This window comes from Pteronotus mesoamericanus, unplaced genomic scaffold (genome assembly GCF_021234165.1).
Source record: "Pteronotus mesoamericanus isolate MK-2021 breed Mesoamerican mustached bat unplaced genomic scaffold, CSHL_Meso_final contig_263, whole genome shotgun sequence".
NCBI lineage: Eukaryota > Metazoa > Chordata > Mammalia > Chiroptera > Mormoopidae > Pteronotus > Pteronotus mesoamericanus.
This window is the reverse complement of record NW_026555112.1, coordinates 13,972,978-14,081,090: the sequence shown is the minus strand read 5'-3', so window position 1 is coordinate 14,081,090 and position 108,113 is coordinate 13,972,978. Positions and strand designations below refer to the sequence as shown.

At 48.2% G+C, this 108,113-nt stretch overlaps 7 protein-coding genes and 2 non-coding genes across 20 annotated transcripts; 6 read left to right on the top strand and 3 right to left on the bottom strand.

The window, feature by feature from the left end:
- Nucleotides 1–1,376: 1,376 nt before the first annotated feature.
- Nucleotides 1,377–2,685, top strand: LPAR5 (lysophosphatidic acid receptor 5). The gene has a single exon (XM_054574483.1). The coding sequence runs from the start codon at nt 1,377–1,379 to the stop codon at nt 2,493–2,495; it is 1,119 nt and encodes a 372-aa protein (XP_054430458.1). The 3' UTR covers nt 2,496–2,685.
- An 11,916-nt stretch (nt 2,686–14,601) lies between these two features.
- Nucleotides 14,602–43,083, top strand: CHD4 (chromodomain helicase DNA binding protein 4). 8 transcript variants are annotated; one of them, XM_054574729.1, is made up of 40 exons: nt 14,602–14,715; nt 15,583–15,760; nt 19,369–19,490; nt 19,709–19,903; nt 20,120–20,238; nt 20,362–20,603; nt 22,141–22,268; nt 22,551–22,686; nt 22,842–23,020; nt 23,213–23,452; nt 24,255–24,458; nt 24,579–24,784; nt 25,142–25,273; nt 25,355–25,451; nt 26,179–26,370; nt 26,854–27,054; nt 27,247–27,384; nt 27,636–27,757; nt 27,857–28,030; nt 28,375–28,516; nt 28,601–28,732; nt 28,848–28,965; nt 30,288–30,412; nt 30,742–30,979; nt 31,113–31,288; nt 33,781–33,961; nt 34,046–34,132; nt 34,223–34,311; nt 34,414–34,547; nt 34,891–35,035; nt 35,149–35,314; nt 35,573–35,670; nt 35,780–35,909; nt 36,197–36,268; nt 36,572–36,709; nt 36,962–37,070; nt 37,181–37,313; nt 40,985–41,180; nt 42,136–42,299; nt 42,472–43,083. In XM_054574729.1, the coding sequence occupies exons 2-40, from the start codon at nt 15,661–15,663 to the stop codon at nt 42,487–42,489; spliced, it is 5,718 nt and encodes a 1,905-aa protein (XP_054430704.1). In that variant the 5' UTR covers nt 14,602–14,715; nt 15,583–15,660; the 3' UTR covers nt 42,490–43,083. The 8 variants fall into 8 exon arrangements, with proteins under 8 accessions (XP_054430704.1, XP_054430703.1, XP_054430705.1 ...); XM_054574728.1 differs by having other exon boundaries at nt 40,985–41,183; XM_054574730.1 differs by having other exon boundaries at nt 19,688–19,903; nt 22,881–23,020; nt 40,985–41,183.
- LOC129071462 (small Cajal body-specific RNA 11) lies at nt 35,352–35,490 on the top strand. Its single transcript, XR_008529248.1, has one exon. It is a non-coding gene; the product is annotated as a small Cajal body-specific RNA 11 (non-coding RNA).
- A 914-nt stretch (nt 43,084–43,997) lies between the features above and the next one.
- On the top strand, nt 43,998–54,656 carry NOP2 (NOP2 nucleolar protein). The gene is made up of 16 exons (XM_054574722.1): nt 43,998–44,110; nt 44,377–44,486; nt 46,195–46,240; nt 46,419–46,507; nt 46,684–46,925; nt 48,704–48,759; nt 48,867–49,024; nt 49,123–49,322; nt 49,475–49,564; nt 51,010–51,097; nt 51,174–51,314; nt 51,901–52,040; nt 52,170–52,259; nt 52,424–52,546; nt 52,664–52,892; nt 53,927–54,656. The coding sequence occupies exons 2-16, from the start codon at nt 44,381–44,383 to the stop codon at nt 54,547–54,549; spliced, it is 2,421 nt and encodes an 806-aa protein (XP_054430697.1). The 5' UTR covers nt 43,998–44,110; nt 44,377–44,380; the 3' UTR covers nt 54,550–54,656.
- Nucleotides 54,657–55,244: 588 nt separating this feature from the next.
- Nucleotides 55,245–68,319, top strand: IFFO1 (intermediate filament family orphan 1). Of its 4 annotated transcripts, XM_054574721.1 has the most exons (10): nt 55,245–56,032; nt 59,850–59,910; nt 60,053–60,148; nt 60,958–61,098; nt 61,404–61,412; nt 62,028–62,209; nt 62,322–62,442; nt 62,734–62,829; nt 66,448–66,578; nt 67,289–68,319. In XM_054574721.1, exons 1-10 carry the CDS (start codon nt 55,245–55,247, stop codon nt 67,392–67,394), a joined length of 1,731 nt encoding a protein of 576 aa, XP_054430696.1. In that variant the 3' UTR covers nt 67,395–68,319. The 4 variants fall into 4 exon arrangements, with proteins under 4 accessions (XP_054430696.1, XP_054430694.1, XP_054430693.1 ...); XM_054574719.1 differs by lacking the exon at nt 61,404–61,412 and having other exon boundaries at nt 62,052–62,209; nt 62,737–62,829; XM_054574718.1 differs by lacking the exon at nt 61,404–61,412 and having other exon boundaries at nt 62,052–62,209.
- Nucleotides 68,320–68,990: 671 nt separating this feature from the next.
- On the bottom strand, nt 68,991–73,242 carry GAPDH (glyceraldehyde-3-phosphate dehydrogenase). Of its 2 annotated transcripts, none has more exons than XM_054574717.1 (12): nt 73,224–73,242; nt 72,918–72,958; nt 71,068–71,167; nt 70,875–70,981; nt 70,671–70,761; nt 70,427–70,542; nt 70,257–70,338; nt 69,888–70,039; nt 69,729–69,807; nt 69,546–69,629; nt 69,358–69,455; nt 68,991–69,252 (listed from the first exon to the last, which is right to left on the bottom strand). In XM_054574717.1, exons 2-12 carry the CDS (start codon nt 72,938–72,940, stop codon nt 69,183–69,185), a joined length of 1,002 nt encoding a protein of 333 aa, XP_054430692.1. In that variant the 5' UTR covers nt 72,941–72,958; nt 73,224–73,242; the 3' UTR covers nt 68,991–69,182. The 2 variants fall into 2 exon arrangements, with proteins under 2 accessions (XP_054430692.1, XP_054430691.1); XM_054574716.1 differs by lacking the exon at nt 73,224–73,242 and adding an exon at nt 73,144–73,162.
- A 2,623-nt stretch (nt 73,243–75,865) lies between these two features.
- NCAPD2 (non-SMC condensin I complex subunit D2) lies at nt 75,866–102,837 on the bottom strand. The gene is made up of 32 exons (XM_054574715.1): nt 102,798–102,837; nt 101,897–102,046; nt 95,084–95,159; nt 94,747–94,805; nt 94,077–94,258; nt 93,628–93,770; nt 91,808–91,935; nt 91,612–91,735; nt 91,284–91,431; nt 89,841–90,038; nt 89,388–89,522; nt 89,202–89,289; nt 88,925–89,105; nt 86,231–86,355; nt 85,637–85,876; nt 85,143–85,317; nt 84,788–84,872; nt 83,048–83,181; nt 82,318–82,450; nt 82,143–82,227; nt 81,898–82,065; nt 81,449–81,618; nt 80,623–80,734; nt 80,424–80,547; nt 80,188–80,343; nt 79,649–79,826; nt 79,477–79,571; nt 77,871–77,951; nt 77,545–77,728; nt 76,709–76,835; nt 76,457–76,612; nt 75,866–76,202 (listed from the first exon to the last, which is right to left on the bottom strand). Exons 2-32 carry the CDS (start codon nt 102,021–102,023, stop codon nt 76,117–76,119), a joined length of 4,203 nt encoding a protein of 1,400 aa, XP_054430690.1. The 5' UTR covers nt 102,024–102,046; nt 102,798–102,837; the 3' UTR covers nt 75,866–76,116.
- LOC129071464 (small nucleolar RNA U85) lies at nt 94,336–94,664 on the bottom strand. The gene has a single exon (XR_008529249.1). It is a non-coding gene; the product is annotated as a small nucleolar RNA U85 (small nucleolar RNA).
- Nucleotides 102,838–103,777: 940 nt separating the features above from the next.
- On the top strand, nt 103,778–105,680 carry MRPL51 (mitochondrial ribosomal protein L51). Its single transcript, XM_054574482.1, has 3 exons — nt 103,778–103,960; nt 104,041–104,151; nt 104,579–105,680. The coding sequence occupies exons 1-3, from the start codon at nt 103,882–103,884 to the stop codon at nt 104,773–104,775; spliced, it is 387 nt and encodes a 128-aa protein (XP_054430457.1). The 5' UTR covers nt 103,778–103,881; the 3' UTR covers nt 104,776–105,680.
- The last annotated feature ends 2,433 nt before the right edge of the window (nt 105,681–108,113 follow it).

Below are 108,113 nucleotides of genomic sequence, written 5' to 3'. Positions count from 1 at the left end.
AGTTACACAACATTGTGAGTGTACTTAATGCCACAGTACATTTCAAGATGGTTACAATGGTAAATATTAAGTTACGTACATTTCACCACGTACACACGAAATAGATGGCATCTGGGTAGCTCCTGTGACCTGGTGGCATTAAAGAAGGTGGGATCCTGAGACCATGTCCTGTCGTCTGGCTCCTCTCACTCTTAGCCATACCCTTTGTCTGCCAGCTGTTGCCCAAGGACTGCAGCTGCTGCAATCTGCTCTCTTCAGCAGCCTCATCAGCACCCATGGTACTTTCTCACCTCGCTGCCCTGCTCTCTGGGCTTAGGGTCCCCTTGGAACCTTCACTACCAAACTGCCATCTCCCCTCTATCACAGAACCCCATCTGGGAAGTTCTCTAGCCAGAAAAGCTCAACAACGCACAGGGTCTTGCCCTGGCAGAACTCTGTTGCTTGTTTGAACAGCCTATGAGAGCCCTGTTATATCGTTCTCCCCACTTTTCAGTTGTAGAAACTCAGAGAGAGGTCAAACAACCAAGGTGAATTCAGCATGCTTTGAGCACAAATCCAGCTCACGCAGGAGCAACAGTAAATGTGATGAGCAAGGCTGGGATGTGGTACTGTACTTGGGAGCGTGGACTTTATTCTTTAGATAATGGGGAGTCAGCAGAGTACCTGTTCCAGGGGAGGTGCTCCATAGAACTTGTCACCACCTGATGTAATATCTGTTTACTGTACTTTATTACCTGTCATCCTCCCGTGGAATGAAAGTAGGTGGGGGCAAGGTCTTTGTTTTGCTCATTGCTGTGAACATACCTGTGAAAGCCCAAACACTTTCCATATATCATGTCATTTAACCTAAAAACCTCATGAAGGAACCCCTTCTTCTTCTACCCCTCCCCCCAGGCAAGAAAAATGAAGTTCATAGAGATTAAGTCACTTTTCTGAGGACAAAAGCTAGGGAAATTGGCAAAGGCAGGATTTAAACCCAAGCAGTCTGGCACTGTGCTCTACAGCCTTGCTGCAGAAAGCTACTCTGGCCAAATGACAGGTGGGGGAAAAGACTTGAGACTCAGACAAGACTCAAGAGGACAGCAGGTTTAGCTAGATAAGCATCTGTGTCTTAGGCCCCGCCCTTGCATAAGGTTGACTTTCAACATGCCTTCCTATTCCAGGTCTGCAGATGATGAGGCCGTGACCAAAGGCATCCACCCCGCTGACAGCCATCTGCCCAGCAGGCATAGCCCACATTTTCGTGCCCTCCCTCTGCTAGCTTTGAGACTGTCTCTGTACAGCCTCCAGGCCCTGTTCTGGAGATGAATGTGATGCCAGGACCCTGACGTGCTCCATGATGCCCCGAGTCTAGCTCCTCAGCACACTTTGGCACGATGTTGGCCAACTCCTCGGCCAACACATCTACCAACAGTTCTGATCTCCCGTGCCCTGACTACCGGACCACCCACCGCTTGCACATGGTGGTCTACAGCTTAGTACTGGCCGCGGGGCTTCCGCTCAACGCGCTGGCCCTCTGGGTCTTCTTGCGTGCTCTGCGCGTGCACTCAGTGGTGAGCGTATACATGTGCAACCTGGCGGCCAGTGACCTGCTCTTCACCCTGTCGTTGCCCGTGCGCCTCTCCTACTATGCGCTGCACCACTGGCCCTTCCCTGATCTCTTGTGCCAGACGGCAGGCGCCATCTTCCAGATGAACATGTACGGCAGCTGCATCTTCCTGACCCTCATCAACATGGACCGCTACGCCGCTGTGGTGCACCCGCTGCGGCTGCGCCACCTGCGGCGGCCCCGCGTGGCGCGGCTGCTCTGTTTGGGCGTGTGGGTGCTCATCCTGGTGTTCGCAGTGCCCACTGTGCTTGTGCACAAGCCCTCGCCTTGCAGCTTCCAAGGCGGCCAGGTGCGCCTGTGCTTTGAGAGTTTCAGTGAAGAGCTGTGGAAGGGAGGGCTGCTGCCGCTCGTGCTGCTAGCCGAGGCGCTGGGCTTCCTGCTGCCGCTGGTGGCCGTGGTCTACTCATCCAGCCGGGTCTTCTGGACCTTGGCGAGGCCCGACGCCACGCAGAGCCTGCGGCGGCGGAAGACAGTGCGCCTCCTGCTGGCCAACCTGGTCATTTTCTTGCTGTGCTTCGTGCCCTACAACACCACGCTGGCGGTCTATGGGCTGTTGCGGGGCAACCTGGTGGTGGCAAGCCAGGCGGCCCGTGATAAGGTGCGCGGGGTGCTGATGGTGTTGGTGCTGCTGGCCGGTGCCAACTGCGTTCTGGACCCGCTGGTGTACTACTTCAGTGCCGAGGGTTTCCGCAACACCCTGCGCGGCCTGGGCTCTCCTTTCTGGCCCAGCACCTCGACCACCAATGGGAATGGAGCGACACTTGCCCAACGGCCCCCTGAGACCACCCACACCACGAGGGTCTCCGCGGCCTCCAGCCAAGGACTGCTCCGGCATTCCAATCCCGGGACGCCCTTCACCCAGTGCCCTGAGGATTCTGTCCTCTGAATGCACAAAGGGTCCTAGCGCGGTTACATCCGTCTCCATCTCACGCACCTCTCACGCTCGGAAGATTTGCAGGGTGCGCTTACTTGCAGGGGGCATACATGAAGGAGTTGGATCAGGCACTTGGATTTCTGGATAGCAGCTTAAGCTCATAAATGCAGAAGGAGCAAAGTGTGGGAGCAAGGGGCACAAGGAAGGAAGAGTGCTGGTGGAAATGCCTTCAAGTTGGTGGTGATGGTGAGCATAGGAAAGTCCTCTTTTCCAGTCTGGAAGAAGTGATGCTGTAAGCCTGCCAATACAATATAGACAGAGGCAGAGGACTGGGTGCAGTGCCCTCGGCGGGACATGAAACATTGCTGAGAGCTGGTAGATGGAGCAGAAAATGGGTGTCCTGGATTTAGACTGAACACAGCAGTCTTATGGCCATAGAAGCCACCCACATTTCATTTGCACCTCTGCTTCCCCTGCCGGGCATTGAAGCCATAATATAAGAGTGAATTGGATACAGACATAACTGGTTTCCTTTTTGCTTAAAGAATTGCTAACAATTTAGACTTGACCCCCAAAGTGGGGCGGTTGGGAGCAGGGCAAAACTGTGAGGTTTTTTTCTTCCAAAATCTTGGTCCCTCTTCCCCTTTCTAAGTCTTTTCTTATCCTTAATCTTTAACCCCCTTCCAAGACCTCCATTCTAGGTCCTAAGTCTACCCCTTCCCCCACCCCTGCTTCATCTACAATAAGGAAACAATTCCTTGTACTAAAGTAGCAGTTCTCAAACTTTTTGGTCTCCGATGCTTTTACACTCTTAAAAACTGAGGATTCCAAAGAGCTTTTGCTTATACTTTGTTTTTTTTGATACTCACCATATTAGAAATTAAAACGAAGCTTTTAAAACAGAAATTCATAAGCACACATTTCATTAGCTGTGAGGGCAGTGATATCATCATATTTCTCGAAGCCTCTGGAAAACTCCACTGTATACTTGAGAGAATGGGAGTGAAAAGAACACATGACTAGTAGAGTCATACTTCTGTCATTATCAGCTTCAGAACTTGTCAAACCCTGTACTCATCACATTTTCATGAGGAAAAAAATGCTTCAGCACTTGGCACTTGCTCGGGGCTCATCGGTTTTGCCACTCGACACTGAGTTCCAGAAGGAATTAACGATGAGTACCAAGGTTCCATTGCATTATGAAAATAATTTTGACCTCATGGACTCCTCAAAGAGTAGGTCTCTAGATCACACGTTGAGAACTATACCTATATTGAATTAGAGTAATACAGTATTAGAGCTTGTGTGTAACTGCTTCCTAGGGCATTATATATACATTGTATTTTATTGGGAGAGAGCAATGCTCAACAAATCAATTGCTAATTGTAGTCCTTAAGGCTTAGTGTTTGAGGGTGGGTGGGGGACAGGAGGAGCTGCACACCAAAAAAACACGTCCTTGGAGCAGCAGCAGCCCCAAGGTGGGGGTGGAACTAACTACACAAACACTCAAGAGGAGGGGTGGAGTGTTTCCTGAGAGGGAAAGGGAGCTGTGCTGCAGCTGGAAAAGAAGAGTTTACAGGGAAGTCAGAGTGCCATGGGAGGACAGGAATAGGCTGGCTGTTCTTAGCAAGGGAAATGGAAGACTGGTTTAATGGGCTACTTACTGCTTTCTTTTCAATTTTTTTAAAAAGATTTTATTTATTTAGCCCTGGCTGGTGTGGCTCAGTAGATTGAGTGCTGGCCTGTGAACCAAAGGGTCGCTGGTTTAATTCCCTGTCAGAGCACATGCCTGGGTTGCAAGCCAGGTCCCCAGCTGGGGGCACGATAGAGGCAACCACATCATATTTCTCTCCCTCTCTTTCTCCCTCCTTTTCCCTCCTCTCCAAAAATAAATTAATACATTTCTTTTTATTAATAAATTATTTATTTTTAGAGAGGAGGGGAAGGGAGGGAGAAAGAGAAGGTGAGAAACATCTCTGTGAAAGATAAACGTCAACTGGTTGCCTCTTGTATGTGCCCTGAAGGGGGACCAAACCCGCAACCCAGGTAGGTGCCCTGACCAGGAATTGAACCAGTGACTTTTCACTTTGAGGGACAATGCCCAACCAACTGAGCCTCACTGGTCAGGGCCATCTTTTTTATTTATTTATTTTTATAATAACAAAGTTTCTTTAGGAAGTCACAGAGGTAGAAGAAGTGAGCGGTAAAAGTAATGGGCTCAGGAAACAAATCACAGAAGCAAAAGAAGGAGCCCTTGGAGCTTAGGAGAGAGTAAGGTAAAGGTAAGGTACCTGGGGTGGGGGGGGGAGGGGGAGGGGAAAGGTGCAGGTGTGCTTCCAGGAGGGAGAGCGCCTGTTTTCTTCTCTCTTTATGGGAGTTGGGAGCTGGCAGGGGTTGCAGAGTTGGCACTATGACATCTTGAGACCCTAACATTAGGGAGTTATTGTCATTACTGTGTCTTGTATGCATTTCTGTGCCTATATCTCTCAATGCCATATACTTGTGTGTGTCTGCGTGTATGCACACGCAACAGTGTCAAGGTTTTCCTGTGTGTATCTCTGTGTTTCAGTTTGGAGTAAGCCTTTTGTGTGTCTTTAAGTGACCTGTCCAGATGGTGATTTACAGGGATAAAATGACCCCTGGTGGCCAAAACGAGAACTGACCCGGATTCCTCAGAGAGAGTCTTGAAGTCTGGGCCTTACACCCGCTGGCTGGAGGTTAGAGTCCTACACCAGGCCCTTACCTCCTGCTGCTGTGGAAGGGGCCTGATGGTTAGCACCTGCTCCATCTTGCTTCATCCTTAGAGTTCAGGACCCATACCCGTCTAACCCGGGGAGCACCAAACATCATTTATTCCGAAGTCTCAGCACATTGCCCTATTCAAACAGAACTGAACACAATTTTTAAAGATTACTTGATATTTGTATATGCAGCTATGTCAATGAATTCCAAAGTAATTAAAACTCACATAGCAAGTATCTTCTACATACTATATAATTTACTCATTCACTATAGTTTATTGTGTTTCCTCCATCTCCCTAGGTAGAATGTAAGCTCCCTGGGAGCAGGGATTTTTGTTTGGTTCTCTGATGTATCCCCAGCATCTAGAACGGCGCTTAGCACAAAAGAAGTGCTCAATAAATATTTGTTGAATGATGAGTTGGGTCGTCTTATGAAGTAGTTAACTATCTAGTGGGGACCAAGAGCAAATCAACAGTAATTACCATTCAAGACAAAAGATGCGAGAATGCAGGGTTAAGGTGTTGGCAGTTAATTTAGTGGGCAATGGGACACTTCTGAAGGTTTTTAAAATTTTTTTAAATTTTTATTTATTGATTGATTTTAGAGAGAGAGGAAGGTAAAGAGAGAGAGAGAGAAACACCAACCTGTAGCTCCACCTCCTTAGGCACCCATTTGTTGATTTCCGTATGTGCCACAACGAGATTGAACCTGCAACCCTTGGCATATTGGGACAATGCTCTAACCAACTGAGTCACCTGGCCAGGGTCCCTGCAGGTTCTTGAGTGAGGTTTTGCTCACCCTGACATGTCAAGGGAGTTATTAAAATAATCCAGGTAAAGTATGATCATGGTCCGTAGAGGTGGATGGAAATGGGTTGTCTCCAATGGGAAATCTCTGGAATTTAAGTTCTGGTGGACTGTTTCCCCACATTCAGTATGCCTACCCCAAGAGTTTCTATCACGAGAATAGAGAGGCAAAAATAGGTTAAGGAGATGTGGCAGGCAGAGGAGGAATGACCAGAGCCTGTGAAGTAACAGGCTGGGGAAGTTTAAGAAAACCTGTAACCACTGCTATTTTCACAGGATTCCCCAATTACTGAGTGGGCTGTATGGCGGAGACAAGATGCGGGGAATCCAAAGCCCATGTCCTTGAGTTACCCCAATTGAGGTTTAGAAAAATCCAGAGGAGGAAAACAAAAATCTTAAACGGAGGGAGAAGAGCATTAGCAAGTTTTTAAAATACACTCTGGCCCTGGCTGGTATGGCTCAGTGGATTGAGCGCTGGCCTGCAAACCGAAAGGTCATAGGTTCAATTCCCCTAAAGGCACATGACTGGGTTGTGAGCCAGGTCCCCAGTTGGGGAATGTGTGAGGATCGATGTTTCTCTCACACATGTTTCTCTCTCTCCCCCTGTCTCTAAAAATAAGTTAAAAGTCAAAAAATAAAATATACTTTGTATAGAATCTTGAGGAGGAACTGCTCACTGCTCTTCATGAAGAAGCAATAGAAGGTAGTAAAGGGTCTACAAAACCAGGTTGCCAACTCTGGATTGATAGTGGAGTTGGATGCTCCCAGGTCTCGGGACCTCAGCAAGATCATGGCAGACATCTGGGCCCAGTATGATGACTGACTGGCTTGGGAGAAGTGACAGGATCTAAACAAGTACTGGTCTCAGCAGATTAAGGAGAGTACCACCGCAGTCACCTCGCAGACCACTAAGATGGGAGCTGCTGAGATGACACTCACAGAGATGAGACGTATGGTTCAGCCCTTGGGGCTCAACCTGGACTTGGTGAGAAATCTGAAGGCCAGTTTGGAGAACAGCCTGAGGGAGGTGGATGTGCGCTATGCCGTGCAGATGAACAGCTCCATGGGATCCTGCGGTACTTGGAGTCAGAGCTGGCCCAGACCTGAGCAGAAGGGCAGTGCCAGGCCCAAGAATACCAGGCCCTGCTGAACACCAAGGTCAAAATGGAGGCGGAGATCACCACCTATTGCGGCCTGCTGGAAGAAGGGGAGGACTTCACTCTTGGTGGAGCTCTGGACAACAGCCAATCCATCCAGGAGACCACTATCTGCAGGACTGTGGATGGCAGAATGGTGTCCGAGGTCAAAGACAGCAAAGTTCTGAGGTTTTAAGGCAGCAGAAGTGGGGCACTCCTTGGGGGGAAGCAGGAGGCTGATAAAAAGTTCAGAGATGAAAATAAAATATAATAAAACTTGTTCCGTATGCCTGGATCTCGACCTAGGTCTTAGAACACATTATCTTCTTTATTAAAATAACTCAGTTAGGAATGATTATTACCCCATTTTATAGATGAAACACCCTGGAGAAGCTGAGGTCTTAAGGTTACACAACCAGTAGGAGGCATGATATCTCTCTGGCTCCTGGCATGTACTGTATCTCCCTTTCCTGGTACTTCCCATCTTCTCATCTCTTTCTCTGGGACATCCACCCTTCCCTACCTTCCTTTCTTCTTCCTTTGCCATTTCAGTCACCTCTCTGGACTGCCCCTCTGTGTCCCCTTGGATCTGCTCTACCATCTGTGTCCCCTTTCCCAGTTCTTCCTCCTTGCTCTAACCCACTCAACCTATGGCGTACCTGACCCGTCCCTCTTCATTGTGCAGAACACCGTGTGGCTGGGACACACACAGCAGAATATCTCAGCCTTTGTGCAGTTGGCTGTGGCTCCCCTACTCTCGTGATTATGTGCCCAACATCGCCAAGGCAGCACTCTTGATTCTCCACCAAGTAAATGGAAGGGGAGACCTCCTCTGGGTTCTCCACAAAGCCTGTCTCCTCTGTAGGATGGCAAGAGTAGTTGGGGAAGTAGCAATCATTGGTCTTAAAATAAAGTTAGGAGAACCAGGGCATAAATAAAGGGTCCCAAAGGGGCAGAGATGCTTTTCTCTTGGCCCTGAACCATCCTTAGGGAAGTCCTCGCAGGTCCCTACTTGGAGTCCTGGGGAAGAAATGAGGAGGGGTGGTTAATCTCACACCAGGCCTCCCTTTTCCATTCTTTCAGGAGACACTGGTGACAAAGGAGGCTGGGTAACTCTCAGCATGCTGAAAGCGTTAAGGGGCACACTGAAGGCATTAAGAAGTGAAGTTCCTCACATGATTCTTGGAGAATCCCAAAGGCTCTCTGAACTTTGGAATCAGACAAACCTACACATTCATTTCAGATCTGATACTTTTTGGCAATGTGACTTTAGCAATTACTTAACCTCTGAACCTCTGTTTACTCCTCTGTGAAATGGGGATCATGATACCTACTTACTGGGTTGCTGTGAGGGTCAATGAGCTCACCTTTGAAAGCACCTGAGAGCCATCTGGAAAGGGGAGCTCTTTCCCACAAGAGTGTAAGGAGGAAGTGCCATTGGTAAAGTCTGTTTGTGATGCCCAAGGGGAGGGTTTCTGGAAGGCAGCAGGGGACCCAGGTGAATCCTCAACCAGACAGAACTCTGCTAGCAATCAGAACGAGGGCCAGAGGATGGGTGAGCAAGGCAGGCTGGGTGAGTTTCCATAGTACTAGGCCAAGTCGACAGTTTTCAGGGGCCGTGACTGGCTCGTTGCCCTCTGGGGGCACTCTCTCCCCACTGGACCTAAGTCCACTCGCAAACAGAGGAGTGGGTGGAAAGTGCCTGAAAGGGAGAGGAGAGGGGGCATGGGATGAAGCATCAAGCAAAGGAGAAAGGCAAGAGAGGAGGCAGGAGGGGAAGTCACGGCCCAGGCAGGCACAGGGTGGGGCCCGGAGAGGGGCCCAGGGCAGGAGGGCGGGAGAGAGCCCGGGAGGCTGAGCGCCGAAGAGGGCGGAGGGAGGGACAGGGAGGCAGACTGGCGGCGCTGACACAGCCTCGATATGTGGAACGGGCTGGGGTTTGGCCCACAGGTCAGGCGTCTGGCAATATTATGGGATGGAGAGGCCTTAGGAGACAGGGAGAGTATTATGGGCTGGAAGAGCCTTAGGAGACTGGGGAATATTATGGGCTGGTGAGGCCCGGCTCCAACTGGAGGCGGGAGGAAGGGGTGCGGGGCGGGAAGGGGGTGGTGGTGGTGGAAGGGAATATTATGGGCTGGAGGCCTCCTGCGACCAGAGGCAAGAGTATTATGGGCTGGCAAGGCCTTCGGTGGCCAGAGGGGGGAGCTGCGGGGGATGGCACCGGCTGCATGTGACTGAGGGGGGGCCAAGTTGGGGGGGTGGCGAGTGGGGGTGGGGAAGCATATTATGGGATAGCTCTTTGTACCTACTGCGGGGACTGCTTCTCCAGAAGATATTATGGGATGTTGTGTGTGGGAGGGGGAGTGGGGCTGGGGGGATTATTATGGGATGGTGGTGCAGAATGGGGAGGGCCTGAGAAGCTCTTCTCCAACCCCCCCAACCCCTTACTCTCTTGCCATCTTCTCTAAGGTCTGCCTTCTCTCTCAAACGACCCAAGAGGAACACCTGAAATCCACCCCCCCCACACACTTTAGGCACCTCAATCCATTCTAGACATCTCCCTTAACTAGCAGCCACCTCCGGGAACCTGAGGGGAAAAGGCAGCCCCTAGGGATGGGGAGAAAGCCCTAAAGCAGGGTTATGGTGGCCAGTGGACCACACCTTCCACCGCCGCGGGGTCCCCATGTCTTCCTATTCCTTTGGACCACTGTCCTTCCCCTTCTCCCTCTGTTCCCCAAAATGGGGGCCCTGTGTCCCCCTCCCCTCCCCCCTCCCCTCTATTTCCTCTTCTGCTCCCTCCACAGCCTTAACCAGTAAAACAGGCGGCCAGCTATTATGGGATGGCTGCTCCCGGCAGCTCTGCAGGGAGGGGGCGGTCACCGCGGAATGTCTTTTGTGGGTGGCTATTATGGGATGGCCGCCTCTCTTTTTTGGGGGGGTGGGGGCTAGCAAGGAGAAGGATTATTATGGGATGTGTCCTGCACAGCTGGGTGGGGCTGTCCTGGGTAGGTGAAGCTCTGGGGAGGCAGGGGAGGGGGAAGGAAAGGAAGGAAGAGGGCAGGAGCTGGGGAGGGTGGATGAGCCCTGGAGCCAGACCTGAGGCCTGGCAAGAGTGACTGGCTGGAGAGGTTCTTTGGTGACAGCTGTTTGAAGGGGCCCCTGGGGCGGACTAGCGCTAACCATCTCTGAACCCTGGACACCTGGGTCCTTGTAGCTCACGCAGCTTGTGAGCTGCAAGGTTGCTGAGTCCCGGGCCTGCAAGTACTGCCCTGACAGTGAGAATGCCTGGGTTCCAGCTGTATGGCACACCAAAGGGAGCAGTGCTCCTGGGTAACACAGTACCCAAGTACCCCTCTCCCTCTTTGCCTTCCCGAATTTGACCCTTGGAGCCATAGCTGAGGTAGGGGGGTAATGCCACCTTGCAGTCACACCCAGGGAATAGAAGGACAAATGCCTGGCTCGTCATCTACCCCCCCCCCCCGCCCCCCGCCAACCTGTAGGACCTGCATTCTGTCAAGCCATCAGAATGCGCTGTTGCTGTGGCTTTTCTTTCCTATGTTGTCCTCCCAAATCCCTTTTGGGAAGAGCACAAGTCCCTTACGTCTCTTATGAACAGAGTTTCTAGGCTCACTCAGAGCAGAGATGTAAAAGGAGGAACTATGTACAGAGCATGTGCCCAAAACTCCATGGACAACCACTCAGAGTGTTATTCGAGGTTCTTCTGTATCATGGATGGAAACAGAACTCTAAGGTAACTGGCTAGAGAGGCTGTCCCCCTGGATGCATTAATCAGGAGATTATCCCACCCTTAGTCCCTGTGGGCCAATCATGCTAGTGGTTTATTTATAATTTATCTGGGAGGGTAGCTTGGAGCCAGTGTAGGGAGGGGGAGCATAGATGCATAAAGACCACAAAAGCAACATAGAACACACACACATCCTTGCCCTCACTGGAACTTCGATCTAGAGGTGGGGAGCCAGAGGAGCAAGAGGGGGTAAATAGGTAGAACCTGCAGGGATGGGACAGAGGACCATTGTGCACAAAAGGTACCAATGTTTGTCATCATAAGCAAGGGGCTGTGACTACCCAGTTACAAAACTCTCTTCTTGGTTTATATGAGGAATCACTGTAGTAATGTGGTATGTATAGGTGAAGAAAAGGGGCAGGTGTAAATTTACAGAAGGGAATTTGAGGCCAAGAGGCAGGCTAGAGCCCCTGGAGAAATAGGAAGAGAGGACATAACAGGAGTCTGGCAGCTCTATAGAGGAAGGAGAAACCTCTTTAAGGAGGGATGACTACATTCTGGTATCTTAAAAAGCTGCCTCCTTTCCACCTGAGGAGCACAAGGCTCTTTCTTAGTACTCAGAATAAGCATGGGGGAAGGTTTGCACAAATGAATGGGGCCCAATCTTGAAGTTGGGAGGATTTAATGAGGAAGACTATGGCAGCCTTGTGGATTGGGGGAAACAGCCTGCATGTTACAATGGACGTGGTAAAAAGGTGGACCAGGGAGTTAAGTCAGGCAGGAGCTGGTGGAAAGACTTAGTGTCACTGGTACTCTGCTTAGAAGCAAAGGGATAGTGATTGCCACAAGCAAGTTTTGCATCTTCTGAACTCTTTTCTCCTTGCCAGTTCTCCAGTCCCATGGCCCCCAGAAGAGAGGCAAATCATCTGGCCAGGTCCTTTCTCTAGGGAAATGAGATCAGAAGGGCAATGCAGAGATGGTAAGAGGCTCATCCCACTCGCTTCTGGTCAGGAAGGGCCCCTCCTAGGGGGAAGTTCCAGTTTCTCTTTAACCTGTCACACTGCCATAGGTCTTGGATTTGTATGAAAAAGTCACAAGAGAGCAGATGAAGACATTACCTCTGGCTTGGGGCTGGGGTTGGGGTTGGGGGGCAGCAAGGTGATAGTCCTGGGACATTGGTTTTCACTCAGGCCCTGGTTCTCTAGGGCTCAGGAAAAGGGAAAGGTGACAGGTTTATGGGCTCAGGTTCTCCGAGGGCCAAAGGATTTTAAGATTGGGCTATCCTCTCCAGCTTTCTCAGCCTGGGTCCCCAAGGTGGCTACAGGGTAAGGCACAGTTAGGGAAGGGAATGGACATGTTGGAAAACTATCTTGTCACACAATTGAATGAAGAAGGCATCCTGGAATGTTGACTTATACATGTGGAGGAGAAGATGGTGAATATTATACAACAAAGGGTTTTTTGGTGAGCGGAAAATGAGACCTCAATGAGATGAGCATGGCGCAGTTGGAATTATTATAGAACTTCAGGATATAAAATAAGAAAGAGGCTGAAAAATATGAGACATTGAGGGTAAGCAGAATTTGGTGTTCAAGAATGAGGATAATTCTGGCATGTTGACGAGTCACTCAAGAAGGAAGCACATGATGATATTACAGAATTTTAGTATTAGAAACGCTGGATGGATGAACATTGCCTCTCAATCAAAATCCCTTAGTATGTAGGAAACAGATAGATTATCTTGATATCGGATCCATTTTGAATACCTTCTAGCCTCTAGAAGGACCACCAAGAACCTCTACTGGGATGTGATCTCTTGTGAGACCAGTTGGGATTTGTTTTATTCTCTGTAATAGGAAATTGGGAACTAGCACTCAGTTGTTCTCCCTAGACACCAGATACTCTATCTGGTCTCGTAGTTTATTTGGTTGTTTATGCTTCTTGGATGGAGGTACCTATGGTCCTTGCATTTCTCATGGTCTCCAGCTCTCTGCCTTGCTAGGTACTCTGTTAACATCTATTAAGTGAATTGGTAGAAGTGAGTAGAGGGAGAGTAGGTCTTGGCTCTTGGTGTATACATAGCAGGATCCCCAGTTCACCTCATGATAGGCTGTTCATCCATGGGAGTGGCCCAGGGGTGTCGATGAATAGAGCACCTGACCTGGAAAGGTGGGGTAGGGAGGGGAGAGTGCTGCTGGAATGTTGAGAAATAGTCTTTAGATGGGAGTTTGTACTTATTGTGGGATGCTGGAGGGGGTGTGTGTGTTAAACTTTGTGTAAATAGCTCATCTCGCCAGCATGGTATTTGGTTGGTCTTACTCAAAACTTAAGACCTAGAGGTAAGTGTCTGGAAATAATCTAGATTTCGGTGGCCTTGGGAGGAGCCCTAGGTTGACTCTGTTTCTGAGTGTCTGGATGTGATGGGATGAGGGAAGCTAGGTTCTGTGGTAGACGCCAAGAGGCTTTATTTTATGCCAGGATATTGCTTTGGCCCAGAAAGGGATGAAGGTGTGTACAAGTTGGGGTGGGGACAGGGCAATGTGGGTAGCCTACTTTACCCTGGCTGCTCTAAGTGTTAGAATACACCGACAGCATCTGGAGATGGGGGAGGTATGAGTACGAATATTATGGGATGCCTGGATGGAAAGGTATGGGGTGGTGGAATGGAGATGAAGCATTATGGGATATGACGCATTGTGGGTTGTGCTGGGAATAATACTATGGTATGTTTGATTGACCATGGGCTCCTGGCAGTTGTTATGGGATGTGGCGGTGAGGAAGTAAAATTAATGGGATATCTTTCCAGTGTTAAAGGAGATTCCATGTCCATCTGCAGGGTGACAGTAGGGCTGCTGATCATTATGGGATATCCCTTTGACAGGACAGGAATTGTTATTATAGGCTGTGGAGCTGGAGTGAGTGTGTGAAGGTTGAAGGTGGTGGTGTGAGGATCTAGACCCTGGCCTCCAGGGGTTGAGGGCAGCTCCAGGGGGTTGGTTATTATGGGATGTCAGTATAGAAAGTGGGAGAGTGATTATTACAGGATTTGCGTGGGAGGAGGCCGAAGTGTCCGTTGTTGTAGCGTGTGTGTGGGGGGGGTGAGTTTCTGACTATTATGGGATATCAAACTGGGGGTGGATGAGTGGTTATTATGGGATGTCTGTGGGGGCTGGGGGTGAGTATTATGGGATGTGAGGCTGAAGTGCTGGGCGGGGTGCTTATTATGGGATGGCCACGGGGAGGGAAAGGTGACGAATTATTATGGGATGTTAGCATTAAGGCCAACAGTGAAGAAGTTGGCAAAGAATGGCTATTATGGGATGTCTGGGGGGGGAGGGTTAGTTGCAAAAGGTCTGCAACATTAGATGTCAAAGGCCTTGGTATATGTGTGTATGGGGAATGTGTGTGTATATGTGTGTGGTGGTGGTGGTGGTGGTGGTGGTGGGGGTGTCCGAGTGTATTATGGGATGGCCAGGAGGTGGGTGGTTGCCCGGGTGACAAGCGCGCGCGCTCGAAGGGGGCGTGGCCAATGGTTGCCTGAGCGACGAGGGGGCGGGGGTTGCCCAGGAGACCTAGGGAGGAGGGTGGCGGTAGTGGAGGGGGGGTTGGAGTTGGTTGAGGTTATTATGGGCTGTCCGTGGGGGGGCGGGGCCTGTGCGGTGGGATTTCCCGGCCGGTGTTTCGGGCCCTTTAAGAGGCGACGCCGGAGCAGGAGCCATTTTCCCCCCTTCGGCCGCGGCGAGGAGGAGCCGGAGCGGGAGTGACACCGGGCCGGACCCTACGAGACCTGCGGCGGCTCCGGGGTGAGGAGAGCGCAGGGTTCCCAAAGAGACGCCCCTTTTAGCCGAGCCTGCCCCGAGGGTCATCCCACCACCCGCCGGTTCCTCAGGCTTCCCCAGACTCGCGGACCGCCCCCTGCCCGGAGGAGCCGACCCTTCCTCTCCCTCCCCTGCAGGGCGCCACCCCCCTTCTCCCGCCTCAACCCGGCCGGAGTCTGGCTCACCCGCGACTCCCACCTCGGGCTTGGTCTCCCACAATGCCCGGCGCCCGCCCCGTGGCCCTCTGCTCACTTGCCCCCCGGGACACGTGGCCCGACCCCCTGCCCGGTGAGAGCCCTCTGGCCCCCAAGTTCCTGCGTGCAGCCCCCCGGAGCGCCCGAGCCTCCACGCCCCCTTGTTCCCCCGCTGCTCCTCGGGAGAACCTGAGTTGTCCCAGAGGACAGCCTTTGGAGAGCTGCCCTGACTAGGGACTGGCCCCTCCCCAGGCGCAGGGAGGCGCCCCCCCACCCCCAAGTGACCTTGTGTCCCCGAGCGCTTCGCCGCCAGCCGCCTCCGTCGGCCCCCCCGCGCCGCGGCCACTCGGACCCTCCTCCCCCCGTCACACCCCACTCGGTGCAGCCCGGCTTCCCCCCTCTCCACGCCTGCATCAGTTTGCCCTCGGGGGCGTCGCTGCCTCTCATCTGCGGGGCTCCAGTGGGGGAGCCGGCTTCCGGGCTGCCCCTGCGGAGTGTGGAACTAAGTTCAGCCTGAGTGGTTCGGGTGCCCCGCTAGGGTGGCTGGGGTGGGGGGGCCGGTGGTGGTGGTGGTGGGCGGAAAGAGCGGGTGGGGATGGGGGAGGGGGACAGTGCGCGTCACTGACTGTTCTCTCTCTTTCCCCCCTCCCCCGCACAGTGACTCGGGCCAGTGTAGAGGGCCCCAGGCCGCAGGCGGGAGCAGCTGGGCCAATTCCCTGGTCGGGAGCGGAAGGGGATGGCGTCGGGCCTGGGCTCCCCGTCCCTTTGCTCAGCGGGCAGCGAGGAGGAGGATATGGATGCACTTTTGAACAACAGCCTGCCCCCACCCCACCCAGGTAACATCTTCCCCAAGGACCCAGGGCAGGAAGGAGGCATTTGGGCCCTCCCTAGTGATTCCGGTGAGACAGGGCTTAGTTTCTCTCTCTGCAGAGTCTGAGGTAGAGGGCATCCGAAGGGAGTGGTTCCCTTCTGCGGAGCTCTTGTGGGAGTAGGGTGGAAGCCATGTGCCTCCTGGGCTCCTGGACGGAGATGCAAGCTTGCTGCACTGTCTGTCTTCAGGAATGCTATGCAGTTCCCAGTTGAGGGAGCTCTCCGGGCTGGCAGGCATTACCTTGTGTGGGTCTTTGGAGGAATCCAGGTAGCTGGGACCCCTGGAGGCGGGGTGGTGGTGGTGGTGGTGGTGGTGGGAGGAGGGGGTTGAGGGTTGCCTTTTGATGAGACCAGCTGGACAGTTATGGTAGTTAGGATCCTGTGGCCGCTGCTGTGGAAAGGAAAGAGGGAGTGCTGGTTACTCTCTATCTGATTATTTTTAGCTTTTGATCAGTGACTGGTTTTCTGTGCTGTTTTTACTGTGTGAAGTTTGAATTGCGCTCCTTACTTAGCTGGAATCCAGAGCGCTTTTAGCCAGGGAGATTGCTGGGCCGTTTTGAGCTGGGGAATGATGGGGGCTGGGGGTAGAATATTACAGCCTGAACGATATACTAGCAGGTGTGAAAGAAAGGAGGTGACACCCTGGCCACCCCTCCTTCCCAGGCAAGTGGACATAATCCTGGCTTTAAAAAAAAAAATATTTTTTTGAATGTGCCTCTGTGCAGGTAGCGTGGGATTTGGGCTGATGGTGTGAAGTGTTTGTGTAGGTGTGTTGTGGGTTGCACTATCTGTGTTTTGGGGTGGCTCCTTGAACTGGCCAAACCTGTGTGGTTATAATTACTGTGCTTTATTGAAGTAACCCTTGTCTACCCCCCAAATGATTGATGTCATGCTTCTAAGCAGATGTCTCCCTTGCCCGTCTCCTTCAGAGTCCCCATCTAAGTCATTTACTTGTTTCCTTGGCCTTTTTTTTCTAGTTATGTTTTTTTCTACATGCCATTTCTTCATTCTCTTCGCTTATATTTTTGCTTTCATTCCGGAGCCTGCCAGTCCTGTTTCTGTTGCCCATGGAACGTCTTTCACTTTTGCCTGCCTTCTCCTCAGCTCTAGCGGCAGGTTGGGGTGGTCTGGGAGAGAGTTGTTAACACATTTGGCATTTTCTGAGTTGGAAGTCTTCACTTCAACCTGAGGCCACTTAGGTCAATCTTGTTACTGAGTTTTCAGCTGCTGGGATAAAGAACTTAGGCTTGAGTCCTCTCACTGTGCAGGGCATGGTGGCAGGTTTCTGTGCTGTTGCCCAGGGTGGGGGTGGGGTGGTAGTTGTGATAATGCGATCACATCCTTTCTGTGAGGGGCATGAGAAGTGGCAGTGCCATCTAGCCAATGTTGGTTGCACATTTTGGCTTCCCTCTGACCCCTCGCTCAGTCTGAGGCTGCTGCCATGTCTCCTGGAAGCTGTGCAGGCTCCCCAGGTGAGCTCTGCCCCAAGCTGTAGCATGACCCAGTTTTCCCACTTGCCATATCCTATTCCTGCCCCGTTCCCAAATCCCTGTTCCTCTATGTCTCAGCCAGTTTGCTGCTTGCCATATCTGTACCTTATCTGCCTGAGAGGTTTGGGGGGGGTCTTAGGTGGATGGGAGGGTGTCTTCTCTGCCTTCATGGGTTTGTCCTTGTCTCCCTTTCCAACATTTATGGAGGTGGTGAAGAAGATGACCCCAGAGATGTAGCTGATTGAAGTGGGGGTAAGGGACTGGAGACCTGGGGACATAGGGACGTAGGGATTACTGGGAAGAAGCCGTTAAAGAAAATGATTCTTTCTGGTGAGATCCAGACTGGTGTTCCATTCCCAGGGGAATGGGAGGGGCTTTCTTGTGCCTGGCCTGATCTGGGCTGAGTCGGGGGGAGGCTGATAGTGCTTTGTCCAGCCTAATGTCTCATGTTCCCTAGTATCTGCCTTGCTCAGGAAGGGCGGAGCCAGAGGCATTTTAGGGCTAGTTCTAGGGGTCAGGAGCTAAAAGCATGTGTAGAATTGAAGGAAACACTATTGTCGACCACTATTGAGGCCGCTGCTCCTTTTTCTTGGTGTGAACATGACTCCCAAATGTTTGATAGGTGGCAGGAGGTGGTTTAGGATCTGTGGCCTGGACTTTGGGTGGGGGTGATGAGGAAACAGAGTTTCAGAGACTTTTTGTGGGTTCCCATTCCTCATGGTCAGTCATTTGGGTATCAAATTTGAGGAGAAGGTTGTATGCTCTGACCACAGTTCCACTGAGCCTTTGTTAAATCTTAGCTCTGGTGATTGAAAAAATAATTAGGATTGAGGGAGTAACCCAGTCTCTCTCATAGTATTACCTTCATGTTTGTCTTGGGTTTCCTTGCCTTGGATGTTAGGGTACCCTGTTGAGAACTGTGTCATCCTGGAGGAGGTGTTAGGAGAGGTGACATTTGAACCTGGGGCCAGGTAATAATTTGGGAAGTCTTCTGTGAAGGTAGTCTTTCCCCAGCTACCTCTCTCAACCCCCTCCCCCTCCCCTGCCACTTCCTGTCTGTCCTGTGTTGGCAGCTGGGTGCCCTGGGCTGGCTTCTGCGGTCAGGAGCCATTTTCCCTCTCCTCAGCGGGTGAGGCACTCCCTCCTCTCCACTCCCTTCTCCACTACCCCCCTCCTTGGGCGGGGGTGGCTTGGGAAGAAGGAGAAAGAGGAGGGAGGAGGGAGCTGGTGTGCTGGTGTGAATGTCTGTTACAAAGGAAGCTGCCTCCTGGCCTTCTCCTCCCCCTCTGTGCCCCTTCCCACCTATCCCTGCCCAGGAGCTCTCAGCTTTACCCCAGGCTTTGTGTGTGCTCCCAGCCAGGGGAGGAGGTGGAGCCAGATGGGAGGAGGATGGGGGGGGGGGTGGAGGAGATGTGACAGCTGGGCTGATTTGGGCCCCTGGGGAGAAGAGGCTACTGACCCAGGAGAAGCTGGGGAGAAACAGTAGAGCTGGAGAATGGGAAAAAGGAAATTATGTTTGGGATTGGGCTAGCAGCAGAACCTGGACTTGAAGGTTCTGGTTGTTTTGAGCTAGGACGACCCAAAAGGGCAGGTGAAAGGTATGGTTTCTGGAACCCCTGAACTGACATTGTTCTGGAAATACGGTGAGGTGTATGCCACAGTTTTTGCCATCTGGATAGGCTCTTTCATTCTCATTCCCTGATTTATAGATTACTTGGTGGCCAGTTGTAGGAGGACTAGACATAATTCTATTACTTGGTTAACGATAAGCAGCTTGATTGAGCTACATTGGCGATCAGCATATAGAAGACTCCTGTTAGGAATAAGGGTGAGGAGGCAGGGGTCTGGACAGCTGCCCGTGGTGGGTCTGGTCTAGCCTGGCAGTGCTAATTTGGGTCTATACAGCTCCCTCTTTGTCTCATTTTGTCCTGAGTCTCAGCTTCCTTCTGTGGAGAGTATAGCAGTCTCTTCAGTGGAATCTGGGACAAGAGATGGGGGAATAACGTCTAAAGCCTCTAGATTAGGCTCTAACCTTTTGCTATTGATCTTTTTCCTGCTTCTCTCTGTTTGCCAAATGTATGTAGAAAACGAAGATGACCCAGAAGAGGATTTGTCAGAAACAGAGACTCCAAAGCTCAAGAAAAAGAAAAAACCTAAGAAACCCCGAGACCCTAAAATCCCTAAGAGCAAGCGCCAAAAAAAGGAGGTGAGTGGATGACTGGATGCTATGGGGAGTGAGAGGAAGCAGGGAGGAGCTCTGAAAAGGGTTGGAGGGCTGCGGTGTCTGTTTCTTCCTCTGGAGTGGTGGGCCAGGTCCTAGGGACAAGCCTTAGGGCTGTCCTGAGGTCAGCATGTGTGTAGCATGTGTGTGTCTGTCTCCCTCTCCCCCCTTCCCTGCTCCAGCGTTTGCTCTTATGCCGGCAGCTGGGGGACAGCTCTGGGGAGGGGCCAGAGTTTGTGGAAGAAGAGGAGGAGGTGGCTCTGCGCTCAGACAGTGAGGGCAGCGACTACACCCCTGGCAAGAAGAAGAAAAAGAAGCTTGGACCTAAGAAAGAAAAGAAGAGCAAATCCAAGCGGAAGGAGGAAGAGGAGGAGGATGATGATGATGATGATTCAAAGGTACCTGGATCTCCCTTCTCTATTCAGTACTGTTTGTTAACATCTATTCTTTGTTCTCTGGATACTCTGCTTCCCATTAGAACATTTTTTCCCCACCTATTTCTAATGATTTCCTCTTAGCTCTCTTCATCAGGTCTTGCAAGCCTTACTTACAACTCAGTTCCTTTGGCAGGTGTAGGCATTAGGAGTCAGGTCTTTGACCTTGCTTTCTCGCAGGAGCCTAAATCATCTGCTCAGCTTCTGGAAGACTGGGGCATGGAAGACATTGACCATGTGTTCTCAGAGGAGGATTATCGCACCCTCACCAACTACAAGGCCTTCAGCCAGTTTGTCCGGTAAACAGGAGGGGCTTGGAGGCAAGGGGAGGAGAGGGCATCTATAATCTCTTCTCACTTCTCTTTCTCTCTCTTATTCTTAAAGTTCCTCCTTTTTTCTGTTTTCATCCATTTCTCCACCAGGCCCCTCATTGCTGCCAAAAACCCCAAGATTGCTGTCTCCAAGATGATGATGGTTTTGGGTGCAAAGTGGCGGGAGTTCAGCACCAACAACCCCTTCAAAGGCAGTTCTGGGGCTTCAGTGGCAGCGGCGGCGGCAGCAGCAGTGGCTGTGGTGGAGAGCATGGTGACAGCCACTGAAGTTGCACCGCCTCCTCCCCCTGTGGAGGTTCCTATCCGCAAGGCCAAGACGAAGGAAGGCAAAGGTAAAGTGGACCTTGATAAGAGGTGTGACTAGTGTGGGCTTAGGATGGTGAAGATAGACAAAGTACGGATATGCTGTTCTGTCAGCCCAGAGATGGAAGGTAGGAGGGAGCAGTGAATATCAGCTTTAGGAGGGGAATTTGGGGAGTTGATCATGGGGAAGCCACCTTTGGTGGAGAAAATTTTTGTTACCGAGTTGGCCAAAAAGTTCGTTCTATTTCCTTGTAAGATGACTCTAGTAGTGCTTAGTTGTCTTTAACTTCATTGGAAACAATTTTGTTAGATTGTATTGTGAATGGCTGTCACATCAGCGCACATTTAAAAAAATCTTATCAAAATTGGTGAATTTTTGTGCAGCCATTCTAATGTTGAAGATGGAAGAAAATAAGCAACATTTTCGGCATATTATGCTTTATTATTTCAAGAAAGGTAAAAAGGCAACTGAAACTCAAGAAAAGATTTGTGCAGTATATGGAGAAGGTGCTGTGACTGATTGAACGTGTCAAAAGTGGTTTGCGAAGTTCCGTGCTGGAGATTTCTTGCTGGACGGTGCTCCACGATCGGGTAGACCAGTTGAAGTTGATAGCAATCAAATCGAGACATTAATTGAGAACAATCAACGTTATACCATGCGGGAGATAGCCAACATACTCAGAATATCCAGATGAAGTGTTGAAAATCATTTGCATCAGCTTGGTTATGTTACATGTTTTGATGTTTGGACTACACATAAGTTAAGTGAAAAAAACCTTCTTGACCATGTTTCCACATGTGATTCTCTACTTAAACGTAACAAAAATGTTCCATTTTTAGAACAAATTGTGACGGGCAGTGAGAAATGGATACTTTACAATAATGTGGAACAGAAGAGATCATGGGGCAAATGAAATGAACCACTACCAACCACACCAAAGACCGATCTTCATCCAAAGAAGGTGATGTTGTGTATGTGGTGGGATTTGGAAGGGAGGCCTCTATGATGAGCTCCTTCCAGAAAACCAGAGGATTAATTCCAAGTACTGCTCCCAATTAGACCAGATGAAAGCAGCACTCAACGAAAAGCGTCCGGAATTAGTCAACAGAAAACGCATAATCTTCCACCAGGATAGTGCTAGACCGCATATTTCTTTGATGACCAGGCAAAAACTTACAGCCTAGCTGGGAAGTTCTGATTCACCAGGCATTGCACCTTCGGGTTTCCATTTATTTCAGTCTTTACAACATTCTCTTAATGGAAAAAATTCAATTCCCTGGAAGACTGCAAAAGGTACCTGGAGCAGCTCCTTGCTCAAAAAGATAAAAAGTTTTGGGAAGATGGAATTATGAAGTTGCATGAAAGATTGCAGAAGGTAGTGAAACAAAATGGTGAACATGTTCAATAAAATTATTGGTGAAAATGAAAAATGTGTCTTTTATTTATACTTTAAAACCAAACGAACTTTTTGGCCATCTCCTACGTGGTATAAAGTTTTTCCCCATTTTCTGCCCAGTGATGTGTATTTGGATTGTGTGCTCTAACTTGCTTTCTTCTGAATTTAGGTCCCAATGCTCGGAGGAAGCCCAAGGGCAGCCCTCGTATACCTGATGCCAAGAAGCCTAAACCCAAGAAAGTGGCTCCCCTGAAAATCAAGCTGGGAGGTTTTGGTTCTAAGCGTAAGAGATCCTCGGTGAGAGCCCAGCCCATCCCTTTGGTGAGGGTGTGATCTCTAATAGAGAGGCTGTTACCTCATTTCAGGATCTGTTTAGCCTCTACAGTAGGTGCATAGAATGTGGGGAGTTGGCCACAGAACAGATGACTAGGCTCCATGTACAACAGTCTTTTCTGGAATACTAGTACCCCCCCCCCCCCCCCCCCCAGTAAGAGAGGGATTCCTTCTCTACCACCTTCTTACCACTCTTTCCCCTTGGCTTGAACCTGTCTCTAACCTTATTCCTTTTCATTCTTCCAGAGTGAGGATGACGATTTAGATGTAGAATCTGACTTCGATGATGCCAGTATCAATAGCTATTCTGTTTCTGATGGCTCCACCAGCCGTAGTAGTCGCAGCCGCAAGAAACTTCGAACCACTAAAAAGAAAAAGAAAGGTGTGTTTCTTTTCTGAATCTATATGCAGTTGGATGGGGGTGGAAATGACTGGGGAGTAATCTCCCTAAGGAGATAGGGGTTGGGTTATTTTAGGGTAGGGGTGGGGGGAGGTAGTTTTTTTCTAATAATTGGGCTTTCCCTCTTCCTTGCCCAGGCGAGGAGGAGGTGACTGCTATGGATGGTTATGAGACAGACCACCAGGACTATTGCGAGGTGTGCCAGCAAGGCGGTGAGATCATCCTGTGTGATACCTGTCCCCGAGCTTACCACATGGTCTGCCTGGATCCAGATATGGAGAAGGCTCCCGAGGGCAAGTGGAGCTGCCCACACTGTGTGAGTACCTGGCCGCTGTGGCCCTTTGGGGCCCTTGAGAGGTAGGGCGGGATGATAAAGCTCTTTTGGGCCTGGGTGGGAGTAATGGTGATGCTGCTGGTGTGGGCTTTGGGAAGCCTTCAGTAGAAAGATGAGTGTGGTTCATCCTTGGGGTGGGGGGGTGGTGATAATCTGACTGTCTCTTTACTGCAGGAGAAGGAAGGCATCCAATGGGAGGCTAAAGAGGACAATTCCGAGGGTGAGGAGATCCTGGAAGAGGTTGGGGGAGACCCTGAAGAGGAGGATGACCACCATATGGAATTCTGTCGGGTCTGCAAGGATGGTGGGGAGCTGCTCTGCTGTGACACTTGCCCTTCTTCCTACCATATCCACTGCCTGAACCCTCCACTTCCAGAAATCCCCAATGGCGAATGGCTCTGTCCCCGTTGTACGGTGAGTGACTGACCCCAGCCAGGGTGAGGGATGTGGGAAGTGTAGGCATCGTGAGGTGTACAAGAGAGGTCATTGGAGAACTGCACGCTTTTTAGCCTTGAGACAGGCATTTTCCTTCTTCATGTAATCCTGGGACACCTTTGTTCTGGGAAAATGTATGACTGACTTCCAACAGAGGAGTCGATGCTTCACCAGTGCTCTTGAGGGCAGTGGAGCAGTATTCTAGTCCAGAATATCCATCTCAGTCCTGCCACCCAGACTTGGGTCTAGGTAGTTTAGAATGGTTTAAAAGGGGCACTTATACTTTGGATTGCACAAGAGAGGAATTCTGGGCTCTAGGTCTGGGTTTTCTGTAATTTATTATTGTGTGTAATTTTTAAAAAATTGATAGGTGGCAGAGGGGCGGAGAGACAGACAGACATTCATTTGTTGTTACATTTACTATTATGCACTCACAGGTTGCTTTTTGTATGTGCACTGACCTGGGATTGAGCCTGCAACCTTGGCTTATTGAGATGATGCTCTAACCAATTGAGCTACCCAGCTAAGGCTGTTCCAGGTTATTGTTGAAGCTTAGCTGTTAGCTCTGTTCAGCAGATAAGACTGATCATGTCACACAAGTCCTGGATGAAGTCCCAAAATGGAGAGGGAATTCTATTACTTTCTCCCTAGAAGGGTCCTGGGATTAGATTTTACTTGCAGTGAAATTTTATTAATTCTTGTATGAGGTTGAGGCTGTGGGGGCTATACTCTATTCTTCCCATGGTAATATTTGGTGTTTGATTATTTCTTTTTCTCTCAGTGTCCAGCTCTTAAGGGCAAGGTCCAGAAGATCCTAATCTGGAAGTGGGGTCAGCCGCCATCTCCCACACCAGTTCCTCGGCCTCCAGATGCTGATCCCAATACTCCCTCCCCCAAGCCTTTGGAGGGGCGGCCAGAGCGGCAGTTCTTTGTGAAATGGCAAGGCATGTCTTATTGGCACTGCTCCTGGGTGTCTGAATTGCAGGTAAACCTGGATAGGCTAGAGATATGGGGGTTACAACGAAGAGGGTAGTGAGAACACAGTCTTGCGGATGGAGGGAGTGACTGTAGCTCATGGGCGGCTTCTTTCTCTTCCCGCTTGCAGCTGGAACTGCACTGTCAGGTGATGTTCCGAAATTATCAGCGGAAGAATGATATGGATGAGCCACCTTCTGGGGACTTTGGTGGTGATGAAGAGAAGAGCCGAAAGCGAAAGAACAAGGACCCTAAATTTGCAGAGATGGAGGAACGCTTCTATCGCTATGGGATAAAGCCTGAGTGGATGATGATCCATCGAATTCTCAACCACAGGTACCAGTGGAGATGGGCCAGACTGTGGTTGTCTTGGGCACATGGAGGGAGATTGGGTGACTTATTGCCAAAGGGATTCTGAAAATTGACGTCACCAGTAACTTACACTCGGAAGAGACTCACACTCCGTATTGTTATCAACTGACTGAATCCTGGTATTTGAGCCACAGGAGACTATAGATTAGAGATAATTTTTGGTCCAAAGACTGGTATAGTAGAGGCTGTGACTACATGTCTGGCCTACCTAGAGGTCTGGTTTGTAACATACGTTCTCAGCAGTTTTTGAAAACAAGGCTGACTTGGAAGGACACGAAGTGGTCTTCTGGCTTTGAGGGTTTTCTCTCCTTAACCTTGTAGTGTGGACAAGAAGGGCCATGTCCACTACTTGATCAAGTGGCGGGACTTGCCGTATGATCAGGCATCCTGGGAGAGTGAGGATGTGGAGATACAGGACTATGACCTGTTCAAGCAGAGCTATTGGAATCACAGGTGAGTGACTTTGGTGAGGAGCAGAGTTGATTCTTATTGAGAAGGACTATAGACAGCAGTGTGATGTCTTGTCTTTTTCAGGGAGTTAATGAGGGGTGAAGAAGGACGACCAGGCAAGAAGCTCAAGAAGGTGAAGCTGAGGAAGTTGGAGCGGCCTCCTGAAACTCCAACAGTTGATGTGAGTTGGGGCAGAAGAGGGAGAACACAGTTATTGGGTAGGACAATATCTTGTGTACTCTGGTCTAATGATGGTGCAAGTAATAACTTTATAGCTGAGAATGCCTCATGAAGTCTCTCTGCTCTCCACGTTTCTGTAAATCAGAGAAAACACTAGGATTACTTTCTCTTTTCATTATCAAAAATAAAAGCAGAGGAGGTGGTGTTTTATATGATTGAGGAAGTGTTATCTAAGGAGGGGGAATCCTACAACCAAACTTTTATGAGACATTGGAACCTGGATGTTTTGACCCTTAATTCATATAATTTATGGCTCAGTTCCTCTGTGTTTTGTGTGTGTGTGTGTGTGTAATGTGAGGATGGTTAATGTTAAACAGATGAATCTTCGGGGCGGCAGTAGGGATGAAGGACATAGGATTATTTACCTGGTGGATCCTGACTAGCAGAATTAATGTATTGCTAGGGAAGCTATGATGTGTCCTTCCACAGATGTGTGAGACCACAAGACCTCAGTCTGCTTGATAGGTTGTTAGTTGCCTTGCTTCCTAGAGGATCCTAAATCAAGCACAAAGTTAACAATAACCAGTGATGAGGACCTTTTCACCCACAACTTTTTGCAGCTCTCCCAAGGAGGATCTATTGAAAATGTGTGAGGAGGAGGCAGCTGCTCAGTTATGAAAGGGAGGGAATTCCTTGCCAGCTCTTGATTTCTTTATTTCATCCTTCAGCCAACAGTGAAGTATGAACGACAGCCAGAATACCTGGATGCCACAGGTGGAACCCTGCACCCGTATCAAATGGAGGGCTTGAACTGGTTGCGCTTCTCTTGGGCTCAGGGCACGGATACCATCTTGGCTGATGAGATGGGCCTTGGGAAGACTGTCCAGACGGCAGTTTTCCTCTATTCCCTCTATAAGGAGGTAGGGACGCTGGGGCTGTTGGCTTTTTGTGGGCGTATTTTGTGTCCATGCTCTTCTCTTACACTCTGAGGGGGGAGAGAGAGAGAGAGGAGAAAATTGATTGCTAACCGTGAATGACACTGATTGACACACGTATACAGAGAAAGATTTGGGGGAATGGAGCCATGGGTTGGCTTAGTGGTGGGTGCATAGAGCTTCAGTACTGTGGGATGGATTTGTCTTGAGACCGGTGAACTATGGGTAGAATTAGTATGGAAAAACTTAATGAAAGAGGTAAGGTTTTGAGTTCCCTGCAATGGCAGGTATGACTCTGTGGAAAGGAGTGGGCAGGGTGTATTCATATTCAGGGAAGGTCAGGGTAGAAACACCAGTGCACATGCCACTCCTCAAATAACTGTTGGGGCAGGGGATAGAGGTGGGACTTGGAGTTGTAGCAGAATGGTCCCTTAGTCCTTACTGTGCTTCTTCCCTCCTTCCCCAAAGGGTCATTCCAAAGGCCCCTTCCTAGTGAGTGCTCCTCTCTCCACCATCATCAACTGGGAACGGGAGTTTGAAATGTGGGCTCCAGATATGTACGTGGTGACTTATGTGGGTGACAAAGACAGCCGGGCCATCATCCGAGAGAATGAGTTCTCCTTTGAAGACAATGCCATTCGTGGCGGCAAGAAGGCCTCTCGCATGAAGGTATCTCAGTGGAAGGGAGACTGCTCTCGAGGGAAAGTTGTTGCCTTGGGCTTGGTTTGCCTCCTTGTGACCGGGTCCCTGGGGTGAGGCAAAAAGGTGACAGCTGGATGGAGGGAAAAGCCCCATCAGTCCCTTGGGTTTGCTGACACTGGAGAACTTGAACATTAGTGACCGGGTTGCCATCTTGTGCAGAAAGAGGCGTCTGTGAAGTTCCACGTGCTGCTGACATCCTATGAGTTGATCACCATCGACATGGCTATCTTGGGCTCTATTGACTGGGCCTGCCTCATCGTGGATGAGGCCCATCGGCTCAAGAACAATCAGTCTAAGGTGAGGGGGAAAGGGAGGGAAATTGTGGCCTCCAGTGTTAGTTTTTAGTACCATCTCCTCATTAAGGGGAGGCTTAGGAGGAGAAGAAAGGGGAAAATGGTCTTTGCTTTTCTTGGTGGCCAGGCCATAAAAGAGATGGAGTTGGGGGTGGGGGACCTAGGTACTGGCTACTGTAACAGCTTGGGGTTCTGCAGAGATATACTGGAGCCCTGTTTTCATTGAATTTTACCTCTCTCCATCTGCTTCGCCAGTTCTTCCGGGTCTTAAATGGTTACTCACTCCAGCATAAGCTGTTGCTGACTGGGACTCCATTACAAAACAATCTAGAAGAGCTGTTTCATCTGCTCAACTTTCTCACCCCTGAGAGGTTCCAGTAAGTGTGTTTATGTATAATCTCATAATTCTGCTTATTTTCCTGTTGTCCATTTTTTACCCTTTCTCCCTAACGATGTTTTCCTTTCTTGTTCTGAAGCAATTTGGAAGGCTTCTTGGAGGAGTTTGCTGACATTGCCAAGGAGGACCAGATTAAAAAACTGCATGACATGCTGGGGCCTCACATGTTGCGGCGTCTCAAAGCCGATGTGTTTAAGAACATGCCGTCCAAGACAGAACTGATTGTGCGTGTGGAGCTGAGCCCTATGCAGAAGTACGTTGGAAGGGACAGAATATTGACTCCATTTTGCAAATACTGTTACATACCAGCCAGTCTGTGAACTGTTTCTTACTCGTCCCCACACTCTGCTTCAAGGCGTCTGGTGACAGGAGCAAGCAAGGCCTAAAGACTCCTCATGCCTGGGAGCTAGAGCTCTTGGTTGTTACGTAGTTAGTTATACCCTACCTTACTTAAAATAATGGTGGTTGTAGTGCTTGTTCAGTTTCCTTAGTCCCAGAGTGGCATATGTTGGAAGGAAGATCTCAGATCTTAGGACTGCATTTTGGGTCATGTGAAGACTCTTGAGTCTGACTTACCTTCCTCCCTTGCCCATGCAGGAAATACTACAAATATATCCTCACTCGAAATTTTGAAGCACTTAATGCTCGAGGTGGCGGCAACCAGGTCTCTCTGCTGAATGTGGTGATGGATCTTAAGAAGTGCTGCAATCACCCATATCTCTTTCCTGTGGCTGCAATGGTATGTTGTGCCACCTCTTATTCTTCCGTGGGTTAGAACTGCTCTGTGAGGCTTTCTTCCAATGTTCTTTGCTTTTTTCCTCAGGAAGCCCCGAAGATGCCTAATGGCATGTACGATGGCAGTGCCCTAATCAGAGCATCTGGGAAATTATTGCTGCTACAGAAGATGCTCAAGAACCTTAAGGAGGGTGGGCACCGTGTACTCATCTTCTCACAGGTATTGTGTGGACTGGGCTGGGAGCTTTAGGGGATAGCAGTAGACAACCCTCAGTGACATGAAGGGAAGGGATTATCAACTGACTTTCTCATAATTAAATGTGCTCTTTTTTCAGATGACCAAGATGCTGGACCTCCTAGAGGATTTCTTGGAACATGAAGGTTATAAATATGAACGTATTGATGGTGGAATCACTGGGAACATGCGTCAAGAGGCCATTGACCGCTTCAATGGTACGTGGGAAGGAGTGGCTTAAATCCAGACCGCCTCATTCATTGTGTCTTTGGATCAGTCACTTGTTCTTCTTGTGTGTCTGCTTCTCTGCATAGTTCTTTTGGGTCTTTGTCAATTGATAATGGAAGAGTAAACCTTTTGAATGTCTCCATTAGAAGACTGTATTGGACTGTTCCTAGGAGATTCTTTTCTTTGAAGTCTTCATTCTTTTGCTAGAAAGAAGAACATTTCTTTAACCTCCTCCTCATTGTATCTTGAAGCCCATGAGGGACCAGGACTTAACCAAGTGCATTATCGCAAGTTAGTGGCACACTTGTAGCCATTACCTCTTTTTTTAAAAAATAATTTTGGCCCTGGCTTGTGTGGCTCAGTGGACTAGTGTCTGCCTGTGAAGCAAAAGGTCACCGGTTTGATTCCCAGTCAGGGCACATGCCTGGGTTGCGGGCCAGGTCCCCAGTTGTGGGTATGTGAGAAGCAACCAATCAATGTTTCTCTTGCACATAGACATTTATCTCCCTCTCCTCCCTTTCTCTCTCTCTAAACATAAAAAAATCTTAAATAATTTTGGACTGAACGAGAGGTTGCAAAAATAATGCAGAGAGTTCATGTATTATACTCATTACTCAGTTTCTCTTTAACAGTTTTTATAATCGTGGTACAATTATCATAACCAGGAAATTAGCACTGGTGTCGTACTGTTAACTAAACTAGAGACCTTAATTGAGATGTCACCAGTTTTACCCATTATGTCCTTTTACTATTTTAGGATCCAAGTGCAGATCCCACATTGATTAGGTTTTTGAGTCTCTTCGTATCTGTGACAGTTCTTCAGTCTTTCCTTTTTTTAATGACATTCATACTTTTGATAATTACTGGTCAGCTATTTGTGGACTGTCTTTAAGTTTGTCAGTTTTCTCATGCTTAGATCGAGATTAGGCATTTTGGGCAAGAACTAGAAAGCAATGCTGTGTCCTGTTCAGTGCATGATATTGTGGGAGGCGGGGAGGGAGGACGTGGTGTGAATGCCCCATTCTTGATGTTAACTTTGACTGCTTATGCAGGTGGTGGCTGTTGAGTTTCTCCACTGGATGGGAAAAAAGTTATTTTTCTATTGTAATAGATAAATATCTTAAGAGGTATTTGAGACTGTGGTAAGACCCTGTTTCTCCTTCACATTGATTTCAGTATCAATAGGTGAACCTTGTTTATAACTATTATTGCTGTGGCATTGGCTCATGAGGTTTTAAGTTTCTGCCATTCCTTCTACATTTATTAATTGGAATTCAGAAGACACTTCTAATGTTTTCGGTTCCTTTCCTAGCACCGGGTGCTCAGCAGTTCTGCTTCTTGCTTTCCACTCGAGCTGGGGGCCTTGGAATCAATCTGGCCACTGCTGACACAGTTATTATCTATGACTCTGACTGGAACCCCCATAATGATATCCAGGTGAGCAGAGGTAGCAGCCTGTTGCTGAACTTATTAGAAGTGAGGGCTCCACCATCTGGAATTACTTGTTTTCAGGGGAAAACAATTGATTCTTTTTATGTCCTTCAGTATATCATAAGCCAGAGAGTTTGTGTTATCTATGGTTCTATTTTGGGTAACATGGTAGAGGGTGGTGTCTGTGGGCAGGGGTGCAAAAGGAAGTTTTGTATGAAGTTAAGCTGCGGCTCCTGCCTATTGGTGGATATTTGCTTATAATGTGGAAGTCAAGGTAAGAGTGAAAGCAGGAGATACGGTTACTTCAATTTCTGGCTTTTTGTGCCCATCTCTAGGCCTTCAGCAGAGCTCACCGTATTGGGCAAAATAAGAAGGTCATGATATATCGGTTTGTGACCCGTGCGTCAGTGGAGGAACGTATCACGCAGGTGGCAAAAAAGAAGATGATGCTGACGCATCTAGTGGTTCGGCCTGGGCTGGGCTCCAAGACTGGATCCATGTCTAAACAGGAGCTTGATGACATCCTCAAGTTTGGCACTGAGGAACTATTTAAGGATGAGGCCACAGATGGAGGTGAGCTAGTGTAGCTTGATACAGTGTGGGGCTTGGCCTCTCTAAAGGGAATCTTTGATACCTAGGGTACTGTAGAACTTGCTTTTTTCTACCACATCTGACTTTGGGGTTATGGACCCTTGATTCTTTATAGGAGGAGACAACAAAGAGGGAGAGGATAGCAGTGTTATCCACTATGATGATAAGGCCATTGAACGACTGCTGGACCGGAACCAGGATGAGACTGAAGACACAGAATTGCAGGGCATGAATGAATATTTGAGCTCATTCAAAGTGGCCCAGTATGTGGTGCGGGAAGAAGAAATGGGGGTGAGTATGAATCCAAGGCATTGCTTTGCTTGGTGATTGGTTCAAAAATTGGAACTGAGACTAAGATGGTATTTAAGACAGGAGGAAAGTATCTGTAGGCAAATTAGTATGTTGATAAGCTGATATATACGTCCTCTGGAAAATATACTATAACATGTGGCTAATCACATTTTTATCTTTGCTGTGGCTGTCAGGAAACCCATAGCCAGATTTCACACTCTCAGAACAGTTCTGTTAGCTCTTTATCAGATTGTCATTCTTCTTATGTGTTTTGTTAACCCTACAAGTAAACTTTTGTATGCTAGTTCAGGTCTCTTTGGAGAAAACACCAGAAATAAGATACATACCTAGACAGCCTGTTGCCCTGTACTTTTTAAAACATTAGAATTGTTGTTTTCTCTTTTTTCCTTTTCCCTTTTCTTGGTCTTTTTTTAGTAAAGAATAGAAAAAATACTAAAACCAATAAAATGTGTGGCTTCTTTACAATAATTTTTTCCCCAAATGATCAAATTGGGTGAGAAATGAAAAAAAAAAACACTTGCTCTCCCCTTTGGTCCTCTTTTAAACCACTCAGCTGAGAGTTCTTTTGAACTGACATAAGTTACTGGTGGTCTTTACCATCTTTTCTTATCCTTCCAACTCAGAACCATCTCTTTTGCTGTGTTTTTCTGATACGTATCTATTACTTTTGTTCTTGAAGGTGATGCTACTAACCTCAGTGATGCGTAACTGGTTGGAAAGTCTGACATAGGTCTCTATAGACAAGAATCGATCAAAACTGCCCTTTTGACGGTGCTCCCCATTCCTGCCAAGGCAGTGACTGTATATAGAAGTGATTGACTGTGGCAGCACGTGCTTAGAGTTTGGGGAGGGAGGGTGGTGCTCTCCATCGTGTTGATCTTGTCTGCTAAGGATTACACAGGTATACAGATGGCCATGTTATTAGTGGCTGCTGCTGCTGTTTACTTCGTAATATTTCAAAACTTTATTTTTTGAGTAGATAATAATTCACATGGTTCAAGATTCAAAAGATATAAAGGTAATCTCTTCCACTTCTGACTACTTAGTTCTCTCCCTGCAGATCACTGATGTTTTCAGTTTTTTGTATATCTTTCTAAAAATATTTTATGTACATGCAAATTACATATATATCCATACATAGACACACATGAATATACACACATTTTTTTAAACCCGAAAGTTGTTTCTTAAACATAATGTTCTCGACCTTGCTTTTGTCTGTCTAATAAATCTTGAAGATATAGTTTAAATCAGCACATAAAGAGCTCCCCAGTTGGTGTTTTTTTTTTTTTTGTCTGCATAGTATGTCCTTGTTTGGATGTACCATAATTTATTTATTTTTAAAAATTGAGGTATAATTGACATATTTTAGTTTCAGATGTACATCATCATGAGTGGATAATTTGTGTATATACTGTGAAATGATCACAGTAAGTCTAGTTAACATCTATCACCATATAGTTACTAGTTTTTTTTTTTTTGAGATCTCTCAGCAACTTTCCCTATAGTCACCATAGTGTGCATTACATTCCCATGATTTACTTATTTTATAATGGGGAATTCGTGCCTTTTAACCCCCTTCACCCATTTTTGCCTACCCCCAATCCCCAGCATTTAATTACTTTAATAATGATGGACAGAACAGGTTGTTTTTAATGTTGGCTATAAGCAGTAGTTTAATTCTAATATAAGGGAGTTAGAATCAGTTAGTGGTCCTGAAATGTCTGAAAAAAATGTAAGAAGACTTTCAGAGGAGCCATGAGCATTATGGGAGCCTACCCTGGCTGGTGTGGCTCAGTGGATTGAGCACTGGCCTGTGACCCAAAGGTCACCAGTTCGATTCCCAGTCAGGGCACATGCCTGGGTTGCAGGCCAGGTCTTCAGTTGGGGAGAGTAAGAGGGCCAACTGATCGATGTTTCCCTCCCTCCCCCGCTCTAAAAATAAATAGAGTCTTTAAAAAAAAAAAGGAATGTAAGATGATATATATACATGTAAATTTTTTTTTTTTTTTTTGCGCACACAGTTGGTAAACTTACGAAGTTTAGAAGAACGGAAGGGCTTATGGCCCTTCCACTTTATTTGTTATGAAAATCTTCGTAGGGCTTCAGAAGCGGATCCATTTTGCCTTGCTAAGGCTCTAACCTCTCTTTTCTTCATTTGCTGTCTCCCAGCTGTGTATGTATCAGTACAAGGCATAGAGGAAAGCACAAATTATCTCTTCAGCTGCTCTTGTGATACTGGCTCTATCTCATGTTTTTCTTTAATTGTTTTGACTGCTGATCTATACATAATTATGAGGAGCCATGTTGTGTCGATTCAGTTTCTTTCACATTCTTAGGTCCAAGCAGGCACACCAAGTGTTTGAGTCCAATCATGAAAAGAAACTAGTAGAATGGGAACTGTGAGGACCAGGGGTAGCTGGTGGTGCTGACTTCAGCACCCCTGAGTCCTGGCCCTCCCTCTGTCCCAGGAGGAAGAGGAGGTAGAACGGGAAATCATAAAACAGGAAGAAAGTGTGGATCCTGACTACTGGGAGAAATTGCTGCGGCACCATTATGAGCAGCAGCAAGAAGATTTGGCCCGAAATCTGGGCAAAGGAAAAAGAATCCGTAAACAGGTCAACTACAATGATGGCTCCCAGGAGGACCGAGGTGTGTGTGGCCGGCCCCGCCCCCCACCCATGGGCCGTTCCACTAGAGCAGTGGGCCCCGCTCATCTGCCCTCTCTCCCTCCAGATTGGCAGGACGACCAGTCCGACAACCAGTCCGATTATTCAGTGGCTTCAGAGGAAGGTGATGAAGACTTTGATGAACGTTCAGAAGGTGAGGGCTATGCCTTTTTGCTGGTTGTTTAAATATTTCTTTGTATAATACCTTAACCAGTGTCACTCATGCATTCTTTTCTTCTTGCAGCTCCCCGCAGGCCCAGTCGCAAGGGCCTGCGGAATGATAAAGATAAGCCATTGCCTCCTCTGTTGGCTCGTGTTGGTGGGAATATTGAAGTAAGTTCCATAAGAGTCTAAGGAGATGTGGGTGAGTGCTAGTATTGGGTCTGTGGTAAAGCAAGGCCTGTTCCTTCTCACCCAGGTTCCTTCTCTCCCTAGGTACTTGGTTTTAATGCACGGCAGCGAAAAGCTTTTCTTAATGCAATCATGCGATATGGGATGCCACCTCAGGATGCTTTTACCACCCAGTGGCTTGTGAGAGATCTGCGAGGCAAATCAGAGAAAGAGTTCAAGTGAGTTGAGATAGAATGGGACTGATGTAGCGCAAGGGCTGCTGCTCATCTCTGGTCGTTTCATTGCACTAGTCAAAGCTGAGATGGGAAATGGGCTCTTTCCTCTGAAATTGGCACGTGAAGCTCTTAGTAATAGGGTTCTTTGTGTTCCTAGCTTCTCTGAAGGAGAACCTGGGGCATGCATGGCATGGGGTCTGGAGACCAGCCTTCACTGTAATGGTGGGCTTTACCTCAGGATGGAGCCATAGAAGTCTGGGATATCCCTTACTGGGAGTGAGGAGGAGTCTCATCTAGGAATTGGCATGACTGCTGTTTAACTCATTTCTCTTTTTCTTCACTACAGGGCTTACGTCTCTCTTTTTATGCGGCATTTATGTGAGCCAGGAGCAGACGGGGCTGAGACCTTTGCTGATGGTGTCCCCCGAGAAGGCCTGTCTCGCCAGCATGTCCTTACTAGGATTGGTGTCATGTCCTTGATTCGCAAGAAGGTGAGCCCTGAGCCTCTCTCCATTGTTCAGGGTTTCTAGGGAAAACTGGAGGGCCATAGGAGAGGAGCCTAGGACTGGAATTGGGTCTTCAACATCTTGTCCCATTGCAACAGGTTCAGGAGTTTGAGCATGTTAATGGACGCTGGAGTATGCCTGAACTTGCTGAAGTAGAGGAAAACAAGAAAATGTCCCAGCCAGGGTCACCATCCCCAAAGACACCTACACCCTCTACTCCAGGGGACACACAACCCAATACTCCTGCACCTGCCCCACCTGCTGGTAAGTCTGCTGTACTGTCATTTCTGCTCCTCTCTTCCTGTCCTGGCCTATGCTTTCTCTGCTTCCCTGTGCTCAGTTGTACAGGGAAGTCCGGCAGGACACAGAGCAATCTCCCTCTCAGTTTAGGAGGGCCGTCCTGAGTATAGGGCTGGCTCTTAAAGGCACGAGAGGACAATAAGATGAGACAGACTGAGAAGGCATGATCTTCTCCCTGATCTAGTACCTTTTTTCTAATCATCTGTCTTCTGTTGTTTGCAGAGGACGGCATAAAAATAGAGGAAAATAGCCTCAAAGAAGAAGAAAGTACAGAAGGAGAAAAGGAGGTTAAATCTGCAGCCCCTGAGGCCGCAGTTGAGGTAAGAGATGGAGGTGACTGGGTGCCATACCAGAGGCAGGTGGATAAGCCTGCTCTTCCTTTTTGGTGCAAGCCTGTTTGTTTCAACTTCTGTCGTTTTTCCTTTGAAGTGTCCCCAGCCACCTGCCCCTGCCTCAGAGGATGAAAAGGTCCTTGTTGAACCTCCTGAGGGAGAGGAGAAAGTAGAAAAGGTGGAGGTGAAGGAGAGGACAGAAGAACCTATGGAGACAGAGTCCAAAGGTATCCACATTTGGGAGCAATCCAGGTCCCTTTGTAAACCAGTCACTCTTGGACTTCCAGCCAGGCTGTAGAGATGATCAGGAGGAGGAAGTAACACACTGAAGAATCCTGTACCCTTGATTTAAATTGTGGGTGTTGCGCGCACCCCCCCACCCCGCACCTTAAGAGACCTTTTAAGACTTTAATCATAAAGATTTTGGTTTAGGATTGTTCTAGTTGGATAGAGTGTGGAACAGAGGAGGACATTCTTCTTTAGATACACCCTCAATGTGATCTCTTCCCTCCAGGTGTTGCTGATGTGGAGAAGGTGGACGAGAAGTCAGCAATAGACCTGACTCCCATTGTGGTAGAGGATAAAGGTGGGTGTTTGGAGAAGCTGACCATGATTTAGAAGGACTCTAAAACTAGAAGCAAGGACTTTATCTCTGGGACACTCCCCCTTCTAACCCCTAACCTTCATATCCACACTCACATAGCCATTATACCAAGTTAAGACTCCATTTGTCACCACATTTATTTGTCACTGGGCCGGTGGCAACTTTCCTGGGTTTGAGAAACACCTGTGTGGAGAAAGGGTGGAGGTGGATATCTTATAGCACATAGCACTATGGATAAGGGTCATAGTGTCCGGAGCTAACATTTTTCTTCTGCATATCCTGTAGAAGAGAAGAAAGAAGAAGAAGAAAAAAAAGAGGTGATGCTTCAGAATGGAGAAACCCCCAAGGACCTAAATGATGAGAAGCAGAAAAAAAATATTAAACAGCGTTTCATGTTCAACATTGCAGATGGTGGTTTTACTGGTATGAAAAGGAGGGGCCCACTGGGGTTAGAAGGATCTGAGGTGAAATTGGAGTTGTTAGAAACCAGGGCACAGAGACATCTCAACTAGTTGAGGGAATGCCAGGCTGATTGCATGCTCCTCTGGGCTCCATGTTAGAAAGCCACAGGCATACTATTAAAATGGTATTGAGGGACAAGATAAATAGCATGTTGAATTCTCACAGATGTTTGCCTTTCTTTTTCTCTTCACCCTTCCCTAAATCCCTCTTTAGAGTTGCACTCCCTTTGGCAGAATGAAGAGCGGGCAGCCACAGTCACCAAGAAGACATATGAGATCTGGCATCGACGACATGACTACTGGCTGCTGGCTGGCATCATAAAGTATCCTTTGCCTGAGTCTGAGTTGTGATTCTTGGTGAAGGTTTCTGAAGGTTCCACAGATTGAGGCTCGCTCTTTCCTTGTTTTGTTTTCCTGAGCAATTTTCCAATAGCCATGGCTATGCCCGGTGGCAGGACATCCAGAATGACCCACGCTATGCTATCCTCAATGAACCTTTCAAGGGTGAAATGAACCGTGGAAATTTCTTAGAGATCAAGAATAAATTTCTAGCACGGAGGTTCAAGGTGAGCAGGGTAGGGAGGGATACCATGTTGAAGTGACAGCCCGTAAAGTACAGAAGGGACTACGAAGGAGGGAGTCTCTTTATTCAGACACACTATTTACTGTGTTCTGTGTGTACTTAACTTTCTGTATTCCATGAAGGGCTTTGTTCCCAACTATCTTCAGTAGTGAAGGTCAGGACATACAGACTTGGACGTGAACCAGGTGTTCAAGGGCTGAAGATGACTGATGAATGACATAGACTCTGGTTCACTGGGTGTGTTGGGGGAACACTGTAGGTTAGATTGTTCAGGGAAGATACAGAGGTGGGTTGAGTTGGATCTCTAAAGAGGACTAGTGGTATGTTTTTCTGGATCTCATAGAGTATCTGTGTGGAAGGGGGGAAGTGGATGCAAAATGGAGATGAAAGGTAGAGTTTCATTTTCAGAATCACTAGGGCTAAGAAGTCCAGGGCTGAAGGGAGTCTTACTCAGAAATTCAGCAAATATGTATTGAGGGTACTTTGTGTGCAGCCCATCAAAATAGGAAAATGGGATACCATAAAGACATGTAGTTCTAAAGCCGAGTACAGTTGGGGGAGTAAGGAATGTATACCCATAAATCTTCAAACATTATGTGCTGAGCAATGAGTGGCCCAGGGATACAAAGACAAATAAGGTATAGTGCCTGTTCTCAGGGAGCTTTCAGTTAAAACAGAGGCAGATGTGTGAGTAAATGAATGCTATTCTGGATATTAGGAGGGAGACTGCTGAATCTGTAAGAGAGTTATCCAAAGGGAATTTAGGGAGCGGGGAGAGAGTTCACAAATGGCTGCCTGGGGAAGGTGGCATTGGAATTAAGTTTTGATGAATGTAATGGAGATTATTTGGTAGAAACAGAAGGCTGTTTAAACTAAAAGGGATTAAACTGCGCAAAGACATTGAGGCAGCAGAGCTTAGGGTGTTTGGAAACAGCAAATTAGCTCAGCTGGATTATAGAAAACATAGGAGACAGATTGGAGAGACAGTTAAGAGTTAGGGGTCAGTAGTGGGGTGTTTGGCACCAAATAAGAGAATGGACTACCCTACAGTTAATGGGTAGCTTTTGAGGGTTTGTGAAGAGTTTTAATATGATCAAGGAAACAACATTCATGGAAAATATCATGTAGTCATGATATAGGCAGTTAGGGTTGGGCTGTGACGCTGGTTGGGGAAAATGAAAAGGATCAAGTAAAGGAAGTAAAACACCAAAGAATTTGTAGAATTTACTTATTTATTGTGGGGGTCAGCAAACCTTTTCTCTTAAAGGAGCAGATAACTATTTCAGGCTTTGTGGGACATATGGTCCGTTGCAAATAGTCAACTGTCATGTGAAAGTAGTCGTAGGTGATAAATGAATAAGCATGAGTGTGTTCCAATAAAACTTTATCAGCACTAACATTTGAACCTCATATAATTTGTTTTTTTAATCCTCACCTGAGGGTTTTGTTTTTTTAAATTTTTTAATTTTTATTGCTTTTAGAGAGAGAGGAAGGGGGAAGAGAGAAAAATCAGTGTGAGAGAGAAATATAGATTGGTTGCCTCCCATATGCACCCGGACCAGGGACCAAACCCACAATATAGGCATGTGCCCTGACTGGGTATTGAACCCACAACCCTTTGGTTATGGGACAAGATTCCAACCAACTGAGCCATACCAGCCAGGGCCATAAAATTTTTATGAAGTGTCACAAACTATTCTTATTTTGACTTTTTTCCCAGCCATTTAAAAAACCACCCTTTGCTTTTGGTCCACATAAAAACAGGCAGCAGGCCAGATTTGGCCCCCAGGCCATAGTGTGCTGATCCCTGACTCACTGGATTTGAGATGCAAAGGAGTAAGACTCAATAATAACTGAAACTTGGAGCCTGAATCACTGAGAAAGTTTAATTATCACTGGCAGATCAGGGAAGCGAGGAGATGGAACAGTTTGTAGAAAAGAGTAAGTTCAGTTTTAGGCAAGTCATTTGGTGTTTCTCACAAGTAAATAAACATCCCAGTACCCCACCACCATAGACAAGTGGGATCAAGTTAGTGATCATCCATACATGAGTGGAATCAGAACAATAATCAGAGCAGTCAGTGCTTGAATTGCAGGTTTGAAAAGTGTCAAATCATTTGCATATAGGTTCTGGCTGACCTAGGAGAGAGGAGATCTCTTGGGAGAATGCTTTAAAAGAATAGCAAGCCAACGGCTGATCCTGGAGAAGGCTCATAGTTTGGGGTAGGAGGGAATTGTTGAATCCAACTCCTGTCTCCGCAGGGTATATGGATTGAAAGTAGATGCTTGGTCTGCTTGGGGGTAAATTAGTAGGCCCTGATGGAGCCAGATCTTGTGGAAGAAGCAACAGCCCATTATGCTCATACTGTCCTTTTTCCTGACCGCGCGCCCCCCCCCAACCCCCACGCCATGGAGTCTCTTTAAGAACCAGTGGATGTTTGAGCAAATTAAGTCTTATAACTTGTGAATGAGCATTCTCTCTTTTGAAATATATTTCAAAGAACCTTTCACACAGTTCTATCGGGTGCAACAGGTACAAGGTTTTGTTGCAGTATGATTTTTTTTGGTGTTGGGGCCTAGAGGCAACCTAGATGTTTGGTATTGGGAGTGTAGGTAGATAAAATGTAGATTCACATCTTAGAGCACTGAGCAACAACTGAAGAAAACAAGCGTGATATAACAACATAAATGGACCTTTAAGAAGATAGGTAGTGGGGAAAGGAAGAAAATCCTTTTATATGTACAGAACATCATTCTGTAAGTTAGAACTGTACACGTGAAATAATAGTCAATCTTGAACACCTGCAAAAAGACACAGTACATTAGAAGGGTTACTGGTGAAGGAAAGGAATGGGAGTGAAATGGAGACATGGCAAACAAAAATAATTTTAAAAGAGTCAAACAATTTAAATGATAATGATATGGTAGATATAGCCATAGAATGTACTACTGTGCAACCATTAAGAATTTTTAACAGCCTTGACTGAGTGGCTGAGTTGGTTGGAGCACACTGTGCCATACACCAGAAGATTGTGGGTTTGATTCCTGCTCAGGACACATACCTAGGTTAAGGGTTTGATCTTTGGTCGTGGTGTGCAGGGAGGCAGCCAATTGATGTCTCTCTCTCACGATGTGGGGTGGGGTGTGGGGGGGGTGTCTCCCTCTTCCCCCCCACCCCCCATCTCTCCTCCCCTTCCCTCCACCCCTTCAAAATCAATAAAGATCCTTGGGTGAAGGTTATAAAAAATTTAAAAAGTCTTTTAAGAAGTGCAGTTAATAATAAAGGTGCTTATTACTATGTAACTTTGAGAACATCTGTATATATAATTCCAATTATATAAAAAATACCTATGGAAAGAAAAACCTCAGATTGTTATTATTTCTAGGAGTTAGATTTATTTGTGATTTTAATTCTTTACACATTCTATATTTTCTGATTTGAGTTCTTACCATTTTATGTAAGTGAACCAATAAAGGATAGCATTTTTAAAAAAATGAACCTGTAAAAGAGAGTAAAAAAAAAAAGTAATGCAGTGGTGAACTGCTTGGGTGCTGGGGAGTAGTCCGTAAGATTTTTTAATAGGTTCTGAGAGGCCCGTCAGAAATAAGCAAGGTATTAGTCCAACTCCTGTCTCCTTTTTATCCCTTGTTCAGCTCCTAGAACAAGCCCTGGTGATTGAGGAGCAGCTGCGGCGGGCAGCTTACCTGAACATGTCAGAGGACCCCTCTCACCCTTCCATGGCCCTAAACACCCGCTTTGCTGAGGTGGAGTGTTTGGCAGAGAGTCATCAGCACCTGTCCAAGGAGTCAATGGCAGGAAACAAGCCTGCCAATGCGGTCCTGCACAAAGGTAGCCAGTGGCTCCCCTGCCTCCTGCTGACTCAGAGTCCTTTCTCCTTTGCTCCTCCCCAGCACACATTTCTTGTTTCCAAAACCTTTTTCAGAATTTGTCTGGGAGCTTAGGACTTACTGAGGATCTGTACCTTCCTCCTTGGAAGCTATTATGTTAGAGGCAATCAAGGACAGTAGTTCTTTGCCTCTTTTAACTCTTAATATATTCAGGTTCTTGGAGGTGGAAAGCAAAGCAGAATAATATAATGTCATCTGGGATACTTTAGAGGTGATTTAAGATCCTGTCAAATTCTAGACCCCTTTCAACATTTTGTTTCTAATTAAAGTTAAAACATTGTGAGGGAGGTGGAGGGTGAAGTGAGGAAAAGAAGGCTGTTATAAAGGAGAGGGTGACAACTCCAAAAGGTAGAGAGGAAAGATAATGAGAAAGGAAACAAGAGGAATAGGCTCCTCTCAAGGAAGTAGAGGAAATAAAGACAACAGAGACAATAGAAAATCGAAAAGGACATTGAGGGTAGTCGACTTTAAAAAGCATAGATGAAAAACAGTCATGGGGGTATAAATGACAGCATAGGGAATAGAGTCAGTTATATTTTAATAACTGTATGGTGTTATATGGGTACTAGACTTATTAAGGGGATAAACTTTGTTGAGTGTGATTGTCTAACCACCATGCTGTACACCTGAAACTAATACAGTAAATGTCACCTGTAATTGAAAAATAAAAATAAGGCATAGAATCATGGGCAGTTGCAACTGGAATATGAGGAACAGGAGTTTGAGCATGGTAGAGGCCAAGTCAGTTGACTCTGATAAAGGGCCATACTCCCAACACTCCAGTACATCAGCCAGCTTGGTCATTGAGAAGTCATGGGCAGGGCCCAGGTCCACTGTGGTAAGGAGGAGCTTGGTCTTGATCACCACAGCTCACCACCCTTTTTTCCCCTCTGCAGTTCTGAAACAGCTAGAAGAACTTCTGAGTGACATGAAAGCTGATGTGACTCGACTCCCAGCTACTATTGCCCGAATTCCCCCAGTTGCTGTGAGGCTACAGATGTCAGAGCGTAACATTCTCAGCCGCCTGGCAAACCGAGCACCTGAACCTACTCCACAGCAGGTAGGATCATTTTCTTCTGGCCCCCTCTTCCAGCAGAGCCATTCTGGAACTTGTAATTCTTCTCTGTTTCTCTAACTGGGCAGGTGGGGCTCACTTAACAGGGAGTTCTCTTGGGATCTGATGACTACCTGTGGTCTGAAATTTTGACTCCTATGGCTCTCTCTTGCCACAGGTAGCCCAGCAGCAGTGAAGATCCAGATGGATGATAACCACCTCCACCGCAGAGCAGTGACCTTCCTCACTTTCCCTTGCCCAGCTTCTCCCCTGGGGGCCTGAGAGACCCTTTCTTTCCTTCTGCCCATCTTCCATGTTGTAAAGGAACAGCCCTCAGTGTACTGGGGGAGGGGGGTAGTGAGGGGCAGTGGTGCCCTTCCTGCTGGAGAGACATGCAGCAGTAGCGCCGGCGCCACCTGCAGGGAGCTGGCGGGCTGGCTGGCCTTCTTCTGGGCCCTGGCTTTCCCCACTGTAACATCTGTTACACAAAAACTGTTGTGGGTTCCTGCCAGGCTTGAAGAAAATGATCTGAATTTCTTTGTTCTTTTGGTTTTGTTTTGTTGATTTATTTTGTGTTTTCTTTTCTCCTTTTTTGGGGTATTCAGAGTGGGCTGGGCCCCTGGGTGAGACACAGCTACCTCTGTTGGCATCTTTTTAATACCAGGAACCCAGCGGCTCCAGCCACGGCTAGAATGAAATAAAGTGGAAAGAAAAAAAAAAAAAACAAAAAACCAAAAGCATAAAAATAAATCCACAGCAAAATTTCTTGATGAAAATTGAAAATAAAAGTTTCCTTGTATTTTAGTGCTCTGGTTCAGTGTGGGTGTAGGTGCAGGTGGATGAATGTGTATGATTGGAGTTCTAGGAAATGTGTAATTGAAGACTAAAGGTTTCCTGATGTTCTGATAGTCGACAAAAGAGCTGTATTATGTCTGTGTGCATGTGCCCTATGTGCTCCAGACTAAGGAAGACAGCTCATTTTTTTTTCCTGTGGAAAATGAGAGGTTCAAACATTACATGGCTTCATACTCTACTACCATTTAATGGCTGCGGAAGTGAACTTTTCTGGGCTGTAGATTTTTCATATAAAATAAAGATACCTTCCTTATAGAGTCCGGAAGATAAATCCAGTAAAGGGATTGGAACATTTTTTAACAGATACTAAGCATTACCTTAGTATTTACCTGAAGGCTGAAATCGTTTTTCCTTGTTCACGGGTTAAGTCAGAATGCAAAACGTCCTCCCGACCCTCAAGGTGTGAACCTAGGCAGAGAGAAACCTTACCTGACAGGCTGAGCAGGGGTCTTCAGGGTCAAGAAAGAGGGTTTCCTAATCAAAGGGCTGGGAGTTGGTAAGGGGCCCGGGATTACGTGGTCGGGAGGGTGGAGGGTGCCAGGAGAAGGCCCTGTCACTACGCCTTGCTTTGAGGTGAGGGGGAATGAGAGAGTAGTTTTCAAGTACCAGCTTTCCCTTCTGAAATCTGCAGTGAGGCAAAACGCCAAAGCCAGGAGGAAAGGGCGGGGGAGCTGAAAACGGTTCCACCCCCACTGCCCTAGCCCTCTCCGAGTACGAGTAGAGCGGTCCGCACCAGAATTTTTCCCGGCCGCACCGCGGAGGGCCGCGCGCACGTTCCCAAGGCGTCCGCGCGTTCCGCGTCCCGCGGCAGACCGGAAGAGGCGGGGCTACAAGGCGAGCGCACTCTGCGTCTGCGTAAAACGTTTTCTAGGAGCGTGGTATCCGAACGCTAGTCTCGGGACTGCACGTGGACTGGTACCCGTGGTACTGAGGGAGCGTGTCGGGCCTGGGCCTGTTTTCAGGTGAGTCGAGGCATTGGGGGATTCTGGAGCAAGGCTGGGAAGGGAGCATTTAACTTGGGCTAGGGCATGAGGAGGCGGGCCCTGTACAAATGGCGTGGGGTCCGAGTCTCTTCGTGGAATGGAGTTTGCTCAGGCCTGGAGAGGATGTTGGGGGTGCTGAGTCGAAGTTCTGGTCTAGGCGATACCCTTTTCCACTCTAAGAGTGCGGTCTGCCTTTCCCTTTCCAACACGCGCGACTCACCGTATTCCGTTTTCCTTTTCCCCAGTACCATGGGGCGCAAGTTGGATCCTACAAAGAAGGAGAAGCGCGGGCCGGGACGGAAAGCCCGGAAACAGAAGGGTGCCGAGACCGAACTTGCCAGATTCTTGCCTGCAGGTAAGGGTCAGGCATACTTTCTGATTCTGCAGCTTTTACGCCATTTTTTCCATTTGTATTCATAACCGCTTTAGCTTTTTTTAGTCTCCGTTTATTTCCTGTTGAAGTGGAATTTTCTCTATATGAGTAATTAGTAGTAAGTATGAATGAAACACCGCCATCAGCGTTTAGAACTTAGGGAAGTTGGGACAGGGACACAAGTACCCATGCAAGGAGAGGTGTGCTTTAACATTGAGGGAGTTTAAAGGAACGGGGGAATCCCACGCAGCTAGAGAACTTAGATTAAATTTTTAAGAAGCTGGGTTTTGAAAAATGGGTGATATTTTAGCACGTGGAAGTTGGGAACAAGACATTCCAGTCATTGTGAACTGCATTGTGGAGATGGAGCTGGGAATGTACAAATCTGGTTCCCATACGGTAGGTAGGTAGTCTCTTCTGCATGGAAGACTGGGGTGGAGAGAAGAGTGGACAGGTAGTTTGCATTGCACATAGGATGAAAGATGCAGTTTATTGAGCTAGACATTATACTCAACCCTTTGGACACATTGCATCACTTTATTCTCTTAATGCTCTCTGAGAAAAGCACTGTTAAGGAAATAAGCACTGGGAGGTTGCAGACAGTTACTAAATGACAGGGCTGAGATTTAAATCTTTTATTTCATGGAGAATGTAAGAAAAATAGCAGTTGTAGAGATTAAAGTCTCTACTGGTTGGTAACCAATTCAATTAAGAGTAAAGGAAAGGGCAGACGGAAAGGTAATTTATGAATTTGTGTTATTGGAATGGTAACGAGGCTGTTTATTGAAATTAGAAGTCTTGCCCTGACCAGGTAGCTCAGTTGGTTAGAGCTTTGTCCCGATTTTCTGGGGTTGCAGGTTCAGTCCCTGGTCAGGACGCATGCAAGAATCAGCCAGTGATTGCATAAATAGTGGAACAACAAATCGATGTTTCTCTCTTCCTTTCTCCCTCCCTTCTTCTCTCTAACATCAATTAAAAAAGGAAAGAAAAAAAAAAAAAGAAATTAGAATTCTGTAGGGAGACCCAGTTTGAATTTGGTGGCTGAACAACCAGGTGGCAATCATCTCCTTTGCATTTCTTATTCAGCTCCTGGTAAAGCCCTGTGCAGTGAATTAGAATTGACTCCTTTTCATTAGTGTACTAACTCCTTTATTTTTTTTTTTAAGGTTTTATGTACTTATTTTAGAGAGAAGGGAAGGAAGGGAGAAAGAGAGGGAGAGAAACATCAATCAGTTGCCTCTTGTATCCTCCCCAACCAGGGACTGAACCTGTAACCCATGCATGTGCCCTGAACCAGGAATTGAACTTTTGCTTTGTGGAACAGTGCCCAACCAACTGAGCCACACAGGTCAGGGCCCCATTTTGTCTTTTTTAATCCTCACCTGAGGATACATTTTTATTGATTTTAGAGAGATAGGATGGGAGGAGTGGGGGGAGAGAGACAAGAAACATCAATCAGTTTCCTCTTTTAACCACCCCCGCCAGACCCAGGATCAAACCTGCATCCTAAGTATGTGCCCTGACCAGGGATTGAACCCACAGTCTTTCGGTATGTGGGACAACACTTTAACCAACTCAGCCACTTGGCAAAGTCTCTTTCCCCTTTTATTTCCACTTTTATTTCTTCCCCCTTGCTTTTTTTCATTTCCCCTGTAACCTCCTGGTTCTGCGTCTCTTCTCTTTTTTACAGCGGATGATGAAAATTCCAAAAGGCTGTCTAGTCGTGCTCGAAAGAGGTGAGTGTGAGCATCCAGATTTATGTAGATTAAGTTAGTGCTATTCACCTTCAGCCATACGATGCTATGTGATTGTGCTGATGGAAAGGGCTGTTTGGGGCCTGTCACATTTCCTTGTGATGGGTAGTGGCAGAACCTGGAGGTATGTTCCATTTCCTCACTCCTTATGTCTTTTCAGGGCAGCCAAGAGGAAGTTGAGCTCCGCTGAAGCCCATAAGATGCATAGGTGTTCTGGGGCCAAACCATTGCCTGGAAAGCTACCAAAAGGTCAGTGAAACCAGGAGCTGGATGCTACATGAAGAGTCCTGTGGGTTCTGGGTAGGGAAGGATTTGTTGACTATGTCCGGCGTGAGAAGAACAACCAAAGGACATTCTTGGGGGTGGAAAGTACAGGCTCCATCAGTGTGTGGCTGCCATCAGTCCTGGATTCTTCAAATCCTTAGGAATCTCTGCAGCAGCTGTCCAGGCACCTGGTAAGAAGGGAGCCCAGTCCTTATTTAACAGTGCTCAAGGCAAGAAGCGTCCAGCACCAGCCCACAGCAGTGAAGAGGAGGAGGAGGAGGAGGAAGGCTCTGAAGAAGATGGTGTGGTAAACCAGGGGGACTTCTGGGGCTCTGAGGACAGCGATGCGGATATGATTGATGACTATGGAGCAGGCTCCGACTCAGAGGATGAAGGTGAAGAGGTGAGTTTATCTTTCTGGGTATTCGGGAAAGGATCATTGCCTTTAGAGGCTTTCCAGACCCTCGAGACAAGATAACCCTGAGTAGAGAAAAGGGATTTTAGTGTTCCGTTACTGTTTTCATATTGCCTTACGTCCTTTCAGGGCACGTGCAAGTTTAAAAGGAGCTGTAGAATAGAGCATTTTAAAATAGGAAAATACTCAGTGCTGATAAGGATGTGGTAAGGTAGATGCTTGTTTGCCCCCTGATGGGAATAGAAACGCACACTTTTTTGTAAGATTCTTTAAAAATAAAGATTGTTTTTATTTTTAGAGGAGGAAAGGAGCGAGAAGGAGAGGGAAACAGCACTGTGTGGTTGCCTCTTGTGTGCCCCTTACTGGGGACCTGGCCTGCAACCCAGGCATGAGCCCTGACTGGGAAATGAACCAGCGACCTTTTGGTTTGCAGGCGGGCACTCAATCCACTGAGCCACACCAGCCAGGATCGTTTTTTATAAAGCCTTTGGTATCTGAGAACCTTAGAAACTTTTTCTTTAGCTAGTAATTGCATTTAGGAAGATGACCCAAAATGTAGAGAGATTTGTTTACTGAGGAGTAAGAAGCTTTTTCTTTACCTAGTAATTGCATTTAGGAAGATGACCCAAAATGTAGAGAGATTTGTTTACTGAGGAGTAAGAAGTTATTTATGTATTCCACAATTAGTATATGGGTGTGTTACTGGAATATTCTAAGGCACACTCCTGGGAGCATGCCCACAGGCCTTTCCCTTCCCCCTCTTCCCCGCCAGTCGCGTTACCTTTGCCTTTCTCCTAAGCTCCAAGGGTCCTTCTTTTGCCTCTCTAACTTGTTTACTGAGCCTTTGCAGCCCAGCTGGTTCAAATCTATTATCTCTTGTAACTTTCTACATTTTATTTTATAATTAAAAAAAATTTAAGTAATATAGAGTTGTATAGAATAAAAAGTTCCGCTTTGCACCCCTCTCCCACAACCCCCCTTCTCTCTGTAGAGCTCCTGTTAGGAGATTTGCAGCCACTGTGTGGGCTCTTAATGACAAAATTCTGGAAAATTCCGAAATACCCAATAGGCATAAGTAAATTATGAGTTACTCATATGTTAATATTTGGCCATTATGTCTGAATATGCTTGTAATCTGTGAATGAGAAAAGGCAAGAAACAAATTTAGAAATGCATCATGATTTTAACTGTGAAAAATAGAGTAAATCTGGAAGAAAATATGGCAGAAGAGATGTCCAAGGGCAATTTTTATGCTTTATGTATACATATGGGTGTGTATTTATGCTTTAAATGTCTTTATTTATTTTTAGGTTTTACTTATTTATTTTAGAGAGGGGAAGGGAGGGAGAAAAAGAAACATTGATCGGTTGCTTCTCATTAGCACCCCGACCTGGGACTGAACCTGGGAGCCAGGCATGTACCCTGACTGGGAATATGAACTGGTGATCTTTGCTTTGCCAGAGGAGGCCCAACCACCCAGCTAAGCCACACCAGTCAGAGTTATTTTAAACTTTTTAATGGAAAGAGGAATATAAAAATAAATAGAACAGTATAATAAACCCTTAAATTCATTACGTAGTTTCAACAGTGGTCAATATTGTGCTGGTTGTATATTCACTTTTTCAGGGTCTGTGTTACCTTCTGAGAGCAGGTGTTATATTTGTGTTTGGGAACAAATAAAATACAGAGTTAGTGCTAGTGGGTTGTGCTAGTGGGTTGGTGGGAGGGCAAGCTTTGCATCACCAGCTCCCTGTATCTTTTTTCAGTTGCTGCCCATTGAAAGGGCTGCTAGGAAACAGAAGGCCCAGGAAGCTGTTGCCGGGTGAGTTTTGGAAACTTCAGAATGGAGAATAGTTAGCAGCTGAAGTGGTGAAGGAGGAGGAAGGTGTCTTGTTCTGTGAGTCACTCTGTTTCTGGATCTGTTTCTAGGGGCCAGTGGAGTGAGGAGGAGACTGATGAAGAGGAGGAAGAGGAGAAAATGTCCCCTGAGTCCGCCCCCCAAAAGGATGAGATAGATGGGGACTTGCAAATCAATGTGGATGAAGAGGAGCGTTTTGTGCTGCCCCCTGCTGGAGAGATGGAACAGGATATCCTTCCAGTGCAGGGTAAGGGATGGGGGAAGGTGCTTGCCAAAAGAGATTTCCAGGCCCTGGGACATTATGAAACAGATCCTTAACAAGTTCACATGCCCAGACTCCAGACTTGCAACGCATTCACAAGCGTATCCAAGATATAGTGGGAGTGCTGCGTGATTTTAAGACTCAGCGGGAGGAAGGTCGGTCTCGAGCTGAATATGTACAGCGGCTTCAGAGGGATCTGGCCACTTATTACTCCTATGGAGACTTTCTGCTTGGCAAACTCATGGACCTCTTCCCTCTGTCTGAGGTACTGAATTGCTAATTTAATGTCTCTTCTGCTTTCTTCTTACCAACTTCTCTCTTACTCTTCCGAATAGGGAAGGCCATCAGCTCTCTTGTTCTCTTCCGGCTGAGTTCCTTGGCTAGCCTGACTTGCTCCCTGCCATTTTGCTTTCCCAGCTGGTGGAGTTCTTAGAAGCTAATGAGGTGCCTCGGCCCATCACCCTCAGGACCAATACCTTGAAAACCCGGCGCCGAGACCTTGCTCAGGTGAGGGGCGGGTTCTGAGGTTTGCTTATCTCTGGGAGGTACTGGCTTCTGTCAGCCACAGAGACTTCCCCTAGACCACCCTGTCTGGATGGGGTCTTAGTACTTTGTTGGGATAAGCATGACCCCAGGAGGCAAATGTGTATAGGCCTAGTGTCGTGCTGGGGTGGGCTGACTGGCCCAGGTCCTAGGACTTCTGTGAAGTGGGAAGCTCATTGAGACATCTGAATCAGGGAAGAAGTGCTACCTCAGAAATAGGGAGCTCTCTACCTTTTAGGTCATTGAGAAGCTGGTGAAACTGATTCCAGCTTCCAGAAGGAGACACAGCAGGTCCTGGCTGGGTAGCTCAGTTGGTTGGAGTATCTTCCCAGTGCAGCGAGGTTGTGGGTTTGATCCCCAGTCAGGGCACATAAAAGAATCAACCAGTGAAGCTGTAACAGGTATGATTCAGTTGTTCGGGCATTGTTCTACAGAGCAAAAGGTTGCTGGTTCAGTTCCTGGCCAGGGCACATGCCTGAGTTGCGGGTTTCGTCCCTGGTTGCAGTGCATACCAGAGGCAACTGATTGATGTTTCTCTCTCACATCTGTTTCTCCCTTTCTTTTTCCCTCTCTTCCCCTCTCGCTAAAAATTAAAAAAAATCAACCAGTGAATACATAAGTGGAACAACAAATTGATATGTCTTTCTCTCTTCCCTCTCTCTGCCATCTGCCCCCTCCCTCCTCCTTGCTCCCCTCTCTCCCCAAAATCAATCAATAAAAAAAATTTAAAAAGCACATATGCACAAGCAATATTTTAAGCTCACTGTTTCCAAGGGTTCAGGGGCCCTAGGTTAAAGACCCCTGTTTCTAAAGTTCATTTCACCTGTGTGTTTTGTATCTCTTGGTACAAAGATAACCTGGTAATTATCTTTATTATTACTATTTTTAATCCTCACCCAAGGATACGTTTTGATTGATTTTAGAGAGAGTGGAAGTGGGGGAGAAATGTTGACTGGTTGCCTCCTGTATGCACCCCAACTAGGGTTCAAACCTGCAAACTTTCGGTGTATGAGACAATGGTCCAACCAACTGAACCACCTGGCCAGGGCCTGATAATTATCTTTAATGTGTTCTAACCAATAGGAATAAATTTTAGTATGGTTAAGGGGACTAAGCCTCTTGGAAAATCAGAATCCACTTCCAGGCAATAACAGAACAGGGGCTGGCAGTCTGCTTTATTGGGATGGAGTTCAGACCTTGAGTTAGAGCCTAAGGCTAAAGAAGAGGACACCAGGGGCTGGGGTGGGAAAAGAGAAATTGCGATCAGTGAGTCTGTGCTGATTGTGTTCTGAAAGCTCTAGGAGTTGTGGCGTAGACTTCCTGATAGGACTGGGTTTTCATATTTCCATTTGTTTTCTGGGTAAGGTAAGCTACAAGGTTTTAAAAATCTACATTATTTTTATCTTAAGGCGCTAATCAATCGTGGGGTTAACCTGGATCCCCTGGGCAAGTGGTCAAAGACTGGATTAGTGGTGTATGATTCCTCAGTGCCCATTGGTGAGTGTTCCCTACCCAGTAGCCCTTGTGCCCCTGTGCTTGTCCCAGCTTGTCACGGACGGGTCCTCCTCCACAGGTGCTACTCCTGAGTACCTGGCTGGGCACTATATGCTGCAAGGAGCCTCCAGCATGTTACCTGTCATGGCCTTGGCGCCCCAGGAACATGAGCGGATCCTGGACATGTGTTGTGCCCCTGGAGGAAAGACCAGCTACATAGGTATAAGACGGGCAGGTCGGGGTAGGGTTCTGGGTCTCTGCTTTTGTAAGCAGATGGGGCTGGTGACTGGCTAGTGGTCAGGAGACAATGCACAGAGAGCTAGCAGAATGGTGAGGAGCACAGGCTCTGCCGTTGGCCTGGAGTCCAGCCCTGTGGGTACCACTTAGGACCTTGGTCAAGCCCCTGGTTTTCTTTTGTCACCTGTAAAATGGCACGGTGATTGTGCTTGGGTTGGCCATTATATTATGTTTGGGTTGTGAGGGTTGAGATACACATATCAAGGTCCTTGCTATAGTAATTGATCATTAACCATTTTTGGTTAAGCTGTTATCACTTAAAAAAAGTAACTTAGTCTGTAGGACCAGAAAGATGTTCAGTAACAATGGAAAAACCCTTCTGCTTATTACCAGGGGTCAGTGCAGACTGGGCAGACCTATATAGTAAGCAGTGGGGAGCAGAGCTTATTGTGAGTGAAGTTTTCCTTGAGGTGCTGAGACTTTGCCTGTGGATTCCTGGGCTGGAGGGTGGCTAGCAAGTGTGGGGGCAGAGGAGCTGGCTGCTGAGCACTGTACCCTCCCCACCTCAGCCCAGCTGATGAAGAACACAGGTGTGATCCTTGCCAATGATGCCAATGCTGAACGCCTCAAGAGTGTCGTGGGTAACCTGCATCGGTTGGGAGTCACCAACACCATTATCAGCCACTATGATGGGCGTCAGTTCCCCAAGGTAAGACTCCCCTCTGTGCATCTCCCATGAGGTCTCTTCCAGTTCACCTCTCTACCCGACATCAACATGTTTAGGCTTGATGCAATAGAGGTGCCTAAAAAAGGTGATTAATCTATCCTTTTTCCCCAGGTGGTAGGGGGTTTTGACCGAGTCCTGCTGGACGCTCCCTGCAGTGGTACTGGCGTCATCTCCAAGGACCCAGCTGTGAAGACTAACAAGGTGAGGAGCTGGGTTTGGGGGTGGCAGTAGGGTAAAGATCTTGGCTGGGCATTGTAGAGCCGGATGGGAGGTGGGGGGTACACTTTGTGCAGCCAGTAGCTCATTCGTCTTTCTGAGGCTGCCTTTTGAAATTCTGACACCCTTGGCTCCCCTTCCTGGAACAGGATGAGAAGGACGTCCTGCGCTGTGCTCACCTTCAGAAGGAGTTGCTCCTGAGTGCTATAGACTCTGTCAGTGCCACTTCAAAGACGGGAGGCTACATCGTCTACTGCACCTGCTCCATCATGGTGAGGCCTCTTCTATGGCAGAGCAGGAGGGCAGCGCTGGAAGCCTGCCTGCCCCGTAGAGCTCCCTTCAGCTTCAGCTCTTTTCTCCTTCCATTTTTGTCTCCCCCACATATCCAGGTGGAAGAGAATGAGTGGGTGGTAGACTATGCCCTGAAAAAGAGGAATGTGCGGCTGGTGCCCACAGGTCTAGACTTCGGCCAGGAGGGTTTTACCCGCTTTCGAGAAAGGCGCTTCCATCCCACTCTGCGTTCTACTCGCCGCTTCTACCCTCACACACACAATATGGATGGTTTCTTTATTGCCAAGTTCAAGAAATTCTCTAATTCTATTCCCCAGTCTCAAACAGGTAAGTATCTGCTCTCTACCCATTATCACTGCCTTTGCTCTTTCTGCATTTCAACAGGGAACGAAAGAATTTCTGCCTTCCTTATCGCCGCCTTTGCCTGCTTGGATAAGAGAAGAGACTCCTTACATCCCAGTTAGACTTGTTCCTGAGCCTGGGACCCCATTTGAGTATGATAGAGTGTTCCTGTGGTTGGAGGCCTTTCCCTTTATTCTACCAAATGTTTGTCCTTGTTTGGCACTAAATGTGTTCCCAGGGTGGGTTGTGGTTTCTCTTCTTGGCCCAGGGGTGCCCTACTTTTAATGCATCTTTGCTGTTCCAGCATTGTCAGCATGGTTGGCATAAGACTCCTCAGAACAATCAGCAGTTCTCTAAGCCCATCACACTAATTACAGATGGTTTTCTCAGCCATCTCGAGGAGTCTGTCCTGAATCTCAAGGGAAAGGGTGTGGTTTTCTGAAACAGGCGGAGAGGTCTGCATGCTGGGATGTGACCTGGATTTAGGTGGGAGAGGGAGAAGTGAGTGTGTCTGGATGTAAACTATGTGATTTTTTGAGTTGACTTTTTTCCTTCATAAGTAATGCTCCTTACAAAAGTCATATCTGAATGTTAACAGAAACCTGAATAGTTAGAGTTTATTTTTATTTTGTTTATAAAGATTTATTCATTGATTTAATGGGGGGAGAGAGAAACAAAAGCCCAGTGCTTCAGGTTTATTCAGGATTTACCTCCTCAGAGTGTCTTGCTACCCGGTGTCCTCAAGGGGGCACAGCTTCCTCTGAAACCTTTTTGGTCCAAGAATGGGTAGCGAACCCTTCTCTTTACTGCAAGGTTCAAATAGGACTTGAGTGACTAATGTGAATCCAGATAATCTGCTCTTAGGCACTGTTCTAGTTGTGTGGAACACTGACCAAGAGACAGTATCCAGGCAGTTTCCTTATTTTAATGCCTCTACTTGTTTCTCCTACTAATGATCAAAATCAGTGATGAGGCACTTTTTCTCAAAAAATAAAAAATAAGAAAATGTTTAATTTTAGCCCCAGGAAATTCTGCAGCATCCACTCCTACAAACCCAGACTTGCCTGACCTGAAAGGTCAGGTGACCCCCAAGCCTGAGAGCAGCAGTCAGCCTGCCAAGAAGGCCAAAGTGGCTGTGAAGGCAGAGCGGCACTTGCAGAAACAGCAGCATCTCAAGAAGGCCTCTCTCCAGAAGAAGAATGGCATCCCCAAAGGGGCAGACTCTGAATTGTCCGCTGTACCTTCTATCACAAAGGCCCTAACTTCCTCCAAGCTCCAGGATACTAGTCAGCCAGCTGAAAAGGCCAAAGTAAAAGAAGTGGTCAGGAGACCAAAGGTGACTGGGAAACAAAAGCAACAGTCACCTAAACTGCAGTCTTCCAAGAAAGTTGCCTTCAGGAAGCAGAATGCTCCTCCCAAGGGCATAGATGCAGAGGTACCTGCCACTCAGAAGCCTGAGAACTGTGTTCAGCCCTTTGGGAAGACTCAGGGGGCTGAGAAGGTAAAGCAGCAGTTGCCACAGAAGACTTCCAAGAAAGCTGGCTTCCAAAAACAGAATGGCACCCCCAAGGGACCTAAGACTCTGACCATGTCCTCCCTTGCTTCCAGCCAGCCCCCACCAGCAAAGAGGAGAAAATCTTAGTCCAGGTGGATGGTTAAAACTAGACTGGGGTGGCTCCTTGCTGTTGTCACTGGGTTGGAACTCTTACCTCTGTGAGGATGGCTTTCCCACTATACCTGTGAAATTTAATACACATTTTGCAATCTCTGGTGACTATGTTCTTTTGAGGGGACTGGGTACTGGCTTTGCTGTTTTAAGGGTAAATGTGGGAGGGTGGGACAGGGATCATCAAGAGCGGGAACAGTGGTATGCTGAGACATCAGGTCAGTTTTAGGTTCGTGGGATCCCTGGGACTCCCCAGGGATCCAGGGAAGAAGAGTGAGGAGTAGGAGGTAGGCGGTTTGGGGAGAGGAGGCAGTAGGTGTGTCGGGAAGGGGGGCTTCCTGCCACCGCAGCCTGTGGTGTGCTGGAGGGCCCGCGCGATCTGCCTCCCTGGCTGGGTTCTGGGCGCAGGCGGGGCTGGTCTCAGAAGAGCTGGCTAGGGCTCCCCTCAGCTCAGGGTTCTGCCTCAGGCCCGGAAAAGTCCAGTTGGCAGCCTCACACTGAGCCATTCATTGGCTTCCTCTCTGCCCTCCCCCGCCCCCCTGACCTCTGCCCGTTTTGCTGAGCTGTTTGATTGGTTGTACCGCGTCCCCCGGGCGCTTCATTGGCTCTTCTCCTTCGCCCTGCATCCCGGCTCCTGCACCGGTCTCCATCTCCCAGCAGAAGGCGCAGCCATGAATCCGTTATTCGGCCCCAACCTCTTCCTCCTACAGCAGGAGCAGCAGGGCCTAGCCGGGCCGCTGGGGGACCCTCTGGGAGGCGACTTCACCGGGGCAGGGGACGTGTCCCCATCACCGCTTGCTCCTCCCGGCCCCGCTTACTCGCCGCCTGGGCCGGCCCCGGCGCCCCCCGCCGCCATGGCTCTCCGCAACGACCTGGGCTCCAACATCAATGTGCTCAAGACACTGAACCTCCGCTTCCGCTGCTTCCTGGCCAAGGTGCACGAGCTGGAGCGCCGCAACCGGCTGCTGGAGAAGCAGCTGCAGCAGGCGCTGGAGGAGGGTAAGCAGGGCCGGCGGGGCCTGGCTCGCCGCGACCAGGCAGTGCAGACCGGCTTCGTCAGCCCCATCCGGCCCCTGGGGCTGCCCCTGGGCGCCCGGCCGGCCGCCGTCTGCACCCCGTCGGCGCGCGTGCTGGGCTCGCCCGCGCGCTCGCCAGCCGGCCCGCTCGCGCCCTCCGCTTGCCACTCGTCGCCCTCCACCTCCGCCTCCGCCTCCGCCTCCGCCGCCGCCGCCGCCGCCTTCTCCTCATCGGCCCGCTTCATGCCCGGGACCATCTGGTCCTTCTCTCACGCTCGCCGGCTGGGGCCGGGACTGGAGCCCATGCTGGTGCAGGGGCCTGGCCTGTCGTGGGTGCACCCTGACGGGGTAGGCGTCCAGATCGACACCATCACCCCCGAGATCCGCGCGCTCTACAACGTGCTGGCCAAGGTGAAGCGCGAACGGGACGAATACAAGCGGAGGTAGGGATAGGGACCGGGCAGGTGGGGACGTGACTCAGTGTCCCGCCACACTCAGAGCCATGATGAGGTGTGGAGAGGAGGGCAGCTGGGGCCCAAGAACCAGGGAGGAATAAAGTAAGACTAAAGTTCTTCCTGTGTAAGGAGACGCTTGGAAGTGAATAAAGGGAATTGGAGCCTGCAAGACTGAATGTACAGAAAATGCAGAAGTCAGCCTTGTGACAGGAAGGAGACTGGCAGGGGAATACTGTGGGCAATTCATAGTTTTCTTTTGGCATGTCCTGTCTCATGGGAGCGGCAGTGTTTGGATGACGGTGTAACTGGGTTTTGTGAGGTGTGAAAGGGACAAGGGTCTGAGAGGTCACTTCTGGGGATCTGCTTATCTCTACCCGCCTCAGCCCTCGAGCAGTTTTGTGATGTAACCTCCACATGCTGATCAGAACTAGGAGGCAAAAGATACACCTTTAACTGGGGTGTCTTAAGTGAAATTAGAAGGGAGTTGGGAAGGAGGACTGATCCTGCCGCTGTGTAGCGCTTCCCAAAGCAATGTGGGTGGAAGCTGGGTACCCACTCTAGTTTCAAATGAGACACGCTGGGCACCACAGGGTGTTGCTTGGGGTAGGTCAAAAACGTGGGAAAAGAAAGAATACAGGGAATTCCCTAGGGAATGGGGAATTATTGTAGGTAGTCACTGGAGGGCCTGGTAGTTATTGGAGGACCAGGGGAAGATGGGGAATCCGGGAAGATGCAAAGAGCCAAGGGCGGAGGCATTGTGAACGGAGCCAGCAGCAGAGCCCAGGGGGAGGAAGTTGGGAATGTGGACACACCCTATGAGTATGAGGCAGCTGGGGGACAGGCTCAGTGCATTCTGAGGATGGGGATTCGGGTTTTTGCGGGGAAGCTGGCAGGGCAGCCCAGAAGGCCAGGTGAAAGGGTGCAGTGCTGGAGTGCTGGCTGCATACCAAGTGGATTCCTTATACGGTTGCTCAGCAGGCTCTTAAGGCAGGGGCAGGAGCAGGAGCACCGCCAGCACTCTGTAGACTCTGTGCCGGATGCCACGGTCAAAGAGGAAGACGGCAAGGCAGAGAGGGAGGCTTTGGTTCGCCAGCTTTCAGGTTTAACCTCTTAATTGGCTACTCTGACCCCTGGTGGGCAAGCCTGGGAATTACCCTTGCAGCTCCGTGTTGCCGAGATTTATGTGCTGGGAATGGGCTGGACGTTCTGGGAAGTTACTGCCAGGTCTGGGATGACCTTCGGGTATCTGAAACCTGCCAGAGTCCAGGGGATCACACATCAGCAGGCGTCCTGAGGTTAAGTTCTGTCCTCATGCTGGCTTCCTTCGTTGCAGTCCATGTTAGGAGTGTCTTTGGGCATCCTGGTTATCCTGAGGTCTTCGTTCAGATGCCACCCAGCCCCAGCCCAAGCCGGAGCTAATTAACACAGCGAGCAGTGGAACATGGACAGTTCTGGACTACATCCATAACCACAGGGACAACTGTGTTCTTAGGGCCATTTAAAAAAACAAACTGGGTGTTTGTCCTTGGTCCAGCTGCCCTGGGCAGCAAAGAGTTATTCCTTGGGGACTGATGAGCTCATCCCTCTGCAGCACACTGCTGTGCGGAGGGCCGGGCAGCTAGAGTTGTATGGTACGTGACACTGGCAGATACTCATTCTTCCACCCCAGATCCCCTGCCCTCCTTCTGTTCTCTTTATAGCAACACTGTAGCTCCTGTCTGGAGCCTAGAAGGCCTGGACACAGCTTGAGCACTAAACTGGGAAGGAGCTGAGGCCTCCTGGGTTCTATTTTCAGTTCCCCTTCCTTGTGTGACCTTGGGTGGTTCTCTTTCCTGGCCTCGGTTTTTCCCACATAGGAATGGCCTCTGCTTCCTCAGTTTGCTTGGTTTCTGAGGATGTAGTTTCTTTGGAAGAGAGGTGGTTGGTAAATGCAGAATACACAGAGATTGCTAAAATCCTACATGTGAAGGGAACTTCCTAAATGAGACCAGATTTGAATGGAGGTCAAAATGAACCTATTTATGGAAAAATCTGACTGGGGTACAACTAGCATTCTAGTAAGCTTCCAGGTGATTTCTTTTCAAGTTTTTTTTTTACCCTGTAAGATTTTACTAATCTTAATCCTTACACAACCTCCTTACTTAAGTTTCTACCTGAATTGTTGAGTTTACTGTCAAACAGTGCTTCCTATGCTTCCTGATACATCGTGTCCTGGGTAGTTGTCCCCTTGTCAGTCTTGCCCGCTTCCTCTAGGGAGCCATGGGCTCCAGGGACACGGAGGCACCACATCTCATGCCTTCGTGTTGTAGATGAAGAAAACAAGGCCTGGAAAGATAAGGATCTTGCATAAGAAAATATATAACTTGATGCCACTGATTGTCTGAATGAGAAGGCCAGAAAAAAGGAGAGGGACATGGGGCAGCAGGGAAGGGTGGGCAGGAAGCCAGGAAGCCTTGGCACTGGGCGGTGTGATGAGCCCTCCGGCTGGCGGCCGGGCTGGCGGCCTCCTCCCTGCCCAGCTGGGAGGGGCAGCCTCGGTGAGGTGGAGGAGTTATTCTTAGGAATACTGCAGTGCAGATGTGAGTGAGGGACAGGAGAGCGAGGAGAGAGGGGAGAGGAGACTGGAGGGAGAGCCAGGGAAAAGTGTGGAGGGCAAGATGGCAAAAAAGGTGGAGGGGAAGGAAAGGAAGGGTTGATACCTGCATCTACAGAATCTGTTCCCTGGGTTTCATTTTCATGCTGCCCTTTTTGCTACTTCCTAGCCTCCTTTCTTACACTCAGGTTTCTCTCTTGGTGCAGTCCCCCTCCTTTCTCAGACTGGAAGAAGCCTTTCCAGAATGTAGCGAAAAGCGATGAGCTATATGGGTGGGATCGGAGAAGTTCCGCTGTCCCAGCCAACCTTGTAGGGGGCAGTGTTGCCCGCCTCCAGCGCCTTCCATCTCTGTGGCGTAGCAGACCATGCACTGGCTGGCCGGGGCTGACCCAGGGTGGGAAGCCTGGTCCCGGGACAGAGACCCTGCCTGTGGCCCAGGGTGTGCGTTAGCCTACTTGTGGTCTTGGTCTCCAAATTCTGCATCCCAGGAGATGTCACCTCTGGTCCTCACCCACTGATTCGCGAGATACTTTTCATACTCTGGTTTTCCTTTCCCTCTGGGTTTGGGTGCTTAGTAGCCTCAGGCTCCTGTTTTCCACGGTCACCTCTCTCTGGCTCACTTAGCGGGGGCTGTGGGTGGGCAGTGTCTGGAGCTTGTGGGGATGGACTTTGAGTGGCTCCTCCTGGCTCTTAAGCAACTCTGTTGACGCGGTATGTGTCCTGCAGCTGCTTTTCCAGGGTTAAATGATACCACACGAGGCAGGGCAGCAGGCTAGAGGAGCTCTGTTCTGGTGCAGGCAAGAGGCGGGAGACCGGATCTGTGCCGCTGAAGGTGGGAGACTGGGCCAGGTGGTGTGGTGTGGGCAGGACGTGGGGGATGAGGCCAGTCAGACAGCTGCTTGGGCCGGGGCCTGAACTGGACGGGCACTGTAAAGGACCAGAGCAGCTGCAGCCCTCTTAAATATAATCGCTGGTCGTGGCCTGGAGGTTCTGGGAAGGCAGCTGGTGAGCTCAGCACTGGACGGGAAGCGTGGAGCCACTCGACAGCTGCAGCTGGCCAGCCTGCCAGACATTCCTGTCCACAGCTCCTCCCTGTGCAGGGAGCCAGACCCTGGGGCTGAGGCCTGCGCCAGACAGGTGGGGAACAGGGAGCTTTAGGGGTAGCGAAGGACTCCGCACCTATGCTCTTTCCCTTCTTCCCATGTCTGCCAGGTGGGAAGAGGAGTACACGGTGCGGGTACAACTGCAAGAGCGAGTGAATGAGCTCCAGGAGGTGAGGGCGCCCCACTGCCTGGGCTTCCCTCCGTCCTCCCTGTCGCCCCTCAGCCCTGGAGCTGGCTCCTTGTCCCTCCTCATCTTCTCTTCCTCCTGCACTGGCAGGGCCGCTAATATCAGGGTTTTCTGCTTGGCTGCAGGAAGCCCAGGAGGCTGATGCCTGCCAAGAGGAGTTGGCAATGAAGGTGGAGCAGTTGAAAGCTGAGCTAGTGGTCTTCAAAGGGCTTATGAGCAACGTGAGTGCAACCAGCGCACCCCTCATGCCCTTCCCTTGTGGGCTTATCACCGCACCCTGCCTGCAACCAGGCTGCCCAAAACCAGGCAGGGCAGGCCTTGCTAGGTGTGGCCTGTTGATTTCCTGTCTACCACCCCTCCCCCTACTTTGCTCTGCTTCCTTTTTTTTTTTCCCTTTGCCACCCCCTAGTTCAGGAGGAAAAAAAGGAACACAAGTCCCTTGTGTCCAAGTAGCAGCATACCTCCATCATCACTAGAGCTCCTTGAGCAGTTAGTGGAGAACACACATCCCAGCTCTGCCCTGCACCAGCAGTGTGGCCTTGGGCGAATTCCTTAACCACCCTGCCTCTGTGTGCTCCCGCGGAATGAAATAGTGAAGGCGTGTACCTTGCAGAATGATTATGAAGATTATAACATACTGAGGACGGTGCCAGCACATACTTAGGGCTAAATAAGTGTTAGCTGTTGTTGTCCTTATTATACTACATTCCCCACTCCTGTAGCTCCCAGTAGTCTCTCTGTCTCTGTAGGAACATGAGTTCCAAGAGGTACCCCGAATGTCAGGGGCACTGGGCCACGCCCTCCAGGGGCTCCCCCTCTGGCCAGGGAGCCAGTTGCGTGAGCAGCTCAGTGTGTGAGTGATGCTGTGGGGGGGCACCCAGAAGGGACACCTGCTGCTTGGAGGAGTTGGCAACAGCTTCGTGGGGGAGGTGATGGTGACCAGAAGGATGAGGAGGATCTTGCTGGGGCCTGTTGGCCCTTGTGTGGAGTGCGGGGTGCCTCTTCAGTGGTCCCCATGTTCCCTGGACAGAACCTGACGGAGCTGGACACGAAGATCCAGGAGAAGGCCATGAAGGTAGACATGGACATCTGCCGCCGCATCGACATCACCGCCAAACTCTGCGATGTGGCTCAGCAGCGCAACTGTGAGGACATGATCCAGATGTTCCAGGTGAGGGCGGAGGGCAGGCGTTGGCCCGGCCCCCAGCCCACAGCTCCCCGTGCCCGAGAGCCTCGGGAGGGTTGGGGCAGGCGATGAACCTTCCGTCCTCACTGGCCTGGAGCCGGAGCCCATCCTCCTTCTCGGGGGACTCATCTTGGCACCAAGGGGCCCTCAGTGGGACTAGCTGGGGGGCCCGGAGCAGCCTCTGAAGAGAAGTTGTGGAAGCTGTCTCTAACCCATCTCTCCCCTCCCTCTCTCCTCTGTCTGCTTCCTCTCCTTTCTCTTCCTCTCATCTTCTCTGGCTTTCTCCACAGAAGAAACTGGTTAGTTTTGCTCTCACGCAAGCTTATTAATGTCCCAGTGCCTGTTTCTAAACTCCCCAGGCCTCGGCCGTCGGTTCTGACCTGCTGGGCTTTTCAGCACGGATCTCTTTCCCCCTTTCTGGTTTCCTTGCTGTTTCCCCCTTTTTCCTCTCTCTTTTCCTCTCGGCTTCACTTCTTCCTGTCCCTTCTCCTTCTGGCTTCCCAGATCTGGGTATGTGACTCAAGTTCTCCTTTGTGAACACTGTGCCCTCCTTGCAGCCTGAAACTTCCTTTTTTGTTCAGTCATTTCATTAGAACGACCTTTTTTGGAAAAAAAAAAAAATCTTCGTTAGCCTTCGTGCACACCTTAATGTGGTCACAAAAGGCCATTCCTCCCCCTACCTCACTGCTCTGTTTTCTGTGTTTCTTCTTATTCTTCCCTCTTGGTCTGCGGCCCTGTCTCCATCTATGTCTGTCTGCCTGTCCCGTGGTAACTCCGGTGTTCTGTTCCCTTCATCGTAACTGTGTCTTCTCTCTCTGTCCGCCCCTCTCCCTTCTGCTGGTTCCTGCTTCTCCTCCCTCCCGGCCCACTGCCCGCCGCCCTTTCTCCTCATGCACCCGGCCTCGTCTCTGTAGTCTCTGCACTTGTCTCCCATTAAGGTCCCATCCATGGGGGGGCGGAAGCGGGAGCGCAAGGCTGCCGTCGAGGAGGACACCTCCCTGTCGGAGAGTGACGGGCCCCGCCAGCCCGATGGGGATGAGGAGGAGAGCACAGCCCTCAGCATCAACGAGGAGATGCAGCGTATGCTCAACCAGCTGTGAGTCCCGCAGGCCCACCCTCAGCAGCCCCCCAGAGGCCGGAGCCCCCGCCAGTCCCCTCCGCCAGGAGGCAGGCCCCACCCTCCTTGACACCCAGGCTCCTGTCTCTAGGAGGGAGTATGATTTTGAGGACGACTGTGACAGCCTGACTTGGGAGGAGACTGAGGAGACCCTGCTGCTTTGGGAGGATTTCTCAGGCTATGCCATGGCAGCGGCAGAGGCCCAGGGCGAGGTAACCGCCCCTCCCGGCCTCGGGGCCCCAGTCCTGCCTCTCCAGCCCACTGCCCATCCGCTCCCCCTCCTCGCTGCCCCCTCCCCTCCTCGCTCTGCTTTCCCTCCGTGGCCATCATCCTTTCCCTGCTTCTCCCCTTCTTCGTTGTCCCTTTTCTTTTCTTTCTTTGGTTTCCTTTAACACAACTTTCTGTCAGTTCTCTCCCCCCCTCCTTGGCCCTGTGGAAAGTCCCTGTCCCATCCCTCCCCTTGCCCCCGCCGCCCCCAACCCTTGCTTCTCTTTGTACTCCAGCAGCAGGAAGACAGTTTGGAGAAGGTGATTAAAGATACCGAGTCCCTGTTCAAAACCCGGGAGAAAGAATATCAGGAAACCATCGACCAGATAGAGGTAAGGATGTGAGCGGAGGCTGAGGAGCACAGGTGCCCGGCGGGCGGGGAGCAGGGCTGCAGGTGGAGTGCTCCCGTCCTGCAGGCGGACCCTGGATGCCAGGGCCCCCGCTTCCTTTCAGGGGGAGGAGTGAGTGCCCAGCTGTCGTGCCTCTGCTGGGTTCTTAAGACCTCAGGCTCTGGAGGGAGGCAGACGGATGTAGGTCTCTTTCTCAGCTCCGTCACTTGACTGCTATAACTTTCAACAGGCTGCTGCTTCTCTCGGAGCCGCTTTCTTTATTGTAAAATGGGAATTTTAACACGTCCCTCACAGAGTTGTTTGAAGAGGAAATGAATTAACACACCCATGGAACTTAGGGTAGTTTCTTTCCCACAGTAAGCATAAGCATACCGTTTGGGAGGAGGAGGAGGAGGAGGAGGAGGAGGAGGAGGAGGAGGAGGAGGAGGAGGAGGAGGAGGAGGAGAAGAAGAAGTTGTTATTAATTATTGTCAGTGCTATAGCAAGTCCACTCAGAGGTGGACTTGAACTTTACTGCTTCTTCAGTTCAGTCTTTGAACATTGATGTATGAGTGAAATATCTATCGGTTGCCTCTTGGACTTCCCCAACTGGGGATCTGGCCCGAAACCCAGGCATGTGCCCTGACTGGAATCGAACCAGAGACCTTTCAGTTTGCAGGACAATGCCCAACCCACTGAGCCACGCCAGTCAGGGCAGAATTTCTATTATTATTCCCTAGCCTTGAGGAACCTTCTAGAGATGGCAAGTAGTGCTGGTGCTTTAACTTAAACTGCAGTCAGTGAGGGGCTTCAGGAAGGATTTGCGGCCCCCGGGATGGAGGGAATTGTGGGGGCGGGGAGATAGGGGGGTGGGAGGTGGTCCCTGTGAGCCCTCCTACCCTGTGTGGGAGCCCTTTCCTGAGCACTCTGGTTTGGGGATGAGAGGCAGGCTTCTGTAATTCTCAACTCCTCTTGAAGTCCACCTGGCGTATTGACGCTCTCACTGCTCCCCCATGTCAAACGCTTGTGCTCCTCTAAACAAAACCTGCTTTTGTTTTTTGCACAGGCAGACAAATACTAAGTCTTACAGGCCGTCAGATTTATGCTGCTAGCGGAGGAGACGGGAAGGGAGAACTAGAACTGATCTTCACATTCCCACTTAAACCTATCTCACTGCCTTCTCCCTCCTTCTCTCCCTCCCTCCTTACCTGACTCTTACCTCCCTCTTTGGAATGGTGGACTTAGGGTTGATGTTTTCATTGTACCTTCAACCAAGCAGGGGCCTTGGAGTAGGTGTCCGGGGCTGCATCTCTGCCGGGTTCTTCCCCGGGGCAAGAGGGGCTTAGTTTAAAGCAGGATGTGAGCCCTGGCCGGACAGCTCAGTTGGTTAGAGTGGCATCCTGATGGGCCAAGGATGTGGGTTTGATCCCCCGTCAGGGCACATAAAAGAAACAACCAGGGGATGGAGGGATAGGGGCACTAAGTGGTCATGAAAAAAGTATAATAAAGATTGTATATTTTTTTTGAAAAACCACCAACAAATGCATAAATAAGTAGAACAACAAATTGGTGTTTCTGCCTTTCTCTCTAAAAATCAGTAAAAATTTTAAAACATATGCTACTATAAAAACATAAATAAAACATGACGTGAAAAGAAAGAAAAGAAAATCCTAAGTGGAAACATGCTTTTAAAGATGTTTTTAAGTCATCCGACTGCTCTTCTCCCCCAGTAGGATGATGTTAGAGAATGTTAGGAGAGCCGGCATGGTGGCTTTGGTTCTCTGTTGCTCCTGGGGATCCATCTGGGCCACCCAAGATCCTTTTCTCTTTGTGACCTTTGCTCTCTCAGGGTCACTCAGATGGAGGCAAGGACTATGTCCCATCATTGGGTAGCCAAGCCAAAGCCCGGGGTGGAGGGCGGGAAAGAATCCTTGCTCCCCACCTCCTTTCCTTATACTCTCCTTATACTCCCAGCCTTACACTACCCGCCCGCTTACCCCGTGAGCCTGGAGTTTCAATGTAGGCCGTTGTGGCTGTCTCCTAATGTGTGCTCACCTCTGCTCGAATTGGGTGAATTTGGAGGGGGGACATACAAACATGTAGAGACAACTGGTGGGAGTCCTAGCCTTCTTTTGTGATAGAATATATATTGGTGATAGAAAATACAGGGTTGGATGAAAGTAGGTTTATAGTAGTGAGAGCATGGAACAGAGTTTATTCTTGTATTACAACTTACTAATTACTGTATTATCTTCCATAGAAACAACTGTTAACCTCCTTTTGCCTACCCCTGTATCTTGTGCTAGAATATATTCTTCCTTGTCCTGCTGAGTGATGGGCTCCACCCTGACTCTCCCGAGGCAGAGAAATTGGGCCACAGGTGGCGTCACGTTCCCTTCTTAGACACGTCAGCGTGTCCTGCTTTTCTGGCTCGCTGCCGTGGGACCCCAGCTGGAACCCCGGCTCTGGAACCAAGGCTGCTGCTCCAGCCCACACTCACCAGGCCGCCCTCCCTCCCGCCTGTCACTGTCCTGACCATCTCTCTCATCTGGCCCTGTGACCCATTTCTTTCTCCAAGTTCCCATTTTCTGTCTGTCCAGTTCAGATTAGTTATGGGTGGTTTCCCCTGCCTAGTTCAGATTATTCATGGCTAGTTTTCTGCCCTTTCTCTTTGCTCGCAGGCAGTCAAGCACATCACCTCCAAGCGCAGAAGGCGGAAGGTTTCATTCTGCCTCCGCTTCTGGCCCCTGTCCTTTATACCAAAAACAAAGAGAGGCAGCAGATTGTCTCTGGCCCAGATCTTTTACCGCCTCTGCACCACCTCAGCTCTGCCTCAAAGCCTTTCCCGCAGAAGCAGGCTCTGGGAGGGAGACCGTATTGCCTGGACTCTGAGCCCTGCATTTTTTCACATGTAACAGTTCTTAAATTGGGATACATCTTATAACCAGTAGAACATTCAGTACAGCAAGAGGTCTTTCTGTTTGTCTCTGAAATGGCTTCCAAGTGAGAAAGTTAAGTAACGAGCAGAAAATGGACGGTAGGAGATTTGCGCTGTCCCCAGCAGTGCAGACAGGTGTCCTCCTTTATGCCCCGAGTCTTGTAGGTACTTCACAAAGTTAACAGTTCAGCGCCTGTCCAGCTGCCTGGCGTGCACACGCGCAGATGAACAAGGCCTATGGCGTGCCCTTCCAGGGGCTCCCCATTTGCGGAGGGACACAGACTGGGTGCAGTGCTGCCGGGGGTGCGAGGGGTGAGCCGAGCCACGCGGGAAGCCCGGGTGCCCTGTGCGCAGACAGGGCCCCTGCTCTCAGGAACGTGACCCTCTCCCCCCGCCCATGCCAGCCTTCCTTTCCTGGATGCTCTCGCCAATCTGTTGGAAGAATGCAGGCCTGAGGCAGATACATTTGCATACCTCTGTAGGCAAAGGTTGCCAGGAAAGTTGGGAGGAGGAGTGATAGTATATTGCGTGCTTTCTGCCTTGTTCTGATTTATTTTTAAATCTGAGCTGTCAGCCATGCTGCCTGGGCCCCCTGCCCAGCGGGGCTCTTGGCGTGTTTGCCCCCCGGGGGTTGGGAGCCGGGTCACTGCTGACTCGAGGGCCCTGCCCTGTTCTTGCCGCAGCTGGAGCTGGCCACAGCCAAGAACGACATGAACCGGCACCTGCACGAATATATGGAGATGTGCAGCATGAAGCGGGGTCTGGATGTGCAGATGGAGACCTGTCGCCGGCTCATCACCCAGTCCGGAGACCGGTAAGGGCCTCCCCGGAGTGTAGCGTGCTGCCCGCCTTCCTCCCAGCTTCCTCCAGGGGGGTGTGTCGGGGGAAGCGGAGGACCAGGGCCCCTCGGCGGGCAAGCCCTGAAGACGGTCCGCAGTGACTTACCCACATCACAGATGTGGTGACCAGGAGGTCACCTGGTACGTGTGGCCCAGTTGGATGTGCATTTGTGGCTGGGCAGCTGGAACCTCCCAATGCCACCAACTCTGGTGGTTCCTCTGGTTAGAGGCAGCTGAAAACTGACTAGGAACAGAATGGGTGTGGGGCAGATCCTTAACTAAAGTCAGAGTCACCATTTGTGCCTTTGACCATGAAAGTAACACGGCAACAAAAAAGCAATTTGAAAAAATTCACAAAAGTACTTCAAACAGGCATAAAGCTGGGGCCATCCAATCAGTGCACTTGGGCTCGGGTGGCATCTCTTCAGAGACTTCAGCTATTTCTGAACTCTGAGCTTCCCAAAGGCCTCAGGATAAAGGTGGGATCGGCTCCCCATCAGTGTGAGGAGGGGGCCGGGGAGGTTTCCTTCTCCCTTCTGCACTCCCTCACCTGGCACCGCCCTCTCAGGCCCCGGTCCACCTGCGCTTGCCTGAGAAGTCATTCACCTGCCTGCCAGAGAGGAGGAATGCCCCCCTTGTCAGGACTCCTGTCTGCCCCAAGGTGACAACTCATGTTTCTTTCTAGAAAGTCTCCTGCTTTCACTACGGTCCCGCTTAGCGACCCGCCGCCGCCACCGAGCGAGACTGAGGACTCCGATCGGGATGTCTCATCTGACAGCTCCATGAGATAGGGACCTGCCTCTGGTCCCACCCCGGTGGGAACGTGCCTCTCGCCCCGGCGGAGGGGGCGTTCACAGAAGGGGAGCTTCATCTGTCTTGCTGTACGGAGCCCGGTCCCTGGGGACGGGGCTGCTCCTCCCTCGGGCACCCTCCCTTGGCCTCTCCGGAGTTCTGGGGTGTCTGGAGTGAGGCATGGCCTGCCCTTCCCAGCTGGGGCTCTCCTGCCTCCATGCGTGGGTGCCTGCTACTCCCCATCTTTTAAAGTGCTGCCCGTGTGACCGTGGCCCCGTAACTTCTCCACTGAGGGATGTGACTGTCACATCCTCCTTCCCCGCCTGCGGCCTAGAGCCAGCTCCCGTCTGTGGTTCTGTATTGGTGCTAACTGGCTTGTGCAGCACCTGCAGCAGGAGAGGGCCTTTCCGCGTTGCAGGTGGAGGGAAGCAGGACTGGGCAGGGCGCTAAGTTCTCCCTCTGCTGTCCAAGTGCTCTGGTCACCTAACTGTGGACAGTAAGGGTGTGGCTGTGACCCCCTCCCTCGTGGAAATGCCACACATTGAAGGGGCCTCAGTGCCTCGGTCTAGGTGGCTTCTGGTTCTGACTGGGTGCAGTATCATGGAGACTGGAAGCTCGTCTCCCGGTCACTGCTGAGTGACACCAAGCAGTGAAGCTACTTGGGCGTGCACATGGGGGTGTGTGCGCAAGTGTGCTCAGGGTCTCCGTTTCTTCAAGTTATCTGCTGAAGATGTGCCTCCTCCGTGTCTGTCACACTGAGACCAACAGGCTGAGTAAGATGTCCGAACTTGCAAACCTTGGAGAAACTGGGGAGATGTGACTGAGCCCTCAGCCTAACTGCCTGGGGGCGGCTGTGCCGACAAGTGAATGGAATCTTTGATAAGAATGAAACTGGCGAGTATTTATTGAACTTTGTGTCACTGTTTGAAGCACATTCTGGTGGTAGCTACACAATCCTGACGTGTGCACAAGTTTCATCTCCATTTCACAAGCAGGTGCAAGGCAAGGCACGGGATTAGAACTGGCCCTGAGCAAGCCTCAAGTGGCAGAACCAGGGTCTCAACCCAGGCGGTAGGCGCCAAGCCTGTGCCACTGAGCACAGGCACGTCGCCCCACTCTTCCCCGCTTTCCAGGTTATGTGGTGCTTTCCGTGCGGGGTGAGGTGCGAAGTCTGTGTACAGCCCACTAATTGGGCTGGACTGTGGTGAGAAAAAGCCTGGTCCTCTGAAGGGCCCACGCTGGACACACAGTCCCTGGAGACCTTGAGGGGAAACAGCCAAAGCGAGAACAGACCTTATTCACGCCAGCAGTGCCTGGGCACAGGCGCTTTGGTCTTTTGGAGTGTGGGAAACATCCATTGGCTGCCTCACGTACACCCCCCTAGTCAGGGACCTGGCCTACAACCAGGTGTGTGGGTGCACTGTGTAAGGGATACTTTAGGCTATGCCAGCTCTAAGTCTGCGACTGAGGCCGTGCCTGGCTGCGGTGAGCAAGGCCCTTTGCAGATCTCAACAAGAACTGTCACCTTCATGCCAGCCCAGCTTCGTTCCCTTTGTCCTAGACCCAAAATAAGATAGAGCAAAGAGCCAGCCAGGTGGGGTACAGTGAACTTTATTGATGGTGCATGACAAGGCAGGGCTCCTTAAGCCCCTCCCCTCTTCAGGGGGTCTAGGATGGAAACAAGATCAGGAGATTCTCAGTGTGTTGGGGGATCGATTTGGGGCAAGGACTCCCCAGCAGCTGAGGGTCTCTCTTCCTGTCGCTGGGGCTGGTGGTTCAGGAGGCTCTTACTCCTTGGAGGCCATGTGGACCACAAGGTCGACCACCCTGTTGCTGTAGCCAAATTCATTGTCATACCTGGAAGGGATGAGTCAATAGTTGTGTTTCTGGGCTTGCCACCAGGTGGCGCCAAACCCACAATCAGTTTTTTTAAAACATTGCCCCCCAACTGCAGCCACATACCAGGAAATAAGCTTGACAAAGTGGTCATTGAGGGCAATGCCAGCCCCAGCATCGAAGGTGGAGGAGTGGGTGTCACTGTTAAAGTCGCAGGAGACAACCTGAGGAAAGGAGAAGGGCAAGTGTGGGAATCCAGTCTTGTTCAGTAGGGCTGCGCGGACACCAAGCACCCTGTCCTATCAAGTCAGTACCTGGTCCTCAGTGTAGCCCAGGATGCCCTTGAGGGGGCCCTCTGATGCCTGCTTCACTACCTTCTTGATGTCATCGTATTTGGCCTAACAAGGTAAAAATAACATGGTTATTCAAGTTCCAATATTGCCACCATTCCACCAGAGACAAGCCCCCAGCCCACCAAAGCTGTTCCAACCCCTTACAGCTTTCTCTAGGCGGCAGGTCAGATCCACAACTGACACATTGGGGGTGGGGACACGGAAAGCCATGCCAGTGAGCTTCCTGTAGACAGAGAAATGGGGTCAGTATCAGCTCCTGGTTCCCCTGGTCCCTGTGTCTGGAAATGCAGCAGGAAGCCTCACCCATTGAGCTCAGGGATGACCTTGCCCACAGCCTTGGCTGCTCCAGTAGAAGCAGGGATGATGTTCTGGGCAGCCCCCCGGCCGTCACGCCACAGCTTCCCGGAGGGGCCGTCCACGGTCTTCTGGGTGGCAGTGATGGCATGGACTGTGGTCTGGAGACACGGAGGACAGAGTGAAGGCCCTGCAGGGTGCATGCCACCTACTCTTCCACCTCCCTCCTCACCTCTGGGAGAAATCCAGGGGGACACAGTGATCCGAGCCAATCCTAAGGGGCCCCCATTTTCCATAGCCAGCACCCACCACTGCCCAGGGCTGTGTAGTAAGGTGGGGTGAGAAGGGAACGTGCTCTGGTCACTTTCCCCATCTTACCATGAGTCCCTCCACAATGCCAAAGTTGTCATGGATGACTTTGGCCAGGGGGGCCAAGCAGTTGGTAGTGCAGGAGGCATTGCTGGAAAAAGGGAGAGGCAGGTCAGGGGCAAACATGCCCTCTGACCGTACTATCCAACCACATCTCCACTCCCTTCTGCCATGCTCACCTGACAATCTTCATGGAGTTGTCATACTTGTTGTGGTTCACACCCATCACAAACATGGGGGCATCCGCAGAAGGGGCAGAGATGATGACCCTCTTGGCGCCACCCTTCAAGTGAGCCTGTAGCAAAGGAGGAGTTAAGAGACCCCCGGCTCTGTCTTTTCCAGTCTAAGGCACTGTCCCCGGACTTCTTGCTGTACCAACTCCCAGGGTCAACTGCCTTCACCTGCAGCCTGCTTGCCACTCACCCCAGCCTTCTCCATGGTAGTGAAGACACCTGTGGACTCCACAACATACTCAGCACCAGCATCACCCCATTTGATGTTGGCGGGATCTCGCCTGCAAGGGAAGATGGGACAAGGTTCAAGGACATGAGTACCATGCACTCAAGGTGTTCACCCCATCCTAGCACCTCCCCTAAAGCAAATTTCTTCCTCTGCTTCCACACTTACTCCTGGAAGATGGAGATGGACTTTCCATTGATGATAAGCTTCCCGTTCTCAGCCTTGACTGTGCCTTTGAACTTGCCATGAGTAGAATCATACTGGAACATGTAGACCTGTAGGGACACGTGCGGGCATTAGAGGACTGCATATCGGCCAGCCTCTGCTTCCCATGCCCGCCATAAAGGCAGCACACGCTCACCATGTAGTTGAGGTCAATGAAGGGGTCATTGATGGCGACAACATCCACTTTGCCAGAGTAAAAAGCAGCCCTGGTGACGAGGCGCCCAATGCGGCCAAATCTGAGGGACAGAAGAGGCAAGAAGGGATGAGGCGGGGGGGGGGGGGGGGGGGGCCCGGAGGAGGAGCGGAGAAGTCTCCTGGGTGTGTAAATAGCCTGTGGCCCACTCACCCTCTTGCAGAGGGCAGACAGCACATCCCTATCACCAGAAAGTCCCAAAAGGCCTACTTTATCTTCCTTCAAGCAATCCTGCTAGGCCACCCTGACTTTACAGCATGAAGGCCACAAAATGAAGCCTCCTCTCCTGTCTGAGAGGTGATTAGGCTCAAAGATTTGCCTGACGCCTCTGTCCTCTGAAATCTTTCAAGTGACAGTGCAGGGCACTGCTATTGCCATCCATAGTCTAGGCACATGCCTGGCGCATGGCATTCATTACCCCCTGCTGTCTGCCCCAGGAATGCTTGCTCCTATTTTTCCCAGCTTCAGGCCACACCCCCTACGGAGCAAAGGCTTGTATACTCAGCAACACCAGGTTCAAAGGGCAAGAGTAAAGGTCAGAAGTTAGCTGGATGGGGAAAGCCCCACTCCCTTCTCTAAGTCCCTCCTACAGAAGGGAAGGCAATGAGCTGTTTCAACCCCCTAATCCCCGGGGTTCTAAACTACCTGTTCTTCCTAGTTCTCTTCCAGAAATCAGGTGTAGGAGCAACACGTGTGTGTATGGGGACGTGGTGGGAGACTAGAAGCCAGGCCCCCAGCTGCAGAAAGGTCAGGTGCTATATTTAACCCCAGACTAAGGGAGAGTCAGGATCTGGTTTCTGGAAGACGGAACTGGGAGAAGGGCAGGGATCCCAAGGCTCCCCGGACACCCAATCCTCCCAGTGACCTTTACAACTTGGTGTTGAGGTTTGGGTGAGTTCTAGGCATGGATGGAAGGCGCTTCGAGAGGAGCTGGTGTGGAGGGGCTGCTGCTACGGGAGCCATTTTATGGTGGAAAATTTCTAACTACCATGACTCAGCTCCCCTAGCATGGCACTAAGCCACGGCTACCACGCCACTCCAGGAAAAATAAGAGAAGCACCCCCATAAAGCCACGTTTTTGATTCACCAATCAGCTACGAAAAACATCCCCTCCGAGGGGGAATCGGGATGGCAGGTTAAGGATGGTCTAGTCTAGAGTGAATGTGGTCCAAGTCCTGAGGTCCACCTCTTTGGAGGGCAGCACCCGGAAAGCCTTGCCTCACCAGGTTTACCGGATAAAGGCGACTCCACCCCACTGAAGCAGGAGGAGGATTAGTCATAGTTAAAGAGGGAGGAAGGCTGGAGGACCAAGAGGTTTCCTAACGGCGGTTCGTTCATTCATTTCCTTCCCAGTTGCAACATGGCGGCTAGGTTACCGCAAAAGAGCCCCGCCGGCTACGTGCGCGCCTCTGTGCCTCCGGCATCCCCTACGCTGTGCGGCCAGGTGGGGGCAAAGAGGGCTTGGGGAGGGGGCTCCTCCTCACCACGTGACCGCGCGGGGCGCGAAAGGAAAGAAAGAAGCCCCTGCTAGGGAACTCAGGGGGATGGATTCAAAGCCAGAATTGTGGACTCTCCTGCTTATCTGGGGCGGGAAGAAAAGGCTACGGGTGACTTGTCCCCACAAGGGCGGAGGCGCAACAGCTGGGGGTGGGGGACAGGAGGACCTCTGAGAGCCTCTGCCTCTGACCTTGAGTTCTCCTTCGGGGAAGAGTACGACCATCCCCCTTCCCCCCACGTCCCTCCAGCGCTCGCACTAGCCCCGTCAGGGCAGGACCTGCAGACCCCTAACTCACCCGTTCACTCCGATCTTCACCATCTTGTCTCAGGGTTGAGGCTGCGGGGAAGGGAGGGTGAGCATCAGGGCGCCGGGCTCGAGTGCGGTCCTCTCCTCCCCCCTCCCCACCTTCCCCCGCGCTTCTCTTCACCCGCCTCCCTCGCACCCTGGCCACCATCCCTTTCCTGCGTCTCTGCACGTCCCCCTCCGCCGTTCCACTGCGGAGCCCACCCAGTGCAGCTCACCCCGCGGGTGCGCCCCTGGCCTGCGCGCGCCCGCAGCTCCTCTAACGTTGGAGGCCCTCCTGGCGCCTGCCTGTGTTTACTTTTACCTGGCACTGCGCGGAAGACCCGGCTGCCTGTCGAACAGGAGGAGCAGAGAGCGCTGGGGGAATGGCTGCAGTCACAATTTATAGAAACCGGGCGTGGCGGGGGCGGGGAAGAGGCGGTCCGCCTCCTGCTTGCTAGCCCAGTCCCAGCCCAAGGGCGCGGAGGCCTGAGCTACGTGCGCCCGTAAAACCTCGAGTAGCCGGGCCCCCCTTTTTCTTTTGGACTCTCTTGGTTCTTCAAATGTGCACGCCCTGCGCGTGTGGGCTAAGGATAGAGGGGGAGGGGACTGAGTGATATGGGAAAGTGCTGGGGACGTGCCTGTAGGCATGCCGCAGACGGTGGGCTCGAGGACGGGGTGGGGGAGGGGGCCCTTGTGAGAACTGAGGACATGCAAGAGCTAGGAGCTTTAATGTTCCAGGCACGGAAGAAACGGGAAGACTGAGAGCAGGTGGGATGGGGAATTGAAGCTGGAGCCCGGAGCGGCAGGCGGCTTTTCGCTGCCACCCCTTCCCCTTTCTTTCAGAGCTTAGAGGCGGGAAGGCTGAGGAACTTCTCGAGGCTCTTTGGTAATGACACGGGGAGAGCCAAGGAAAAGGCCCGGGAAGGGGGGGCGGAGGGTCAGTGCGCCCTGTGCGGGGCTCTTCTCAGCCCCCCTTCCCTCTCCTCTGGCTCTGGGCCCCCTTGGGCCGGGGCCTGTGCTGGGCACTGAGCAGTGGGGCCTGGAAAGAAAGGTTAAGGCGGAGGTATCCGCGCTGAAGGTCAATCACGCTGTCCCGCAGCTCGGGCAGCCGGGAGACCTGATAACTGGGGCAGACAGACTGGGCTCTGTGTGCCCCAGCGGCTCTTCCCCCAGGCCTGGCCCAGGCCCCAAAAGGAGGATGGGATCACTGCCGGGGGCCTCCCACAAAGTCGCTCCTGGGAAACCTAAGGGCTGTGCCACCCAGGCTGGGAGACAATGCCCCTTTCATCCCCTCCGGCCCAGAGCAGAGAGCGGGACGTGAGGGCGGAAGTCCCTCCCCATCCGGGGTCGTGCTGGCCAGCCCGGGAGCCCGGACTCGCCTTCACTGGTTGTGCCCAGGAGATGTTGGGGGCAGGGCGAGGTGTCCAGAAGAAGGAAAAGATTGGGAGGTCTTGCGCACCTGGTGGGAATAGGGGCCCCCCCAAGCCCCTTCCCACAGAGGAGGGGAGCCCAGGCTGTGCCAGGTTCGGGAGCTGAGGATGGAGGGCGGGCTGGTACTGAGCACTTGGAAAGGAGGGTTTAGAGGGGGGTGGAGTGAAACAGACATTGCCTATCAGCAGGTGCGGGGCACGGGGATCTGGGGCCTCTTTGCTGGCCCAGCATAACCTGACACCAGCCCCCTTTTCTAGCTGAAAAGCCTGTGGCTAAGTTTAGCTGGTGATAACCTTTGCTTAAAAGGCAGAGAGCATGCCGTCCTGCACCCCGACTCCAGCCCCAGTCCCTCCCCTTTCTGGGATTGCCCTCCCTCGATGGTGCCCACACTTTTCACAAACAGCGGAGCAGGGCCAGAGGGCACCGATGTTAAGAGGAGGTGGGAGGCCCCCACACTGCAGAGTGGGCTGGCGAAGTGGAGAGACGCAGCTGCCAGTGGTCCATTAAGCTTTTCCCAGAGCAGGGCTTCAGGAGCCCCTCCATGCTCCTGCACTACCCAAAGCACACGTCCCAGGCACTGGCGTCCTCTTTGCCTCATGCTTTTATTTTCATTACTGTCCTCTCAGTAAAAACAAACCCAAACCCTCCCAAAACACAACCCTCCCCCTAAAAACCTTCGCACCCACTGATGCAGTCTACTGTTGTCATGACAGCAAAGACATCAATGTTGTCATGGTGGCAGGCCCATGCCTCCTGTTCCAGGTGACTCAGCAGACTTGGGGGCAGGAGATGGAAGGGGTGATTAGCTTCAGGTGGCTGCACACTAGCAGCACCTGCACCTGAGGGGCTGGACTTCCTGCAGCCCCCAGAACGTGAAGAGACCCTGGTAGACAGACAGTTTCCAGAGCTATTGTTTGGAGCTGGAGGGGATCAGGACCTGACCTTCCATCAGCCAGGCCAGTCACCTGTCTTTAGAAGTACAGGTAGGGTGGAGCTAGGACACAGCTGAAACCAGCCTTTGGTCTGGGAGGGGGAGGGGGCATGGTTTCAAGCTCATAATACTTGACATTTGGGATCGAATAAAGTTGTGAGGTCTATCTTACACATTGGAGATTATTTAGCAATCTTGTGGCCTTTGCCCACTGGATGCTGGTAGCATCCCTTCCCTCTAAGTTGTGACAATAAAAAAGGTCTCCGCAGGTTGCTAGATGCCCACTAGAGGACAAAGTCGCCCTCAGGTTAAGAAGCACAGATTTTGAGACTAGACACTGCCTACTTCTCCACAGGGGAGCAGTCTTGTCACGTGCAGGGTGGGGCAGTTGAGAAGGATGAGGCTCTGAAGAGCCTGAAGTTATCAGATCTTGGGACGGGCCCAGTGCTCCAGGGCTCGTCCTCTTTCTCTGGATTAGTAACACCATCTGCTGCCTGCATCTGGGCTAATGTTAAAGATGGAACAAAGACAAGCTCAGGTGAAATGTCTAAAAGTATATAAAAAATTTATTCATTAGAAAACAAGGAGAAAACGGGGACATCTGTAAGAGTGTCAACAATAAAAATAAAGGAAAAAGACAAAGAGGACTGGCAAACATTTTAGTAAAAGCTCAACGCAGTTCAGTTAGGTTGGTTTAAAAGAAATGCCTTCCATTATAAAGATGATTTATGTATTAAAAATCCAAGGAGACAGGCAAACAAGTATTTTACAAGGGCAGTGGAATACAGAGTCACCCCACACGGCAGCCTGCACAGCAGGGATGGGAACAGGCAAGCTGAACGAACGCCTAGGACCTGTGCCTGCGAGTAGATGCCCGGCGGATGGGAGTGATTTTCTTCGGTGTCTCATCTTCTGTCATCTCTGCTGAAAGCTCTATTCCAAAAATTGGAGGAGTGAGAAAAAGCTGAGTCACAGAGATGGTGAACAATAGATCTCAGAGAACAAACGGGACAGGCCCGACCACACTGCAGAAATAAAGCCCAAGCTGTACAGGGAGGAAGATGACCTGGGGTGGGGGGAGTGGGAGAGAGAATCTACTCAGCAGGACCCCATCAAACCCAGCCCCACTGCGTCACACCCCTCACTCCCCGCCGCCCCCGGCTGTGTTCCTCCTGGGCCAGCCATACCTTCCTCACTGGACTCATCACTCGAGAAGACAACTGGAGGTTTCTTTTTCTTAACCAGCTGTTGGGTGTTTGGACGCCGACGGGCGGTGCTGCGCGGCTCAGGTGTGACAAAGTCATTGTCCGAGGCTGCAGAAGCCAGATGCCGGTGCCTAGAGACTAGAAAAGATAGGGACATGAGTCCAAGAGAAAAAGAACTTGTATTCGGGAGGGGGGCTGGTCTGGCCCGTCGACCCATGGGGCTGCCGCGCGTACCAGAGGACGGCTTCCTGGCCGCTGGCGTTTTCTGGCTATCGCCTTGGCCAAGCTCAAGTTCCTCTACTGCATCCAGCCCTCTTGTGTGACAGGCCCGAAGCTTCTGCTCAAATTCATCGATTATAGCCTGGGGGGAAAAGAGATTGAGACCAAGCTTGGAAATAGTTATTTCTATGATTAAAAAGAAAACAGGCCATGAAAAGACATGGTGAAAGCTTAAATGTGCATCACCAAGTACAACAAGCCGACCTGAGAAGGGTATTTGCTTTATGATCCCAACTATATGCCACTCAGGAAAAGTCCAAACTGTGGAAACAGTAAAAAGATCAGGGGCTGGGGGGAGAGAGGGGTGAATGGGGAGCACAGAGATTTTTAGGGCAGAGAAACTACTCTGTATGATACCGTAATGGTGGGCACAGATCATTGCACATTTGTCTGAAACCAGAATGTACAGCAAGCATGAACCCTAATGTAAGCTATGGACTTTGGGTGACAATGATGTTTCCATGGAGGTTCATCGATGGTAACAAATGTGTCACCTTGATGGGGATGTTGATAATGGGGGAGGTTGTGCACGTGGTGGGGCAGAGTGTATAGGGGGCAACGCTATACCTTCCACCAGTTTGCTTTGAACCTAAAACTGCTCTAAAAAAATAAAGCCTATTAAAAAAAGAGAGAAAAAAAGAAATGAATGGGAGAGAGAAAGGTCTGGTCTCAGGTCCCTCTGGTTACCCGGCTGCCGTCGGGCTGAGGATTAGCAAGGCGGGAATGCAGGTGCGGAGCCTCAGAACTGCAGACCGTGGGAACTAGCGTGGAGCCCAGCAGGAGCTGCTCACCTTGCCCTCGGGCTTGGCTCCCCGCCGCAGCTTGCCCACAACTGACAAAAAGGCATCAAAGATGGACTCATCTGACAGTTTATCTCCAAAGCATTCAAAATTGTCCAGCATCTTACGGAGGCCTCGCTCTGTGAGTGGCAGCTGTGACATACAGTAGGCCAGGTCCCGGTACTGCCGCTCGGTTCTGCAGACAGGAAAGGCTTTGTGAGGGGCAGCAGGAGGCAGAAGTAAAGGCCCATCTTCCCTCAGTCTCCTCCGGCCCCAGGACGCTCATGCCCCAGCACGGCCCCTCTCGGCACAAGGAACCCGTGAGGAAGGCAGCATACCGGGCTGTGCGGAACCGCTGACACAGCTTCTCCACCAGGCTCTCCGTCTGCTTGTCCTTGGTGATATAGGAGAGCAGCTGCCTGCAGGGAGGCAGGATGCTGATGTGCCACGGCCCAGGGCAGCTCCAAACCCACTACTACCAGCCTCTGACCCTCCCCAAGCACTAGCTCTCTGTCAATCTCGACTTAGTAGAAGAATCTTCTTTGCCATGGTCCATGCCTGCCTCATTATTCCTTATGCCTCCCATACCCCAGAGAAGGGCCCACCCACTCCCCTAAGGAATTTTCTCCGAGTAGAAATTTGTAACAAAAACAGCTGCCATCTAGGGAATACTACTATATATACATGCCTACCACCATGTCAGGAACTTTATCTTATTGAATCTTCTCAAGAACTAAGGGGTACAAATTATTGCATCATTTTATTTTAAAATTATTTTTAGAGGGGCAGGAGGAGAAAAAGAGAGGGAGAGAAACATCAATGTGTGAGATGCATTGATTGGTTGCCTCTTGCACGCCCCCAGCTGGGGACCCAGCCCAGAGCCCAGGCATGTGCCCTGACTGGGAATTGAACCCGTGACTTTTTGGTTCACAGGCTGGCACTCAATCCACTGAGCCACACCAGCCGGGGCTTGCCTTATTTTATATAGGAGAAAAATGCAGAGAGAGGTTCAGTTATTGCTGAAGGCCATACAGCTAAAAAAGTAGCAGAGCCCTGGATCATGTGGCTCAGTGGTCTGAGTGCTGGCCTGCAAACCAAAAGGTGGCTAGTTTGATTCCCAGTCAGGGCACGTGCCTGGGTTGCAGGCCAGGCCCCGAGTTGGGCGAATGTGAGAGGCAACCCATCTCTTGATCTCTCCCTCTCTTCCTCTCTCTCTAAAAATAAGTAAGTAAGTAAGTAAATAAATAAAATCTTTAAAAAGCAGTAGAGTTAGAATTTCAACAGAGCTCTGGCATTTTGGTGGATGGTGTGGCAGTGGTCCTATGATTATGATGGAGCTGCAAAATCCCTCCCACCCAGCGAAGCCACAGCTGTTCTAACGTCGAAGCGCCACACAGTGCTCATGTGTTTGCGGCGATGCCAGTGTGAACTGTCCCGCTGCGCTGCCACTCACATACACCGCAGCGCATAGTTATGTTCAGTGCACGTTACTCGATAAAAAACTTACTGATTTATGTATTTAGTGTATTATACTCTTTATCATTATTTTCAAGTATATTCTATTTATTAAAAAAAACAAGTTTGCTGTAAGACAGTAAGACAGTTACCCTGGCAGCAGCTTCATACCTCCTGTGTGTACCATGTGTCTTGGATGCACCTTTTCTCTTGTGCTCCATTTACCCTCATCTGGTTTTGCTCAGTGACATGCTGTGCAGGTTTGTGGCCTAGGAGCAATGGGCTACTCTGTATAGCCGAGGTGTGTAGCAGACTATACCTTCTAGGTTTGTGTAAGTGCGCTCTGCAATGTTTACCCAATGATGAAATTGCCTGACAACGCATTTCTCAGACAGTATCCCTGATAAGCGGCGCAGGACTGTGCAGGTTGGTTTGACTGCTAAACCTGTGCTAGGTGAAAAATATGCCCCAAGGCCTAGGGAACCATACTTCATGATGGTGTGAAAAGGCTCTTCCTCCACCCCGCCCTCAGGGTCTGACAGGCGGCTGATGATGTCTGGAAGGAGGTTATAGATGGCATTGCCCTGCAAGACAGAATTATGTTAAAGACGCGTGGTGACCCGTGCGCTCCCTTGGCAGCCGACCCCAAGCTGCCTCTCACCTTGTGGGAAAGCTCATTGAAGAAGGTCTTGGCCAGGGCAGCGATCTGAGGCACAGGGTCAATGAGCAGCACAGCCATCTCGCTAACCTGTCCTTTCACCTTCACCATGTCCTTTAGGATCAGGTGGGTCATCACCAGCCCTGCTGTTTTCCGCACTTGCTGAGCTGGGTCCCGAAGGCTAGGAATGAAATCTCAAGTCATTGGGACCAAGACCATGGGCTCCACCCTGACACTAGCAGGAAAGGCCCTTGGCAGGAACTAGCACCCCTTCTTAGTATCTCATTCCAGAAGCAGTTAGAAAGCTGTGTAGAGCTGAAGGCTGGGAGTGAGGAAAGAGGCCAGGCTTTAGCCAAGGTTCAGACAGTCTGGCGGTCCCTGTGGGGTCATACCTAGCCAGGGCCTGTACAGGTCAAGTATTAAGCAGATGTTGACGGGTAATCCTAAAGACTGGGAAAATATAGCTTCAGTGACCCTCATATGGACTTAACGAGACCCTCCCTGAGCGGGCCGGGACCGAAGCATTGTGAAGGGTCACTTACCGAGCATAGAGATGAGGTGTCCATGGGTCCACCAGGTTGGGGAAGCGGATGGCCAGATCCCCAATAACGATCATGATGTTAGACCGGAGAATGGGGAGTGAGGACTTCTCTAGCATGGTGAACAGAAGACGAAGCTGGGAGTCACAGAAAGTGGCACTAGGGGCAAGGAGAGGACCATCAGGGAAATCATACCATCTCCATCCTCCTTGAGAAGGTGGTACGAGCCCAGGGCCTACCTGATCATGCAGAACTTGCCAAGGGTAAGTGACGCTGCGGCACAGAGCTCTGGGTTGCTATACAGGCCAGGGTTGTTGCAGACTTTAAGCAGCAGTGGAACAAAGGCAGCTAGTATCTGTTCACCTGTTGGAAGAACAATTCCAGGTTTGGGACAGGTTACCTCAGTCGGGGAGAAGGTCACTCAGCAGTTCTTCTTACCACCTAACAGTTCCATCTCACAGATGCCTCGGATCAGTTCCGCCTCTGTGTCATCTGCAGTGGCCCCGACCAGCCCCATCTCCTCCTCCATGGTGGTCTCAGTGCTTGCATTCTAACGGGAAACAAGCCAGAGATCACGTGTGATCAGAGACAACAGTTTGATTCCAGCCTAGTCTTCATTTTACATGAATGGATCTGGGGAAAGGCAAGTTCTGCAACACCATTCATAGAATTGTCAGATGTGTCTCCAGGGGAAGGATTCCTGAATTAAAGAGAACTAGGTCATATATATTTGTTTTCACCTTGCAAAGCATATTCCTACATCCCTTAACTCATCCTCAGAAGTAAATAATTTCTGTATATGGTAGATAGATCATGCCAGATAATGATTCAAGCTCATAGAGAAGGTTGAACATTGTCCCGCGGCTATAAGGCTGAGTCTTCTATGTCTGCAAGACATCGCCGCCTCTAGTGCAGAGGGCACCAGATCCCATCAGGCGGCGGGACCTGCCAGGAAAGCTGATGGGTGGGTGCAGGTTCTAACAGACACTGCCTCAGGCTGAGCCTCTATTTTATGCTGAGATCTTTAACTAAAAGCTCTGTATTTACCTAAAACTTTCCTTCTTGGGTGATCATGGACAGACTGTTCCATCTTTGTGCTCACTAATCTTTCCCAGAGTAGTAGCGGCAAGGAGGCAGGGCGTCGTCTTCATGCCAGTTAATTGTAGGGAGGAAGCACAGATCCCCAGAAGGAAATGTGAATGACAGGAAACAGCTATGGGAAATGCTTGGAATGCGAATCCAAATGCCCAGGCACCCCATTCACCTTCTCCTTTGGCTCCTTAGTTTTATTCTCCTGTTCTTCCCGAAGAACGCGGCGCCGACAAAGCTCTCCACTCACTGCCTGTTCCAAATGTACCAGCTGCTGCAGGGCCACATCCCCGGCCAGGGACAGCAGGTTTATCAACAGGAAAGTGGAAAGCACGGGGGTCTCCTCTGGAGGGGACAGGAAAGGCAGGGAGAAAAAGATACAGTCAAGCCCACAGGGCTCTGCGCCCTGTTTCCACTGCCCTTCTCCTTGCTCGTGTACTACACAAACTGGTGAAGAAGCCAGAGTCAGGGCCGGGGGAACGGAGGCGGCGACTGGCCCAACCTCAGCGCCAAAAATGTGACAGTGTGGGCCGAGGGGTCAGGGCTGCTGCAGGAAGTGGTGGCGGCAGCAGCTTCCGGCCTGGCTGCTGCCCGCTGGGCCCCTCGACCCCCCTGCCCACGTACTTGGGTCACCCTGGGGGGCGCTCTTCTCCACTATCCTCTCCAGGGCCTGCTTCGCACATCCCTGCAGTATCCGGGCGCAGATCACCTCGGGGCCCTCTGCCAGCTGGTAAATGAGGGTCACGGCCACCTCTTTGAAGGGGATCCAGAGTGGGTCTGGGTGGACAAAGCCTGCATAGGAGAAGAGAGATGTTGCCCATCGCAGGCAAAGCACTCAGTTCTGCCCAAGCCCCTTCACGATAGCTCACCTTTGGTGACCATCTCCTGTAGTCGCTCAAATAGCCTATGTTCCTGAGGCAGCCGGAAGGGAGGGTGACGTTTGCCCAGAGAAGGCTGAGATGAGGAAAGACAGCATGTGGGTGTGTGGAGGGTGGGTAAGAGGACCCCCGCTCTCCCTAGTTCCGATGTCGCCTTCCCACATACCTTCCTCCTGTCAGAGATGCTGGCGATGGCATGGCACACCTGCTGGGCCAGCCTGTAGTCCTGAGGAAACCTTTCATCCAGCCCTATGCTCACCAGCGTGTCTAAGTTGCTTCCGACAATTTCTGGCTTTCCCCTAGGGGAAGGAAGCCGCGGAGTTAAAGCCAGTCATGGCAGAGCTCTGTGTGGGCGCCTACACCTGACACGGGGCTCCCAGGGCCTGGGAATACCATGGAGAGGCTCCGACACAGGGCTGCCCCTTGGCCCCCCTCTCTCTTTTGATTCCACTATTTCTTTTTTTCCAAACAGATTTATTGTTATCCTTATCCAAGGACATGCTTACTGATTTTTTTCTCAGAGAAGAGGGGAAGGAGAGAAAGAGAAACAGAAACACCTCTAAGAGGGAGAAACATTGACTGGTTGCTTCTCACATGTGCCCCGACTGGGACCAAACCCGTAACCTGGGCCTGAGCCCTGACTGGGAAACAAACCCCGCAACCTTTTGGTCTGTGGGATGATGCTCCAACCAACTGAGCCACACTGGCCAGGGCTTGATTCCACTATTTCTCTAGGCAGGGGGGTCCTGGTACTTTTACTATTTTATTTCCCATTTAGGCAGCCCGCTCAAACACAGGGCTCAGCTGGGTCTGACTGCTACCATGAAGGACAGGGAACCTTCTCAGAGTCTTTCTTTTCTCTCCCCTCCTTCCGCTTGTCTGGATTTGGGCCGTACCCTGCCATCATTCCAAGAAGCATGACGGAGCAACAGCGCTCCAGAGGGGAGCAGGGGACCTTCTCGGTTGCCTGCTCCCAAAGCAGCTGGGTCACTGCTGGTTTCAATTCGTCCTTCTGCACAAATTCACAGATCTGAAGAAAAAAGAAAACCAGGCTGAGGCTAAAAATGAGCAATTGCCCTGATCCTTGGTCCACTTCTTTCAACAGACTATTGAGACTCTGAAGTAGGTAAAAACAATACTCAGAAATGGAAAAGGGAGAAGGGTTTGGGGAGGCCCTTCCAGCTCTGCTACTGTTCTACTCTCATGCCTTCAGAGCTACATATATTAAGGTGACAAACCGAAACTGACCTTGTTGAGCTCCACGTGGCTCTATAGTTCTGGCTACATTCTGGAGGTTTCTGGTAGGTTTTCTTGCTGTTACCACAAACCTGACAGTTCTAAAATGGAAGGCATCACCCTCTCTTGCCTTTTCATTTTGCCAATGATAGGTACCAACACCCTCTTAGTCACATATACTTAACACTCCAGTTACCTATTTTCCTATGAATCAGTCACTTAGTCCTGCCTATTCTTCCTTTAACATTTGTCTTCCATTAAGTGAAATTCTGTAGTTTTCGCTCCTACCCCCAGGGTCTAGCCCCACCTTGTCACCGCCCACCTACAGCAGCCTCTAGGGACCTTCCTGTCCCTAGTCTCTATTCCAACTAACCTGCATGCTACCGCTGGGTCCGTTTCCCAGAAACCTACTTTCTCATGCCACACGGTGGCTCATCAATCAGAAACCTCTCTTCTCTACTATGGGGGCTTGGACTAACAGCTAGAACTTGGGACCCCGCGGTCAGTCACTACCACCACGCTCTTCTCTCCCCAGCCCGGAGGGAGCGGGGCTGGCAGTGGCGCTCCTAGCAGTGGAAGCCGGTGGTCAGCGCCTCCTCCACCTTTGTCCCCGTAATCCAAATGCTCAGGGCAGATTTGCCTACAACGCCGGGGCCCCTGGATAACAGGGTTAAAGCCCTAGACTTTGGAAAGGCATCCAGGGACCTTCACAATTTAGTTTCAATGTGCACTCCTAGATTATCTTTCACAGATAATAGTTTTGAGCCAGACATAAATCTTCCTCATTCTGCCACATGGGCTATGCCCTTTCTTGGCTTTCTGTCTGAAATGCTTTCCCTCCCTCCTTGAATTCTCCAAATCCTACTCATCAAGGACTAACTTGAGTCCTCCCACCCTCAGGAAGCTTTCCTGGCCCCCTGCACCTCGCACTGCTCTCGCGCCCACTCTGTGCTCATCAGTGTAACATCCAAGTTAAGAGTGTGTTTTCTGGAGCTCTTCTGCCTGAGTTCGAATCTCAAACTTTGCCACTGTCTGTATCTAGCCAACCTCTGTAACTTCTCTGTGCCTCAGATTTCTCACTGTAAAATGTAGATAACAGAATTACCTATCGCATAGGGTTGTTGTGAAGATTAAACACGTTAATATAAGTGAAGTGCTAAGAATAGGGCCTAGCATATACAGTGTTATTATAGTACCATCGCTACTGTACCTATTGCCTATCCCCCTTATTCTGGCACTTAATCATCTATCTGCTACATTGTTTGATAAGTGTTTTTGGGTTTTTTTTTGGCTATCAACTAGACTGTTGGTTTATGATGGAAGCTTGGAAGCAAATAATCTTACTCTTTGTGGGGCTGAGTAAATTGCTGAACACAGACAGAGAAAGTAAAGACACTTACAATTTCCTGAAGACACTGAATGGTCCCAACTGAGGCATCCACTAGCAGCAAAGAGAGATTTTGAATCAAAGCATGGGCCTTGGCTCTGTGGGAAGAGCAAAGATCAGGGGTCATTAGAGAACTGATACACGGAAGCCGGCCAATGGGAAATTCGGGCTATCCCCGCACAGGTGTCAAATACTCTTTAGGGTGGGTTTACTCAAAGTTCAGCTTCATGCGAGCCCCTTATAGACCTACTGCCTACAGGCTCGGAACTCTTCTAGAAGGATGCCCCCCAATTCCTTCAGGAGATTAGAAATGTCCTTTGAAAAGCTGACCTCAGAAAAGTCAGCAAAGGCAAAAGTACCCCACATACCTGGCAGAGTCCCCTTTGGGATTGAGGTAAAGTTGGCGGTAGGCATTAAGTACAGCTTCCCGGACACCATGCTCCTTAGACCAGATGAGAGGCAGCATGCGGCGTACCCCGAGCAGGGACTGAGGTACCCCAAATTGGAATGCCATCACAAAGAATTCAATCACCTCCTGTACCACTGAGGGGACAGACACAAATGTCACCCGTCTGCCTGGCAAAACTGCCCCCTCCCAACTCAAAGACAGAACCTTTCTTGATGTAGCAAAATGTTAGTAGAGGCCTTTCTCATTTTTCCTGAGTCTGATGCCTCCTATAATGCCCTGACAAGAAATACTAAACGCATTAAAATAGGTAAGCTTCATGGGGCTATATCAAGCAAGTGAAAAAAAGGATTCCTTCCTTTTAAAGAATAGCTAAAGGTCAATAAAATATGGACAAGGCTGGTTTTTCCTACCCTAAGACCAGCCCTTACAGAAGGGGACAGTGGAACACCATACCCGTGGTTGTGTTTTCATACATCATCTTGCTGATGATGCCGATGGCCTCTGTAATCTTCAGAGAGAAGCTATAGGCGTCCTGCAGGTACTGCACCAGCATCTCTTGCTTCACCAGTTCGTCCCTTCCCCTGGATTTCTCAGGCTCTGACACATTGGACTTGTCTTTACAGTCAGTCTGTCCTGGGCCCATGTTCTCTGCAGACCCCTGGGGATTCTTCTCCTGTATGGAAGCTCCTGGACCTAGGAGTTAGGGAATGTTCAGGATGAGGAAATCCAGCACTTTGAGCATCCCTGGACATTTCTTTCCACAAAAAAAGGTATACATTTGGAACCTATTCTAAAATATCTTGGTTCATTTCTCAAAAAAAGTTCCTAAAGTTCTCAGTGCTTTGGAAATACCCTGTCACACGCTGTGACTACCAGTCTTAGCCCCACGGGCTGCTTTCGTCCTGGAGCAGAGGCACTGCCTCCTCCCCTCCGGCCTCTCTTAGCACCAGGTTCTGTTAGCTAGGCCAGCATCTGGCACAAACGGAATGGTCCCTAAACACCAGCTGAAATGTTTTGTTTGTTGATTAAAGAAGGAGAAAGAATTACCTTTGAAGATAGTTCCTAAGAGATTCAGGAACCCGGTCTCCTCGGGCTCCTCTGGGTCCATCTGATTGAAGGGTTCTGACCGCGGGAAGTGGCCCAGGGCTTCTCGAGTGAGAACGATGGCTTGTCTAAAAGAACATCAACCTGTCACCAGTTCAACACCCAAACAAGTGTCACCACACCCTTAAAAAAATTATAATGATATATAAGAGCGTCACTGTAGACTTAAGGTAGGTTGCCCATCAAGTACCTAACCTACTGTCCCAAGGAAAAGGCACACTTCTCACGCTTCAGCACCCACCCAGCGGTGGGGCTTGTGCACTTTTCCTATTTCTGAAGTGATAAGGCGTAGCTATAGCCTTCAAAACACTCAAATAAGGCTTTTAAATTTAAAAAATCACAACCGTATTCCAAACATTTGTTTAAAAACTTTGCCAAGTGAAATTTGGAAAAAATAAACATTGAATAACTGATTAATTCATGTTACATCCATACAATGGAAATCTACGTAGTCATAAAAAATAGTGAGGCAGTTATTTATGTAAATATTAAAAAACACTGAGATACATAGTTGAGTGAAAAAAGCAAGGTAGTAGATCAGTGGATAGAGAATTCTATCGCTTGTGTAAAGAGGGGAAAGAAGAACATGTGTTTGGTTCTATGTCTACATGTTATATCTAGGACACTTAATAAACTATGAACATTGCTTCCCTGTGTGACTAAGTGGCTGGGAGCACGTTTGGAAGGGACTTTTTACAGCATGTCCTTTTTGAAATTTACAATTTCGTACCATGTAAATGGTTGTCTAACTTTTTTAAAAGTAAATTTCTGCTTAAAAAAAACCAAACAACTTATTAAAGCCCTGGCTGGGTAACTCAGTTGGTTAGAGTGTCATCCCAATACACCAAGTTTGACAGTTTGATCCCTGGTCAGGGCACATACAAGAAGCAACCAATGAATGCATAAGTAAATGGAACAACAAATGGATGTTTCTCTCTCTCAAAATCAGTTAAAAAATAGTAAAAAAACTACTTAAAGGTAAACTGTTAAAGTTATTTTACAAAGTTTTGGCAAACATGTCAGTTTCTAAGACCTTAACACAGCATCGACTGCTGAGGATTTCTAAAGGATGAGGTGACATCTTTAACATGAGATGAAATCTTTTTCTAACTGATAGAAGAAAATACTAGCGTGCTTGGAGGCAGAAGCAGCAATCAGGAAACTACAGCCATGCCCTGGCCGGCGTGGCTCAGGCTCAGCGACCAAAAGGGTCGCTGTTTTGATCCCCCGTGTAGGGAACCTGCCTGGGTTGCGGGCCAGGTCACCAGCAGGGGGTGCGCAAGTGGTAACCACACACTGATGTTTCTCTCCCTCCCTTCCCCCTCTCTAAAAATAAATAAAATTAAAAAAAAAGAATAAAGAAAATTATAGTCTTTCTTCACGATTTAGCAAAGTAAAAAGAGCCAACGGAAAGACATTAGGGAGAACAAACCACCCACATTCTATTCATGTTTAATGAATATGAATAAAGTCTAAACAGTCCAATTAGGTAAGAAGTAACTGTGGCCAAGGTTTAAGCATACCTGATTACAGCTCTACCGGCTTTTTTTGCCAAGCTGTTCCAAAGTTCTTGAGTCACAAAGACACTAGGAGAAACCTCTTCTCTAAGATCAGAATTCATACCAGGTAGATTTAAAGATTAAAGTAGGATTGATATTATTTATTAGCTCGCAGAATTTAGAATTTAAAAGCCATTACAAATCATATGATCTAATCAACTTTAAAAAATATTTTTATTTATTGATTTTTGAGAGGGGGTGGAGAGAGAGAAAGAGCGACAGACAGAAACAGAGACATCGGTTTAGTTGCTCTGCTCATTCATGTACTCATTGGTTGATTCTGCATGTGCCCTGATCGAGGATTAACCCCACAATCCTGGTGTATCAGTACAATGCCCTAATCAATCAAGCTACCTGGCCAGGGCCTAATCAACTTTTTATTTTACTAATAATAAAACTGAGGCCCAGAAAACTTAAGCAATTTACTTAAGATTATACAACTAAAATTATACTAATGGGCTTTCTTCCTTAAAGGACTTTTGTCATCTTTAACAAATACTATTTACATTTAGTTGTTTTAGTAATTTCTTTAAACATTTGTAGCCCTGAATGGTGTGGCTCAGTGGGTTGGGCATCATCCCACAAACCAAAAGGTCACTGGTTCTATTCCTGGTCAGGGCACATGCCTGGGTTGCAGGCCAGGTCCCCAGCAAGGGGTGTGCGAGAGGCAACTGATAGATATTTCTCTGGCACAGTGATGTTTCTCTCCCTCTCTTCCCCTCTCTCTAAAAATAAATAAAAGGACTCATGGACGTAGACAACAGCGTGGTGATTGTTGGAGGGAGGGGGTTATAAGGGGACTAAAAATTAATATTAAAAAAAAGCAGCACAACAAAGATGAAAGAAAATACAAAAAAAATAATAAAAATAATATCTTTAAAAAATTTGTAGAAGTAGAAAAGCACGCTTAATTGTGGACTATGCCTTTAGCATAAATCTGGTGTGTGGACCACTGCTAAACACCTCCCATCGCCTGGTGGCAGCATACTCTGAGTACAGTTCATTTTAAAGAAATGTTTCCCACAGGTTAAACTCCGCACTGAACAGTCATTGTAGAATACCTCATTCTTTCACATACTTGTAATTGGCTTTGGCGAGCAGCTGACGGATGCGTCCTTTCACCACTTCAGGGGTCTCTGTAGTAGCCATTTCCGCAGGAATCTCTTCTTCTTCCCGGGGAAGTTTTAGTAGCTGTTGCAGGGTAGATTTCAACTCTGGCAGCATGGCTTCCCACTCCTCCTCAGGGTCCAGCACTGCAGCTGAATGAGAAAGTCTCACTTAGGCCCTTGCGTTGGCGTTTCTGCTGCAGGGAGACGTCTGTCTGGGGTGGGAGTTCCTGTGCAGTAACTACTCACGAGCAGCTGCAGTTTGCCTCTCAGCCCTCATCTCTTGTAATTTCTGGCTCTCCTTCTGCAGCACTCCCGCGAGGTCCGTATCACTGAGCTATCAAGGTAAAATGAGTACCAGGGTCACTAAGTGACATAATTTCATCCCTGTTTCCATTTCATTCCTTCTCTTTTGGACGGCCCAAGTCTACTTACCTTGCAAGAGAAGGGATTATTGGCAAGAAAACTGGCCAGCAGCTGGATAGCGTTTTTACACACTAGCACCGACTTGTCTGCCAGGCGGCCCACGGCTAAGGCCACCACTGCCTGGAAGCGAGCCAGCGGGAGGGCCTATGTAGGACAGAAAGGGAAGAATCAGCTCATCCCACATCACCCTTTTTGCTCAAGATGATCTTGAAATAAACTCTAAATGATCTACCCATTTGTTCCAAAGAAACTTTTCTATGAGATATAAAATAGTTAAGGAGTACTCTGTAGTGGTCAGGACACAGGATAGTCCTTTGGCAGATGAAGGCCTTTATCACTGGTAGTAACAACCTGAATTCTAGGTTGCTCTTTGGGACAGATATTTTTGATAATGAATATCTCTTTTCTTTGGCCTATACTTAGAGTGATACCCATGTCTTTATTACGTAGAAGGCTGTTCACCTTCTGCTGGACGATTCGGGAGAAGAGTTGCAAAACACGGCTTCGCACAAAGGAGTTGACGTCATGGCCATGGGCCTGCAGGGTGTCCAAGAACTGGTCTCTGGTTTCTCGGGCTGCTTCCTCCAGCTCATCACCATTCAGAACCTGCAGTACCATCTCTGCCATGGCTGCGAGCACAGCATTGCGCATCATGTAATTCTGAGAGAGAGAGAGAGAGAGAGAGAGAGAGAGAGATGAAGTTGGTACAAGCCCCTGCTCTCCAATACTAATTTTCCCTTTCCTAAATTCTTACGCACAAAGAAGGGGCAAGACCTTTCCTTAAGTTTAAGCTTGCTTTTCTTAGCTATGACTTTTCCTGGTCAACTGCCTAGGTGTTTATTCCCCAGGTCACTGAAAAAAGCTGAACCCCAGAGGGGCCTTGTATACTCCGAGGAGAATGCAGAGTTAAAACAAACAAGGGCCAAAAACCATTTCTCCCCTAAGGCTCATGCAGGTAATCATGGTGGTAGCTGAATTCCAAATCATATCTACCCACCAATATACATTTGAAGAGCATTAATTATAACCTTTTACCTGAGGTCTCAAAACCTTTGATCCTTACCAATAAACACACTCTTCCCTTCCACTCCTCTACTTACTGACAGAAAATGAAACACAGAGAAACAGAAATCAATTCTACAGTGCCAGCTAATCCATTACAGAATCTAGTGAAGAGGGTTTGGAGTTTCTCCTAGGCCAAGAGCCAGAGAATGAGGTCTTGTACAAGAGGTTAAAGTGAATTAGATGAATGAGTGGGTCGTCTTTGCCCTCGATATTCACTTAGGAGTGCCTCGCATCAGTTTAGAGTATGGCCGGGTTATCATTCAGGGATTAAAGAAAACTGAGAAAGATGACAGAAGTTGATTTCAGAAAGCTTAATGTATGGAGAAAGCAAGGCAAGTCAGGTGGTAAGAAGAGGCTTCAGCCTAAGAAGCGGTGGGACTCAGAATCACAGCTGAGTCATTCTCACCGAACTTAAGCTATGGAACTGTCATCTCCCTTACCAGACCTAGATGAAACCAATGTGACATTAAAATAGGCTCTTCTGGCTGGTGTGGCTCAGTGGATTGAGCGCCAGCCTGCAAAATCAAAAGGTTGCTGGTTTGATTCCGGGTTGGGGAACATGCCTGGGTTGTGGGCCAGGTCCCCAGTTGGGGGCGTGCGAGAAGCAACTAATTGATGTTTCTCTTCCTCTCTTTCTTTAACAAACAAACAAACAAACAAACAAACAAAAGGCTCTTTATTCAATAAACTCCATCTGCTTCTCTACAGAAAGGAACCGCCACAGTGATAAGTCCAGACAACCTGACTTCATGTAAAAGCTTCCTTCTCGTTAAAAAATAGCCTTTCAACAATGGACTTAAAACCCCCAGAATAAACTGAGATCCCCAGGGTACCACCTACCTCTCCATCAAGATGATCTAGCAAAATGCACATGCTGGACATCAGGATGGCTGGGATACGCTCGGCTAGTTCTGTCAAGAATGCTGCAAAGCCCTTTGCTCCTGAAGGGTCCCGACTCAGCTCCAAGGGACACTTCTGTCCAATCTCTCTACGCAGGGGAAAAAAACACAGCCAGAGCAAGATAATTCAGTTCCCAGTAAGAGAAGGTAAGACTGGTATCTAACAGCTGAAGAAATCTAGTATTGCACAGAGAATCTACTGTATTTTCAATCTTTCTTTATCTTCTCCCTGAGAGAAATGAGAATTGGAAACTCAGAGGCAGAATTACCTTACGATCTCTCCCACTATGCTCTTCATTCCATAATCAGTTGCCCACAGACTCACAGCCGCCACCAGTACAGGCGCCAGGTGTTCAAAGTGCTGCAGCATCTGGATGATCTTCACAGTGGCACCTGTGGAAGTCCTAAACATGAGAAATTATGGGCAAAATGAAAAAGGTGGGGCAAAGCGAAGGACTAACTTACTGAGCATATGGTTATAATGTGTCAAGGCTACACCAAGCAGGTGTGTTATGGCTTCCCGGGTGGGACGGTTCTTCTGGTGACCAATGGTGGGGTTCTCCAGAAGGCGGTAACAGCAACCAGTAACCAGACTGCAGAAGAAAGGGAGGTGATGAGATCAGTTGTCTGGACTCAGTTACCTTGGGACTCTGCCTCATTCTTTCTACTTCTACTCCCCCAAAGTTACAGTCTTCTCATTTTCTTTATTTTATCTACCACCTTCTGCATTAAGTTGCTCTGCTGGCCCCAGACAGGTACTTGGTCCTTTAAGATCCCCAACTTTCAACCAGTTATGATCCCTGTGCAGAACCTGAATATAGGGGTGGGCAAAAGAAGGTTTACAGTCATGAATATGCAAAACAGTTTATTCTTGTGTCACTTATTAATTATTATATTATTTACCATGTGAGCAACTGTAAACCTTCTTTTACCCTACCCCAGTAAATGATAAAAAACAGGACAAAGTCACCAATGATTTCTCATTGTTAAATATACTGGTCAATTCAGCCCTCATCTTAATTGACGTTTTAGCTCCATTTGACATAATCAAACACTCCTTTCTCTTTGAAACATGCTTCATTTGCCTTCCAGAATGTCAGACTCTCGTCTCAGTTTCTGTCTGGTCCCTCCTCATTACCCCACCTTCTTAATGCTGGAGTGCCCCAGGGTATAATCTTTGGATTTCTGCCCTCTTCTAGCTACTTACTGATTTAGTAATCTCATTTAGTCTCAAGGCTACAAATACATGTTCCCAAAATGTATACTTCTAGGCCAGACCTTTCTCCTATACTCCAGATTTGTACATTCTACAATCGAATCTGATATTACTTGGATGTCTAACAAGCACCTCAATTTTGTATTTCTAAAACATAACTTCTAATAAGTACCCCCCCCTCCAAAAACATGCCCCCACAGCCTTCCCCATATTTCAGTTACAGGCAATTCCATTATTCTAAATGCTCAGACCACATCAACCTTGACTGTGCCCTCCCTCAAACCTCATACACATCTGTCACTTGATCTTGTAAGCTCTGCCGGAAGAAAAAAAGTATGGACTACAACCATTTTCTCCCCATCTCCACTGCCAGGCTCTGGTCTAAATCACTGTCATCTCTTGCCCGACTGACTGCAACAGACTCCTAACTGATCTACTGCTTCCCTCCTTTCCCTCCATAGTCTGTTTCAACACAACAGCCAGGGCGATCCTGTTAAAGAGCAAATAAGACCACCTGTTGCTCTGGTCGGAACCCTTGAGTGGGCTCATCTCACTCTGATAAAATCCCAGTCACCATGACGCTCTGTAAGAATCTGCACAGTGTGGTTGCCTGCTGCCCCCGGACCTCATAGCCTATTTCTCTCTCAGCTGCCGTCTCTCGGGCCTCATTGCTAGTGTGTGTCCATGCTGAACATTCGCCCCCCTCAAGGTCTTTGCACTTGTGTTCCCTTTCCTTGCCCTTGCTTTCCCTCCAGATAGTCTCATGAAGCATTCAAAAGGCAAGCCTAGCCCTGGCTCAGTGGATTGAGGGCCAGCCTACAAACTGAAAGGTCACCAGTTTGAATCCCAGTCAGGGTACATGCCTGGGTTGCGGGCCAGGTCCCCAGCTGCGGGCATGAGAGAAGCAACGGATGAATGTGTCTCTCGTACATGGCTGTTTCTCTCCCTCCTTCCCTCCTTCCTCCTCTCTCTAAAAGTAAATAAATTCTTTTTTTAAAAAAGGTAGGTCTAGCAAGAAAGCCCTCATTCCTCAAAGCTCATATTAACTGTAGTCATTTTAATTGCCTACCTGACAAATTCCTCTTCAATTATTGAGTGGTTCCACAGGTGACGAATGTCCAACTGGAGCAACTGTGTTAAAAGCTGAAGAATTGGTTGCCTCTTCTCTTCCCACTCAAAGCCATGGGCTGACTTGGCCCGAGATTTCCTGCCCTAAAAAAAGATCACGCACACATTTAGGAAAAAATAAGAAAAAAAAGTCAAGATCTGCTAGTCTGAGTGCCTAAACCATCCAGTTTGGAGACAAGGTAGAAGGTGATACAGAAGAGGTATTACAAGTTCCAAAACATAAAAGAGCTGCTTGTCATGGAAGGGCATGTTGTGACACTTTTGAGCACTTCCTCATAAACCCTACGTAAGAACAGAAAGGAACCTCAGAATCACTGGATTCCCTTCTTTCTTATCAATTCCCCCATCCCTGCAGGCCCCATATTAAATGAGCCAGGAACTTCCAGTTACCTTCCCGCCAAGGTCCAGGTCCACGAGACTTGTCTGGCTAGTCGTGGTCTCGAAGGATTCCAAGAGGCGTATCAGAGCATAGCAGTTCATTTTGAGGGCATTTAGGTGGGCGCACCTATCTGATACACTCAAAGCTGCATCATCCAGGATAGCCGGAAGCTCCTGAGCATGGCGGGATACCACTGCAAGGGGCAGAAGCTGCAGTCGGTTTCATTCACTTTCCTCAAAATACTCCAACTTCAAAACACCCTGCACCTGCAGCCATCAGATTACCAAAGATCTGTGTTTCATCTCTCAGTGGCCACAATACAAGCTAAGTCCTTTGGGACCCTCTGACCCTGATACCGTGAACATGTCCTGTCCCTACTCCCTCATTCCAGTTACCACAACTTCTTCCTGGCAACTGGAAAGAATCATCTCTAAGAAAGAGGTAATTCAAAAGCAGGAATAATTTCTTGTTGGTCTGCCCTTACAGTGAACACACATAACTCTGTATTGCCCACCAAGATTACAGACCTTAATAGGTCAAAGGTCCCCGGGCTTAGCCAAACCAACTGAATCACCACAGCCTTGATATCATCATGTGGCTGATAAAATGTAGTTATACAAACAAACAAACAAACAAACAAAAAACACCTTCCATCCCCTACCCTCTTCAACCCATAAACACCTTTTATCAAGAATTCCAGAGCATCTTCCTTGAGGCCGGGATCTATACTTCGAAAGTGACTATGAGGGAAAGAAAGTGTAGGGGTGAGACAGGAACCTCCAGAGCCCATTCTAACAGATCAGATCCAACTTGAAGAATCTAATGGCTAAAACTGCATGTGAAATTGCTCAACTGAAATGAATATGGTGGCAAATTGGTGTAAATGCTCATCAGCAGAGATATCAGCGCCCAGAACCATTTACCGGTGAACTATAATTTAGAATTTCAGGGCTAACGTGCAAAGTTAGGTCAAATAGCCACCAGTTCTTTTGAAAGCACCAGTGGGCACTGTACTTACTGCAGAATGCTGTAGATAGTATCAAAGTGCTCCAGCATTGCCAAGGGCCCCTTACCTCGGAAGGCAGCCTGAAATGCTGTAGGGATGAAAGAAAGAAACTGATCAATACACAGGGGAGAGGCCTTTTTGGTAAATTCTATTCATGGAAGAAAATTGAGTTATTTGCTTTTATGGGTAGAATCACAAAAGAAATAGCTGGTTTCAATGTAACCTACGCAATATCTCACACTTTGTTTTACAGTTAAAGACTTGAGTTTTGTCATATCTCTGAGCTAGACAAAGCAGAGAGTATCATGCCTGTTTTATGGGAAAAGAAATTAAGTGTCAGAGTAGTTACGTGACTTGTCCAACTTACAGTAGTAGGGAACACAAACTCAGGATCTTTTATTTTGAAATTTTGAAATCACAAAAGTGGCAAAACCAGTAGAGTTCCTGTACTTTCCTCCCAGATGTTAACATCATATATAACAGTATAAAAACCTATTCTAAACCAAGAACATTGACATTAATTAATTCAATGCTATCAACTAACCTACAGATCTTATTTGAACTTTGCCAGGTGTTCTACCTGTGCCCCTTTTCTGGTTCAGGAGCCGATCTAGCGTCCCACAATGCAGTCAGCTGTTGTGTCTCCTTAGTCCCCTCCAATCTTTTTGTCTTTCATGATCTTAACACTTTTGAAGTGCACTAGCCATTTACTCTATAGAATGTCCCTCAATTTGGGTTTGTCTGGTATTTTCTCATGATTAGATTGAGGTTAATCATTTTTGGCAAATTACCATGGAAGGGAGATTGGGTCCTTCAGATGCATCATACAAGTAAGTATGTGATGTCAATGTCTTATTACTGGTGATGTTAACTTTGATTACTTGGTAGTGTTTGCCAGGTGTTACTACCGTGCAGTTGCTACTTTACACTGTGCAAATAAGTATCTTGCAGGGAGATACTTTGAAACTATGCAAATATCCTGTTTCTCTCATATTTGCCCACTAATCTAACTATCTATTAATGATTCTTATCTGCCACAATTATTATTGTGGTATTTACTAACTGGTGACTTTTCTACATCCATCTTTCCTTCTATACTTACTAAGGGAATGCCACGATGAGGATGAGCTGTCCTGGTCCCCTCTTTTATTCAATTATTTTTTTATATCAGAGTGTATTCATGGATACTTCTTTTATTCTGTGTCTTTATCTACTCCTATTACTATTTATTTTGCTGCTCAAATCATCCCAGGCTTGATCGCTGGGAGCGCCTTCAACTGGGCCTGTCCTGATATACCCCCTTCACTTGTATTACCTTACTTCCCTGGACCACAAGATGTTCCAGCTCATCTTGTACTTTCCCTGACTCTGTCCTGGCATCAACATTCTCAACGGAGTCCTGGTCCCTTTTATAGGAGAATGGTATGTAGAAACTGAGTTTTAAGTACTAGCTAGGCTTACTGCTATTGGAGCATCATTGCTTTCAGTAGAGAGAAGTAGGATATAAGTGTATGTATACACATCCACCTGTATTTATTTTTATCTCTGTATATATTAAACACATGAGTTTATAGTTCATTTATGATTTGCTTCATCCTAGTATACCCATAAAACAGTTTCAGAATTGCTAACCCACATCCCTATAAAAAATAAATTTATTACCTGGCTTACAGTAATTGTGTAAAATTCTTTTGTGTGTAGTATATAGTCAAAATATGCTTTTCAAAGTTACTTAGGTTAGTTCTTTACTTCTCCACTTCTTTCTGTGATTATGTCAAACATTTGCAATACACTTAGGTTCATTCGTTACTACTTATTTACATTTTGAAAATCTAGCATCTTTGACTCTCAGACTCAGTGCTCTTTTCATACTGGTTGTATCGCTTCTAGATAAAGGCTTCAGCATAGAAGGGAGTAGTCTAATTATGTCTTACCACATGCAAGAGTGGCAAGGAGTATGGGGGTTGGGACCAATTTTCGAACCAAGTTGTATACTTAACTCTTTCTGTGAGGGAATGAATTCCATCAAACTCTTCCGCAAAACCAGGTTGGTTTGCCTGGAAAGTAAAGCTTGAATATTGTACTCCATCATCACTTTTGGTATTGACATGATACATTACAGCGTTATGTTGTACAACCTGGCTCTCTGCGATTTTAACGAGATATTTTAAAATTTCTTGCAATCTCTTGCAACCAGCTGGTATGGCTCAGTTGGTTGCAGCATCAACCTGCAGACTGAAAGGTCAATTCCTTCCTCAGGGCACATACCTAGGTTGCAGGTTTGGTCCCAGGTTGGGGTGCATAGAAGAGGCAAACTAATCAATGTTTCTCTCCTTCTGTCTCTCCCCCTCCCCTTCCCCCCTCAAAAATCAATAAATAGCATGTCCTTGGATGGGGGTTAAAAAAAATTCCTCCAATTCCAACATAAATTTAAAAAAGAAAATAAAATTTCCTCCAATTCCTACTACTCTCTAGAGCTATACTCAGAGCATGTTCTTTATGCTTTTTCTTACCATTTCTCTCTCTTTCTTTAGTAGATGATTGCTTTCTACTTTACCAAAAAGAATGAGACCTAAAGCATGGGATCCTTCATGTTATCTACAAACCACTCTGCCAACATCTTCCCATTCTTTACCTGAGACTCAATGAAAAGATTACGTTCTCACTGACCCGAAGATTTATCTCCTCTTTCACCCTTGGTTTTATCCTCTGGGGGGCGTGCTGCTCTTATCCTGCCAACATGCTCAGGTCTCCCTTCTTTAAAACAAAGAAAAAAGCTCAATGCCTTTCATTTGACCTTGTTATTATACCCCTATTAAATTTTGTCTAGTATTTCTGCAATCCAGTTTTTAAAATTTACCAATTCAACAACGATTCTCTCAAAGACTACCAACTTCCTATATATATATATTTTTTTACTTTATTACAACCAGTGATTCTTTGGACAATATCCCTCTTCACTTCTCTGAAGCACCACCCACTGATCTAGTCTATGGTCATGCTGCTTTAGGGTTGAACATTTGGCTTGAACATTTACTAGGCCAAACCACTAGGCTTACTAAGTCTCAGTTTCCTCTTCTGTCAATCGGGAGTAATAACAGATCACACCTCATAGAGCTTTTCAAAATGTTTTGGTAAAGATTTAGTGAGGTAACCCGGGTGAAGCATTAAGAACAATACTTAGCATATAACCTAAATCAGTATATGTGTATTATTTACTACTCTACAAACCACCATCTGTAATCTGGAAAATACAGAAAAATGGAAAAGAAGCAAGTACTCTTAACATCTGCCTAATTTTTTTTCATTCTATTTTCTATGCCCAGTATTGCCATTGACGAGGTCATCACATATTCACTCTTGTTATGTTTTTTAAGGTTTAATATTACAGTAAGGTTATAAATTTTTTGTAAACAATTTTGAATGACAGCACATTCCACTGAATGTATGTATCTTAATTAACTTACTATTCTGCTGTTGTAAGACATTATGATATTTCTATTTTTTTTCCATGAACACATTTCCACCCCTGGCAAATCTGGATTAAGTCCAACTGACTGCTTACTCCATTCATATAACCACACAATTAAAAATGGCTTGAAAAACACACAACCATGTTAACTATTCTCACTTTAAATTTATGATTTAGTATTTCCTGGTAAGCCTATTACAAATTCCTAGGCCTATTCGCTTTCTTCTAGGCAGTTTTTCACACCTTTTCTCTCCTCATCACATCAAGACCTTCTTCCCCAAGTCAACCTCAGTTAAAGGCATCAGTTCCCTTCTGAGAAAATAGAATCGGACAGAAAAAGAACCTCCAGCTGCCCCCAGCCCTGTATTTACCTGCACTACCTACACCTGTGCTCATATACTGCCTTCTCTTTTGCTACTGTAGATAACCTGTCCATGCTCTAATAAAAACATTCCCTCCCCCGTGCACCACGCCACATACTCTCTTACTACTTACTGAAGGATACTGCTTTAACAATTGTTTCTTCTCCCTTCTGCATCATCAGCTTTTCCCTCTCTCTGATCATTCATGTTCACCATATACACATGCTTATCTTACCCCCCAAAATAAAAAAAAAAACCCCCCTCTTGACTCTACCTACCACCCCATTTCTGATACTCCTTAAAGCAAAACAGAGCTATCTAAACTTACCACCATCTCTAATCTCTCTCCTCCCATTTTCTAATAAGCCTATTCCACCACTCCCCTGAAACAGCTTTTGTCATGGTTGCCAGCAAGTGCCACATTGCTGAATTCAGTAATCTTAATTTGCAGTTGATCTCCCCTTTCCTTTTTGAAATATCCTTACTTTAGCTTCCATTTAGCTCCTTCATTTACTTTCTGTCTCAATGACTGACAGGTCCTTAGTTTCTTCTACTGGTTCTTTCTCATCTCTCCAGCCTTTCAATGTTGGACTTGTCTCAGGTCTTACAACTTCAAATTGCTTTTCTTCTCCATCTGCATTCACCCCAATCTCATGGCTTTAAGTGCCCTCTACATGCTGAATATTACATCTCACATGTCTTTAGCTGGGCCCTCTCCCCTGAACTCCAGTCTAAACCTCCTCCTTTCATATCACCGCCTCAATAATGACAACCCTATTCTTCTAGTTGCTCAAGTCAAAAGGCCTTGTAATCCCAGATTCTTTTTGGAGCCCTGTAAATCCTTTCTGATCCAACAACTATTCTGTTGGCTCTATTTTCAAAATATATTCAGAATCTAACCTTTTATGATCCCCTCCATTGCTATCACCCCCCAGTATTATTGTATTAGCCTTTTAATAGTCTCCCTGCTTCTTCCCTTGCTCTTTACAGTCTTTGCTCAACAAAGTAGTGAGCCTTTTAAAAAGGTTAAACCATGTCACTCCCGTGCTCAAAACCCAATGGCTTTCAGATTCATTCACATTGAAACTGGAGTCTTTACCATGACTTACAAGACTCTAGGTCAGTGCTTCTCCAACCTAGATGTGTATCTGAGTTACCCAGGGATTTAAAAAAAAATGAACTTTCTGATTCCGTAGTTCTGGAATGTGTCTTCATCCAGCATTTCAAATTTGCTCCTAAATTTTGATACTAATGCTGTTAGTCTTGAAGATCACACTTTGAGGAAAAAGACTCTAGAAAAATCTGTACTACTTCCCACCTGACCTCTTTTTTCCTAGCTCACTCTACTCCAACCATATTGGCATTTTTTCATCTTAGAGCCTTGGCACTGATTCTTCTGTCTGCTTGGAATGTCCTTCCTTGAGATCTACACAGATCTCACTCTCTCACTTTTAAGGCCTCTGCTCAAATGTCTCTGATCATCCAACATAAACTGCCAGCCCCTACCTTGGTACACCATATCTTTTTTACCTTGTTTTATTTTTCTTGTTGGCACATACAACTCCATATTTATTTATTACTTGCTGAGAGCCTTGAGAGAAATTTACTGTCTTGTCTGTTTTGTTTACTGTTGTGTTGCCAGGGCCTAGAACAGTGCCTGGCCCATAGTATATCATCAGCACATACTTGTTGAACAAATTAAATGATTTGACCTTATATATTTATAGTAGAACTTGTATACAGGGTTTTAAAAACCAAAAGCAATACAACTGTTAAAAAAGAAAAGACTCTTAAAGAAGATAATCATCCATTTAAAAAAATAATGCATTAAATAACTGAAGAAGTTTGCTCTAGTGTGTAGCACATGCAATTGATGATACATATATCCATGCAATAAGGAGAGAATAGCCTATCTGTGACACTGTTGGTTGGCCACCCATCAGTTGACCTTCACACTCCACCTTCCTCCTTGTTTACCAAATGGTGGTATGTCCAGGTTTAGGGAGGTTCCTAGGCTATAATCTTGATCAATTTCACCAACCTGGGTAATTCCATTTCCCTTACTAGTCATCAGTTAGGGAAATAGCACACGATCCAATTCTGGCTAAATCTGTTGGGAAGCTTTTGGTAAAATTTTTAAAGAGAAAGAGGAAAACTTACAAGATAGTAAATCCCCTTTCTACCTCTGGACATGAGAGCAAGGAGTTGCCATCTGGCAACCATGATGGGAAGGCTAAGAAGAGGTAAGCTGGACTTAGATTATCAAGGTGCTGTGTTAACTGACCCTTCTTATTGTAAAAGACTGGTTATTACTCTTATCTTTACATATGAGGAAACTGAAGACAGAGAGACTAAGTAACTTGTTCAAGGTCAGAGTGGCAGAGCCAGGATTGAGATCCAGGCAGCTTGGCTCCAGAGCCTTTGTGCACCTCTCCAAAACAATGTGACAGATACAAGACCACTTCCAAAAGTACAGTGACATTATGAGGTCTTGCTTAATAATGCAATAAATTGTTCTTGGTCATTTATAGGTTTTAATGGGTAACTGCACTGTACATATATTTTAGTATCGCAGCTGTACATATACATTTTTTTCCATTATTGCACACTCTTGGAAACAAGAATTTTAGACTCAAAAAAAGTGTTATTTGAAACAAATCAGTAAAGTCCCAGACACTCTGAGAAAGCTATCTTCTGTAACTCTTAAATCTACCAGGACTTTGGCATATGGTAAGAGGTAAAGATCTAAAACAATTTTTTCCCCCATATACACTAAGATTGTTTATTGAATAATCAAGATAAGGTGGTCAGTGAGTGCACTCTTCCCATAATGCATCCTATGCAACGCTAGGGAGAAAGCATTAGGGAATATGAAAGACATGTTCCTTGCCCTCATGGAACTTAGTGGGGTAGTGGAACAGAGAGACAATATGATTACATGTGGGGCGGTTGTTCTGATGTGCTAGGCATAGTGGCAGCTACGAATCTTACCTCTAAGCTGTGATGGAAGGTTTCTGATGGACAGTACCTCTTGCACAACATACTGATTCACCCCTCCACTTTTCAACAATTCTTCTGGGGCTAAGGGCAGATGGAACTCACACAGCTGGGAAGACATTCTTCTCCCACTGGCTCACAGGGCTGGAAACCAAACAGAAAGTAGGTCAGCACCTGTATCTAAGGTCTGTCTTTCCTTGTGGTGCTATTATTTCCCCCCTCCAACATATAATGCTTTAGTCTTTCATCAAGCTGATAACATTATCTTAGAGGATGTGAGATCAACCCTGGAGTGAAATCTAATTTTACTCATGACTCTGCCACTTGGTCATGTCATAGGCCTTATCTGTAAAACGAGATTACTAGTTTCTGGTTACTTTATATTGTTGCTCTGAAGACCTAATGAGTTACGGGGTGTTAAAGTGTGTAAAGAACTGGAAAGTGGCGTATCAATGCCTTATGCTTGCATTATTATTTGTTTTTATGGGCTTTTTGTCTCACCTGAGGCCAGAACAGTGGCCTGGCAAGGGCTAGTGGGTTTCCCAGCTCCAGAATGGAAGAGCATTAACATTTATTCCTTGCTTACTGTGTGCCAGGTCCTGTTAGGCTATTTAAATATATCATATCTGATCTAATTCTCCATATCCCACTATCATGGAGTGCATAATACAGCCCGATTTACAGATAAGGAAAATGAGGCTAAGAAAGCTTAAGCGATTTGCCCAAATTCTGCTGCTGATCTATCAGACTTACTGTTTCTTTCGCATCGTACCCCAAGGATATACCCACTAGACATTCCTGCCTCTCGTATGCTTCCTCGCACCGCGTCATATTACCCCGTACCCTATTTTCCCAGTCTTTCATTCTCCGCACTCCCTTAACACATCTTCCTTACCGAGAACCTCACCGGGCCGTTCCTGGGACTCGTGTTGTAGTCCTGAAATGAGGAAAAAACAGGGCGTGCGCAATAATCACCAATCAGCGAGGCAGAATTCAAGCGGGCAGAGAATCCGGCCAATCCTGGGCAGTCGGAGATAAAAACCTACCCGCGCGTAGCGCGGGCAAAGCAACAAATGTGAAGTTTAAACCTCAACGGCCTCAATGGGGCCAATCGCGACTTCCTCTGCAGAAACCGACCAATCACAGAGCATGATCCGGAGAGCCCTGTCGCACCGCCCAGAGAGGGGCGGAGCACAGGCTTTGGATCCGGCCCCCAGCACTCTGGTCTGGCGGCAGCGGCATTCCCTATACGGTCCTTTTAACCCAGTCGGTGGGGTGAAGTCCAAGGCAGTGTAGTCTAGAGATACCGCGTTTCTGCCTGGGCAATGGTAAGATCCTCTGGGCTAGTGACCCACTCAGTCAACCCCAGGACAGGGGGCGAGTCCGGGCCGGGATTTAGAAGGGTTAGGCTCCAGTCCAGGTTCCACCATTTCTTTGCTATGTGACTCCCAGCAGGTCACTTCACTCTGATCCCGATTTCCTCCCCTGTACAATAGAGGTAATTTTAAAAAGAAAAAAAAAAAAAGGCGGCAGTGCAAAACTAGTGTGAAGAATAGAGAAAGGAAGCTCTGGGGTCCAGGGTCTGGACCTTCATCTTCCTCACAGATGAGGGACGACCAAGGAAATGAAAAAGTGGGTTTTCTTGAAATTCAGTTTTGGGGCACCCTGGACAACGCAGTGATTACCTCAGCTGTTCAAGCGCTCTAAGATTTCCTGTTCGCAAAGCGGAAGCGCCTGGGCGGGGCGGTGTGTGAGTGACACCCTGTGGCCTCAGTGCGCCAGAATCCGGAAGGCGGACCTTGTGGCCGGGAAGGAGGAGCCTAGGAGATCCCTGAGCCCGGAGCTACCTGGGTAAGGCCCAAAACGGCTTTGTCCAGCTAGTACCCGTATGAGGCCGCCGGGGGCGGTTCGTGTCGTCTCCTTGAAGGTCACGTGTGGTCAGCACTCTGTGCTAGAGCAGTAGGGGAGAGACGAGAACAATGGCAGGGAGCCTCGGCCTGGGTGCAGGAAGGCGCCTTTGGAGCTGGGTGCCCCAGGCCTGCAGAAGCTTCTCCCTGGGTAAGTGGCGGATGTAGAAAGACGCTCAGGGAACTGCTGCTCAGTAAGCGGCCGGGATTCAGTCTCTTCCTCATCCCTAGGTGTTCCTGGAATGTATTTTGTAAGGGTAACCGTCCCGCCCCGCAAAGTGGTTGATCGTTGGAACGAGAAGAGGGCCATGTTCGGAGTGTATGATAATATCGGGATCCTGGGTAAGACTCGACTCCATTGTACAAATTTTAAGAAGGGCAGTTATGCCGCAACAACTAGTTTTTTTTCACCTGTGGAGGAATGATACTCTGCTGAATAGAAGAGCAACCACTTATGTGGCTATTTATGTTATGTTGGGCACTGTTCTGAGTGCCCTACATGTATTAACTCATCTGCGTTATACCCTTTTCACTTTACAAGTGAGGAAACTGAGGCACAAAGAGATTTAGTAATTTTTCCAAAGCTAGTAAATGGCAGTGCCAGAATTTAAACCCCAAGCAGCCCGGCTCCAGAGTCTGTGCTCTTGATAAGGTATTGTAATGTGTCCCATCTGTAGGTGCTGTTCAGAAAGACCCAACTGTATGTTGAAGGCTTAGCTGGTCAAGACTGTGTTGTCTTGGAACTAATACATTCTCTCACATTACACAGGGAATTTTGAAATGCACCCCAAAGAACTAATCAGGGGACCCAGGTGGCTTCGAGGCTGGAAGGGGAATGAATTGCAGCGTTGTATCCGAAAGAAGAAAATGGTTGGAAATCGGATGTTCTTTGATGACCTGCACAACCTTAACAAACGCATCAGCTATCTCTACAAACACTTTAACCGACATGGACAGTACCGATAGAGAAGAAAGCTGGGGACTGTGGAAGAGGCATATCTATCAGAGGAGAAGGGAAACAGTACTCTTCATTATGAGGAAGGGGATTTGTATGCTCTTCATAATAAAATGGGGCTTCTTCAAAATCTGTTATCCCCACACTTTATTTTCCTCTAGATGCTATGTTTACTCATTCATGTAGACTTATCCCTAAGTCTTATAGTCTTATATTTGGACTTTATCACTTGACCTTTGCAGTCTAGCCATACTTATGGCCTTTAAAAAATAAAAATTATGCAGGCACTTTTTGACATGTGGGTTTCATGTACTGAAAGTGGTAATTTTTAATTGCCCCCAAATGCTAAATATTAAATATATTTTTGAAAACCCTTTCACACTGGAATGAAATGTAACAGAAAAATGGAATTATATTTCTGTACTAGTTTCATCAAAAATGTTGGGTACTTTTGCTGAGCTGATAATTGCAGGAGAAACAAAAATGTGTAATATATCCTTCACACACTCTGCATATGCTTTTCTAATTAGGGATATAAAGTTAATAGTCTCACACATACACTTTAATATGAGGCATTAAGTACCATATGAATGCTTTGCCTGACTGATCATCAGAATCTTAGTAATTTAACAATTTCAAAAGCCTGGTCCCTGTCCCCTAAGATCTGGGATTTGTGGAGCTGAGCTGAGTCTTGTGCATCTGTGTGTAATACAAAACAACAACAACAACAAAAAAACCCCATATATACAATGCAAATTTAAAAATTACAAAAGAGTAATCAGATGAAAATTTTTTTCATCTGACTTTTTTTTGTCCCTTCACAGAGGCAACCACTCTTCCAAGATTCTTCTTACCCTTTTACATATACTGTGCATGTACAAGTTTGTATTAAAAACTGTATATCTCCAAAAAAAAATTGGATTTCATACCCAGTTCTCTACCTTGCTTTTTCACTTAATATAATTTGGATATTATTTTATATCCTCAAATTATGTACAATAATGATTTAACCAGTTCCATTACGATAAACAGTTACGCAAGACTGTTTCTGGGCTTTTGCTCTTCCAAAGTATGACACGCTCTAACTTTAGGTAGCTATAATCTTTAAAAGCCCTTAGATTTTAATTATACATGTTTGGAAAACACTGATGTAGAGAATAAGTGACCTAGATAAGAATGTATTAGACCTAATCAGGAGAGGTTTCATTGAAGAGGTTGGATTTTAGTAAGGAGAAAAAAAATGGCAGAACATTTCAAAGCGGGGCGAAGAAAAATGATCAGGTGCATGGTGAGGGAACATCGAATGTGCTGAAATACAGTGAGATGGGTCTAGATATAATGAACTGTAGCATGACACTAAGGAAAGTATTTGATGTGTTGCTTTTAAAGAAATCTTTTAAGTGAGTTAAAAGTACTATTTGTGTTTCCTGGGAGGGGTTTTGGGTTGATTGGGGTAAGTCCTCTGGTATAGCCTACTGATTAAGGACAAAGTCTTTGGAGTCAGACAGGTCTGGATTTAAACTCAAGCTCTACCCCTCTATTCTTGTGGCCCTAGATAAAGTAGTTAACTTTTATGAGACTTAGATTTGTGGGGGTTTTTTTAGCCTATCAAGTAGGAATAGTTTAATACTTTCCTCATAGGGTTGTGTGAAGAATGAAATTATGCATGTAAAATATTTAGTACAGAGGTGGACAAATGTAAGTGGTGATGACACTCCTCTGAAGTGTGTGTAGTTGTCAAGAATTAGAAAAACCTGAAGAATGGAAATATGTTTTAAAAAAGAATTACAGGTAAAAGTTTGGATTTGAAGGTAGAGGAATTAGGATATTAGGTCCCTTATTTCATCCAAATCCTTTCAAATAAGTACTTGTTTCAGTGATTAAATAACAGTCCACTCCAAAACTTAGTGACTGAAAACAATTTATTAATTCATACTGTCTAGGTTATCTGGGATCAGTAGGGTGATTCTACTCCATTTGGTATGGGCTGGGGTCAGTCATGTTGCATTCAGCTGGGAGCTTGGCCAGAGCTAGAATGTCCAAGATGTCTTCACTGATATGTCTCGTGCCTCAGCCGGGGTGGCTGAGGTTCTTTCTCTACATGATCTTATTCTGTAGTCTAGCCCAAACTACATGGAGGCTTGATCCCAAAGTTAAAGGTGGAAACTGCAAGGCTTGATAGGCATAGGCCAAGAAGTTTCATGGTCCCTTGTACTGCATTCTAATGGTCAAAATAAGTCACAGGCCAGCTCAGATTCAAGGCTCTGAATAAATGCACTCCATTTTTGAATCAGGAGCAACATGAAATTACAGGGATGTGAAGAATTGTCAGCAGCCATATTTGCAGTCTACCTCAGTAACATTTCATGCCTTTTTTGGCACTTTTTCTTTTGGTAGGCTCAACAGAAGTAAAACTAGATTAACAAGCACTTGTTAAATGAAAAGTGGGTTTCAGAGAAATGGATTAATGGGTATGTGTGAACATACACTATGATCCTGGGTCTTACGGAAATATTAAAAGTGTGAGGTTCATTACATGGAAGAGTTTTCAAAGGGATGGCTACAGAGAAGCTAAATGTAGGAATGGAGCGGTTGTTGTGAAATATGAGTGGCTCTGGAATACTTTATGTGCTTTGCTGGGATTGGAGAGGAGAAAAAATATTTGATACCGTTAAGTACAAGGTACTGTGAAGAATACATGTACATGTTTTAGTAGAGTATGTGATGATTAGTGAAAAGAAAATTGATAATTCTGTTCAACAGACATTTATAGAATGCTCCCTGCTGTGAAAATACAAAAGGTCTTGTTTTCAAGGGCAGAACAGTCTTGTTTTAGGTGTGAAAGAGTATGTAATATTTTCATTCGATAAACACTGAACCATTATGTGTGAAGTTACTTAGAGGACATAAATCACTAAGTCAGGATTGATTCCTGACTCTCAGTAGCTTTCATTCTATTTGAGATATGTATGTAAACAATATGAATTTGAATATAGTAATTGCATAGGAAAATTAGAGACTTCTATGAGAGTTCTTTCTTGGCTGGGGGTGGGCAGTCATCAGAAAAGGTATTTGTTGAAAAGATGACATTTGAACTAAGTCTCGGAAAATTTCAGCTGATGGACATGGGAAATCAGTGTTAAGTATGAACAATAACTTCTATGGGCAGGAGCTTTGATGGATAGAAAATAATTCATCAGGTAAGAGAATGGGGGGCAGCCTTGTCATGGGAACATAGACACGTGAACAAAGGTGAGAACTACTGACATAGGTTCATAGAACTAAGACAATGATCATTAACACATAACTAGTCTTTTTCTAATAACAGGAAATGAGTTTGGGGAGGAAA

Bases quoted from the DNA above. Each gene is read 5' to 3' on its own strand.
- LPAR5 (XM_054574483.1), top strand. From the start codon at position 1,377: ATGTTGGCCAACTCCTCGGCCAACACATCTACCAACAGTTCTGATCTC.
- CHD4 (XM_054574723.1), top strand. From the start codon at position 15,661: ATGGCGTCGGGCCTGGGCTCCCCGTCCCTTTGCTCAGCGGGCAGCGAG. The intron at 28,966-30,287 runs GTACGTGGGAAG...TTCCTTTCCTAG, and splicing joins GGCCATTGACCGCTTCAATG to CACCGGGTGCTCAGCAGTTC. The intron at 31,289-33,780 runs GTGAGTATGAAT...CCTCTGTCCCAG, and splicing joins TGCGGGAAGAAGAAATGGGG to GAGGAAGAGGAGGTAGAACG.
- NOP2 (XM_054574722.1), top strand. From the start codon at position 44,381: ATGGGGCGCAAGTTGGATCCTACAAAGAAGGAGAAGCGCGGGCCGGGA. The intron at 48,760-48,866 runs GTGAGTTTTGGA...ATCTGTTTCTAG, and splicing joins GCCCAGGAAGCTGTTGCCGG to GGGCCAGTGGAGTGAGGAGG. The intron at 52,893-53,926 runs GTAAGTATCTGC...GTTTAATTTTAG, and splicing joins TATTCCCCAGTCTCAAACAG to CCCCAGGAAATTCTGCAGCA.
- IFFO1 (XM_054574721.1), top strand. From the start codon at position 55,245: ATGAATCCGTTATTCGGCCCCAACCTCTTCCTCCTACAGCAGGAGCAG. The intron at 62,830-66,447 runs GTAAGGATGTGA...TTCTTGCCGCAG, and splicing joins AAACCATCGACCAGATAGAG to CTGGAGCTGGCCACAGCCAA. The intron at 66,579-67,288 runs GTAAGGGCCTCC...GTTTCTTTCTAG, and splicing joins ATCACCCAGTCCGGAGACCG to AAAGTCTCCTGCTTTCACTA.
- GAPDH (XM_054574717.1), bottom strand. From the start codon at position 72,940: ATGGTGAAGATCGGAGTGAACGG. The intron at 71,168-72,917 runs GTGAGTTAGGGG...TCTGTCCCTCAG, and splicing joins GTGAAGATCGGAGTGAACGG to ATTTGGCCGCATTGGGCGCC. The intron at 70,982-71,067 runs GTGAGCGTGTGC...GTGTCCCTACAG, and splicing joins TCATTGACCTCAACTACATG to GTCTACATGTTCCAGTATGA.
- NCAPD2 (XM_054574715.1), bottom strand. From the start codon at position 102,023: ATGTCTTCCCAGCTGTGTGAGTTCCATCTGCCCTTAGCCCCAGAAGAA. The intron at 80,344-80,423 runs GTAGGCCCTGGG...CCTTGCCCCTAG, and splicing joins GGCAAGTTCTGCATGATCAG to TGCCACTTTCTGTGACTCCC. The intron at 76,203-76,456 runs GTATGGCTGGCC...TTTTTGGAATAG, and splicing joins TGATGAGTCCAGTGAGGAAG to AGCTTTCAGCAGAGATGACA.
- MRPL51 (XM_054574482.1), top strand. From the start codon at position 103,882: ATGGCAGGGAGCCTCGGCCTGGGTGCAGGAAGGCGCCTTTGGAGCTGG. The intron at 103,961-104,040 runs GTAAGTGGCGGA...CCTCATCCCTAG, and splicing joins CTGCAGAAGCTTCTCCCTGG to GTGTTCCTGGAATGTATTTT. The intron at 104,152-104,578 runs GTAAGACTCGAC...CACATTACACAG, and splicing joins TGATAATATCGGGATCCTGG to GGAATTTTGAAATGCACCCC.